At 48.2% G+C, this 143,500-nt stretch overlaps 2 protein-coding genes across 2 annotated transcripts in view; one reads left to right on the forward strand and one right to left on the reverse strand.

Annotated features, from left to right (window-relative positions):
* Nucleotides 1-39,151: 39,151 nt before the first annotated feature.
* On the forward strand, nucleotides 39,152-92,948 carry PRDM11 (PR/SET domain 11). Its single transcript, XM_004387649.3, has 7 exons — nucleotides 39,152-39,271; nucleotides 39,623-39,726; nucleotides 40,248-40,510; nucleotides 68,589-68,656; nucleotides 84,295-84,482; nucleotides 88,991-89,617; nucleotides 90,784-92,948. The coding sequence occupies exons 1-7, from the start codon at nucleotides 39,153-39,155 to the stop codon at nucleotides 92,946-92,948; spliced, it is 3,534 nt and encodes a 1,177-aa protein (XP_004387706.2). The 5' UTR covers nucleotide 39,152.
* A 15,965-nt stretch (nucleotides 92,949-108,913) lies between these two features.
* Nucleotides 108,914-143,500, reverse strand: part of SYT13 (synaptotagmin 13) — a 52,258-nt gene continuing 17,671 nt past the window's right edge. The window contains exons 2-6 of the mRNA XM_004387650.3: nucleotides 126,667-126,892; nucleotides 123,573-123,707; nucleotides 120,644-120,945; nucleotides 112,354-112,483; nucleotides 108,914-109,383 (exon numbers count right to left, since the gene is read on the reverse strand). Of these exons, the coding sequence (XP_004387707.1) occupies nucleotides 109,079-109,383; nucleotides 112,354-112,483; nucleotides 120,644-120,945; nucleotides 123,573-123,707; nucleotides 126,667-126,892 (1,098 nt within the window). The 3' untranslated portion in view covers nucleotides 108,914-109,078. The remainder of the gene's footprint in view (nucleotides 109,384-112,353; nucleotides 112,484-120,643; nucleotides 120,946-123,572; nucleotides 123,708-126,666; nucleotides 126,893-143,500) is intronic.

Below are 143,500 nucleotides of genomic sequence, written 5' to 3' on the forward strand. Positions count from 1 at the left end.
AGCTCCGTTGCTTTAGATTAGGGGAAAGGGCTTCTGCATTGGGATCTTTCCTTCTTCTCATAATACCTCTTTGACTTTGGACTTTTGCACACTTGCCTTTGACTTCTCTGAACCTGGTTTCTCCATCCCTAAAATGGAGCTAACAAAAGCCTGTCTAGCAAGGCAGTTGTGAGATTAAATGAGATTGCAAGATAAAACTCCTAGCCCAGGGCTTGGCACAAGGTTTAAGAAGTGTTAGTTCTCTCTCCCTGGAATCATTCCCACAAGTACTGCCCTGGGAATATCAAAATTGCCCAGCAGGCCCTACCCAGGTCCATCCAGCCCGTACTGACAGGGCCTCCAAGGAACAGCTCGTGCCAGGGCCTGATTCTCTTCCTTGGTAACATTCTCAAAGATGAAGGCCTCCCCCTGTAAGTCCCAGGATCCCTTCCTTGATCAGCCATCACAACCATCACCTCCACTTATGAACTGTTTGTGACCTGTCCTTGATCTGTCGTTACAATTCTGTCCTCTAGTTCCCTTGGAGCAATGTATTTCCTAAGTTTGCTCTCCTTGGTTCAAGGAAGACTTCTATCATCTCTTCTATCATCTTAATTTTTCCTCTCTTGGATTTACATGGGGTTTCCCTGATTCTAGGTTTTTGGCAGGTATGAAGGGAGCAAACAGCGCTGGACTAGGACTTAGGAGTCAGACCTGTTTATCCAGCTACCTCCTTGGCCTGCCTTCTTGGCTACCCTTAGTCATGACAAATGTGTGGGATCCAAATCTGTCATCATCTCTAAACCTTGTCCTTCTCTAGCACTCTGATCTTGGCTGAGGGCACCACTGTCCCACCCGTCCTTGGTGTCTCTGTTTCCTTCCCCCCAATCCACTCCATCCTCAGGACCAGAGAACTTCATCTTCTAAGTTGAATCTGTCCACTTCTGTCCATCTCTTCCTCCAGAACATCTTAGTCAAGCCACCGCCGTCTCTCCCCAGGACAATAACAAGAGCCTCCTAACGGGCCACCTGCTACCTCCTTTCCACTCCAGTCTCAGCATTGCAGTCAGAGTGATGGCTTCTAAATGTGACCACATGAGGCCCCCCAGTTCCTGCTTAAGACACCTAAAAGGCCTCTCAGTGCTTTGGGGATAAAGAACCAAGTTGTTACCTTGACCTAAATGCCCCTGTGAGATCTGACCCCCCACCTGTCCTTCACCTCATCTCCTACCATTTTCTAGGTCTCTCTACTGTTCTCTCAGCGCAGGCATGAGTCAAGGTTAGCCAAGGGCATGATGGGAGATGGAGAGTGTGTGGTGGTCCTTAGTGCTGTCCCCTAAATATTTCCAATTCTTCCCCCTTCCAGGCACAATGTAGGATTGAATCTTGGCCCCCTGGTTAGTTGGGGCTGTGTGACTGGCCGGTGAATTGTGAACTACAGTGATGTGTTTCACTTCTGGGTCTCGGCATTTCATTGCTGGTGTGAGACTCTCCAGACTGCTCTTTTCCTGTGGCATAGCAACTAGCAGTGGGTGAGGTGGTAGCTCCTTCTGCTAGCCTGGGTCCCTGAGTCACTACATGTGTGGAGCCCCCTTGTCACCCTCAATGGAAAAGCAGCATGAATAATAACTAAATCTCTGTTGTTTAAAATTGGGGGTTATTTATTACTGCAGCATAACCTCCCCTGTCCTGACTGATGCAGGGGCGAGAGGAGTGTTCCAGGCAGAAAGACAGGTAGTGCACACAGAGTTCATGCACAGACGGTAGGACATGACTTGGAAAGGCTCATCTCACACAGCAGCAGAGTGACTTCTTTGACATGCATGTCAACTCCTGCCTGAAAAAACTTCAGGGACTCTCACTGCTGTTAGGAAACCACTTACCATCAAATGGACTCTGACTTACGGCTACCCCATGTCTGTCAGAGTAGAACTGTGCTCCGTAGGGTTTTTAATGGCTTTGGTCTTTTCGAAATAGATTGCCAGGCGTTTCTTCCAAGGCACCTCTGGGTGGACTCGAACTTCCAACCTTTTGGTTAGCAGCTGAGCATGTTAACCATTTGTACCATCCAGGGAGAAGGAAATCCTTAAGCTGCCCTCCAGACCCCTTGGGGACACCATCTTTCATCCCTCGTTTGCCACGTTTCACTTAACATGGTGCTTTCTTCATGCTGTTCCCTCGGCCCTGACCATGTGTTCTGCACCCTCTCCTAATTGTTGTTGTGAGGTGTTACCGCGTCAGCTCTGACTCATAGCGACCCTATGTACAACAAAATGAAACATTGCCCAGTCCTGTGCCATCCTCAAAATCGTTGCTATGCATGAGCCCGTTTTTGCAGCCACTGTGTCAATCCACCTCATTGAGGGTCTCCCTCTTTTTTGCTGACCCTCTGCTTTACCAAGCATGATGTCCTTCTCCAGGGACTGGTCCCTCCGATGATATATCCATATTTGTGAGGAGGTGAATCAGGAGAGTACAGCCAGAATCCTCCTTAGAAGAGAGGGTGGTAAGACATTGTCTCACTTGCTTTGAGATGAAGTCTCGCCATCCTCTCTTCTAAGGAGCGTTCTGGCTGTACTCTCCTGATTCACCTCCTCAGCCTTCGTCTTTCAACAGCAGCTTCAGCTCCTCAGGAAAGCCTTTCCTGCCCTCTCTGAATAGGTCAAACCCTCCATTACAGCCTTTCATAGCCCCACATACCTCTGCTTTGTAGCACTCATTTCAGTAGCAGTTTTACATTTACTGGTGTAGTTACTTGATAGCTGCATTGCTCTTCTATTAGACCATAAGCTCTGTGAGGGCAGGGGCTGGGTTGAGTTGGGCATGTGGTCGATTCCCAGTGCCCAGCACATGAGAGCTGCTCCTGAGTCCCAGAACATTCTCTGAGGGCTCACTACATGCTAGGGACTTCCCTGAGCAGTGGGCACTTTGGGCAGGTGGGTCCAGCTGGAAGGAGGTAATGGGCATGGCAGGCAAAATGACTGACCTATAGAGTTCAGATAATAAACCCCCTGTCATTACAGGTGTCCATGCAGAGACAGGAAGACCATGTTTCAGAGATGTTTGAGAGGAAACTCTAGGATGGGGAAGAAAGTGAGATTTAACAGACCCTTAAGGTCTCTTTTGATCTACAAAGTATATGATCTAGGAAGTGAGAGGGATGCAGAGTAGGAGATCCCAGGATGAAGAGGAGGATAATGATGGGGGGCTTAATGTGTGCCAACACCACCTCTCTATCAGTTTATCATGATATGGTGGCTTATATGTTGTTGTGTTGCTAGAAGCTGCACCACCAGTATTTCATATACCAATGGGGTCACCCATGGTGGACAGGTTTTAGCAGAGCTTCCAGACTAAGATAGACTAGGAAGAAAGATCTGGTGATCTACTTTAAAATTAGCCAATGCAAACCCTATGGATCACAACAGAACATGGCCCAATGTAGTGCTGGAAGATGAGCCCCCCCAGGTTGGAAGGCACACAAAATAGGACACAATAACCACAATGACGGACTCAAACATACCAATGATCACGAAGGTGGCGCAGGACTGGGCAACATTTCATTCTGTTATACATAAGGTCACCAGGAGTCAGAGCCGACTTGATGACAACTAACACTAATGTGTGCCAGGTATGGTACTAAGCATGCTGAAAACATCTTCACAAGGTAGGCATCCTTATCTCCATTTCACAGATGGGGAAACTGAGGCTCCAAGAGGTGAGGCAAAGGGGTTCAGGGTTACACAATGATGCAGCCAGGATTGGAACCCTGGCAGTCTGATGCCATCTCCTTAGGGATGCCCTCTTGCAGTGAGGGCAGAGAACCCCAGGCCAATGGGAGAAGCCCTTTTTGAAACATCACATTGGGTTTACCAAGCCTTTACTGGAGAAGATGCTTCCAGAGGGGTAACACCTAACATGGCATTTGAGCTCAGAGGTGCCTGGTGGGCTTGGCACCAGGGCTGGTCTAAAATTGTCTGGTGCTTCTCCACCCACTGCTGGAGGAGCGTGGGAGTCCTTCGAGGCTGCAGCGCCCTGCGGTTTTCAGAGCAGGGCCTGGGAGGGGCTTCCCTGCAGCTGGCCCTGGGGCTGCTCCGGAAAGACAAGCCATGCAGAAAGAAAAAAAAAAACAATAAAGAAAGAAGAAAAATGTGCTGTTATTTTTAAAAAGCCTGTTTCCTATTGCAGATTGGTATCTGCGTTGAAAGGCCAGTGTTCGTACAGTGTAGCCGCAGTTGTGCTGGTGACCCCGGGCTAAGGCCCTGTAAGGGGAGAGGCCTGGGGTATGGTGTCATTCAGGCCTGCCTTCATTCACCAGGCAGTGCACGCATCCTATCGCTGTGAGAGGCACAGTGCTGGACTTAGGGGGTGTACTGTGGAACCCAGTCCTTAGTGCCTGCAGACCCTACAGAACTCGCAGACTAGCATGGGAGGTGGGCAATGAATCAGACAGTTACAGGTAATAGCAGAGGGATGCAGGGGAGACAGCTATTGACTCTAAGTCAGGGAGAGCTGCCCTAAGGAGGAGCGTTGTAAGCTGGATTTTGAAAGATGAGTAAGATTTCACTAGCAAAAGCAGGAGAGAGGCATTCCTGGCATGGGGTATGGCTTGTCAAAGGCATGCATGTACAGAAGGGCTTGGAGAGATTTGAGAATGTGTGCAAGAGAGGAGAAGGAAGGAGATGAGGCTGGAAAGAGACTAATAGCAATAGCAATAATAATAATAAAGACTTAACACACCAACCCTGACCTGGCCTCAGGGTCTTTGCACTGGTTGTTCCTTCTCCCTAGAACACTCTTCCCTCAGTTATCTGCAGGGAGGGTTCTCTCACCTCCATCAGGACATTGCTCAATTTCACCTTCCTAAGGGCATTTTCTTCTTTAAAATTGCAACCCCTTCCCTACCCCCACTTCCTCTCTCTGCTTCCCTGCTTTATATTTTTCTTTAGCATGTAGCATATATGCCTTATATTTTATTTGTTTATTAATTTTTTGTCCATCTCCCTTCATTAGAATATAAGTTCCTAGAGAGCTGGGATTTTTGTTATTTTTGTTCACTTCTACATGAACACATAGTAGGACCTCAAAATTTGTGGCATGAGTGAATGAAATGAGCACTTACTATGTGCAAAGTGTTTTATGTGCATCTCATTTAATCTTCATTGCAGCCACCTGGTATTGGCTATTATTTCCTCATTACACAGTTTATAAAACCGAGGTTCAGAGAATGGAGTAACTTGCCCAAGGTTTCACAGATGATAAGTGGTACTGCTGGGATTCAAACCCAGGGCTGCCTGGCTCCTGACCCTCTCTGCCTAACCTTAATGCTTTACCCCAGCCAGGTTGTAAAAAGTCTTGAGTGCTGAGGAGGTTACACTTTGTCCATTAGGTAGCAGGGAGCCTTGGAGGACTTTATGAGGAGGAGGCCGACATGGTGATCAAATCTCTATCCTGGAGGTCATCTCCAGCAGCTCGGGTGTGAGGCTGGAAGCAGACAGGCTGATTAGGAGGCTGCTGCAGTAATCCAAGTGGGAGAGGACGAGGGTCTGATACTTCCACACGGAGAGGTAGGGTGGGTAGTGGAGGAGGGTGACTTGGTCCTCCACACTAAGGCTCAGAGCCTAGGGATCAGGGAAGTTCTGGGGGGCAGAGGTTTCGTAGTGTGGGCCTGGCTTTGGTTTCTGACTAGCCAGGGAACCCTCAGATAAGATCTGCCAAAGTGACTTTGAAGCTGGCCCCTTGGCAGGGAAAGAAAGGGGAACTGAGAAAGGGCCAGGGGAGCAGGTTGGTGGGTCAGGGCTGTGCTTCAGAGAGGGTGCAGGCCTCAGGTACAGTCCTGCTCCTGCCACTCGGGTGCTGGGAGACCTGCGCCAGAGGCTGCCTCTCGGAGTTGCCTCTTTCTTTATCTGCAAAGTGAGGGTGATAGCAATGCCAGCCTCATGGGGAGCATGGGGGAGCTCCAGGGAGAGAAGCATGGAGTACTGGTGAGTATCACAGGGCTGGCTCTGGGGCCCGCCTCCTCAGGTGGGAGGGTAGCGCGCACTGGGGAGGCATGTTTAGGACGCAGAAATAATCTTGTGCCCCTCACTGGGACATCAGTGTTTGGGTATGAGAGTGAGTCCTTAAAAGTGATCTGATCACAACCTTGGACACTCGTACTCCTCACAGGCTGAGGTTCAAGGCCAAACATTTAACCTGTCTGGGCCTCAGTTTCCCTTTCTATAAATGAGGACTCTTCATCCATGTACTCAGGACCCACATTTAAGATAATGCTGTCTATGGAGTTGTAAGCTGCTGGAAGGAATGCTTATTGAACACCAGGGCACTTGACAACAGCCCCGTGAGGTCGCTTCCACATCCATTTACAGGTGAGGAAACTCAGGCTCAGAGACGTTAAGTGACCAGCTCAACATCACACAGCCCTAATCTAATCTTTCCAGTCACCTCAAGAAACCTGCATTTATAAAGGAAGTCTGAGAGGTCGCTTATTGCCTTACATAACAATCCCCAGGAGGTTCTCCGGGTGCTTTAATGGTAGGTTTTGATTTATAAACTCTTGATTTACACGACTAGTTTCAGGACCCTCTCCCCACCCTGGGAACGGTACAGGTCAGAACTTCGAGGCACAGGTGGACAGACCAAGAGCCTCCAGGGCCTGAAGTGACACTGGGTGAGGGGGAGCAGGTGAGGAGGGGAAAAAGCTGCTGGTTGTCCTGTACCCTAGCATCACCATCAGATCAGGGGTGGGTGCCCAGGGTGGGGGCCCTGCTTGCAGAGTGAGGCATACCTGGGCCTCTGGAGCATTTAGGGCCTTTTCTCAGCTTTCCCTTCCACTCTATCCCTCACCCTACCTGAACCACAAAGGTGACCCAGGACTCTGAACTTCACCTTCTCCTAAAGCCTTTCCTATAAGGCAGGTTGGCCCTTATGACCTCCCATTTTACAGCTGAGAAAACTGAGGCTCAGAGAGGGGAAGTGACCTGATGGAGGTCATACAACTTAGGGAGTGACCAAGCTAAACTTCTAATCCCAAAACCTGGGTTCCTCAGGACCCCACCCCTTCTCCTGGAATCAGGGCAGAGTGGGGTCCTCTGAGAGAGTTTGGCATAGTCTCTGTGCCCTGCCCTCCAAAAGGAGAGGCTGTCCAGTCTCTCCTTGAATATCTGTAGAGGCAGGGAGCTGACGCCTCCTGAGGGGACAGAGGCAGCCGACCTCAGGTAATGAGGATGGGAGGAATTTGGGGTGGGGAGGGGGATATTGACCAGTAGGCTCCTTCTCCAGGCTTGTGGCAGGTTTGGGGAGGAGGGTGGGACCAGTAGGCTGTAGGATCAACTCTTGACTCGGGCACTGAGCTGGGCTGGTGTGGACGTCACTGAGCAAGTAAATATGGAACCGCCCCCACAATGTCAGCTTTCCCAGAGTGGCTTCTCCTGCTATCTCGCACTTTCCCCAAGGGAAAGGACTGAGGGCCAGGAAGGGATCCAGCTGCCCGATTCCCAGAGGATGGAGCTGGCAGACTTGGAAACCTCTGGGACAGCTGAGGGGCATGGGGCGCAGCCCACCACCGGATCCTTGGCCGGAGCAGGGAGTGAGTCTCTCATGAGGGAAGCCGACTGGGACGCAGCCAGGCAGACTCAGTGGACTCAGCCATTGTCTTGGCCCAAGGTACCAAGAGGGCGGGCCCTGGAGGGGGAGGGGCTGCAGGCTGGGGCAGCCCAGGCTTTCACTGCCCAAGGGGGGTGGCATTTTCTCAAGGGGGATCAAGGCCCCTCCTCAGACCAGCTGTGTTCCAGAAGGAAAGCTACACCAGGCAGAGGAGACTGGCATTTGGAGAAGGGGTGAAGACGGAGAGAGGCTGAGGTGTCCCGGTGAGGCTAGCAGGGTGAGAAGGGAGGAAGCCCCTCAGCCTGGAGGTAGGGGAGCATGGATGGGGAGGGTGGTCTCCAAAGGAACTCAGCAAACTTAGCAGCCAGGGTAGAATTTATCCTGAAGAGAAGATGTTGGCACTTGGCAGTATTATTAGCAAGAGGGTAGTATCCAGGACAGAGCTTTGGGCCAGGAGCCCCCAGGCCTTTTATAAACATCAATTTCAGCCAAACCTGAATGCGGCTTATAGGTGTGTGGGCCCTGCCTGAAACAGCATTCTCTATTTAACCTTCTCAGCACTTCCGTGAAGCTGGTGTTATTAGCCTCAGTTTACAGAGAAGTTAAAGCTCAGAGAAGTGAAATGACACACTGAAAGTCACCCGCTGCCATCGAGCTGACTCTGGATCGTGGCGACCCCATGTGTGTCAGAGTAAAACTGTGCTCCATAGCGTTTTCAATGGCTGACATTTAGGAAGTAGCTTGCCAGGCCTTTCTTCCGAGGCGCCTTTGGGTGGACTCCAAGTGCCAGCCTTTCGGCTAGCAGCTAAGTGTGTTGGCCATCTGCAGTACCCAGGAACTTCTACCAAAGGTCACACAGCTAGTGAAATGCTGAGCCAGGATTTGAATCCACGGGTGTCTGATTCTGGAGTCTGAGCTCTTCTCCGCTGCATGGGACTGCCTCAGGGTTACTGCAGTGGTTTGCTTTGGGAAATGCTGTCAGCAGGCTGTGCTGGGATAGGGGTTGGACTAGACGATTTGCAGGGTCCAAGTTTCTGTCTCTGTGATGTAAGTTGGTACAGAGAAAGTAGAGGATGTAGGCCAGCTGTGGCATCAGGTGGGCCACCCTCTCTGTGCCTCTATGTGCCCACTTGAGAAATGGGGATGCCTAACACAGGTACCTGCCCATGTTACATGGTGTTATGGATTGAATTGTGTCCCCCAAAAATGTGTGTCAACTAGGCTAGGCCATGATTCCCAGTATTGTGTGGTTGTCCTCCATTTTGTGATCTGATGTGATTATCCTGTGTGTTGTAAATCCTAATCTCTATGATGTTAATGAGGCAGGATTGGAGGCAGTTATGTTAATGAGGCAGGACTCAATCTATAGGATTAGGTTGTATATTGAGTCAATCTCTTTTGAGATATAAAAGAGAGAATTGAGCAGAGAGGAGAGGGACCTCATTGCCACCAAGAAAGAAGAGCTGGGAGTGGAGTGCATCCTTTGGACCTAGGGTCCCTCTGCTGAGAAACTCCTAGACCAGGGGAAGATAGATGACAAGGACCTTCCCCCAGAGCCGACAGAGAGAGAAAGCCTTCCTTTGGAGCTGGTGCCCTGGATTTGGACTTCTAGCCTCCTAGACTGTGAGAAAATAAATTTCTGTTTGTTAAAGTCATCCACTTGTGGTGTTTCTGTTATAGCAGCTCTAGATAACTAAGACACATGGCATCCAATATTTGGGTCTGTAGATGTTTGTGGAGTGCCCCCATGAGCTCTAGAGGTCCAGACATAAACAAGTGACTTGATGTGTTGCTCTCCGAACACCAGGAGCACAGTGACCTTGCCCGTGCTACAGAGAGCATGGTCGGGGGACCCCTGCCCATCTGTGAGCTGTGTCTTACTGCTCCGCGGCAAGATAAACACAGAAAGGGAAAGTAAACCTTGAGAAATTTGTATTGCAATTTGATATTGCTGTGCCATTTTTAATTGTATTTTACAAAAGCATCAGTCAGCAACAGATTGGAAAATTAAAAATAAAAATAAGGCTCTTCACCACAAATAGTTTGAGTAACTCTGGCCCAGATCCTAACTGTGATTGAAAGTAGGAAGTGCCCTACTTCCTTATGGATAAACCACACAGGGCAGATGGGGAGCAAGTCATTCTGCCTTGGGTGGGTGGGGAGGGAGAGTGTGGTGAGGCTTCCCAGAAGAAGTGACATCTCAGCTGGACCTGGAAGAAGGAGGAGAAGTTTGCCAGGTAGAGGAGGAGGGAAGGACATTTTAGGTACAGGGAATAGTATATGCGAGGCTGGACTGTGTGAGGATCTGGCGGGTCAGGGAAAGGCTAGTGGTCTTGGGTGGTTGGAGAAGAGGTGGCACAGAGGCACTAGAGAGGCGTGACTCCATGGTTAGGAGTTGAGACTTTGTCCTGTAGGCACTGGAGAGCCATTGATAGTTTTTCAGCAGGGGAGAGATATGGCTAGATTTATGTTTTAGAAAGATGTCCCTGGCAGTGGGTGCGAGATGGGAGATGAGATCACAGCTGAGTAGGTGCTTTGAAGGGCTGAAGTTGCCACTGAAGTCTTCAGTCTTCAGGAAGTGTCTTTCATGGTGCCCAATGAGTAAGCTGTGTTGAGCAGGCCTCCTCTCGCCCCCTTTTGAGACAGCTAGTCCCACACTTCTGCTGATGCCTAGCTACCCTGTGAGTCCCTCCTGGCTGGACAGGCAGGCAGAGCTCTGGGTGTGAGTGGTGTGGCCTTCCCAGGGTGTCCTGGTCAGTGGGTTGGCATTGATGAGGTTGGCTGGCCACGGTGGCCCCACCATCTTGTCTCCACCGTCCGATGCTACTGGTGTCACTGGGGCATTGGAGCTGTCAAAGGGATTGTGCGGGTCGTCCCCTAGGAGTTGAGAGCCTTGTTCGGGAAGTATGGCGGGAAGAAGGAGGATTGAGGTTTAAGGCTGAGGTGAGGTGATAGGCCAGGCCCTGGGCTAGTGATGGCATGGGGTGCTTTTAGGAAATGAACAGCGGACGGCGGTCTGAAGTTGGTTCCTCTATGAGCCCTCTGATGCGCCGGGGCTGAGCCCTACATTTGAGGTCTGAACAGTGAGCACCTGATTGAGGTGGCAAGGGATGGTTAATGGCCCCACCTGTGCCCTGTCCCCACAAATGAACAGACAGGGCATTGTCAGGGAGCTGCTGCCTGGCCCTCAGCTCTGTTGCAGTCCTGTCCTGAGAGGTGCTGACCTGTCCTTCCCTGGGGCTGCTGGGAGCAGACCATGATGCGCCTGGGCCTGCGTGTAGCCACAGGTCCACAGAGAATCTGGGCCTGCCTGTGAGGAAGCTGTGGGAAGCCTCTCTCCCCACCAGCCCCACCTACTTTCTCCTCCTCTGGGGCCCCTGTTTAGGGTGGCCCAGCCTGCTGCTGCTCCTGGATGGGTTGGGCCCCACACAGCTGGCTGGGGCTGCCTGGCTGCTGTTTAACTGGGAGTCCAGCTGCCTGGGAGCCTGCAAATGGGGCCGGGCAGGCACTCCCAGGTTTGGTGTCAAGGCCAGGAAGGCTGGAGGCATTGAGATGCCTTGGTATTAACAGTGGCCTTGGAGACTTGTGGTTCAAGTCCTCAGACTTCTCTAGCCGTCTCTGCCCTGGGACTGGAGCTAAGCTGGACTCAGTACTTGCCATAGACCAAGGTGGGGTAGAGCAAGCCCTGGGGCAGCTGAGCCTGCCTCAGGCTTTGTCCTGCTGCCCCACCCTCTCCTAACTGGCCCCCTTCAATGTGAGCACCAAGGGGACCTCCTTGCTTCTCAGTGGGCCTGCTCCCCAGAGGACCACCGGCAGGCAGCCTGTTCTGCACGGCCTGTGCTTGAATCCTCCAAGGCTGGGCCTAGGGCCCAGGGCCCAGTCCAGCCCTTTTGCTCATCATGGCCTATCTTGGCTTCTCTCAGCACTTGAGTTTTGCTCTTCCTCCTTATGGCTCCCCTTCCTAGTCTGTTGCCTGCCCCTGCCCCAGTTCCCTGGGCCACTGATGAGGCAAGGACTTGCTAGCCAGGCTCCCAGGGGCCCCTTCCCCAATTTCAGGTAGAAACCAGACTCCTTCCTGACACCTACCAGTGGCTCCCTTGCCCTCCCTAATGCCCTGGCCTGCGGCCCAGGACAGTGACCAAGAAAGGCTCCGCTGCCTTTCGAACTCGCTCCTATCTCTTCCTGGGCCCTTCTCTCTGCCTGGAGAACTCTCACCTGCTGCTTCCTTGTCCCTGCCTCGGGCCAGCAACGGGCTCCTTTCTGGCTGTCCCCAGGCTCCTAGACTTACAGGTCCAGCTGCTTTGGGAGCTCAGCTGTTGACACTCCTTTTCTCAGTGCCCAGTGCCCATGCCATGGACGGGGCCTCACATTTTATAGGAGTCAATATGTAGGGTTCACAAAGAGACTGCTCGGATGTTGCTGCAAGCTTGAGGGCAGATTCTATTGGCCCATTTTGCAGATGAGGGACTTGAGACTCCAAGGGGTGCAGTGACTTTGTCAAGGTCTTATAAAAAGTCAGTGGCAGACCTGGGACTCTTGGCTCTTCTGTCTACACTGTAGCTGCTTTGAAGGTAATGGCTTCACTGACCTTTGCTTGTTCCATTGTCGGGACCCAGTTCCTAACGAGGGCCAGTTTGAGGTCAAGGCTGGGGTGCAGCCTGTGTTTGGGATTAGGGCTCACTATGGGGCTGGGCTGGAGTCACAGGGTAATCAGCCCCAGGGGCTGTCTCCATCTACTTGCTCTCCCCTCCTTCTTCTAGCTCTGCGGGAGAAAACACCTGGGGATCTGCTCCCCTAAAGATTATACCCCACTGCTGTTGAGTCGATTCTGACTCATAGCGACCCTACGGGACAGAGTAGAACTGCCCCATAGGGTTTCCAAGGCTGTAAATCTTTACGGAAGTAGACTGCCACATCTTTCTCCTGAGAAGCAACTGGTGGGTTCGAACTGCTGACCTTTCTCAGTTAACAGCTGAGCACTTTAACCACTGTGCCACCAGGGCTTCCTGTAAAGATTACAGCCTAGGAAACCCTCTAGGTCAGTTCTACCCTGTCCTACAGGGTCATTGTGAGTCGGAATCAACTTGGTGGCACTCTTGTTCCAGATGTGAGATCCTCCAGAGACACTGCCCTTACCTGGCAGGCCGAGGCTGAGGCTGGTCATGCTGGCCAGGGGCGGAGTGTGCTGGGACAGAAGGCTGGGAGTCACTGGGGGAAGGGAAGAGGAAGCGGTTGTTCAGGTGAGGCGGAAACACGGTCGCCTGCCTATGTGCCTCTGCTGAGCCATTTCTTTTTGAGTAACGTTGAGGATACACAACTTTTGGCTTCTCCCTTCTGCAGGTTCTGATGTTATGGGCTCCCACCTCCTGATGTGGGCATAGTAGGGCTTTTGCTCCTACTTCCCTAATGAGACTCCTGAGGTTCAGAAGGACCATCTAGCCCACCTCTCTTTGTGGTACTCAAATTCTCTCTGTTCCTCCTGCCCCAGAGTGGATACTTACATACCTCCAGGGAGCAGGAGTTTGCTGGATCCCAAGGTAGCTCCTTGTATCTTTTTTATATTGTGTTCCTAAGTTTTAATCATGCAAGGAATATATGAATACATTTCTGCTGTAAAAAATCAAATATTACCAGGAAAGCTAAAATATTCCTTAACAACCACCCTATCCCAGACTCCTCTGCAGGGCTAACCACTGTTATTATTTTGATATATATCTTTCTAGACCTTTTTCTGTACATTTACATATACCTATGTAATATATAGGAGCTACATATTACATAGGTGTATGAGCAAAAAGGTCGGCAGTTCAAATCCACCAGCCACTCCTTGGAAACACTATGGGGCAGTTCTGCTGTGGCCTATAGGGTTGCTATGTGTTGGAATTGACTCGACTGCAACGGGTTTTATTTACTATATAAGGAGCCCTGGTGGTGCACTGGTTAAGCGCTCAGCTGCTGACCAAAATCTTGGCGGTTGGAACCCACCAGTGGCTCTGCAGCAGAAAAGACAAAGGGATCTGCTCCTATAAATATTATAGCCTAGGAAACCCTATGGGGCAGTTCTACTCTATCATACAGGGTTGCTATGAGTTGGAATCGACTTGGTGGCACTCAACAACAAATGTACTATGTGGGTATATAGTATATATATTGTTGGGTGCCGTCAGTTTTTGACTCATAGTGACTCCATGTGACAGAGTAGAACTGCCCCATAGGGTTTTCTTGGGTGGTGTAATGGTTACAGTGCTTGGTGTTTCAAACCCACCCAGCGGCTTCAGGGGAGAAAGACCTGGCAGTCTGCTCCGATAAAGACTACAGCCTAGAAAACCCTATCGGTAAGTTCTACTCATGTCACATGGGGTCGCTATGAGTCCAAATCGACTTAGTGACACCCAATGACAATAATAATCTTTACGGAAGCAGATTGCCAGGTCTTTCTCCTACAGAGCTGCTAGGTGGGTTTGAACTGCCAACCTTTCTGTTACAGCTAGGTGCTTAACCCTTGCACCACCACGGCTCCTTACAGTATATGTAAACCCATTGCCATCTAGTCGATTCTGACTCATAGCAACCCTATATGATAGAGTAGAAATGCCCCATAGGGTTTCCAAGGCTGTAAGTCTTTACAAGAGCAGACTACCACATCCTTCTCCCACAGAGCAGCTGGTAGATTCAAACCACTGACCTTTCGGTTAGCGGCCAGATGCTTAACCACTGCGCCACCAGGGCTCTGTATAGTATATATGTTGTTGTTATTAGGTGCCATCGAGTCGGTTCCGACTCATAGCAACCCTATAGGACAGAGTAGAACTGCCCGACAGGATTTCCAAGGAGTGGCTGGTGGATTTGAACTGCCGACCTTTCGGTTAGCAGCTGAGCTCTTAACCACTACGCCACCAGGGATCCATAGTGTATATAGGTATATATAATATATAGGTATTGTCTTAGTTATCTAGTGCTGCTATAACAGAAATACCACAAGTGGATGACTTTAACAAAGAGAATTTTATTCTCTCACAGTCTAGTAGGCTACAAGTCCAAATTCAGGGCATCAGCTCCAGGGGAAGGCTTTCTCCGTCAGCTCTGGAGGAAGGTCCTTGTGATCCTTGTGATCCTTGTGATCCATATCTTCCGTTGGTCTGGGAGCTTCTCTGTGAGGAACCTCAGGTCTAAAGGACTCGATCTGCTCCTGGCATTGCTTTCTTGGTGGTATGAGGTCCCCATGTCTCTCTGCTTGGTTCTCTCTTTTATATTTCAAAAGAGATTGGCTTAAGACACTGTCTAATCTTGTAGATTTCATCAATATAACTGCTGCTAATCCATCTTATTACATCATAGTGACAGGATTTACAACACATAGGGAAATCACCTCAGATTACAGAATGGTGGACTATTATACAATACTGGGAATCATGACCTAGCCAAGTTGACAGATATTTTGGGGGGACAGAATTCAATCCATGACAGGTATTAAGTGTATATAGGTACACTTACCTATAGAAAAATAAACCATGATAGTACATTGTTTGGTTTTAATTCTAATGGTTTCATGTAGTACAGATCACCCTACAAATTGCTTTTCTTTCTTAACATTGTATCTAGGAAGTACAGGCATGGTTTAACACAGAGATCTACCAGATAAAGAATTATTTTTTATACTGATACACGGTAGGTTTGGGAGAAGATCATCATTTATTTAGCCATTTCTCAACTGACAGGCATTTAGGTTAATTCTGACTTTATTCTTGTGCCTCCTTGGGCATATCTAGAGTAGCTACTGCTGGGTTGGGTGGTGCGAATGGTTACGCACTTGGCTGCTAACTGAAAGGCTAGAGGTTCCAGTCCACTCAGAGGTGCCTTGGAAGAAAGGCCTGGCAATCTGCCTCTGGAAAAAAATCAACCATTGAAAATCCTATAGAGCGCAGTTCTACTCTGACATTCATGGGGTCACCATAAGTTAGAATCAACTTGATGATAACTGGTTTGGTTGCATTTTTAAAAATTATTATGCAATATTTAAAATCTGTCCACTGAGACTTTGCATAGGACCAAATGTCTCCCTGTGGTTCCCCCATAATTCCCGATTCTCCTTTTTAGAGCTGGAGAGAAAGTCTGCTTCCCTGCCTCATGGCTGCCCTTCAGGGAATTGGAAACGGTGGCCACGGCCCCTGGAGCCTTCTCTTCTTTATTTTCAGATTCCTCTGCCCTTGCTCAAAAGGCACAATTCTGAGTGCCTGCTTTCCTGGGTGGCTCTTATGGTAAGTGGCCAGAAGTGTGGACTTGAGTCAAAGTGCTTTGGTTCAGATCCTGGCTTGGCCCCTTACCTACTGGTATTTCTGGGAATGCTACATAACCTCTCTGTGCCTCAGTTTCATGCTTTGTAAAATAGAGATAACAGCACCGACTTCATGGAGCTGCTGTGAGGTTCAAGTGAACTAACACATGTCAAGTACAAAATGCCTATAATGTTACTGTCCTGGGGTCTCTTCTCTGACTTAGCGCCAGAGCCCCACCCCCCAGGCAGAGGGCCCGGGCTCCTGGTGGCAGCCTGGGATGGCTGCAGCCTTTTGGACGGCCTCATCCCACTGCCCACTGACGTCCCAGAGGAGGCTGCTGCCTGGGAATGCGGCTTGAGATCAGATTTCTGCCCGGCTTGGCACTGCGGAGTCTGGACCAGGGCCTACGGGGAGGGAAGGAGGTCAGCTTGACCCCTCGCTCCCGGAGGTGGCCGGGAGCCTGGTAACGTAACCCCACACCTCTGGCAGATTTACCAGCTCTCAGTGGAGCTCCTTGTGGCTGCCGATTTGATCTCTCCTGACCTGCAGGATGGGCAGGAGAAGAAAGCAGCTTGGGGCCAGCCTCTCCCCCTGAGAGCCCCGTGGCGTCTCCGGGCCACACCGGCTGGTCCAGGCCTGGGTTTGCATCTCTGCCCATGGGGCAAATCGTTGAAGCTGATTTTATTTTTCGTTTGGAAATGATGGCTGTTGTTCTTTTCTTGCCTCATACTTCCTTTCAGGTTCCAAACCACTTTTATGCCATCATCTAACCAGCTCCTGACAGCCTCCCTGTGAAACAGGCAGCCTGGCCACGGCCATTTCACAGATGTGGAAACTGAGGCTCAAAGAGGTTGAAAGGTTTTCCCAAAGCCACACAATGAGCCACTGGCAAGTTTAGGAGAGTACCCAGGCCATCTGGCCCCTTGTCCAGTTCTTTTTCATGAGGCCACCCAATGTGATAGTCTTGGCAGAAGGTGACCAGCTGGGCAGCGCCACTTGGCTTCTCACTCTCTGGGCAGTGGCATGTGTGGGTGGTGAGTACAGAGGGTTGGGATTAGTTTCTGAGAGGCGAGAAGTGCCGTGGCTGGCCCTGGGCCCGACCCTTTCTCAGCACCAGCCACAGACCCTCCCGGTAGCCAGAGGTGGCGGGGGTACGGGAAGGCAGAGAGAGGCTGTTCAGCTGGGCCCATCTACCCTGCTGGGGAGAGGACTCACTCTCCAAGCCTGTCCCGGGGTGCAGGAGCGGGGGTGCTTTTCCTAGGGAGGCAGGGAGCAGCCGTCATTGGGCCCAGTTTAAGGCCAGAGAAAGTGAGGCTCAGGAAGGCTAACGGGCTTGTCTGAGCAGACAGTGGCAGAGGGGAAACTAGAACCCACCTCCTGATTCTAGGTGTAGGTCCTCACCTGAGCTCCACTAAAGGAACTGACCAGGCCTCGCTTTGAGTTAAGAGCATGGTCGTTGGTGCAGACAAATGGGGGCTCGGCTTCTGACTCAGTAATAACCACCCATATTTACTGAGCACTTAATATGTGCCAGAGCCCTGGTGGCACCAGTAGTTAAGTGTTGGGCTGCTATCCAAAAGGTTGGCAGTTCGAATCTGCCAGCTGCTCCTTGGAAACCCTGTGGGGCAGTTCTACTCTGTCCTATGGCGTCACTATGAGTCGGAATCGACTCGATGGCAACAGGTTTGTTTTTTTCTTTTTTGTTTACTATGTGCCAGACACGATTCCAAGTCTTTACCTGTAATATTTCACGTAAGCCTCAAAATAACCTCGTGAGGTTAATTCCATTATTATTCTCCATTTTCAGTTGAGGAAACAGGCACAGAGAAGTTAAGTGACTTCCAAGGTCATACAGGGATGAAGCAGGGATTTGAATCCCAGCAGCGTGGCTCCTAGAGCCCCTGAGTGGGGCAAATGGTTAACGTGCTCAGCTGCTAACCAAAAGGTTTAAGGTTCAAGTCCACCCAGAGGCATCTTGGAAGAAAGGCCTGGTGATCTACTTCCAAAAAATCAGCCATTGAAAACCCTATGGAGCACAGTTCTACTTCGGCACACATGGGGTCGCCATTAGCTGGGGTTGACTCGATGGCAACTGCGTTTGTTTTTAAGTGTGGCTTCCGGGACTGTGTGTGAACCACTACATAGTAACACCTCTTAGGACCGGGAGGGCCACCGGAGCAGCAACACAAGGCAGGTGCTGCATATAAATCTGTCGAATGAATAGTTGCATGAATGAATGTGAGGCTTTGGAGAAGCGAGTTAGCCTCTCGGAACGTCAGTTTTCTCGCCATAAAGTGAGTGTCAACACGCCCTTCCCCCCGGCATCAATGGGAAAGGTCTGGTGAGGTGATGGCGGTGCCTGGTTCATGCTGGTTGTGATCACAATGCCACCAAGCTGCCCTGACCCGTGTCCTGGGAGGTGGGAGGTAATGCTCCGGGCTATCTGCACTGGTGCCCAGCTGGCCGTCCCCGGGGACAGAGACACATTTGCTCTGCATGGCTGGCCTTGCGGTGGCGCCTGCAGCTAGAGACAGGGCTTCCTCTGGGCAAAGCCAGGGGCCAGCAGGGCTGAGAGCGGGCACTGTGATCGCATTTGTGCCGGACGCTTACATGTCTACTGAGCACTCACAGCCTGCTGGGTGATTCACACACACCTTTTTTTGTCAATTTCAGAGGCGAGGTGACTTGCCCAAGGTCCCCCAGCTGTGGAACGGGATCCCAGTGTGGCTCACCTCCTGCCCTCTGAGAAACCTCTCCAGTTGTGTCCCCTGTGGGTTCCAAATGTGGGGGCAGATGCCTGGGGTAGAACCAGATCGAGGGGCATTTGGTGGTCTCAGGGTGGGGCTGCTGCCTGGGGGGTGGCTCCTACCTCAGCTGCCCCTGACTATAGGAAACCCCCTCCCTCCCCAACACACATCGCACATATTCTCTTTGTAAATAGCTCTGGCAGTAGGCTCTCTGCAGTGGGACTCAGAGTTCTAGCCTAGGCTTGGGCACAGTTATGCTGTGTGGCCTTGAATAAGTCCCTTCCCTCTCTGGGCCTTGGTGTACCACCCTGTGAAGTGAGACTACGGGGCTCGCTGATATCCACTATTCTGCACTCCCCCTTTCCCCCGACCCCCGCTTTGAGGAGTGTGATTTATGCCTCAGGGCCCAGATTGACACTTTCTCCGCCCCTTTTTAAGAAATCTGGATATTGAGGACCCTCCATCCTGCAAGCTGGGACGACTGGGCTTGGAGTTGACGGTCAGGTTCTGGTATTCAGTAGTCCCCAGACTGTGAAAACACCTGACAGGGCATGGTGGCACTTACCAGGAGTCCCCACTGGGTCCACTCCCCTCGCCCAACCCTGAGAACTGGAGGCCTAGCAAGCAGCACCCAGCGTGGTGGGAAAAGCACAGCTTTTGGAGTTCATGAGATCTGGGTTTGAATCCTGGCTTTGTCACTTACCTTCGGCTACCCAGTTTAACTTTCTGAGCCTCAGTTTCCTCATCTGTAAAATAGGGGAGGTGAAACTTCCCTCCCTAAGATGAGGATGAAATGAGTTGACATGTGTGACTTCCAAGCAACCTGTTGACCCTTAGCAATCTCCAGTGTCTGTTGGTGGGGCAGGGAGAAGGTCATGGAAAGCTCCGGAAGCCTTGTCAACAGCCCTGGAGGCTGAGTCCAGAAATAGAAGACCCCAGAGACAGAGGCTGCTGATGGCCAGGCCGCCCTCTGCCAGCCCCCGGGAGGCCACTGAGCTGGCAGCGTGGGCCTTCCCGCCCTCCCAGAGTTGTTGGCTGCATAAATTACTCGGCAGCCTTTGGGCTAATTTTACCTTCTTGGTTTTCATGAATCATTTCCCATCCGGGGGCGTGTGAGAGAAATGGAAATGGCTCTGCCAGCTGGATGCCCGTGTGCCAGCCGCAGTGGTACGCCCGCGGTGAGCCCTGCTTGCGTGCTCTCAGGAGGGCCCCTCCCCAGGACCACGGAGAGGGCCCAGGGGACCCGCTCCTGCCAGCAGGGTCCCTGTGCCTTTGGGTCATCATGATTTGTGGTAAATGAGCCCACAGCAGATCCTGGGGCTGGAACTTGGGTTAAATATAAGGGGACTGGAATCAAATGGTTTCATCACAATGGTCATTCGGATATGATTTGGCCTTAATGGCAAAATGGTTTGGCAAAGACACCCCTGTGACCTTCTGGGTGCTTCTTTGTGGCCTGGCTCCAGGAGTTTGTTTGAAAACTGATTTTTCATAGTCCCAGGATGCCAGAGCAGATGTGTCCCAACATAGAATCCAGCCCAAGCTCATTGTACAACTGAGGCTCAGGTTAGTGAATCAGTGGAAGAAGGAGGACTAATAGCTAACGTGTGTTCACTGCTGCCCACTTTACTCACAACAACCCTATTTGACTCTTATCATACTTGTTTTATGGAGGGGAAGCCGGAAGCCCAGAAAAACCAGTTGCTGTCCAGTCGACCCCAACTCACGGCTACCCCATGCATGTCAGTAGAACCGTGCTCCAGAGGATTTTTAATGGCTGATTTTTCAGAAGTAGATTACCAGGCCTATCTTCTAAGGTGCCTTTGGGTGGACTTGAACCTCCAACCTTTCAGTTAGCAGCCGAAACCATTTGTACCATGCAGGGACTCCGGAAGCATAGAAGGTGAAATGATTTCCCTGGTTCACACAGTTAGTCAATGGTGGAGCCAGGATTCACATCCCAGCAGTTTTGTTCAGAGCCCATGCCCTCAACTTCTATACCAAGCTGCCTCTGCCAGTGGACCACAGGGCTGCCTTTGTTCCTGTCCTCTTTACCTCTCCCATGTCCCCTGGGGATGAGTTTACAGGGTCGCTGACAAGGTAGTCCCGGAAGCCTCCAGCTCCACCATCTTCTTTGGTTCATCCATTCACCAAGCATCTGTTGAGACGCTGCTGGGTGCCAGGAACTGTTCTGAGTACTTAGGGTTTGGGAACAGCCAGGTGGAGAGAGCGGGAGGGTGGCAGACTCATAATCCAGCACCCCTGGTTTACCTGAGCTTCTCCAGGAGGCACAGACTGGGTCCTCAGAGGACCGTGTCAACACAGGACTTTGGTCTCTGCCATGCAGGCGGCAAACTCAGATGCCCCAGGCCAGGCAGGGACGTACATGAATGACCCAGGCCCGATGGAGAGCTGCGGAGCGAGTGCCTTGCCCTGTTTGAGTAGGTCTACCACCCAGCTCCAGCACATTGTTGCCCTGTGGGACCACCCACCTGGTGTTGCCAGCACTTCCCGTTTTCCAGAAAAGCTGAATATTCACATTTTGACATGAGATCTGTTTCTGCAAAGTTGGCAACTAAAGCAAAAATAAAAAATTGAAAAAAGAACAGCCACCAAGACCCGTGTTTCTTTTCTTCTGTCACTTCTCTCTAGACCTGTCTCTGATTGGAGCAGCTTCTCATCCTAATTGGCCCTCAGGGGCTACCTCTCCCAGGAAGCCCCCTCATTCCCTGCCAGGGAAGACTCCTACCCCCCAGATTGCAGTTATCTGTGAACTTGTCACCTACCAATCTAGATTACCACCTTGGAGCAGCGGAGAGCGTGGGCTGTGAGTTGGGCAGACTCCAGACAGCTGCTGTGCAGTCTCGTGCTAGTCACTTAACCTCTCTGAGCCTCCATGTCCTATCTGAAAAAACAAGTAAAACAAAGCTCTACTCACTGGGTTGTTGAAAGGACAAACTTGACCTCCCATCCTCTTTCCACTCTGGCTACCCTCAAATCCCCAGAAACTCAAGCAGGATTAAGCAAAAATGGAATTTATGGGCTGAGCAAAGTAAGAAGTCCAGGAAGGTCATGAGAGCTTCAGGCACAGTTGGATCAAGGCGCTCACACAGTGTTTCAGGACTTGGTCTGTTCATCTTACTGTGCTTTCTTCTGTGCTGTCACCATTCATAGGCAGACTCTCATTCATGGTGGCACAGTGGCTGACTGCCAGCAGATCCATACTTAAACATCCTATTCTTTCAGCAACTCCTGCAGAGAAAGGGTCTCTCTGTTCCCAGCAGATTTCTCCAAAGCCCCCAAATTGCAGCTCATTGATTGGCTGGGCCCTTCTCTGCACCAATCAGTATAGCTGGCAGATGGAAGTTCTGATTGGTTGGTTCTTGGCCACACTCCTACCCATGGGGTGGAGCATCTGGGGAAAGGGGCTCTCAAGGACACTACAGAGCTCCCAAGAGGGAATGGATACCGGCAGGCAAACCCAAGACATCTACCTGGCTACAAACTCCATGAGGGCGGAGACCTTGTTTACTACGGGAGCCCAGCACCTAGGACAGTGCCTGGAACTTGGTAGCATGTGTACACATGTCAAAAGTGAATGAATGAAGGTCTTCCACAGTGTGTGTAAAACACCCAGCACAGCCTGGTGCCAGCCACATCTGTGCCCTGCTTCCTCCATCCCAGATGACTGGGATGGAGGTCTTCCGCCTTCCAAGGTTCACCCTCCTAGTACAGTGTCACCTGCCCACAGGTGCCTTCTCAGTGTGGAGAATGTCGGCTTGGCCAAAGAACCCCAGAATGCCTGTTCATTTCTGCAAATTTGCAAAGCAGTAATTATAAGAATTCGTGATCATACCACCTTGCATTTGCAAGTATCATTTTTTTCAAATTATTTCCTTCTTTGTTTACTTCAGAAATGATCTTGTTCTTTCTTGACTTCTTTATCGCCTGTGTCCGGACAATTGTATTGTTTCTTACTCTTTTGAGATTGAGCTTCAGTTTCATCTAATGTGAAAAGGGGGATATAATCCGCCCTGCAGGGTCGTAGAGAGGATTAAGTAGCTAACACAAAAATGAAGTTCACCTGGCAGAAAGCCTGGCAGAAAGTAGGTATTCAAGAAAAGTCTTAACGCCCTGACAGTGAACACAGCAGAGAGTCCTTGATGGAGCAGGACAAAAGTGGGGTGCAGAAATCAAATTCTAGTAGAAAGACAAGACTTAATGGTCTGACGGAGACTGAAGGGACCCTAGAAAGCATGGCCCCTGGACTCTGTTAACCCAGCACTAAAACCATTCCTGAGGGCAACTCTTCAGACAAAGATTGGACTGGACTCTGGGACATAAAATGATACTCGTGAAGAGAGTGCTTCTTAGCTCAAGTAGATACATGAGACTGAATGGGCAGCTCCTGTCTGGAGGTGAGATGAGAAGGCAGAGAGGGTCAGGAGCTGGTTGAATGGACACAGGAAATCCAGGGTGGAAAGGAGGAGTGTGCTGTCACAGTACAGGGAAAACAATTAGGATCACATAGCAGTGTATGTATAAAGTTTTGTATGAGAAACTAACTTGAATTGTAAACTTTCACTTAAATGCAACAATAAAATAAAATAAAGATTTTAGAGCTCATCGAACAGTGGAATGAGAGGAGAAGGGAGTAAGGGGAGTCAAAAATAAACAAGGTTTCTTACTTGCAAGAAAAAGAAAAGAAAGGTCTTAATATGAGCCTACCTGTATGAGCCTTTCTATGAATACATGAAAAGGTAATTAATAAATTCTTAATAAGTGACCAGTAGTGACTGTATAGAAGGAGCCCTGGTGGCGCTGCTAACTGAAAGGTCTGCGGTTAGAACCCATCAGCTGTTCCATGGGAGGAAGACCTGGTGATCTGCTCCCATAAAGATTAAAGCCTAGGAAACCCTATGGGGCAGTTCTGCTCTGTCATACAGGGTTGCTATGAGTCGGAATTGACTCGATGGCACCGAACAATGACAACAGTGACTATATGGAGGCATTGCGAGTTCAGTGGTAGAATTCTCCCCTTCCATGCAGGAGACCTAGGTTTGATTTCGGTCAATGCACCCCATGCGCAGCCACCACCCGTCTGTCAGTGGAGGCTTGTGTGTTGCTATAATGCTGAACAAGTTTCAGCAGAGCTTCCAGACTGAGACATACTAGGAAGAAAGTCCTGGCAATCTACTTCAGAAAATCAGCCAATGAAAACCCTATGGATCACAACATTCTGATCCACAACCCATCATGGGTATGATACAAGACTGGGCAGCATTTCATTCCATCGTGCATGGGGTCACCATGAGTTGGGGGCCGCCCCCATGATGGCTGCTAACAACAAGAATGACAGCATCAGTGACTATATATATCTCTGTCTCTATATTTACATCCTATATCTATATCTAGGAGCCCTGGTAGTACAGTGGTTAAGAACTTAGCTGCTAGCCAAAAGATTGGCAGTTGGAATCCACCAGTGGCTCCTTGGAAACCTTACTCCATCCTACAAGGTCACTCTGAGTTGGAATCGACTCAGTGGCAACGGGTTTGGTTTTGGGTTTGGGTTTATGTAAATTTTTGGTTTGGATTTATATCAATAGTCAAGGAAGAACTGGTCTCATAGCATAGGTGCGGAAAGTGACCAAAGCTCAATGGATCAACAAGATAGTTTATTACTCACAGCAAACTGAAGGATCATCAGCGTGGTAGCACTGGTCACCCCACCCCTAAGCCCCACGGGGTGATGCGATGGGCTCAGACGGTGACTCTGCACTTAGTGGGTCGTGCTGCTCAGCTTCCTGAGGCTTCAGGGCTAAGGGCTTGGCACCTTCTGTAGCTAGCAGTAAACAAGCCTTCTCCAGGAGCCAACAGTTACACAGTAGTCACACTGTGGTCGCCTTGACCTCCTTAATTACCTGTGTGACTAGGTTCAGAAATGGCTCAGGGCGAGACGATGGTTAACCAAAACCAAACCCATTGCTGTTGAGTACAACTGCCCCATAGGGTTTCCAAGGCTGTAATCTTTACGGGAGCAGACTGCCACATCTTTCTGCTGTGGAGCAGCTGGTGGGTTCAAACTGCCAATCTTACGGTTGGTGGCTGAGCACTCAGCCACTGCGCCACCAGGGCTCCTTTGAGAGGATGGTTAGACCTTACAGTTTGGCTTACTCAGCAAGGATGTGTAGGGACACCAGGGCCCATGGCGGACTGCCTCTCTCATCATATGTGCGTGAGTGCTAGCGAGAGTGTGAGCACAGGTGCACACGCGTGTGCACGCACACCTTACTCGTCCAAAGGTGGAATGATGGGCTGGCTGGCTGACAGTGACTTCCCCGTCACTGGAGGTATTCATGTATGCTTGGTGAGGATACATACAAGCATCTAGTGCTTCTCAAACTTTAACGTGCGTACAAATCACTTGGGGATTTCCTTAAAAGGCAGACTCTGACTCAGGAGGCTTGAGGTGGGGCCCAGGAGTCTGCATTTCTGACAACTCCTGTGATGCCTGTGCTGCTGATCCATGGACGACACCTTAAGGAACAAGGGTTTGGATGACTTTTGAGATTCCTTTTAATTCTGAGATTCCGGGAAAGACTGGGCGAGCTATTAAGGAGCGAGTGACAATGGCAGGGGTGGGGCTGGAATAGCGGGGGAAGGGGGTCCTGGGGAAGGAGGGAAAGGAGGAGACTGCAGGAGGACAGGCTGGTGCTGGGGGCTACAGGGCAGGTGCCAGGCCCACTGGGCCTCTTATGCCCCAGCAGCCCCTCCCCCAGGCCTTCCACTCTGGTCTCCGGGTCCAGAGAGTGGGACTCCTTTCCCTGTGGTCAAAATGCTGAAAAAGGACCATGTGGTGTTTGTTACACTGGGGTCCTACCTCCCTAAACAGAGACACTGCAGCGGGGAGGAGTAGGCGGGAGAACCAGGCGGCCATCCTGGAGAGAAGCAGGGAGACTAGAGGGCTGAATGAGGGGGCTGTCGAGCACAGAGTGGGCGGCAGTGGGGTCTATCCCCCGCTGTCTTCCTGTGTGGTCTTGAGCCAGTCACTTCCTCTCTGAGTCTCAGTTTCCTCCTCTAGAAAGGAAGGGCTTGGACCAGGTGGTCTGGCGCGTTCTTAGCTCAGCTCCTGTAGGAGGTTGTAAGATGTAAGGCACACTTAGAGCCTCTGGAGTCTGAAAGACCCAGGTTCACATCCTGGCCCTACCACTTAAGAGCTCCAGGAAAGATTCTGGGCAGTTTGCTTTAAATGTTCAGCCTCCCTCATTAGCATCATGGAGGTAAAAGGGAAACAAAAACCCAGGCTGGCAAGTCGATTCTGACTCATGGTGACCCCATGTGCTTCAGAGTAGAACTGCGCTCCATAGGGTTTTCTTGTGGTTAAGCACTCGACTGCTAACAGGAAGGTCAGCAGTTCAAACCCGCCAGTTGCTCCGCAGGAGAAAGACCTAATCTGCTCCTGTAAAGATTACAGCATACGAAACCCGGCGGGCACTTCTGCTTTGTCCTATAGGGTCGCTATCAGTCAGAATCGAATTGACAGCATGCAACAACAATTTTACAGAAGCAGATTGCCAGCCTCTCTTTTACGGTGATGCTGGGTTGATTCAAACCATCAATCTTTCAGTTAATAGCCAGGAGCGAACAGTTTGCACCACCCAGGGACCCTTCATGGGGCTAAAGAGCCGACTAAATCAGAGGATATGCTGGGTTTCCAGCCCCGGCCTAGGATTCAATGCAGGATAGCTCTGATTGTCCTTAAATGAGCCCATATCCAGGCCTCTTTCCATAATGACTTCCCCACCTTCTCAGTTTGTTACCTGAAAGTGGCTTTAGCCCAAAGACCTTACACACCTGCGGCCTGATCCCGACCCGCTATGGATACCCATCCTCTTCCCCCCAAGCCTGATTTGACTGTGGCCAACAGGGTGATTGGCATCCTGGAGCCAGGGCAGCCTCGGGGACTTTGTTTGGACTTCAGGGTCCCCTTCCACAGGAACAGCAGGTGGCTAGGAGGCGTCCTGTCTGCCTACCCTCCCACCCTCAGCAGATGCCTTCTCCTCCCTCCCTGCTCCATTTCCTGGCACACTCAGACTAGAGGGCAGGGGCAGCTTGGGACTTGTTTTTCAAACTATTAATACTAATATGTATTTTTATTACACAAAAAAGTAGATAGAAGAGTATAATAAGTCTCCATGTACTTATCACCAGCCTCAACAATTAATAACTCCTAGGAGCCCTGGTGGCACAGTGGTTAAGAGCTCGGCTGCTAACCAAAAAAAGGTTGGCAGTTTGAATCCACGAGCCACTCCTTGGAAACCCTATGGGACAGTTCTACTCTGTCCTATAGGGTCGTTATGAGTAGGAATTGAGTCGACGGCAACAGGTTTGGGTTTTGTTGGTTTAGGAGCCCTGGTGGCACAATGATTGAGTGCTTAGTTGCTAACCGAAAGATCAGCAGTTCGAACCCACCAGACGTTTCCAGGGAGAAAAGACCTGGCGATCTGCTCCCGTAAAGATTACAGCCTAGGAAACCCTATGGGACAGTTCTGTTCTGCCACATGGGATCGCTATGAGTCAGAATCGACTTCATGGCTAAAACAACAACAACAAGGCATTGCTATGAGTAACGGCACAACAGTTAAGCATTCGATTGCTAACTGAAAGGTTGGCAATTCAAACCCACCCAGCATCATGGGAGAAAGGCCTAGCAATCTGCCACCGTAAAGAGTATAGACAAGAAAACCCTATGGGACAGTTCTGCTCTGTCACGTGAGGCTGTTACGAGTTGAAATCAACTCGATGCACCTCACAACAACAACCAGGCATTACTAATGTATTTTTTAAATAGGAACTGCGTGTATGCACCTGGTGTAAATTCAGTGAGAAGTAAGTTCCCCCCTCCCCTAGTCCTCAATCCCAGAAGCAGCAGCTGTTACAGCCTAGAGCTATTCTGTGCAAATATGAGCATATATAATTGTGTGTGTCCTTTTTATTTTATACAAATAGGGCATATTTATTTTATATAACACACATTTACGTAGCTTACTTGCTTTGTGCCAGACACCATTCTAAATGTATCACAAATATTAACTCATTTAGTCCTCATAACAACCCTACCAGGTAGGTGCTATTAATATCCCCAGAAATTAGGAAACTGAGGCACAGAGAGGTTAAGGAATTCACCCAGGGCTATACAGATAGTAAGTGATGCTGCAGGAAGTTAAATCCGGGCAGCCCAGCACCAGAATCCCTGCTCTTAATCACCATTTCTTGCCTCTTAAATTTTACGTGTTGTTCCATACCTTAGAGCCCTGGTGGCGAATGGTTAAGAGCCTAGCTGCTAACCAAAAGGTCGGCAGTTCGAATCCACCAGCCACTTCTTGGAAACTCTATGGGGCAGTTCTACTCTGTCCTTCCTATAGGGTGGCTGTGAGTCGGAATCGACTCAACAGCAATGGTTTTGGTTTGGTTTCATACCTTGCTTTTGCTTTCTCCAACAATTAAGTAATCCATCCAACAGATAGGTATTGCATACCTGCCTCACAACAGGCACTGTTCTAGTTGCAGGAGATACAGCAGTGAGCAAAACAAATAAACATCACTGACTTCGAGGAATTTACATTCTAGTTGGGGAGACAGACAGCAAATAATAGAAATAAGTACTACATAAGTTTGATGGTCTTAAGAGCTCTGGAGAAAAAGAAAGTAAGGAAAACCGAAACCAAAGCAGTTGCTGCCCAGCTGATTCCAGCTCATGGCAACCCCACGTGTGTCAGAGTAACAGTGTACTCCATAGGGGTTTCATGGCTGGCTTTTCAGAAGGAGATCGTCAGGTCTTTCTTCCGAGGCTCCTCGGTGGACTCGAGCCTCCAACCTTTTGGGTAGCAGCTGAGCACATTAACTGTTTGTACCACCCAGGGACTCCTAAAGCAAAGATGGAGGGTAGAAAGTGTTGGGGGGGTGTTGCAATTTTATATAGGGTGGGCAGAGAATGTGACATTGAGGAAAGGCCCAAAGGAGCTGTATGGTATCTGAGGGAAGAGCATTCCAGGCAGAGGGAACAGCCAGTGCAAAGGCTCAAGATGGAACATGCCATGTTCAAGGCAGAGCAAGGCAGCCCTGTGGCTATGGTGGGCATGACCAGGAGAGTGGGAGGAGATGAGGTCCCCAAGGCAGTGACGACTGATTGTGTCCAGCTTGCATGCCACTGAAGAGTTCTGGCGCTTGTTATGTGGGAGATGGGTTGCCCTGGAGGGCTTCGAGCAGGGGCGCTGCTTGATCAGCCTGACTTCTAACAGGCTCACCCTGTGGGTGGGGAATGGACTGTAGGGACAGAGTGGAAGCAGGGAGATGATATGTGTCAGGCACCCACTGCAGCCATGCTGCAAGAGGGGTGGTGGCTCAGACCAGGTGACGGCCGTGGAGAAGAGGGTTGAGTTTGTTTCATGGCTTCCTTCTTTGAAAAAGCTGCCTGTTGTGTGGATGTGCTGTAATTTATTCCGCCAACCCCCAGATGGATATGTTGGTTGTTTCCAGTCTTTTGCCATCCAGACAGCGCTGCAATGAATCCTGCACATATGTCTCAGAGAAATTCCTAGAAGTGAAATTAAAGGATTGAAGATTATGTGCATTTTTTAAATGATCTCTCTTCCAAATTGCTCTCCATAGAGGTGCCAGTTTACACTCCCACCAACAACGCATAAGAGAGAATGACCAGGGTTACAGCGTTAGTTCAGCTCTGGGGCTTGGAGGAAGGGGGTGACTGGTAGCGAAATGCTGCGGCCCCAGTGGTTTTCTCTTGAACACCAAGGCACCATGGAGGGGGATGCTTTACAGAAGCATAGCCAGGGTTCTGGTGGGGCAGGGTACCACTGAGGATGGCTTATGGCTGCATGTGACAGTCATCCTTTTCTTAAGAGGGCTTGAACAATAAAGTCACAGGAAGTACAGAGGTAGGGCTAACTTCTGAACCAGCTGATTCAGCAGCCTATCCATGTCAGAGTCCCAGTCCTTCTGCTCTGATGTACTGGCTTCATCCTAAGGCTGCTTCCTGCTGACATCTGAACGTGGCTGCCATTTGCAACAATGGCTGCATGCTTTCTCTTTCAAAAGTCCTCCCCTTCCCTTTGATTGGGCCAAAGTAGGTCAAGTGTCTGACCTTGGACCAATAATTATCAGGAGGGGAATGCCATGTGTTGATTGGTTAAAGGCCAGGTTTCTGATCTAGTCATTGGGGAAAACCAAACCAAACCAAACCCATTGCCATCAAGTCAATTCCAACTCATAGCAACCCTATGGGACAGAGTAGAACTGCCTCATAGGGTTTCCAAGGCTGTAATCTTTATGGAAGCAGATTGCCACATCTTACTCCCTGGTGGATTCGAACCAACCTTTAGGTTAGCAGCCCAGCGCTTAAGCACTGCGTCACCAGGGCTCCAGTCATTGGGGAGGGAGATGGTATTGCCATAATTATTTAAGAAAGAAACAAACCCATTGCCGTTGAGTCGATTCCAACTCAGCAACCCTACAGGACAGAGTAGAACTGCCTGATACGGTTTCCAAGAGCACCTGGTGGATTCAAACTGGTGACCTTTTGGTTAGCAGCTATAGCTCTTAACCACTACGCCACCAGGGTTCCATAATTGGCTTAGTTTAATCTGAGCCACAGACACGATAGTCACCACAGTGAACTCAAACATACCAACGAACACGAAGATGGCGCAGGACCAGTGACTTTTCATTCTGTTATACATAGATAATGTGCCACGAGTTGGAGCCGACTCACGGGCAACTAACAAACAATAGCAACTATCTGAGCCCATCACTGCAGCTGGGGAGTTGGCTCAGCTTTTCCTGAGTTGCAGTGGGTGATGGGAGGAAAGTGTGGCATCTGAACAAAGTCTAGTTCTGCTGGGAGGGAGGAAAGCGGGCATGGAAGCTGGGGATGCACCAGCAAGGTCCACTATGGAAACAAACACATAAAAATGGCACTGCTCTTTTACCACCTTCTGCCATGACTTAGGAGACTTGACACTGTTTCTTCCAACTTCTTCTTATCAAAGCCTTACCAACGAAGGAGTCAAGACGTTACTTTTAAAAAGTTCTGCAGGAGGGACCACCTTGGGAGAATGTGTTCCCTGGCCCTGCCGGCTGCACAGCTGGTGCCTTAGTGAAAACAGCTCTGCAGATGAAGGTGTGAAACCTGATCTGCTATGACCGGGGCAGGAACCTTAGCTGGCTGGACCCCAGTCCCCTCAGCTGTAAAGTCAGGGGCTGAGCAAGGTTGGAGGTCTCTACATGGGAGTTCCTTGCTCGCTCTAGTGGGCACTGGTTAATCACTCGGCTGCTAACTGTAAGGTCAGCGGTTCAAACCCACTAGCCGCTCTGCGGGAGAAAGATGTGGCAGTCTGCTTCCTCAAAGATTACTGCCATGGGGCAGTTCTAGCTGTCCTATCGGGTTGCTGTGAGTCGAAATCGACTCGGCGGCAATGGGTTTGGTTTTGGTTCTGGGGCCCTGGAGATACTTTTCTGTTTTTATTACCATATAAATGAATATAGAAAAATGCACATACTGTAAAAGTGTGGCTCAACGTGTTTTCAAAAACTTAACACACCCATGAGACCAGCACCCAGATCAAGAAATAGAATCGGACCAGTACCCTAGGAGCCCCTTTCATGCCTCTTGCCAGTCATTCTCAAGGATAACCACTATCTTGACCTCTAGCACCCCAGTTTTGCCTATTTATTTTTCCAAACTTTATATAAATTGAATCATACAGTATGTCCTCCTAGGGGTCTGCTTTCTTTTGCTGGGTATCATGACTCATCGATACTGTTTACCATGTAGTTGTAATTTGTTCATTCTCATTTCTGTATAGTATTCTATTCACTGAGCTATCAAATATTTTAATTTGCGTTTGAGTGTTAATAAGGTTGCGAGTTTTTCACAAAGCATATTGGCCATTTGTCTCTCTTCTCTTGCAAATTGCTTGGTTTTGTATTTTTCTTTTAATTAAAAAAAAGCTTAATGAAGATTGTGCATTTCCCTGATCAGGCAGGACAAGTGAATGGAAATGCCAAATTTCTTTGCTTTTGCTTAGACTAATAGCGACTAATCAGTATGTTCACCTAGGTTATCACATAACCTGTGTGTCTGGAAAAACTAGGAAAATGAATTATTACATAATGGATGCCATCTGTTTAGTAGACAAAATCTCTCAAAACAGAGGAATCAAGGAGAAAAAGAAAAGCGGGTGCTTTGTGGTAGAAATATTGGGATGCTTACTAATCAATTGATTCATTCGTTTGTTAAATATGTATTAAGTACCACCTATGTAAAGTGTCCCTGAGGGGTGCAAATGGTTAACATGCTCAGCTGCTAATTGAAAGGTTGGTGGTTCGAGTCCACCCAGAGGCACCTCAGAAGAAAGGCCTGGCGATCTACCTATGAAAAATCAACCATTGAAAACCCTTTAGAGCACATTTCTACTCTGACACACGTGTGTCATCATGAGTTGGAATTGACTTGACGGCAACTGGTTTTTACCAGTTATATGCTTGGTACTCAGTCTATATTTTGAATTCTTCCTTCCTGTCAACCAATTAGTTGGATCTTAATATCTACTGACAAGAGTGTAAAGATGGAAGGACCTTATAAATTATCTTCTCTAGCAATTTCTACACTAAATTAATAGGAAGAGTTCCTTTAAAGAATATTTAAGTAACTTTTTTTTTCCCTCATAAGCAAAAAGAAAACAAACTGTATAAAACACTCTCTGGAATAAACCACTAGTGATACCTCAAAATGCAAATCCATGTATTTATACACATTGTATGGAGCCCTGGTGGCGCAGTGGTTAACAGCTCAGCTGCTCGCCAAAATGTCGGCAGTTCGAATCCACCAGCTGCTCCTTGGAAACCCTATGGGGCAGTTCTTCTCTGTCCTGTAGGGTCGCTATATGTCGGAACTGACTTGATGGCAATGGGTTTTTTTTTGGGGGGGTGGTATATACATGTATATGATTTTTTTAAGTGCAATTATTTCGTATCTAATTCTTTATACTTTTCATTTTTATTTAACAATATGTTGAGAATAGATTTCCATGTCAATTAATATTCTTCTACAGCATTATTAATTGCTGTCTAATATTTCACTGTATGGTTATATATTAACTTATCTCCTGTTTTGGAGGTTTAATTTTTTCTCTGTTTTTTTGCTACTAAAAATAATGTAGAAGACAATTCTTGTAGGTAAATCTTTGCACACAACTTATGTCCTTAGGCTAAATTCCCGAATGCGGGATTGCTTCTTCGAAGGGCGTGCTCATTTCAAGGCTTTTGATGTGTGTTGCCAAATTGGCCTCCAGAAGGGTTACACCAGTTTACATTCTGACCAGTAGGTATGGGGTACCCATTTCCCCACACTCTTAGCAATGTAGAATATTATTGAGATCTTTACTCTTCGCCAATTTAATAGAGGGGAAATGGTATTTATTTGCTTCAGTTTACGTTTATCTGAGTATTAATAAGTTTACATGTTTTCCATTACGCATACTGGCCTTTTGTCTTTCTTTTTCAAATTATTTGTTCGCGTTCTTTTCTGTTTTTTTCCATTGTGGTGATTATCTTTATAGTACAGGTTTATAAGAAGCATGTACCTACTTTGGACACATCAGGAAAGACCAATTGCTAGAAAAGGACATCATAATTGGTAAATTAGAGGGTCAGTGAAAACGAGGGAAACCCTCAAGGAGATGGATTGACACAGTAGCCAAGCAATGGGCCCAGACATATCAAAGATCATGGAGATGCAGGACCAGGCAAAGTTTCGTTCTGTTGCACATGAGGTTGCCATGAATCAGAGCCTACTGGACGGCAGCTAACAGCGTTAAGCGTATTTACTGCTTGTGAAGGGCCTCTTTTAATGTTTAAAATAATTTCAACAACCTGCCCACCTGAGGTCTGTTGTATTTTTTTAAAATAATAATCAAATTAATGATTTTAAGAACCAATATTTATAGAGTGCTTGTTATATGCCAGACATTATGCTGGCTAAAACAGCCCTGTGATGTAGATTCAGATACCAGTCCCACTCGATAGATGGGGAAACTGAGGCAGGAATGGTTAATTAATTTTTTCAAGGTTACACAGCTTGTGAGTAGTCATGTGGCACTCAGTTGATTAAATCCACAGTGTCAAAGGGCTTTCATGAATTCAGTAACACTTTTCAGTACATTTCTATTTTGCTTATCACGAAAGTCCGTACGTTTGCAAATCTGTCTCATGTATAAATTCAAGGCATATAATTTATTCTCTCTATAGGCAGTGCTTCCTGGGCATGTTAATTCATCAACGCCCTACCCCAACGCGACCCCAATGGGTTTCTGGTTAGAAGCATTTGTTGGACCTTTTATTTTTCAGGAAGGGGAAACTGAGGTTCAGGGCAAGGCAGGAACTTGCTCAGGGTCACATAAGTTAATGGCACTAGGACTAGGACGGAGACTCGGGATACCCAGCCTAGGATAGTGTGTGACCTTGGGTCAGCCCTCTAACCTCACATCCCTTTGTTATAAGAAGGGACAGCAGAGGATGCTGTGGTGGCCACCAGAGCTGCTAGATTCTCATGGTGCCAGCCTCCAGGGAAACCAAGTGGGCACAGACTCCCAGTCCCCTGGCCATACTGACTGCCGGGCATTCCAGGACCCTGGCACCTTGCCAGGGGTGAAAACAGAGCTGCAGGCTTCTGGGCTACAGTCTGCCCCCTCCTTCTGGGTTTGCATCTCATTGCTGGGTTTGCAACACGCCTAATCTCTGCGTGTGCAGACTCAGAGGAGCCAGCTGAGAGGGAGCATTGCCAGCAGCTAGGAGTTCTTCATGAGGCTGCTGACCACCCCTTTTCCCCAAGCTTTGATGGGCAAGCAGAGTCAGAGAAGCCTGCAGAAGAAGCTGCCAGGGCTTCACCTGAGATGGACTCAATGGCGGACACCAGCCTATGTTCTCTCTCTCCCTCGAAATGGAAGTTCATTTGATTTTACCACATCCCATCTTCTCCCTCCCTGTCCCCAAAGCCTTCCTTACACAGAGAAGAATTGTACTGCATGTCAGTCATGCAAGTGAGGCTTGATCTTGGTTTTCCAGGCAGCTGGCCTCCTCCAAGAATAGAGAAAACATAATTGTGCATACAGTCAATAACCCTGTGACCTATCATGTTTCCCTTTTGCTTTGGCTGCCCGGAGGCTCAGAACTGAATGGAAAGCTCAGCCACTTACCATATTATAAGAAATTCTTGGTATAGTTGGCAACACTCTTTCTTCCTGAGGCCTCTGATGCTCTAGTTGTTTCTTAACTCTCCTGTTGGGTATGTGTTTGTGTTATAAACCTTCGCAAATCCTTTATGTGACGAAGGCGGGATATTAAGGAAAAATAAGACATGAAAGCAAGTGGCCCATAATACCTTTACTTTGAGATGCTAATGAATGCTTTTCTGACAAGAAGATGGTTTGCCAGGGACCATTCCAAAAACCAAACCCGTTGCCATGGAGTCGATTCTGACTCATAGTGACCCTATAGGACAGAGTAGAACTGCCCCATAGGGTTTCCAAGCAGCGCCTGGTGGATTTGAACTGCCAACCTTTTGGTTAGCAGCCAAACGCTTTACCACCAGGGCACCAGTAAGCCTTAACAAACTTTTGTATGCCTCTTTTCCTCTGCCCCTCTCGAAGTTTCTTTCCCTCCTCAACTTTTTTCTCCCCCTTCTCCTCTCGTCTTCCCTTCCATTCTTTATTCTCTTACTATTGCCTACTTTTTCTCTCTTTCCCTTTCTCTCGGTTTTTGTCTCTCGTCCCTTCATTCTCTTCTTTCTCGTCTCTTCCTGCCCACCCCTTTTCCTCTGGGCAGCCAGTTTAACCCAGTATTAATAATCCCTTACAAACCAGGAGCACTTGGTTCTTTCAAAGGCCTTGTCCCAGCCCTTATCTAATTTGTTCCTATGGGGATAACCTAAGGAGCCCTGGGGGCACAGTAGTTAAGTGTTCAGCTGCTAACTGAATGGTCAGGGGGTTTGAACCCACCAGCCGCTCCACGGGAGAAAGATGTGGCAGTCTGCTTTTATAAAGATTACAGCCTAGGGAACCATATGGGGGCAGTTCTACCCTGTCCTGGGGTGGCTGTGAGTTGGAATCGACTTGATGGCAATGCGTTTGGTTTGGTGTTACGGGATAACCTGGCAGGTATGATTATTTCCACTTTACTGAAGAAGACACTAAAGCCTGGAGAGTTTAAGTACTTGCCCAGGGTCACACCACTTTTACTGTACAATGTATTATCAGGATCAGACTTTATGAGTCTAATCCCATCACAGCCTCTGATGCACCTCGCCACCTCAGTGCCTGCCTCGCTCCCTTTCCTGCCACTCACCTTGCTTTGCAGAGTCTCACTGGGATAGAACCTCATGGGGAAGAGTGTTCAGAACAATAAACCACCCTGTCTCCTCTTCAGAAGTCTCTTCTAGGGCTGAGGTCCTCAATGTGGACAGCTGGACATGTTAGAAGGGGGCAGTGAATTGTGACATGGCTCATTTGGTCATTAATTCATTTGCCAAATATTTATTAAGAATCTCCTGTGTTCCAGGCAGGGCTGAGACTAGGGTGAGGCAAGCAAGGTGCCTAGGGCACAAAATTTAGGGACGCCGTTACTCTCTGGTGCCAGTATTGCCAGTGCATGACCCTGAGAATGAGTGCCTCCTTAAAATTTATGCCCTAGCATCGGTGCTGGTGCCAGGCATTATTACAAATGCTAGAAATTCAATGGTGAGCAAAAGAGCCTGCACTCTGCCTTTGAGGAGCTTACAGTCTATTATGGGAAACAGATGATAATCAAATAGTCATGCTAATAAAAGCAAGTTATAAATGTACAAGTCCCATGAAGGACAGGGAGCTGGGACTAGGAGAGGGTATTATTGAGAAGGGCAGTGAGGGCTCAGGGATAGGTAGGCATTTCCCAGGTGTGCTGCAGGTAGGGGACAGAGCAGGTTCAAAGGCCCTGTGGCAGGATGGAGCATGGCATACAGGTGGGACTGGTGGAGGGGCAGAGGGGCCAGAGCAGGGAAGCCCAGTGCAAGTAGTTCTAGGCAGCCTGTTTCTAATAAAGTGGCAGAGTTTGCAAATGGTTGACTTAAATCCATCCCTGAATGGCATCAGTCACACCCACAGGTGGAGACTGTGCCCAGTCACCTTCAAATCCATTGCTGTCCACTTAATACAACGTCTAGGGTAGAATCTACAGTTAGCCACATTTCCAGATGAAGAAGTGGGTGCACAGAGAAGTTAGGTGACCTGCCCAGGGTCACACAGCCAATCAGAGCGATCTAAACTGAGGCAGTGCTGCTTTCAGAGCTCAGGCTCCTAACCACTTGACTTTACTGCCAGTAGTTGTGTTGTGTGTGAATACTGCCCATCCAAGTGAGAACTGCTCTTTAGGGCAAGAGGTGTTCAGTGATCCTTCACAAACCCATGAGCCTTGTCCCCATGTGGCACCTGGACTTGTGGGCTGAAGCTTTAACCCACCACAGGGTGACTGGGTGATCATTCTGGAAGAGAACTGGGCAGAAGGTGTGGCACGGAGGTGAACCAGACCTGAAGCATAAGGCTTGAATTTTGGGGTTCTGTGTCTCGAAATTACTCGGAGGGTCACCCTAGGCGTCAGTTCACACTCTGTCAGGAACGGGCTGCGTGACCTTCGACAAGTCACTTGACATCTCCTAGCCCTAGTTTCTGCCTCGGTGATCCCCAACCTCTGCCTCCTCACTGGTGGTTGGGGACCATCCATCCCATGGGCTGTGAGGTCGGCCAAGCGCCAAACTTTAGCTCCCTGCATAATGCTGCCCAGAGGCTGGGCAGGGGCAGACCCCCACTCCGCACCCTTGGCCATGCAGGTGGAGAAGGGCGCGGGGGTGCAGTCGGCGCGGCCCGGCGAGTTGGATGTCTTTCCTGGTAGTGCCGCAGGCCGCGCGGCTCAGCTCTGGAGGCGGGAGGGTGCGCAGTGGGGCAGCTCGTGCGTTCCCAGACCTGCTCCCCACGCCCGCCGGCCCTTCCTGCTCGGACGCTCGCTGGGCCGCTGGGCCCGGCCCTCCCGGGCGCTATCGCCCACACCAGACGCCCGCCTGCCGCCCCCGCCCCGCGTGGGCCCGAGCCCGCAGGAGGGTCTGGAATTTCTCCGCAGCCTGGGCCGGGAGGGGCCTCCCGCCGCGGGCCCCCGCCTGCGCGCCCCTCCTGGGCGCCCGCCCTCTCTTTCGCTCCCTGCGAGCCCCCCTCCCGGCCGCCAGCCAACTGCGTGCCCCCGGGGCCGGCAAGAAGCCACATGCCCCCGCAAGGAATGCCGGGCCTGGCGGGCGGGGGGCGGGCGCTGGGCAGGGCCGGGCAGGGCAGGGAGCTCCCCGCCGGGAAGGTTGGTGAGCGCAAAGAGCGAGCCCGCGCCCGGGCCCCCGCGCCGCCCTTGTGCCCGGCCCGCGCGCCGCCCTGGCCTGATCTCGGGATCTCACACTTCCCCCGCCGGATACCCGGACGGGACGACCCGCGGGCTCCGGGGCTGGGGGCGGGGCGGTCTGGGTCCCCCCCCCCCAGCCCCGGCGCCCCCTGTCCCCGCCGGCTCGGAGGAGGGGGCAGGCCGTCCTGTTTCCCCACACCCCTCCCAGCCGCAGCCGCCGGCCTTGGGGCCCCGGTGGGGAGCTGGGGGCTGATTAGCCGAGGAGCAGGGGTGTGGCCAGCGGGGCCCCGGGTAGTGACTCACAAACGCTGCTCGCCCAGTCCCGGGGCCGAGCGCGCTCCCAGCCCGAGCTGCGCGCTGGCCAGGCCCCACGAGTGTCCCTGGGCTTGGCATGAGGACTCTTGGGGCGCCGAGGGAGGGGCTGAAGCCCAGTGCAGTGGTGGAGGGCGGTAAGCGGAGGGCTGGGGAGACTCCTCTAGAGAGAGTGAGGTGGGGCTGGGAGTCAGGGCTCCAGCCCCCAGCCGGCCACACTAACACCCCCAGGCCCCGCCTGTACCTGCTCTGAGCAGGCGAATGGGGCCTGGCTGCACGCGCTGGCGACCTCAGGGTGAGGGGCGGCGCTGCCACGCACTGAGGGCCAATTCCGGCTGCCCAGACCCCTTGGCCCCAGCTGGGCTGGAGTTGCTGCCTTGCCTGCTGCTCTGTGCAGTTTTGTTCGGAGGCTTATGTGGGTTCTTCATGCCCTTTGCCCCCTGGTCTTGGGGTCCAGGCTGTGCTTCCCAGCCCTGCCTCCTGGCCTGAGCTGCCCCAGCCCCTGACCCCATAGGGCTGGTGGCTCCAGTCGTCCCTAGGACCAGCCCGGGATAGAAATGGCATTTCCTCTTGGCCGGGCTACAGCTGTTTTTGTTGTCTGTGTTCTCAGCGCTTCCTCTGAGTATGGCAGGGAGGGTAACCAGACTCCGCAGGACCCCTGCTTGCCCTCTCCGCCACTCACCCTTCTTCCCCTGTCTCTTTGATCCTTTTCCTGTGCTGGTCCCGCCTCCCGCATCCCCAGGACAGAATGACTGAAAACATGAAGGAGTGCTTGGCGCAAACCAAGGCTGCTGTGGGGGACATGGTGACGGTGGTGAAGACAGAGGTCTGCTCGCCACTCCATGACCAGGAGTATGGCCAGCCCTGGTGAGGCCGCTACGTGGGGACAGGGGAGGGATAAGGGGCACCACTGGGCTAGGTTGGTTGGGGAACCTGGGGAGAGCTCCCACTTCTAGCCTACTTTCCTTAACCCAGCTCCAGGCCAGAGGTGAGGACAGGCTCTAGAAAAACCCAAGCAGTGGCCCAAGTTGGCCTGGGCCCAGGTCTCAGGGCTCCTACCTTTCCACCACCTCTTGAAGAGAGCAAGTGGCCTGGCCGGGGCCCCTCCACCCACCCCATGTCCCTGTGGCCTCCTGGCCACGCCCCAGCTACTCCCCCACTGGCCTTTCCCTCTCTGATGGCTTCTTTGCTGTCTTTACTGGCCCCTGTCCTGGCCAGCTCTAGGAGACCAGACCCATCAGCCATGGACGTTGAGCCCAAGAAACTGAAGGGGAAGCACGACCTCATCATGCCCAAAAGTTTCCAGCAAGTGGACTTCTGGTGTAAGTGGAGCTTGGGGCTCTGGACTGCTCCTCACTCCCCCTACCCCATCCCATTAGTGAATTTGCAGCAATAATACTAATGATAGGCACTCACCTATTATGTGTCAAGCACAGGTCCAGGCCCAGTTAATCCTCATCATCAGCCATTCATGTGGCCAGTATTGGCCCCATTTTACAGGTGAGGAGACTGAGACTGGTCAGGGTTAGGTACCCTGCGTCATGTCCTACAGCCCATAGACACACAGTTACAGTTGAAACCCAGACCCATGTGACTCCAAAGCCACACTCGCTCTTCTGCTTTTTCAAATTTGGCATTGGCAGCTGTGCCTTTTGAGCCTCTAGGGAGGGTAATGGGTTATTGGTACTGACAATCCAGGGGCCTGCAGCTGGCTGGGGTGGGGCCAGAGCTAGGACCCTCACGTCGCATGCAGTGGGCTTCCCATCCGCCCCTCAGCCCCCTCCGTGGGTGTCCCACCTCCCTACAACAACTGAGGCCCTCCCTCCTCTTTCCATCCCTCCAGTCTGTGAGTCCTGCCAGGAGTACTTTGTGGACGAGTGCCCAAACCACGGCCCCCCGGTGTTTGTGTCCGACACGCCAGTGCCCGTGGGCATTCCAGACCGAGCGGCCCTCACTATCCCACAGGGCATGGAGGTGGTCAAGGAAGCCAGTGGCGAGAACGACGTGCGGTGCATCAATGAGGTCATCCCTAAGGGCCACATCTTTGGCCCATACGAGGGGCAGATCTCCACCCAGGACAAGTCAGCTGGCTTCTTCTCGTGGCTGGTGAGCATCCCTCCCTGGATGTCAGGGAACCCTGAAGGGAACCAGCAGGGGGAGCCATACCCTCTCCCAGCCTGTCCGAAGTGCTTTTCTCCCATCTCTCCCAGACATGTGGATGGTGGCTCTTGCTGTCCCTTTGTCCAGGCTGAGTGGCTGTGACTCTTGGTGGCCGAGGGCCATGCTAAGGAGCCTACCTGGCAGTAGTCAGTTGAATCAGTAGTGGGGCTTCAAGGAGGGCGCAGCCAGCCAGACAGGCAGAACTCGGGGCGATTTCCCGCGATTTCTCATGTGTGTGTCTGGTGGGCCGTTCAGTGGCATTCACAAAGGGTTTAGTCAACCCTTGCTCCAGAATGGGCAACTTGGAGCTGGGAGCTATGGAGGATGCAGAGCATGACATTCCATTTAAAAAGTGGCATTGCCAGGTACTGGGTCAGATGCTGGAGGGAAAGCCTTAACAAGACAGACGTAGTCCCTGCCCTTAAGGAGCACTTTGTCTGGTGGGGAAGACAGGCATTGGATGAGTACATACACATGTGAAAATTGCCATGAAAGGGGGATGCTACAGGACGCTCTGGGAACATACTACACAGGGAAACGACAGTGTCCGTAGGACCTGGGAATTTGGGTCCTGGAGCCTACATCCATAATCTCATCCAGCTTTGCTATTTACTATCTAATGTGACCTTGGACAAGTCATTTAACCTCTCTGTGCTTGTGTTGTAAAATGAGGATTGTAGCTGTCTGTGAAGATTAAATGAGTTGATCATTTAACGCTCTTGGAATCATGCTTGTATGTAGTAAGTACACAGTGAATATCAGCTGTTGTTGTTATTATTATCATGATTGTTATTATCAGCCTAGTTGAGGGATTCGAGGAAGGTTTGCTTTAGCCTAAGATGCAACGAATGAGTAGCAGTTAACTTTGCAAACCAAAACCAAACCAGTTGCCATCGAGTCGATTCCTACTCGTGGCCAGCCCAGGTGTGTCAGAGTAGCACTGTGCTCTGTAGGGTTTTCAAAGACTGTGATCTTTTGGAAGTAGATTTCCAGGCCTTTCTTCCGAGGCACCTCTGGGTGGATTCAAACCATCAGTGTTTCAGTTAGTAGCCAAGAACTTAACTATTTGCGCCACCCAGGAACTTCCGTATAGTCTTGGAAGGGGCGTGGAAAAATGCTCCATGCACACAGAACAGTGGGCAGTTCAGAGGAACTCGGAGAAGTCTGGTGTGGCGGCAGCAGTGAGTGTAAGAGGCGAGTGGCAAGGGGTCAGCTGGAGAGGGAGGGAGGGGTAAATCAGGTAGGTGACCCGATCACATTTATGTTTCAAAAGGGTCACTTTGGCTGCAGCCTGGAGAACTGATGGTGGGTATTGATCAAAAATGGATGCCCACACCACACAGCCCAGTTAGAGGGCTGTGGTAAGTTTTCTAGGGGCCCTGGTGGTGCAGTGGTTAAAGTGCTTGACTGCTAACTGAAAGGTTGTTGGTTTGAACCCACTAGCTGCCCTGCTGGAGACAGATGTGACAGTCTGCTTCCGTAAAGGTTACAACCTTGGAAACCCTATGAAGCAGTTCTACTCTATCCTATAGGGTTGCTATGAGTTGGAATCAACTCAATGGCAACAAGTTTTTTTTTGTAGTTCTCTAATCGGCAATGGTGAAGGTTTGGGCTGGGGTGGGGCCAAGGAGATGGAGACAAGTGAATTGGTTTGTGAACTGTTTCAGAAATGAAAGAGGTCTGGCTTGGAAATAGACTAAGTAAGGGAGTGGGAAGTGTCCAAGACAACTCCTGCAGTTTCTGTCACCCAACAGGTCAGTAATGGTGCCTTTCTCTAATTGGGATGTTGGAAGGGGACCGGCTTGAGGGAAAGATTGTGATTTTTGTTTTGGACTTGTTGAGTTTGGAGTGATGTCAAGATATCCAACTGGTGAAGTCAGGTGGGCAGTTGAACATGTGCGTTTGGAGCTTGGAGAGGAGGCTTAGAGATGTCACTTTGTGGGTCACCTGTGCATAGGATGTAAGTGGAGCACCTAGGGAGAATGGGTCTAGGCCTGAGCTTTTAGGAACTTCAGCAGTTAGTGGTCCAGAATGGAGGGGTAATCCAGCAAAAGAGACGGAGAAAGAGAGGCCAGAGAGGTAGGAGGAAAGCCAGGAGGGTGTGATGTTGTGGAAGCAAAGGGAGAAGAGAGGTTCAGGAGGGCTAACAGTGTCAGATTTTGCTATGAAGCCAGGCAAGAGACGTTCTAAAAAATGTCCATTGGATTTAGGGCCAGGGACATCACTGGTGATTTTAGGAAGAGCTGTTACTGTAAAGCAGTGGTTGATTCTCAACTAGGGGTGAGCTTGCTCCCCAGGGGACATTTGGCAATGTCTGGAGACATTCTGGTTGTCACAGCCTGAAGGTGGGATGCTAATGGCATCTAGAGGGTAGAGACCAGGGATGCTGCTAAACATCCTGTAATACTCAGAACAGTCCCCCTCCCCAAAGAATTATCTGGCTCCAAATGTCAACAGTTCTGAGGTTGAGAAGCCCTGTAGAAGAGTGATGGGGTGGAAACCTTATTAGAAGGAAGGGAATGAATATAGTCACTTCTCCGAAGTTTGGCTGGAGGAAGATGTGGGGTTAAGAGAGTTTGTTAATCCTTAAAGTGAGATTTGATAATCCTTAAAAAGTCATTGGCACTGAGTTAATGGTGATGGAATAATTTGGAAAAGGATAATGGTAATAGTGGCATAATATGAGAATATAATCAATGTCACTGAATTGTACATGTAAAAATTGTTGGATCGGTAAATGTTTTGTTATATACATTTTTTACCACAATCCAAAAAATAAAAACACTGAGAAGCATTCCACTGAAGAAATGGTTGGATATAGAGTAGAGATAGGTATGATCAGTCAGTTTCTGCGTTTCCTGAGAACGTTCACATGGAGATATTGGACATGGAAAGGAAGTGGGTTAACATCTCTTCTGTCACTGGATCAGTGGTCCAGAGGACAGGAAAGGATGAAGGTAGGTAGCTGCACATCTGATGATTGTGCTAGGCTGAATCATGGCCCCCAAAGATGTCCATATCCTAATCCCTGGAAATTGTGAATATGTTACCTTATATGGCAGATGTGATTAAGTTAAGGATCTTGTGATAGGGAGGATATCCTAGATTATCTGAGTGGGCCCAAGGTTATCACCAGGGTCCTTATAATAGGGAGGCAGGAGGGTCAGAGTCAGGGAGAGAGATTGGAGGATGCTACCCTGCTGGCCTGAAGATGGGGGATGGGGCCACAAGCCTAGGAATGCAGACAGCCTCTAAAACCAAAAACCAAATCCGTTGCCGTCAAGTTGATTCCAGCTCATAGCGACCCTACAGAAACTAGAAAAGTCAGGGAAACGAATTCTCCCCCACAGCCTCCAGAAGGAATGCAACCTCGCCAACCCCTTGATTTTAGGACTTCTGATTTCCAGAGCTATAAGATAATACATTTATGTTGTTTTAAGCACTAAGTCTGTGGTAATTTGTTACAGCAGCAATAGGAAACAATAGGAAATAGGCTAATGAGTCTGGGGGGACATCTGCTAAAATGTGCAGAGAGGTGGAGGTAGGTGACCTGAGATTGAGGAGAGCAAAGAAGGTAAGTTCAGGTGGGGTGAGTGAAGTTTGAGGTGCCTATGAGATGTCCAAGGCAAAAAAAAACCAAACCCATTGCCATTGAGTTGATTCTGACTCATGATAACCCCACGTGTTACAGAGTAGAACTTCTCCGTTCCATAGGGTTTTCTTGGCTGTAATCTTTGTGGAAGGAGATCGTCAAGCCTTTCTTCTGTGGTGCCACTCGGTGGGTTTGAACTGCCAACCTTTAGGTTAGTAGTTGAGTACCACCGAGGGACTGTGCAGCCCAAAGCAAATCCTTTGAAAACTTGTTGTTAGGTGCCATTGAGTTGGTTCTGACTCATAGCAACCCCATATACAACAGAATGAAACACTTCCCTGTCCTGCACTGTCCTCACAGTCATTGCTATGTTTGAGCCTGTTGTTGCAGCCACTGTGCCAGTCCATCTCGTTGAGTGTCTTCGTCTTTTTCATTGACCCTCTGCTTTACACCAACCATGATGTCCTTCTCCAGGGACTGGTCCCTCCTGATAACATGTCCAAAGTACATAAGATGAAGTCTCACCATCCTTGCTTCTAAGGAGCGTTCTGGTTGCACTTCTTCCAAGACAGACTTGTTCATTCTTCTGACAGTCCATGGTACATATTATTCAGTATTCTTTGCCCACACCATCAATCAAAGGCATCAATTCGTTGTCGGTCTTCCTTATGCATTGTCCAGCTTTCGCATGCATATGAGGTGATTGAAAATACCATGGCTTGGGTCAGGCGTACCTTAGTCCTCAAGGTGAAATATATATATATGCAATTGTAGCTCTAGGAGGAGATGAGATAGTCTATAGAAAATATGTTTGAGGAGGAGAGAAGAGGCCTTTCCCTGAGGAATGAGAATTTAAGGAATCATCAGAGGGGGTGAGTCCATTCAAGGAGCCTGTGAAAGAGTAGAGAAGTAGGAAAAGCAGGAGGGTTGTGTCTTGAGGAGGAGGAGGGATGGTCATGGGGTCAGTGCTGCAGCAGGATGAGAAGCTTGAGGACTGAAAACCCCCATTGGCTTGGGCAATGTGGAGGTCTTGGGCCCTTGGCTAGGGCAGTTTCACTGGCAGAAGCCAGATTGCTGTGAGTTGAGATGTGAGTAGGGGGTAAGGAAGAGAGCCAGCAAGTGTGGATGGCTTGTTGAAAACATCTAGGTGCTTTGGAGCAATTATTATATGCCAGCTGAATACTAGGCACCTTCCATACACCATCTCATTCCTCCTTACAACAGTCCCATAGGTGGGCATTGCTGCCCCCCAGTTCAAATAAGAAAGCACAGGGCCAAAGAGATGAAGTAATGGTTCCAACCTCATAGGTGGTACATGGTAGAGCTTGTTTTCCTTCAAAGACAAGGCTTCTGCACGATGCCAAGGAGCTTGAAAGAGTTCCTTGATGGGAACTCCTTCAAGTTGACTGAGAGGGTGGAAAAGTTACTAGCCAGCCTGGGTCAGATGTGGTTATATGTTCAAATTTAATCCAAACACACAGACATAGAGCAACTCTCAAGTACTAGGCCCTGATCAGGGAGGTGTGGGGGTCACAGAAACACAGGGGGCTTGCTCCCTGTTCTCGTGGAGTCCAGCTGCAGGGAGCAGGGGCCGCGGTGAATAGGAGGGAACAAAGTCATACAGAGTCATACAAAGCAGGTGTTGCTGGTGACTGCAGTGCTGCAGGGGGCTGTGGGGGCTGCAGAGGGGGTTGATTTTGACTGGGCAAAGTAGAAATGGGTCTTTTTTATTTTTTATTGTGCTTTAGATGAAGGTTTACAGAGCGTATTAGTTTCCCATTCAGTAACTTGTACACAAATTCTTCCATGTCATTGGTCGCAATCCCTGCAGTGTGCCAGCGTTCTCCCCATTACCACCCTGAGTTCCCCATTTCCATTAGTCTGGTTTTCCTGCTCCTTCCTGCTTTCTCATCTTTGCTTTTGGGCATATGTTGTCCTTTTGGTCTCAGGTAGATGATTGTTCTAAGGAGCACTTCCCTCACCTGTGTTAGTGTTTATTTATAGACTTGTCTGTTAGTTGGTTAAATGAAAGGTGATCTCAGAGAATGGCTTCAGTTCCAACTTAGAAGGGTGTCTTAGGGCTATAGTCTCGGGGATTCCTCCATTCTCTCTCAGACCAGTAAATCTGATCTTTTTTATGAATTTGGATTTTGTTCTACATTTTTTTTTTTTTCCCACTCTGACTGGAACTTTCTGTTGTGATCCTGGTCAGAGCAGTCGGTAGTGGTAGCCGGGCACCATGCAGTTATTCTGGTCTCAGGCTGGTGGAGGCTGTGGTTCCTGTGGTCTATTAGTCCTTTGGACTAATTGTTTCCTTGAGGCTTTGGTGTGGAGATGGGTCTTGAAGGATGGGTAGAAGTTTGACAGAAGAGAGGCTATTGATAGCATCTCAGTCTACATGAAAATCACAGGGAGCAAATCTTGTGCCATGCCCAGGAGAGGGCTGTTAGGATTCCCCCCGGTGGGACAGACCAGCGAGGAAGATTGGCGTCTTTAAAGCAGATGGACTCCCCAGGTTTGCTGCCTGATCTGCATCTGTGGTTGGGAGGAAAGGAAGCATTTAAAGTGTATGAGTTTGTAGCTTGGCACCTCGTACTCAAGAGTGGGTGTGGCGCACAGTTCCGGGGGTGGGGCTGGAGACCAGGGGTGTTACTCCCTCAGAGGTTCCTTCCCAGGGCATCCAGAGCCTGGAAGAAGGTGCTCCCCAGCAGCGGTGCTGGAGCATAGGGCTGTGGAGCTGCGGCAAGTGGATGGGTGCAGGGAGGGAGTGATTGGAGGTCAGAGGACCACGAGGAGGCTTTGACCTTCATAATCCTGAGATGAGAGAGGCGTTAAAGGGCTGGAGAAGAGAACATGCTCGAGATGGCTCAAAAAAGCAGGGGCTCTGTGTGTGTGTGTGTGTGTGTGCCCACGCGTGCACGTGTGTATGTGTATGTGTATGTGTGTTGGGGCTCAGTTGGGGTAAAACTCCTGCCTGCTCAGATGACGGGTTAGCCGAAACGTGGGAAAGGAGAGGAAAGCTGGGCTAGGCCACAACACTGATTTTGGACCAGGATCAGAAGCTCCATGTCCTAAACAAACTGCATTCATTTGTCAAATCCTGTCCCCAAGCCGTGCTTAGTATTGTCTTTTCTTGACCCTCTCTCTGCCTGCCTTCAAAAGCTCTGACCCTCCTCCAGCAAAACATATTATGTTCTACAACTCCTAAATATGTATGCTCTACTCCCGTAGAAATGAAGATGGTGGTGATAATAAACATTAAAAAAAAAAAAAGTTGCCCCGAATAGACTTCAACTCTTGGCGACCCCATGTGTATCTGAGTAGAACTGTGGTCCATATGGTTTTCAATGGCTGATTTTTTTGCAAATAGATTGCCAGGCGTTTCTTTTGAGGTACCTCTGGGTGAACTCGAACCTGCAACCTTTCAGTTAGCAGCTGAGCTCTTAACCATTTGTACCACCCAGGTACTCCAGTGATAAGCATAAACCCAAACCCATTGTCATGGAGTCGATTCTGACTTATAGCAATACTATAGGACAGAGTCGAACTGCCCCTGCAGGGTTTCCAAGGCTGTAAATCTTTACGGAAGCAGACTGCCACATCTTTCTCCTGTGGAGCAGCTGGTGGGTTCAAATGGCCAGCTTTTTGGTTAGCAGCCAAGCTCTTAACCACTGTGCCACCAGGGCTCCATGATAAGCATACCAAAAAAAACCCCTTTGCTATTGAGTTGATTTTGATTCATAATAACCCTATAGACAGAGTAGAACTGCCCCATAGAGTTTCCAAGGAGCACCTGCTGGATTCAAACTGCTGACCTTTTGGTTAGCAGACATAGCTCTTAACCACTATGCCACCAGGGTTTCCATAATAATCATAGCTGTTAGTATTTATTCGGTACCTACTACATAACTGGGGCTGTGCTCAGTGCTTTACAGCATAATCTCATTTAATCCTAACAATACCCCTGTGAAGCAGGTATTATTCTATCCATAGCACAGCTGGGAAGACTGAGGCCTGGAGAGGTTGAATCATTCTGCACAAAGCTAAACAGCTAGAGAATAGCTGAGCTGGGGTTCAAACCTGCACTGTCTGATTCCAGAAACCACCCTCTTTGCGTCTGCCTCTTGGTCCTTGGTCTCCCTCCTTCTACCTATCATGCCTGTTCCCACCTTCTTGTCTTGATTGACTCTCTTCTTTGCAACCTCCCAGCCCAGCATAAGTTCCCTCTCTGCCTCCCCTTATCCCTGCCCCCTGTGCCTGGAGAGCTGATCCTTCTGTGTGCTGTGTGGTGCAGGGACAGGGCCTGGTTTCCATGAATCAAACAGCCATTTCCATTTTGTGTCCCTGCTTCATGGCCTGGCTTCTTTGGCAGGAGTTTTACAGTCACTGCTGGCTGTTTAGAAAAGCAATGCTCCTTCCTGTTTTCTCATCTCATTGGAAATTATAAACTCCATCAATCATGGCCAGGGTTGCCTGGGCTGCCCTCAGGCACTGCTGGCCAGGGACAGTGCTGTGGGCATGATGGTATTGAGGGTGCTATGCAGCTGCCTGGTTTGGTAAAGAGGTAGAAGAAGGAGGAGCCCAGCACAGTTTCTATTTCAGGTTTTCACATACACCCAGTCTTGTTCCAGAAAGGATTTAGGGCAGTCTAGCAGGATACATAAAATACAACACGATAGCCTATTAAAACTCAGAGAGAGGGAAGAAAGAAAAACAAGGGTGGAGACCTTAATTGGAGCCAGGAATGAGGCTAAAAATGCATACCATAATGGCGTATATATGCACTGTATGTATGCTGTATAGGGTCCAAATCTGGGGAGAGGAGAGCCAGACCAGCTGCTAAGGTCCTTGAGCGGCACATACAGTTTGTACTTGACTCCTAACCGAGAGGTTGGCAGTTCAGACTCAACCAGCAGCACCACAGAAGGAAGGCCTGGCGATCTGTTTCTATAAAGATTACAGCCAAGAAAATTCTATGGGGCAGTTCTACTCTGTAACACATGGGATTGCCATGAATCAAAATAGACTTGACAGCAGCAGGGGCCAGCTGCTAGTGCAGTCTGTCCATAACATGAAAAGTATAGGTAGTATAGGAGAATCCTGATCAAAAGGGGGAAAATGTAGAACAGAATTTCACATTCTCATGGAATCCAGACTTTCTGGAGCTGTGGAGGCTGGATGAACTCCTAAAACTTCTGCCCTGAGATAATGTTTAAACCTTAAACCAAAATATCCCCTGAATTCTTCTTAACAATAGTTAAGTTTAACTAGTAAGAACGTCTGCCTTGAGCACTGTGCTCTTTTAAGATCTGTCTATATGGGATCAAATTGATAACAGCAACTCGAAAGATTAGACAGGAAATTAGGGGACAGTGAGTTTATGTTAATGGAGGAGGAACAGCTCAGAAAAGGAGGGTGAGGATGGTTGCACAACTTAAAGAATGTAATCAATGTCACTGAATTGCACGTGGAGAAATTGTTGAATTGGTGTATGTTCTGTTGTGTATATTCTTTTTTTTGGGCGGGGGGTTGTGCTTTAAATGAAAGTTTACAGTTCAAGTTAGTTTCTCATACAAAACTTTATACACACACTGCTATGTGACCCTAGTTGCACTCCCCATATTGTGACAGCACACTCCTCTTTTCCACCCTGGATTTCCCTTGTCCATTCAACCAGCTCTTGTCCCTTTCTGCCTTCTCATCTCGCCTCTGGACAGGAGCTGCCCATTTAGACTCATGTATCTACTTGAGCTAAGAAGCACACTCTTCACAAGTATCATTTTATGTCTTATAGCCCAGTCTAATCTTTGTCTGAAGAGTTGGCTTTGGGAATGGTTTTAGTTTTGGGCTAACAGAGAGTCTGGTGGCCACATCTTCCGGGATCCCTCCAGTCTCAGTCAGACCATTAAGTCTGGTCTTTTTACTAGAATTTGACTTCTGCACCCTACTTTTCTCCTGCTCCATCAGGGTCTCTCTGTTGTGTTCCCTGTCAGGGCAGTCATTGGTGGTAGCCGGGCACCATCTAGTTCTTCTGGTCTCAGGCTGATGGAGTCTCTGGTTTATGTGGCCCTTTTATCTCTTGAGCTAATATTTTCCTGTGTCTTTGGTGTTCTTCATTCTCCTTTACTTCAGGTGGGCTGGAACCAATTGATGCGTCTTAGATGGCCACTTGCTAGCTTTTCAGACACCAGATGCCACTCACCAAAGTAGGATGCAGAACATTTCCTTAATAAACTTTGTTATGCCAATTGACCTAGATGTCCCCTGCAGCCATGATCCTCAGACCTCCGCCCCTGCCACTCTGTCCCTCAAAGTGTTTGGATGTATTCAGGAAACTTCTTAGCTTTTGATTTAGTCCAGTTGCACTGACTTCCCTGTAGTCTGTGTTGTCCTTGTTGTGTATATTCTTAACAACAACAAAAATAAATTATATGAAAAAAAAGGTACCGGGTAGCTCTGGAGAAGGTCAGCCCTCTGGGCCTGAGACTAGATGGAAGATTTCTTGGGGATCCTTACAAACAGGGCACTATGTGATAGAAGCACCCTGGTGGCACAGGACTTAAGAGCTCGGCTGCTAACCAAAAGGTTGACAGTTTGAAACCACCAGCCGCTCCTCAGAAACTCTATGGGGCAGTTCTGCTCTGTCCTGTAGGGTTGCTCTGAGTTGGAATCGACTCAATGGCAACAGGTTTGTGTGATGGAAGCGTTTGCCCCTGTCAGTCAGCCTCTCTGCCTGCCAGGCCAGACTCCTACTTTTCTGGGGAGAAGTAGACAGGAAATGGTGCTTCAGTGTTTTCCAGTTCAGCTCACATTGTAAAATGGGGAGTTATTTTAAAATCTGAAATTGGATATGAAAAACCTTGTGCACACCCTCCAGAATAGAATCTGAGAAATCCCGAGTATCTGGGATAGATGAAAGTGCAAGCAGACAGTTACAGTGTCGTGAGAAGTGGGCGAGGGTAGATAAGTCTTACTAAGTCTCGGGGGAGCACAGAGAAGGGAGGAATACCAACTGGTCCAGGAAGGGTTCAGCTGCTAACAGAAAGGTTGTTGGTTTGAGTCCACCGGAGGCGTCTCTGAAGAAAGGGGCATTTGAGACAGGTTGTGTGTGTGTGTGTGTGTGTGTGTGTGTGTGTGTGTATGCATAAGTGTGTGCCTTTCGTGATTATTTGTTTGTTAATTTCTATTAACTCTCTATTTTGAAAATTCCAAAATCTGTAGCAAAGTTGTAAGAATACTACAATGAACGTCCACACACCCTGCATCTAGATTCACCTTATAACATTTGCTTTATCTCTTTATACATACCAACGTACATGCATACCCACATCCTTTTTTGTATTTTTGCAGACCTCATGACACCTTACCAGGATCGGCACACTTTTTCTTAAAGGGCCATGTGATCGTTAAGGTTGTGTGTCAGCTTGGCTGGGCCATGATTCTCAGTGGTTTGGCAGTTATGATGTAGTTTGGCCGTCATGTAATGATGTAATCACTTTCGTAATGAGATCTGATATAATGTGACCACCTCCATGATGGAATCTGTTGTGGGTAGCCAATCATTTGAAAGGGAGTTTCCTTGGGGGTGTGGCCAGCATCCAATATAGGTGGACTTTTTGGCAAGGTTGGAGCGCTTTTGCTCACTCTGGATCCTGCGCTGGCTCCTGTTTATCTGACCTCTGGTTCTTGGGACTTGAGCTAGCTGCTTACCTGCCGATCTTGAGTTTGCCAGCCCTTGTAGCTACACGAGTCAGTAGAAGCCTCCAGCCAGACCCATGGACTTGGGACTTTCAAGCCTCTCCATCCTCATGAGCGGTTTCCTTAATATAAATCTCTCTCTCTGCCTCTCTCACTATATATATACATACATATAGATGCTTCACTGGTTTTGCTTATCTAGAGAGCCCAGCCTAAAACAGGCCACCTGGTAAATATTTTGGACTTTGTGAGCCATACAGTCTCTTGCAACTACTCAACTCTTCCAATTTTATCATAAGAACAGCCATAGACAATGCATAGATGAATGAGCATGCTGTGTTCCAACAAAACTTTATTTATGAACACTGAAATTTGAATTTCATATGATTGTCAAGTGTCGCAATCTATTCTTTTTTTTCAATCATTGAAAGCTGCCAAAACCTTTCTTAACTCATGGTCTGTATAAAACCAGATTTTTTTTGGGGTGGGGGGAGCAGTGCAGGGCAGGGGCGTGGTGCTGGATTTGACTTGCATGCTGTAGTTTTCTGACTTCTGTCTTCTATAACCACAGTAAATTATTCTAGTCAGGAAATTCAGCATGGACACAATATTATCTAATCTGTAGGCCATATTCAGATTCCCCAGTTGCCCCGAATAATGTCATTTATAGTTTTTTTTCCCTCCAGGCCCCACACATGCATCACACAGTGCATTTAATTATCATTACCTCTTTAGTCTCCTTTATTCTAGAACAGTCTGCCACTTGGTGTTTCTCTTTCATGCTATTGATACTTTTGAAGACTCCAGACCCATTTGTTTGCAGAATGTTATACAGTTTAGATTTGTCTGATTGTTTCCTCATGATAGATTCAGATTATGCAGTTTTGGCAAAATGCTGTGTCTTTTTTCTTGTATGGTATCAGGAGGCACAGGATATCAGTTTGTCTTTGTTATTGGTAATTTTAGGTTGATTAAGGTAGTGTCCAAGAAATTTTTCCACATCTTATAATTCAGTAATTTTAGCAATTATTAATAATTCTTGCATGCTTCAGTTCAATTATTATTTGTGGTTTCAAATGACTTTTCTGTTTCTTCCATTCCTTCTAATTTATTGCTTGGCATTCTTTCTTAAAAAAAAAAAAAAAAAATGCTCAGCCTCCTTCCTCATCCGATCCCCCATTTTCAAATTATTTTATTATCAGTATGAACTCATGACTTTTTTTAGTCTGTTTCTGTCATTATTCATTTTGATATTAAATTGCCCTAGATTTGCCAGTGGGAGCCCCTTCAGACTGGCTGCTTGTTCTGTTGCCATATAGCCATCATTATTATTTGAGCACTTCCTTACTTTCTGGTACAAAGATGTTCTAGGCTCATCTTGTACTTTTCATGCCCTAGCTCTGAACCAGCCATCTCTCCTGGGAGCTCTGATTCTTTTTATTAGAAATGGTATTTAGAAACCAAGATCTCTGGCACTGGGTGTGTGCATTACTACTGGGGCATCATTGCTTCCAGGCCTGAACTTGGTTTTGGTTTTGAGGGATGAGTTGAAGTGAATGGCCTACAGAGTCAGGAACTGAGAGAACACAGCATCACAGGCACAGCTCTGGCACAGCATGTGCAAAGGCCCAGGGGCACACATGTAATGTTGAGGTAGGTGGTAATAGAGTATAGTAGGAGTGCAGAGGAGTGTGCTTAGAGGGAAAAGAAGAAGATGATGCTAGAAAAGCAGACACTTTTTTCAAATTCTGAGATGCTACATGCCCTAAAAACTATTGATTCACTATCTCCTTTTTTTGGAGTAAAAGTGTGCACCTCAATTATAAGATTCCTCTTACTATCAGAAGCATTCACTGGACTCAGCTTGTATAGATGTTTAATAAATGCTGATGGTTTGGTTATTGAATCATGAACTAAATCAAAGATTTACCCTAGAAATATATGCTAGCAAGCCAATTCTGGCTGAACATGATACTATAATTCTCAAAATCTATTAATACAGGAAAAAAAGTGGAGCATTAAAAACTGTTCTGCTTGTACACCAGTGTTCATTGAAGCACTATTCACAGTGAACAAGTGTCAACAACCAAAATGTCCATCAGCAGATGAATGGATAAACAAAATGTGGTACATATACACACTGGAGTATTACTCAGCCATGAAGAGAAATGAAGTCTTGATACATGCTATGACATGCATGAGCTTTAAAAAACATTATGCTGAGTGAAATAAGTCAGTCATAAAAGGACAAATGTTGTATGATCCCACTGCTGTGAACTATCTAGAATAGGCAGATGTACAGAGATGAAAGTTCATTAGTGGTCACCAGGGACAGATGGGAAGAGGGGAGGGTGAGGAATTTCTTAGAGGGCACTGTTTGTGTTAGAGTGGTGGAAAAATTTGGAAATGGGTAGTGGTGATGGTTACACAAGATAATGAACATAATGTCACTGAATTGTGTATGTAAAAAATGTTGAAATGGCATATGTTGTGTTATGTATGTTTTGACCACAGTTTTAAAAAAAACTATTCTGAACTGATCCAATATTTCATCAATTTTTAGTTCTTATTTGAGTCCAGTTCTATCTCTGTGCACTTGGGTCCAAGGATCCCTGGTGGCACTGTGGTTAAGCACTCAGCTGCTAACCAAAAGGTCACAGTTCAAACCTACCAGCCGCACGATGTGAGAAAGATACGGCAATCTGCTTCCGTAAAGATTACAGCCTTGGAAATCCTATGGGGCAGTTACACCCTGTCCTGTAGGGTCGCTATGAGTCCGAATCAGCTTGACAGCAAGGGGTTTGATTTTTTGTTTTGTTTTGTTTTTTGCACTTGCACCCAAAGATGAGCGTTCTCTGGGAGTTTTGTGCTTACCATAAACCAGCTCCTAACCTGACCTCCTCAGTGTATCCTGCTGATGTTGTATACGCATGTCATGTTCAGGCGATTTTTAATGTTTGTGGAGTCCCAGTATTTCATGTTAATGTTACTTAAAAAGGTAGAAACATAAAGCTAGATAAACACAAATTTCTTAATACTTACAGCTTTTAAACAAGTATAAAATCAAAAGAAATTTACAAATAAAAAATGAACAGAACTACAAAAAATAGCATAATTCAAATTAATCAAATCAATTTAATGTGATGGATGATGTTGTTTTACGGAAGCTAAACTGCTGTTTGCGGGCATTGGTGGTTCAGTGGTAGGATTCTCGACTTCTGTGTTGGAGACCTGGGTTCAGCTTCTGCCAATACACTTTAAGCACAGCCACCACCCGTCTGTCGGTGGAGGCTTGCACGTTGCTATGATGCCGAACAGGTTTCAGTGGTGCTACCAGACTAAGACAGAGTAGGAATAAAGGCCTGGTGATCTACTTCCAAATATCAGCCAATGAAAAGCCTATGGATCACTACAGTTTGATCCGCAACGGATCACGGGGATGGTGCAGGACTGGGCAGTGTTTCATTTCATTATGCGTGGCGGCTTCATGATTTGGGTTGACTAGATGACAGCTAACAGCAACAAATTGCTGGTTATAAGACAAATGTGGCAGATTCTTTGGCCTTTATCTACAGTGGCTTATCTTTGTTTTCCTACTGTTTGTCTTTGAAACACTGACAAATCTCGTTAGTACAACTGCTGTGATAGCCCTTGGCCTTTTCTTTGCCAGAATGTATCATTTACATATAAGTGTGTCTCTGTTGTTTTTTCATTAGCTCATGGCAAGCAGCAATAACTGGTGTTGTATCAATCAACAATTACTGTGCAACAAGCAACCTCAAAATTCAGTGGCATAGAACGGAGGTCGGCAGACTTTTTCTGTAAAGGGCCAGGTAGTAAATCTTTTATGCTTTGTTGCAACTACTCCGTTTAACTACTGTGAAAAAGCAGCCCTAGGTGTGGCATGTTCCAATGAGCTTTATTTATGGAGACTGAAATTTAAATTTCACATACCTTTCACTTCATAAAATATTCTTCTTCTTTTGATTTATTTTCAACCATTTACAAATGTTAAAAACCCATTTTTAGCTGATGGCCTTATAAAAACAGGTGGTGGGCTCCATTTAGCTTGCAGGCCACAGTCTGCTGAACTCTGGCTGAGAGAAACAATCATCTATTCCCATTCATAGGAGCCCTGGGTGTACAACGGTTAAGTTCTCCACTGCTAACCAAAAGGTTGGCTGTTTGAACCCACCCAGCCACTCCATGGGAGAAAGACCTGGTGATCTGTTTCAGTAAAGACTGCAGCCTAGAAAACCCTATGGGGCAGCCCTGCTCTGTCATATGGGGAGTCAGAATTGACTTAACGGCCCACAGCAACAACAACATTCTTGTTCTTGTATCTGCTGGTTGACTGCAGTTCATCTTTATTTAATTTTTTTTTTTTTTTGTAGTTTACATGGTTTACAGAGGAAACTAGTTTCTCATTAAACAATTAATACACATATAGTTTTGTGACATTGGTTGTCAACCCTATGACATACAAACACTCTCCCCTTCTCGACCTTAGGTTCCCTGGTACCAGCTTTCCTGTCCCCTCCTGCCTTCTGGTCCTTGCCTCTAGGCTGGTGTGCTCATTTGGTCTCATTTTGTTTTATGGGCCTGTCTAACTTTGGCTGAAGGGTGAACCTCAGGAGTGACTTCATTACTGAGCTATAAGGGTGCCTGAGGGCCATACTCTAGGGGTTTCTCCAGTCTCTGTCAGACCAGTAAGTCTGGTCTTTTTTTTTTTCTTTTTTTTTTGTGAGTTAGAATTTTGTTCTACGTTTTTCTCCAGCTCTGGGCGGTACCCTCTATTGTGATCCCTGTCAGAGCAGTTGGTGGTGGTAGCCAGGTACCATCTTAAGTTGTGCTGGACTCAGTCTGGTGGAGGCTGCAGTAGTTATGGTCTGTTAGTCCTTTAGACTAATCTTTCCATTGTGTCTTTGGTTTTCTTCGTTCTCCCTTGCTCCAGGTGGGGTGAGACCAGTGGAGTATCTTAGATGGCTGCTCACAAGCTTTTGAAACCCTAGATGCTACTCACCAAAGTAGAATGTAGAACATTTTCTATATAAACTATCTTATGTCAGTTGAGCTAGGTATTCCCTGAGACCATGGTCCCCATAGCTCTCAGCCCAGTAATTTGGTCCCTCAGGGAGTTTGGATGTGTCTATGGAGCTTCCATGACCTTGCCTTGGACAAATTGTGCTGGCTTCCTCAGTACTGTGTACTGTCTTACCCTTCACCAAATATTTATTTTTTAATTGTGGTAATATATGTGTTCTACTCTGTCCTGTAGGGTTGCTGTGAGTCAGAATCAACTCAACGCTGTACAACAGCAACGACAAATATATATGTAACACAGCATTTACCATTTCAACATTTTTCACATGTACAATTCAGTAACAATGATCATGTACATCTTATTCAACCATCACTGCTGTCCACTTCCAATTTTTTCATCACCCTTAGCAGAAGTTCAGTGCTCCCTAAGCAATGACTCTCTTCCCCCTCCCACCCCCCGCCCACCCCTGATAACCCCTAAGGAACTTGGTTCTCTGTACACTTGCCTATTCTAGATATTTCATATCAGTGGGATCATACAGTCATTTATTCTGTGTATCTGCTGGTTGACTGTCGCTTGGCTGACTTAGGCCGGGCTGGGCTTGGCTCGGCAGCTCTGCTCAGGCTGGCTGTGCCCAGGTTTGCTCCATACCTGTCTGTTCTGGGTCCCAGGCTGAAGGAGCAGCAGTTTCCTGGTAAAGCTCTTCTTATGGAGATGGCAGAGGCCCCAGAGGGCAAGCCCATCACCCTAACGCGTTTCAAGCCTCTGCTTATGTCATGTTTGTAAACATCCCATTGACCAAACAAGCCAGAAGGCTCTGCCCAAAGTCAAGGAGCGAGGACGTACAAAACCAAAACCAGACTCACTGCGTCGAGTCGATTCCGACTCATAGCGATCCTATAAGACAGAGAAGAGTGGCCCTATAGGGTTTCCAAGGCTGTAATCTTTATAGAAGCACATTGCCACATCTTCTTCCCACAGAGCGGCTGGTGGGTTCAAACTGCTGATCTTCCGGTTAGCAGCTGAGCACTTTAACCACTGTGCCACCAGGGCTCCTTGAGGAAGTACAGCCCACATCTAAAGGAAGAGTCCAGTGCAGAGACACTTGGCAAAGGATGATAGGGAAGAACTGGGCCGAGAATCCAAATCTACCACAGGTACCAACTAACTCAGTCAATCTCACAGTACTCTTGTGGGTGTGGAAATCTTATGGTGATCCCCTCCCACTGATTTTTTTTAAATGAAAACACTGACGTAAAAATTCTTAAGAGTTTTCACGTCTTGAGAATATGTCTGAAGACCCTAATTTGAGAAACACTAATTTCTTGTAAACTTCCCAGCTTTGACAATAGGGGACTTCGGACTTCCTAGTGTTTGCAGATTCCCTGAGGAAGGAAGTCTTGTCTGATCTGTACCCCGTGAGCCTGGCGAGTCCCTGAGGAAAGAAGTCTTGTCTGATCTGTACCCCCTAATCGTGGCGAGTCCTCGGCAAGTGCTAGTTAGGGTTACTGTGAAGTTGTTTCTGACTCAGAAATCTCACGTGTGTCAGAGTAGAACTGTCTCCACAGAGTTTTCAGTGGCTGTTTTTTTCAAAAGTAGATTGCCAGGCCTTTTTTCTGAGGTGCCTCTGGGTGGACTCAAATATGTTAACTATTTGCACCGCCTAGGGACTCCCCTGGTTAGGGCTGGTAGGCAATAATGATAATAATAGTAATTGCCATGTATTGGGTACTAAATGATTTATATATGTTAATTTTTCATATACTCAGAATAACTGGGTAGTCATTATTATCCCATTTTTACACATTGGGAAACTGGAACTTAAAAGGCCAAGTTACTTGTCCAAAGCTACACAGCTAATTGTGGGCCAGGATTTCAAACCAGAGCTCAAGCTGGTAATCACCAAGCCCCAGATGTGAATATCTGAATGGCCACATGACATCCTTTGGTCTTCTTCCTACTCATGCTTAAACCTCCTGTTTCTTTAGGGACTACTTTTTAAGCATATGGTATAAGGTTGTTTCCTCTTTCATGTTTGGTTGCGACTGATGAATATTTGGCAGCTTTTGTTTTTTTCTCTCCGTTTTTTTTTTTCTGATTTTCTCTTGTTGGTTTTGCTTGTTACTGGGGAAGGGCCGCCCAGGTTGGATGTGCAGGTCGTGTACTGAACAGCTCCACGGGGTGGTTTTCGCATCAGCCCTGTTAACTGCTGCCCTCTGCCATGTGAACCTGGAAGACCCTTCCAAACTGTAGCATGATCTTTGAACTTTGTTTCTATCTCATTTCTCTCCAGCCACAGGCCCATTCCAGTTTGCATTTCACTGCCCTCACTGCTGGGCAGAAGCTCCCTGGATTCCCCTCCCATTCCTGCCCCAATACCTTTATGTAAGGGAAACTAAGAGACAGAATTCAGGCCACTCTCTCTGACTGCTGCTCTTCAAGTTCTGTCCATGGGTCCATTCCATGGACTTCAAAATGTTCTTTGCATCACCTGTAGCCAGCTTCATTACTAAGATGAGGAAGGCCGTGTGGTTGGGGAAGCAGATGGTTGGTCCTGATCCTGGTTCAAAAGGCTGGGTGCCCTTCACAGACAGAGCAGAGGGACTTGTGATGGAAAGAGGTGTCCTGGTTGATTACAGCCCGGCTCTGGACTCAACATTCCTGGGTTCCAATCCTGGCTCTACCACTTGCTGGAAGTGTATCCTTGGGCAAGTCAGTTGTTCTCTGAGCTCCAGTTATCTTATCCCGTAAAACAGGGATGCATAATAATGAGATGTACCACTGCGAGTTGCTGTGAATATGAATGGTTGGTGTATGTGTGGTGCGTAGAAGGTGATGAACAGATCACAGCTGGCTTTATTATCTCCATTTACCTTCATGTAGGTTTCAGGAAAGGGTGGGGGGAGGGGGTAAAATCAAAGTATGTAAAACCAGATGTGAAATTTGGAAACGCCTCATTTACCAGGTCTCCAGGGCCTTTTTGAAATTGGATAAAAGGTAATTTTAGAACAATAAAAGGAAGTAAATTAATACCCTTATCAGTTAAATTAAGGAGGATGGATTAGATCAGTAGTTCTGAGCTTTTCTGAGTCACCTAGGAAGTTATACAAGGAGCCCTGGTGACGCAGTGATTAAAGTACTCGTCTGCCAACCGAAAGGTCAGAAGTTTGAACCCACTGGCTGCTCTGTGAGAGAAAGATGTGGCGGTCTGCTTCCGTAAAGATTACAGCCTTAGCAACCCTATAGGGTAGTTCTTCTCTGTCCTGTGAGTCGGGTCGCTGTGCGTCAGAATCAACTCATCAGCAACAGGTTAGGTTTTTTCGGTTTTGGAAGTTATACTAATGCACCAGTATTCACAAAATGGTGTGCACATTTTTTGGTTGTTTTTTATTGTTGTAGTTTAAGTGAAAGTTTACATTTCAAGTTAGTTTCTCATACAAAAATTTATACATACATTGTTATGTGACTCAGATTGCTCTCCCTGTACTGTGACAGCACACTCCTCCTATGCACCTGATTTCCCGTGTCCATTCAGCCAGCTCCTAACCGTCTCTGCCCTCTCATCTCACCTCCAGACAGAAGCTGCCCGTTTAGTCTCACGTATCTACTTAAGCTAAGAAGCACACTCTTCACGAGTATCATTTTATGTCCCACAGTCCAGTCCAATCTTTGTCTGAAGAGTTGGCCTCGGGAATTGTTTTCGTTCTGAGTTGACAGAGAGTCTGGGGGCCGTGCTTTCCAGGGTTCTTCCAGTCTCAGTCAGACCATTAAGTCTGGTCTTCTTACTAGAATTTGAGCTCTGCACCCCACCTTTCTGCTGGTGCGCACATTTTAAGGGACCTCTTGAAGCCCACCCATGGACACCAGCTCAGGAACCCAGGACCTAGATAATCTCAGAAGCCCCTTTCCAGTTTAAGTGTTTTTAATCTGCTTCTGGGGACAGTAGAGGCCAGAGTTCAAGCTCAAGTTTAGTCCCACTTCTTTACTTCTCGAGGTTTCTGTTCGTTCCCCTGGAAGTGACTGGAGAACGAAGGTGATGCAGCCTCCTCCTGGGGTTCTTGAGAAGAGCGCCTGAAGTGTAGGAAAGGGCGTTGTCACCTGGGAATGGCTTCACAAATCGTTCTTACCCCATTGCTCCAAGAGGAGGCACAGGGCTGAAAATCAGAATGCTGTATAGATTTGATGGGTTCATGGAAAGTTGCAAGCAAATCAGATTTCTGAAAATCCAATCTCTGCAGCATCCGGTTATGGCCCTATTTAGAGGAGCCCAACAGTGAATCCTCGATTGCAGCAGACTTTCAGTTGCAAAGCAAAGTATTCCTTCCTACGAATATGCCAATTTCCACATAGCAAACGTGCTGAAACCAGAGGCAAAGCTGGGAGTTCAGAGAGGGCTCCAGGACATTCTTGGGTGGTTGATTCTGATGGAATCGTTGGCAGGGGTGGGGTTGTGGGCAGCATCCATCACTTGCAGAATGGTTAAGAGCATGGGCTGTGCCAACAAAGAGACTCCTCCAGCTTCCCCCACTGATTTCCTTTGTGGCCTCAGGTGAGTTACCGAGCAACTCTGAACCTCAGTTTTCTCGTCTGTAAAATGGGCATGTTAATAGTAGCTACTTCATAGAATTGTTGTGAGAATTAATAAGATAGTATGTTAGAGTCCTTGGCATAGTGACTGGCACAGCCAAATTGCTCTATGAATGGCAGCTGTTGATGATGTTTTATTATTGTCTTTATTATTTATTACCTTGGTCAGAAATAGCATTCTGGTTCACATGAATCATGCTTGATCCAAGGGACCATACATAACTCATGCTTTTAGATTACTGTCTGAGGATCTTCCCACATCTAATCATACAGTCTTAGTTTTAGGCAGAATTTTAGAGGTCATTTAGGACAGATTTTCACTAAGTGAGAAATCCTTTCTTCAGCCTTGCTGAGAGTAGATCATCCAGCTACTGCTTCAATGCTCCCAGTGACAAGAATCTCATCACCTTACAAGGCTCACCCTATTGTGGACTGTTCTGCCTGTTAGACAGTTATTCATTAAGCTGAGTTCAGGTCTGTGTCCCTCTAAGTGTGTGCCAGTCCTGGTCCTGTCTCCCCCACGTGGCAGTTATTCCCATACTTGATGATAGCTCTCCTTTCTCTGACCTCTTCTCCTCCAGACAAAGGAAGCCCCACCCAGACTCTTGAGTGTTCCTCAGATGGCATGGTGACCCCCTCACCATGCTGGCTGCCCTTCTCTGTTCAGATCCAGGTTATCAAAGTCCTTGCATCACAATACTCAGTCCTGGGCTGGTCCAAGAAGCCCCAAGTATATAACAGGACCATAGAGGCAATCTTGAGGGATAAGGCAGGGGTTCAGGAGAGGACAGATGCTGGGAGACCAGCCTTCTGTGGCTTAGTCCAAAGTATCTGGCCCTGACTGGCCATTCCTGGACCTGTTTCAGTCCTGGGACTGGAGGCCCACAGCTTGCTCTCCATTCAGGGTGGCCTGGGCCCATCAGTGACGTGTAGGGTGGCCTGCAGGGCTGTGTAGTTCTGCCTTCCCCTGCTCCCTCTGCCTAGAACACCATTGCCCTCTCTTCTCCGGGACCTTAGCCTGGATTTTCCATTCCCCAAGAAGGCCCCGACTGACTCCCAGGTACAGGGCTCCAGCTCAGAGCTCCTATAATCTGTGTAATTGTCCATCACAGTACTGACCACACAATGTCACAGTGGTTTCTCTTCCATGTCCCCTTGTACTGAGAGCTTTGTGGGAGCAAGGACATTGTCTACCTGGATCACCATTTTACCCCCAGACCTATCACAGTAGCTGCTTCCTTGATGGTATTTGTTGAATGAACACTTGATTTGAGGAACTCCTGATTGGTGGGAAAGATAAGCCAAGAAACATGCTTAGGAAACCTTTAGATCTAAATCCAGCAGCAGAAGTCTTGGGCAGCTCCTGTATCCCTCACAGCTCCCACCCCGGCCTCTCTGCCCAGTTGAAGCTGCAGAAAGGCTGATTACAACAACCCAGTGTTGACCCATAGACCTCCACCACCCAGAAGTAATAATAACTAACATTCAATCCCATCATTACTAGTTACAACAATGACCATGATGCTAATAGCAACCATTTATTGACTATCATCCATATCAGTCTTTACAACAGTGCTGCAAGGTTAGTTCTTACTCCATTTCACAGATGAGGAAACTGAGACATGGGCAGGTGAAAGCACGTGCCCAAAGCCACTCAGCTTGTAAAGGACGAAGCTGAGATTCTACCTGATTCCTCTGATTTTGTGGCTGTTACCACCCACTAGGTGCTCCCTCTGCTGGGTGCATGGCCTAGAGATGCTTCTCCTCTCCTCTACCCCATACCCCTGGGACCTCCCTGGCTAATAGGACAGAGAGGAGCAATCAGAAAATGATAATGTAAGGTGATTAGTATTATGATAAAGCACAGGGTGTGTTGTCTCTTTTTGTCTTTCTAACATCTGTAAAATGGAGTAAGAACTAACCTTGCAGCACTATTGTAATAACTGATGTGGACGATAGTGAATAAATATCTGCATTATGAGATTTGTAAAACAAAAGCAAGATATTCTCATAAATGGAAACACAAAGCAAAAATGTCATCTCCCCTGCCCCCTTACCTCCCCTCTGGAAGTAACCAGGTTGAGAGATATGTATTCCCAGACTCCCTATGCTCACGTAAACATATTCATGGTGGTATGCTGATAAATGTTTAACACCCTGCTGGGGCTGGTAGAGTAGGGGGTAGATATGTGCCAATTTCCGTGGTGTAAATACTCCCACTAGGGCTGATTTCAGGCTGCCAGTGTGAAGTCACTGAATGTGAAGGTGGGAAGAGATATGCGGTAGTCACCAATAAATAGTATGTCCACCATATTCATAAAGTTGTTGCTGTTATTGTTGTTAGGTGCCATTGATTCAGTTCTGACTCATAGCGACCCTGTGTACAACAGAAGGAAACACTGCCTGGTCCTGCACCATTCTCACTGTTGTTGCTGTGCTTGAGCCCATTGTTGCAACCACTGTGTCAGTCCATCTCGTTGAGGGTCTTTCTCTTTTTTGCTGACTCTCTACTTCACCAAGTATGATGTCCTTCTCCAGGGACTGATCCCTCCTGATAACATGGCCAAAGTACGTGAGACGAAGTCTCACCATCCTCTGTCTAGGGAGCACTGTGGCTGTACTTTTTCCAAGACAGATTTGTTTGTTTTTCTGGCAATCCGTGGTATATTCAATATTCTTCTCCAACACCATAATTGAAAGGCATCAGTTCTTCTGTCTTCCTTATTCATTGTCCAGCTTTCACATGCATGTGAGGTGACTGAAAATGCCATGGCTTGGTCAGGTGCACTTTAGTCCTCAAAGTGACATCTTTGCTTTTTAACGCTTGAAAGAGGTCTTTTGCAGCAGATTTTCCCAAAGCAATATGTCGTTTTATTTCTTGACTGCTGCTTCCATGGGCATTGATTGTGGATCCAGTTGATCACAGTAGATGTAAATGAGCATAGATGATAGTAAAAGGTAGTAAAATAATTAGGAAAAAGTCATGTGTTTTGAGTCAGTATTAGCTTTGTTTTTTAACATAATTTAATTGTAAGTTTATAATGGCTGCGCTTAACAACTAGTTCTCTAAATTTCCTGAAAATTCAACAGTCAGCTGTCATGAGCTAGTACAAGTTGGCCCCAACACACCACCCGTTTTATTTTTACTAAAATATTGACACCATAAGACCTAAATATAAAATCTAAAATGATAAAGATCATGGAAGAAAAAATAGGGATGATGCTAGGAGCCCTAATGCCTGGCATAAATAGTATACAAACCATAACTGACAATACACTAACACCAGAAGAGAAACTAGATAACTGGGAGCTCCTAAAAATCAAACACTTATGCTCATCAAAAGACTTCACCAAAAGAGTAAAAAGAGAACCTACAGACTGGGGAAAAAAATTTGGCTATAACACATCCAATAAGGGTCTAATCTCTAAAAGCTACAAGATACCGCAACACCTCAACTACAAAAAGACAAATAACAGAATTAAAAAATGGGCAAAGGATATGAACAGACACTTCACCAAAGAAGACATTCAGGCAGCTAACAGATTCATGCTAAAATCCTCACCATCATTAGCCATTAGAGAAATGCAAATGAAAACTACAATGAGATACCATTTCACCCCAACAAGGCTGGCACTAATCCAAAACACGCAAAATAATAAATGTCGGAGAGGTTATAGAGAGACTGGAACACTTATGCACTGCTGGTGGGAATGTAAAATGGTACAGTCACTTTGGAAAACAGTTCGGCGTTTCCTTAAAAAGCTAGAAATAGAAGTACCATATGATCCAGCAATCTCACTCCTTGGAATATATCCCAGAGAAACAAGAGCCATCACACAAATAGATATATGCACATCCATGTTCATTGCAGCATTGTTCGCAATAGCAAAAAGATGGAAACAACCTAGGTGGCCATCAGCAGACAAATGGATAAACAAATTATGACATACACGCAGTGGAATACTATGCAATGATAAAGAACAACAATGAATCCTCGAAACATCTCACAACATGGATGAATCTGGAGAGAATTAAGCTGAGTGAAATTAGTTGCGAAAGGACAAGTATTGTATAAGACCACTATAAGAACTCAAGAAAATGTTAAATACAGAAGAAAGCATTCTTTGATGGTTATGAGGGTGGGGAGGGAGAGGGAAGAGAATTCACTAACTAGATAGTAGACAAGGATCATCTTCGGTGAAGGGAAGGACAACACACAATACAGGGGAAGTCAGCACAGCTGGACCAAAGCAAAAGCTAAGAAGTTTCCTGAACACATGCAAACACTTTGAAGGACAGAATAGCTGAGGCTGGGGCTCAGGGACCATAGTTTCGGGGGACATCTAAGTCAAGGTCAACTGGCATAACAAAATTTATTAAGAAAATGTTTTGCATCCCACTTTGATGAGTGGCGTCTGGAGTCTTAAAAGCTTGTGAGTGGCCATCTAAGATGCATCAATTGGTCCCAACCCACTTGGAACAAAGGAGAATGAAGAACGCCAAAGACAAGGAAAATATTAACCCAAGAAACAAAAGGTCCACATAAACCAAAGACTCCGCCAGCCTGAGACCAGAAGAACTAGATGGTGCCCAGCTACCACCAGTGACCACCTTGACAGGGAGCACAACAAAGAGTCCTGGATGGAGTGAGAGAAAAGTGCAGAGCAGAACTCAAATTCACATAAAAAGACCAGACTTAATTGACTGGCAGAGACTGTAGGAACCCCCAAAACTGTGGCCCCTGGACACTGTTAACCCAGAACTAAAACCATTCCTGAAGCCCACTATTCAGACAAAGATTAGACAGGACTATAAAACAAAAAATAATACTCGTGAGGAGTGTGCTTCTTAGTTCAATCAGATACATAAGACCAACTGGGCAGCTCCTGCCAAAGGCAGGATGAGAAGGCAGGAAGGGACAGGAACTGGTTGAATGGACACAGGGAACCCAGGGTGGAAAGGGGGAGTGAGTGTGCTGTCACATTGTGGGGATTGCAACTAATGTCACAAAACAATATGTGGATAAATTTTTGTATGAGAAATTAACTTGAGCTGTAAACTATCATCTAGAGCACAAAGAAAAATAAAATATTGACACTATATAAATTCTTTAACTTGCTTATTACTTAAAAATATATTTATTCATTCTTTCAGTCAGCCATTATTCTATCATGTGCCATGCACTGTATTAGAAACAGCGACACCATCATGAACAGGATGGCCGTGTGCTTTCCCTTCATTAGCTTACAGTCTAGTGAGGGAGATTTTCAGTTACCAAATCGACAAATAGATCACCAACACCAAAAACACACCCTGTGAGTAGATCTCTGAATGGAAGTAACAGGATGATGTAATAGGGAATAATGTTCTAATGGAAGGGGTGGTGGTGGTCTGGGTATAGCAGGGGAGAACCTAGTTTAAGTTCATGTCAGGTCGGGGAAGGCTTTTTGAGGGGATGACATAAGGTCCTGAAAGATGAGACGGGACCAGCCATGAAAATTCAGTGGAAGAAAATTGCAGAAGGATGTGTTCATTTGGGTATCATTTCTGTAAACTTTACAAACATGTAGTGCAGCCCTGTACATTGTTTTAAGAAAAATCCTTGAGTGGTAAAAATAGAGACGCTCCCTACCAGCTTCAAGATGGTGACTTCTCTTGGAGAGGGAGGAGAATGAGGTGGAGGTAGAAAGGGTCTTCAGCTGCATTTGTGTATTTTCTTGAAGCAAGAGGAGAGAGAGATCTGGGACAAATACAACTGGGTATTAACATTTGTTCTGGAGTCCCTGGGTGGTGCAGATGATTAAGCACTTGACTACTAGCCAAAAGGCTGATGGTTCTAACCCACCCAGAGGTACCTTAGATGTCAGTTACACCTCAAAAAAGCTGTGAGAAAGAGAAAAAGAACAAACGCAACATTATGAAACAAAAAGAAGCAGAAGGGGGGGAAAAATGGATCTGAAAAAAGAACCAGTTAAAATTCCGGGAATGAAAAATATTCATTGAATTAAAGATATTCATTTAATTAAAAAAAAAAAAGGAAAGAAAGGGAAAACCTCAAAGGATGGGATAACTCTAGACTGGACACAGTCAAAGAGTAAATTATTCAGTTGGAAGAGTTGTGAGAAATTTTCCCAGAGCATTGCTCAGAAGGATAAAGAGGGAAAAACGTGAAAGGAGAATAGATTGAGCTGCTTCCACATATGTTTAGTAGAAATTCTACAAGGATAGACTGGAGCAAATGACTGAGAAACAGCATTCAAAAGTATAACAGCTGAGAATTTTCTAGAATTGGAAAAGAGACATAAGTCCTCAGTTTGAAAGTGCTCATCAAATAATGAGGAAGATTAAAAAAAGTCAATTCCTACCTCGAAACAACATAGTAAAACTGCAGAAAATCAAGAATAAAGGGAAAGTCTTAAAATTTACTGTAGACAGATTATCCACTAAAGAATGACATTAGATTAACAGGAGATTTCTTACGAGTTCATGATAGCCTTTTTGGCCATCCTCGAAGCACTGATGGAAAACAATCAGCCTAGACTCCCATACTGAGCTGAACTCTGATTCAAGCGTGAGAGTAAAATAAAGACATTTTCACAGAAGAGAAAGGAACCCATCCCCAAACCCTTAGACTCTCAGACGTTTAAGTTGTATGCCCTTATATGCCTGCCATCCTGTGCTGGCCTCTGTCTCCCACAGAAACTATAGAGGGAGGAAGGACTGGATACAGCTCTTGTTGTTGCAATGTGAAGTTGTTGGAAATGCTGTGTGTTGCCCATGGTGCTGGGTGTTCCATCAAGACAGAGGAGGGAGATAGTTCCATCCATCTGCCTCCCATCTCCAGGAATTCAAAACACACGCAAAGGGTTCTCATCACCCCCCAATATCTCTGGGAGAACAGGAATGGATGGAGAGGAGGTGGCAGGGGTTCCTGGCCCCAGGGTTTTGGTCCTGCAGCAGTGGGGGCCTTGTGGGGTGATGGCAGAGGGAAGGGATGTGGCAATGGAGGGGCCAGGATCTGGGCTCTCGTTTGGGCAGAAACCCATGGGCATGAGAGCCCCCTCTAGGATGGCCCATTCTAGAGTCTCTCTCTGTCTTCCAGATTGTGGACAAGAACAACCGCTACAAGTCTATAGACGGTTCAGACGAGACCAAAGCCAACTGGATGAGGTGAGTGCTGCTCACTATGGATGCCCTGGGAGCCTTGTCCGGCCTCTGGAAAAGGGGCCAAGGGAGCATGTTGGGCTGCAGGTCTCCAGTGGAAGAGCCCCTCAAGGCTCCAGGACTGCTGTTTGCAGAGTTTGGGCCATGTCCAGTTCTGGGGGCCCTCCTACTCCCCCAGGCTTCCATCGGGGGCTCTGGAGGAGGGCCTGTGTCCAGGCTAGAGGTTTAGGGAGACCCTTGGAGGCTGCACCCTTGTCAATGTGTCTGAAGTACCCAGGCCCCAGGCTCCTGCAGCATTCCTGGGGGTGGGGATGAGTGGATGTCCCTCCACCTAGGACTTCGACACTTTATCACAGGTTAGGACTCTGGCTGGAGTTGTGGAGGGATCATCCCAGTACAGAAGTTACTTAAATGGCCCCTGTGGAAGAGGAGGCTTCCCGCAAAGTCTCCAGTTTAGTCAGTTTTGGACAGTGCTGGCTGCCCAGGCCTGAGTACTTCCAAGAGTGGTTTTATCCTGGTCCAGTGGTTGGGACAGACGTTTGTGCCAGAAAGATCCTTAAGGGCTGTCCAGAGAGAGCAGGGGACTAGCCCAGGACCCGCAGGGGTAGCTGAGTTGAGCCCGGAACCAGGGGCAGAGCGTGGTGCTCTTCCTATGGTGCTGTGCTGCCAACAGGCATAGTGTGCTGGCACTTTGCCGTTGAGGTCTGTGGGCAGGTGGGTGGACACACTTGCCTCCTTGGTGGCATGTCTCTGGGACCCAGGAGCGGTGGCTGGGGCTGTGGGTCTGGGTCGGGAGGGAAGAAGAGGCCTAGGATGGTTGAGTTCAGGTACACAACTGCACCTTGGATTGGGCCCTTTATCAGCATCTGCAGTTCCATGACCCGTGGATGCTGGGACCTGCTGGGCAGAGCACTGATTGTGCATGTGGGGCAATTAGGGATTGGCAAGAGGGTGCTTGCTGTATTTAAACTCTGAGACTTTCCAAGCAAATGAAGAGACATTTTGAGGTGGGGACATGACAGGTCTCCTGTCCCCTTCCCCGGTGGCCTCACCGTGGCCCCTGTGTGCCCCCATCTGAAAGCCATCCATGGGGCTGAGCAGCAGTTTACGCTTTGCAGCGCATTTTTGGATTTGGCCTCTTGTTTGCTGGGGCAGCTGTTCTCAGTGCCATTTAACAGGTGCAGAAGCGGAGGTACAGAGAGATAAGGGGCCCCTACCTTGTGATGTGGCTGGTCCCAGGATCCAGGACAAGCACACGTTCCCCCAGGCCCCACTCCAATTTCACCCAGTCTGGGCAGACAGTGCTCTGAATGTGGTCCAGGAAGGTGGGTCATCACTCTCAACTGCCTTCCTCCTCTCCTGGCCCCTGGGTCCAGGCCAGCTCAGGAAATGCAGTCGTCACCCATTTACCGAGCACCTGCATCGAATCAGTCTGTGCTGGGTGCCCAGGATGGGTTGCCCAGCCCTGCCCATCCGGCCCTCCCAGGACTCACACCTACCACCAAGGAAACACTCTAATACGGTTGTTGACTCAGGGTACAGACCATGTGCTCCGAGGGCCCAGATGGAGGACAGGCAGGAGGGAGCCTTTGAACGGGGCCTTCAATGGGCCAGGATTTTGTTGGGGGCTCTGTGAACCAAGATGCAGAAGTGGGGATGAGGTGTCATTCAGTCAGGCCGTTGGGTGGGCAGCACAGAGCAGACGCCTGGCCTGGGCTCCTATTGCTCCCCTGTTTGGCTCTAGGCAAGAAAAGGAGCGTGTGCTTCAGCTGAGTAGACATGTCCAATCTCGGGTCAGGCCTTCCTACACTGTCGCATTCAAGGCTTCAGAATCTCTGATGCTGATTCTGTTCCACTTTCCACCCAGTCTCTGACCTTTCTACCTTGGAGTCAAGGCTTTGCCATACCCCAAAGAAGGAAGTTCATTATCTGAACTAATTTAGTGATCATCTGACACCCCAGAGAATCTGACTTAATTGAGTTGGGGCTGGACCCCAGGTATTGGTATTTTTTAAAGCTCTCCATAGTGATTCTGACGTGCTGCCAGTGTTGAGAAGCACTGCTCTAGACTAGACTACAGTGGTAAAACTGAGGCCAGAGCAGGGCAAGGTCTTTTTCAAGATCGTGTGGTCAGTGGCAGAACAAGGACTGGAACCTGCAGCTCTGGACTTCTAGGCCGGTGTTCTTTTTGTTTGTGCACAAGGGAGTAGGTGCAGTGTGGCTTTCCTGGGCTGTGTTTGTGGGGACCAGTGGGGTGGGGTCTGCTGCCACCACCTTGCTAGCATGGAATCTGTCCTGTTCCTGCTCCCAGCCCAGTCCTGGTCCAAGATGGCGCCTGGGTAGTCACAGCTGGGGCCCACATCTCATTGAAGACTCAAGGAGTAGATTGTGTGGTTTATTGCCATGGAGATACCTGCCAGGTGAGCCATTTTACCTGGACATGCCCCTCTGGTGTGGCTGGAGTGAAGGGAAAGCCAGTTTATCTTGGGAATCCTCTTCCCCCCTTAATGACAGTCATCACTTCCATTCATGCAGCTCTTTACAGTTTGTGGTCACCTTCACTCACACTGTCACAGCCTGGGGTTTTGGGGTTGATTGAATGGAGTCAGTCAGTTTCTTTAAAAAATAGGAAAATGACTCTTTGGTGGGCTGGGAAGGGAATGGGCATCACATTTTGAGCATCAACTTGATGGCGGCCCTCTGCTAGGTGCTCTTAGTTCCTTAAATCACTGGTTTTCATCAGGGGGCTTTTGGAAATGTCTGGAGATAGTTTTGGTTGTCACAACTTGGGGATGGAGGGTGGACGCTGATGGCTTCTAGCAGGTAGAAGTCAGGAATGCTGATAAACGAAACGTCCTACATTGCACAGAACAACCACACCTCCAAACCAAAAGTTATCAGCCCCATAAGCCAGTACTGCTGAGATTGAGAAACCCTGCCTTAAATCCTCCTGACAGCCCTGGGAGGTGGCACTAGAATCATCGTCCTTACTTTACAGAGGAGGAAACAGGGCTTGCAGAGTTGTGTGGGTTGACTAAGACAGCTCCGCCTCTAGTCCCAGGTCTGTTTGAGTCCAGGGCCCGCCCCTGCCACTGTCTCAGGCTGGGTAACAGAGCCCTGGCCTTCTCTCCTATCTTCTGGGCCTGAGAGCCAAGGTGTTGGGGTGGGTGGGGTGAGGGTGAAGGCTGAAGGGTCTTTGTGCCCCGGTGTCTCGCCGAGGTTTTGGAAGCAGTCAGGATGGACCAGCCTCCAGGTTTCCCTCCATACCCTGCGCACCTCTCTTGGGTGGATCTTTTGGACCTTCTGGCTACAGGGTCGCTATGAGTCAGAATCGACTCACCGGCAACGGGTTTAGGTTGGTTTTTTTTTTTTTTTTTTTTTTTTTTTGTTGAGGGGCACCAGTTAAAGGGTAGACAGAACCACACTGTGGAGGAATTGAGTTCCAAAGCCAGAGAGGTGCCAGGCCAGACAGGTAGAGGGCTGTGCTGTGGTGGGAATGGAAGCCAAGGTCATTTCTGGTCTCCATCAGGTGGACCTTGTCTCCCCATGGGTCCTCTTGGGCTCCTCACATTTTACCCGTGAACTGCCCAAAAGCCACAGCAGCCCACCCCAAAAGGAGTTGCTACTAGGGCTCCCATTGGAGGGGCTTGCTTGGTTTTCCTGCACAATCAGGGCATATCCAAACAAACAAAACCCATTGCCGTCAAGTTGATTCCAACTCATAGCAACCCAATAGAATAGAGTAGAACTGCCCCATAGGGTTTCCAAGGCTGTAATCTTTACGGAAGCCGACTGCCAGGTCTTTTCTCGCTGGTGGGTTTGAACTGCTGACCTTTCAGTTAGCAGGTTAGCAGCCCGGCGTTTAGCCACTGTGCCACCAGGGCTCCTGAACCGCTCTTAAAGAGGTAGAACCGGGTTGGGGAGGGGCAGAAAGGGGTGGGGAGATAAGACAAAAAGCTTTCTGTGACCACACCTTAGTTATGACTGACACCAGCCAGTCCTACACATCACAGCCCGTGGAAATAGTCAGTAGTGTCCCTGTTCAAGTATTCTTCCTCTCAGCCATTCTGCTATATGTAAGTAAACGCTCTATAGAAGCAGTGGCCTAATCGTAACCCCAATAAGAATCCCTTATTCCTTTTAAAAACCAGTTGCCTTTGAGTCGATTACGACTCGTGGCAACCCCATGTGTGTCAGAGTACAACTTTGCTCCATAGGATTTTCAATGGATGATTTTTCAGAAGTAGATTGCCCGGCCTTTCTTCTGAGGCACCTCTGGGGTGGACTCGAACCTTCAACCTTTTGATTAGCAGCGGAGCTCGTTAACTGTTTGCACCACTCAGGGACTCCCTGTTCCTGTTTAAACCAAAAAAACCCAAACCCATTGCCGTCGAGTCGATTCTGACTTATAGTGACCCCATAGGACAGAGTAGAACTGCCCCATGGAGCTTCCGCAGAGCAGCTGGTGGATTCGAACAACTGACCTTTTGATTAGCAGCTGTAGCTCTTAACCACTGAATGACCAGGGCTCCAGTGTTCTTGTTTGAGGCTCTTTTATATCACTTTGCCTTTGCATCCTTAGCAGAAACCCCGAGGTTGCTGTGGTTGTTATTCCCGATACAGGTGGAGAGAATGAGGCTGGGAAGGTTAAATGGGAAAAGTTCAATGAGCTGCCCTAGCTCTCTTAGCTAGTCTGAGGTAAAGTAGGGCCTGAGACCACAGGCATTCAATCACCCTGAGTCCCGTGCTCCTACCTGTGTAACCCACGTATCTCCTCCCATCCTCTGAGGAGTAGGCGGAAGGGAGCTGTCATAGGAGGAGGGTGTGGTGGTGGTGAGCAGGCCAAGGGCAAGGACACCCAAGGTGCCTCCTGGCTCCCCCGCTGGGGGCCGCCAATTAGGAAGGAGGAGGACCACCCACGTTGATGGTCATTTACCCAATTGTGCTTTGTGGGATATTCAACCCAAGGAACGTGGCACCCCTGACCGAGCGTAAGAGGAAGCCCAAGTTCTCCAAGGAGGAGCTGGACATTCTGGTCACGGAGGTGACCCACCACGAAGCAGTTCTCTTTGGGAGGGAGACCATGCGGCTGTCCCATGCCGACAGGGACAAGATTTGGGAAGGCATAGCTCAGAAAATCACCTCCGTCAGCCAGGTCCCCCGCTCCATCAAGGACATTAAGCACAGATGGGATGACATGAAACGGAGGACCAAGGACAAGCTGGCCTTCATGCAGCAGTCCCTGTCGGGCCCTGGGGCTGGGGGCCGGGCCCCCACCATCATGCTCACCACCCACGAGAGAGCCATCAAGTCTGCGCTGCTCACTGCCCATTCCGGGCACAGCTTTCCGAGGGCAGAACTGGACGGCACCGACAGCCCTTCAACCAGCTGTGAGTATTGCCTGACCCCATGCGCACGCCCACCCCGCGCTCCCCAGGCTACTCAGTCAGGGGTCTCTCATTTAGTTTCCTTCTCTTGTGTCCCACTCTTTCCATTCTCTCCGCCTTCTCCCACTTCTGTCTTTTCTCCACCCTTTGTGTCCGTTCATCCTAGAATATTCACTCAGCATCTCTGTGCCAGGAGCTGGGAGGACAGAGTTGTGTGCCCTGCTCTGGGGGAGTCCGTAGACGCCTGGGAATAGACAGGCTTTCATTAAATCATTGCACAAGTACATTTGTCTTGAAGGAAGGGCACAGGCTAGCCTCAGAGGGTTCACACTGTGCTGTCGATGGCTTGAAATTCCTAGTAATTTTGAACATGGGGCCCTGCCTGTTCATTCTGCATTTGGCCCTGCAAATCATGTCCTGCCTGAGAGTAAGGCACGGTGAGAGCGGGCTGTCCTCTGGGGCTGGGGAGGGCTCCCTGAGGAAATGACAGTTGAGCTGAGCTGTGGAGGCTGAGTAAGAGTTAAGCAGGCCCAGGGCAGCGTGGGGCGCAGGGGCGGGGAGGGGAGAGCTGTGCAGGCAGAGAACAGCATGTACGAAGGCCCCTCGTCTGGAAGGCGCTTGGCACGTTCCAGGAACAGCTAGAAGCCAGGCAGGGAAGCCGAAGTGCAGCCGGTGAGGGGGAGGGGGCAAGAGACCAGCCAAGCCATCAGGACCCAGGCCACAAAAGAGCAGCTCCCCTCTCTCTGTGTCTATTCCTAGTTTCTTTATTTCCATATTGTTTTTTTTTGCTCTCCCCTCTCCTGTGCCATGCTGCCTTCCCCCACTTCTCTCTGCCTTCTTCCCCTTTCTGCTCACCCTGTCCTTCTCTAAGCTCCCCCTCCCTGTGCACTCACTCCCCACCCCTCTTCTCCCTCTCTTCACTTCCTGTGTCTTACAGATGGGCTTTCAGGGAGTGGGTGCCAAATTCCTGGCCTAGCCCTGAGATGGGCTCCCTTAGGGCTGTAGTTCTAGTTGGGGCTCACCAGAAGGGGGCAGTCGAGTCCCTTCTATGCCAGGGCTGCCCCCCTTCAGTTCTGCTCTGCACACACCCATGCCACCCTCAGCACGCTGTCTGCAGGGATGTGGACTGCCAGCCGGCCCGTGTGAGACGGGATGGGCAGGAGGACCCCGGGAAGCGCCCGAGAAGGTGGTTCAAAGACTCTGTCTTTTCCCTCCCAGGGCCCCTGGCTATTGGGATCAAGTCCATTTCCTGTTTGCCTGGGGCTCCTGACAGGTGGTGAATCATAGTCAGGTTTTCAGGACTGGAAGGGGACGTGGAGCCACTTCCTCATTACCCAGACGAGGAAACTGAGGTCCAGATGTGGGGTTGAGTCGAGAGGTGGCTCCAGAACTGGATTCAGAACCAGGACTCAAGCCTGGGTCTGCCTGCCAGCTCCCTGTCCATCAGTGTTGTCCTGAGTCTCTGGATGAATCCACCTAATTATGAGAAAAAGGAGGGGACCCAGCACCTGGTGAAACTCATTCCCTAAACCCTGCCCTGCCCACCCCTCGGGCTTCCGGAGACCGTGGGTACGTGGGTAACGAGGTTACCAGGTTACCGAGGTTACCGAATGTCACCTGGGCTGGGCAGGGAGTCTGATGTTGGTCAGGGTGCCCCCCCTCCACCCACAGGCCCGGGCAACCCCCCTTTCCCGGCCAGTAGGCCCAGCTGTTGCAAACCAGCCAGGGCCTTTGGTGGAATGAGGCCCTGGAAGGGAGGGAGCGGCAGTCACCTTGCCCAGCTTGCTCCTTCCCGAGGTTCTCCAGAATGGCTTTTCCAGATCCCAGGGTAGCCACTGCCTCACCCCGCAGGCCCACCAAGGCACTAGGCCCCGATGGAACCTGGGGAGACATGCAGCAGCCAACAAAATGACCAGCCCTTACTTTCCATCCCTCCCCAGGGGGCTGGCTCTGAATGTAGCCCCACAGGTCCAGGCAGGGAGGGGGTACCTGGCAGTAGGGTCAGCCTGTAGGATCTTTTGTTCCTGCCGTGGGAATCAGCCCATAATCTTGGTCATAAGAGAGCCCAGACCAATGAGTGCAAGGGCTGGGGCCCCTCCCTGGGTCCAGCTGCAAGTAGCATCTTCCTTGCAAGTGTCCGGCCACTCATGCGTGGGAGTGTGATGTGCCTGCCTAGGCAGCCACCTTGGGGGGACACATGACGGAGCACCAGGGCTGGTTGCAGAGGTGGCGCTCCTGGCTCTGCACTGTCCTGTCCTGTCAGTCCTGGTGCTCTCCCCTGCCTCCCTTCTCCAGCTCCTGCAGATCTCCCTGCGGTAGGCACCAGGGAGTTAAAGCTGCAGGTTCCAGCACGGCCACAAGGTGGCCCCAAGCAACTCGGAAACTGCCTGGTGGAGGCTGGAACTCAGCAGCCAAGAGCATCCTAGTGCCTTTTGGCAGCTTTGCAACTGCCTTCCTGTCTGCTGTCTTGTTTAGTCTCCTTAACAATCTTGGTAGGTGGGCAGGTGGTTAGGTAGGTAGATAGAGCAGTTGTTATCTTTACTTTGCAGAAAGTGAATTGCAAATAAATGAAGTGATGTGGCCCAGGCCATGGGCCACTGGGTTGACATGTCAGGGTCTCCAAGTCCTCTGGCTCAGGCTCTTACCCATGAGAATGTAGGTGTCCTGTGAAAGGAGGGGGGCTGGGCACTGCTCACGCTCACCTTTCTCTCCAGGGGTGCCTGGCCCATGCCCCTCAGGGATTTGGGGAACCGTATGGGCTGCGGAGAAGACGTGTGCTGAACCAGGCTGAGGGATGGCAGGGTAGGGGGATGTTAGGGTGTTTTTCAGGGGTGGGTCCAAGCCCAGGGCTGCCCCTTCCTCCCTGTTGTAATCGTTTGTCCTTCTTTGTTTCTATCTTCCAAGATGACGAAGATGAGGAGGCACCTGGACCCTCGCGGCAGCCTCTGCGGGTGCCCCTGCAGCGGTCTCCGGAGGAAGAGGCCCGCCTGGCTGGGCCTGCCCTGCTCTGCTTGTCCTCCTCCTCAGACCAGTCAGAGACAGTGGGTCCCAAGCCAGAGGCTCTGCCCCAGTCCTTGCCTCAGGCCCAGGCTGCCTACAGGACCCCTCAACCCCACATCAGCCCACCCACCGCAGGCCTCGACTGGCAGCTCCTCCATGCCCACGCTCAGCAGACCGAGGTGTTCCAGCAGTTCTGCCAGGAGCTGGTGGCGTTGCACCGGGACATGGCAAGCAGCATGCACGTCATCAGCCAGACAATGGCTGAGCTGTCCGGCCGCATTGGTCAGATGTGCCAGACGCTGACAGAGATCCGGGATGGGGTTCAGGCATCGCAGCAGGGGCCAGACAGGGCAGCCCCCATGGGCTCTGCCCCTCAAACCAAGGCCTCCCCAGTGGAGCCTCCCCAGGCTCCCCCAGAACCAGCCCCGACAAGGACTACCAGGTCCCGGAAGAGGAAGCCCAATTTCTAACCAGGCCAGTCTGCGCTGGGAGGAAGAGGATGGAGGCCAGACGTCCGGCCTTGAGACGGGCCAGTCTCTTGTGTCCGGAGCAGGACCGATGACCCTTGTAGGATATTTGGGGGACTGTCACCTGCCCTCGCCTTGCTGGCCGGCAGCCCCGTGCTGTAACAGAGCACCCATTCAGCCCCACTCCCTTATTTTTGATGGATGCTCAGGATGCAGGGAAAGTGCCCTGCTTGATGCTTGCTTGGCCCTGAGGATCCTGCTCCTCCTGGTGTTTCTCCAGGGAGAGGGGGAGGAGCACTCATGGGGAGCATTCTGAGTGGAATCTTGCATTCCAGCCTCAGCGCTGCTGCATCAGCCTCCCCAACTTGCCCTGCCAGCCCTGGTCCTGCTGCTTTCAAAGGGGGAGGCCTGAGGATGGGCAGGCCACGCTCAGCCCCCAAGGAGGGGCCTGTCCTCCCTGGCGCCCCTACCTTGGCCTTCTGCTTGCCCTCGTGTGTGTGCTCAGCCGCTGTGCTTGCCTGTTGTGGAGAGGGGAAAAGGAAGGGCTGCGGCTGAAGGAAGGAGAAGACGGCCTTGCGTTCTTAGAGATAGCACTTTATGCTTGTCCCTGCACTTGCAGATGTGAAATCACAGTGGGTGCTCAGGACAGCTGGAGAGGCAGCCAAGTCAGGTACTATTATTGTTGTTGTTGTTAATTATCATCTGCATTTATAGATGACAAATTACAAGGCCAGTTAGGGGTGGGCCAGGCCTGGAAGCCAGGACTGTGGATTCTTCCAGCTCCCCTGCTAGAGGCCAGATCTGTAGTGGTGGGAACAGGGCAGGGAGGGGGGAGTGGGGCTGCTCCTTACCTGGTCATTGCCCCTCTGCCCTCTGCATCTCTGCTTCAGCTCTCGAGGTGGGGGTAGGAGACAACGGTAGCACTTAGGAGATGAGTCTACTCCCCGACCTGGGCCCTGAGGCTCACCTCTAGTGGCTGGGGATAGGCAGGACCTAAGTCCCATGAGCCAGAGGCAACCCCTCCATTGGCTTCTAAAGAACCCCGAGCCCAGCAGGGCTCCTGTCCCATTGCAGCATGCCTCGCCTCTGCTTGCTTGGGCTGCTCATGCATAAGCTACACACATCTCTAGCTTCAGACTTCATTATGGAGTGTCGGGTGAGAGCTGGGCTCTTAGTTAGGGAGGGCGGTGGGAGGGGCAGATGCAAGCTTAGCTCTGACCTGGGTGCAGCTCAGCTGTGTCCTCTTTGCTCCCTGGCCTGAGGCTGACCCTGGCAGGGCTCTCCCATCCCACTCCTTGGCCTCCAGAGACAGGGCGTGGGCTGCCATGGCCTTTCCTGGAGTGTCCTGGCCTTTCCAGACCAAACTCTGTCCCACGTGGGGAGAAGAGAGGGCAAACTGTGATGTCCCCTGTGCCCTTGGCTCCATCTCCCCATTCTGTGGTTCTTTGGGGGTTCCTGCTCCCCAAAACTGAACACCCCCCTACCCACCAGCCCGACGGTTTGGTTCTTGCCTGGTCTTGCCCTGCCTTCCTATGCTGGAATCAAAGATTGCCTTCTGGAGTATTTTTGTTAAGACGGCAATAAAAAGAAACCGATCTCACACTTGGAACACCCCCAGTCTCCAGGATCTTTCTTTGGTGTGTACGCTCCTTCTTCACTTCCTACGAGAGCCTCAGGACCCCCAAGCAGAGGTTAGATGAGTGAGGAGAATCACGTTGGCATACCCCTGATTCCATCCGCCTACAGATGCCCAGGCAGCCCTGGCCCTGTGTGCGGCGCCAGGCCGGGCCTTTGGAGGGAGGGAAAGGAGCTGACAGGGTCAGGGAGGCATAGCATCCACATGTGAAATCGTTCCAGTATGTTTTATTTCTCCCACATCAAAAATGAGATGTTGCTAAATGAACTTTACTTTCCGTTCCCTAAAGGTAAGTTAGGGGTCCTGGGAAATAAGTTTCTGGTGGGAGACCCAGAAGGGTCAGGAGCTATCTGTTTGCCAGTGTATCTTAGAGACCACCCTGAACCTTTCTGGGGATACCTCCCACACCCAGGTGTCTATTATAGGCAAGGCCCTCCCCACCTAGATCTGAGGCCCCTCAAAGTAACTGGAGCTGCTGCTTCTGGCTCCTGTTGGGGATCCTCTCAGCAGACAGGGGACTTCTAACTTGTGCATAATCCTGGCTGACTGCCTGTCACAGAGAGGCATTCTGCCAGGCAGGAATCCCCAGGTCCTGACCCGGGATCCCCTTTCTGGAAGGCTCCAACCTGCCTTTGGCCTCCTGGAATCCAGGCCATCCTCTGCAGTTCTGGGCAGGGCCAGGTGTGCTGCCAAAAAACATGGCCATGGAAATCAAGATTGTCCAATTTCCAGGAGATGCAAAGACACCATGAAGTCGGGCCTAGGGTCTTCTCCACCAAGGCCAATATACCAAGCAGTGATTGGCTGGCCTCTCCCTTTGGTCCTGGGTAGGGAAGGGGCCAAGTTGGAAGCAGAAAGTGGAGGTCAGAACAAAGAGGACAGTAGGGTGAAGAGACTTGTCAACTTTAGATGGAAAAGATTTGAGTTTCTTTTTCTTGGCTTCAGTGGGGATTATAGGGCTAGCATGTCAGAATGGAAGGCAAAACTCAGGCCAGTGGATGGGAGTTAATGGGAAGCCAGTTCCATTTTCGGAGTGTCAGAGCCCGCAGCCATGGCGAGGGCTGCCTGGCTGGTGGTGGGTTCCTCATCACCGTGCTGTTCCATGAGAGGTTGAGTGACCCCCTCATGGGTGGATGCCATGACCCAAAGTTCCTCCCAGCCCAGAAACCTAAATGCATGTGAGAACCCAGAGCCCGAGTCTCTTCTTAGTCCATCTGTCCCCATTTCTGCATTCCTGACTGCGGCGGCTTCCTTTCCATCAGAGACATTCCTATGGAGCAAGAGTAGTTGAGCCTGGCCTTCTGTCCCCTCCAACAAAATGGGTGCCCCGTGTGTTAGAGTTGAAACTGACTGTCATACCCGGATCAAGGGCTAGATAATATGGTACACTTGATAAGACACAGTGGGTGAGATTTGAGAAATGTTGTCTTGGTACTTACCTGTTTGGTACCCAAAGTCAGCAAGGAGGTTAGAATAGAAACATTTCATTAACATCATGAAAGGGTGAGCCTAGAATCCCACCACCACCACCACCCACCCGCTCGATGGCATGAAAGGTCCCCAACTCTGGGGCTCTGTTTTGAAATGCTATCAGATAAGCACTAACGTTTGCAGAACAGCCTATGCCAGGCACCCTACCCCCGCCTCTCTGATGCACGCTGTGCATTCTCCCCAGTGAGTTATGTGACCTCAAGCCTCCTTGCAAAGAGTTGTTCAGCCACAACCAATCGATTTTCATTCCCAGGAACCCTTTCACTCCTCAGGGAAGGCTCTTGCTTACCTGCAACCAGGTAATGGGTCAGGCATGGCTCTTCATAAAGGTGTTGTCGTCTATGGAGACAGGAGGATTCTGGGAGTGGATCAAGTCATCATTGTTACTGCAAAATACTTAAAAGAGGGGGACCTAATTAGATGTAATTGCTAACTGAAAGGTTGGCGGTTCAAACCCACCCTGGCAATCAGCTTCCATAAAGATTATAGCCAAGAAAACCCTATGGAGCTCGGTTCTGCTCTGTAACACATGGGGTCATCATGAGTTGGAGTAGACTCCGCAACAGCGGGTTTTTCAGGGGTTGAGATTTAGCTGGCTCCATATAGCTTTACCTCAAAAATTATATAATGTAAACATCAGGGGAATGAATTACTAAGATTCACCGAGAGTTGCCACATATGTATATCATATTTCAATTGCTTTGGTTTCAATTGCCATGTTTCCAAATAATCAAATACAACCAGATAGTGATGAAACTTTGGTCTGCCATTGAGGATACTCAGTGATTAATGCAGGACTTAGAGTTCTCATCCTAAATATTGATTCTTGTGTAGGAAAGCACAAGGAGATGGGAAGGGAAATTGACTTGAATCTTTCTGAGCCTTTTGACATACTCTAGAAGTTGCTTTTTTGAATAAATCCCTGATAGTAACTTGTTCCTCATCTATCGTTGTCGCTTAAAGTTGTGTGCCAGGGAAATAATTCTAGCTTTTAGAGCTTGAAGGCTGTTTAGAATTTAAAAGAGGGGGAGAAGACTATTCTTTTATTGTACTCTGTGACTCAAGTGATTCTTGTGAGAAAAAAGATGAATGAATGAATTGCTTTCTATACCTGGGAGTAGGAAAGTTTGCCCTACCTCAGTTCTGTTCTGTGCTAACCACAAGGTTGATTATTTCGGGGAGTTAGAGCCCAGGCTCTTGTTAAATCAGGGACTGGAAAATATTTGGCACATCTGGAAGAAACCTCAGATACAGAGGAAGGGCAGACTCCTGCAATTGTAGAGCTGAGATTGGGAGGACTTGTTTGGAAGGACTTCTCTCGCTAGGAGTCCTCTATTCCTTTCCCCTCACTTCTTTGGTAATAACACCGTGGAATCACCTTCACAGCTCAGGGAGGCCGACGACTATATGCTGATGAGGACATGGATGTGCCTAGGCTAAGATCCTGGACAGGATCTAAGCACCATAAATCTCCCAAGGTCCACTCACCCGCTGTGGAACTTGTAACTCATTTCTCTCAAAGGGGCGGAGCAGCCAAAGCAAGCATTTGCTCTCCATCGCTCCTTATCCTCACTCCCCATGCCAGAATGGATTGATCCCTGGACCCAAGCGGTCCCCTTTGTAAGGCAGTGGCCTCCAAAGCCGAGGAGAGCAGACTCCACAAGGGAATCTCCATAAGGGTGGCTAGAGCTATCCCTTGTGTGCCTTGGATGCAGCTTCTAGATGCTGCTGGCCACTATTGCCACCGCTGCCACCTTGCACTGGAGTTGGTGTTTGTGTATTTCTCTCTGTTCTTCTACTTTTATTGATGGATTGATTAACAATACGAATTGCTCATTGAGGAAAACTTGGCAAGTACAGAAAATTACAAAGAAAAAGATCCACTTATAATGGATAACCACTGTTAAAACATTGGTATATTTCCTTTAAGTAGTTTATCTAGGCTTGTTTCTAAAGCATTGTCGGAACCATAGTATAAATAGCTCTCAGTCCTTTTGTTCTCACTGGTCCTTGTGTCAGCACCATTTTTCCACGTCACCAAAGACTCTCTGAAAACATTTTTTCTGTGGGTGTGTAGCATTCCATCCTGCGGACGTACTATTGTTCATTTAATCATTTCTCTGGTATTAGACATTTAGATGTCTTTGCTTCTGCACTGTTATAAATAATGATAGTCAGGTATGGAAGATTTGCATACTGGGTGCACAATTTGCTGTTCTCGATCCATATCATTAATTTGTTTCCTAAAAGCTTTGTGCCCGTTTATTCTGCCCCGTCAGTACAGGAGACGCCTTTCTCACCGCTTGTACCAAATTGAAGTATTCTCATTTTTTAAACAATCTCCCAACGAGACAACATGCTACTTGACATTTCTTATTAGTGACGCTGAATACTTTTCATGTGTTCATTATCCATTGGAATTTTTTCTTTGAATTATTGTCTCCCCTGGACTGTTCCAAATACAGTTCTTTGGGCTACACCAGACAGACAGACTTAAATTTCTTCCCTGGCTTTTGAGACAAAGCATAAGGAAAAGAAGTTTATTTTGACTACAAATATTTTAGATGCTATATAGCACAGAACCCTAAAACCCCAAATCATTTCTCCTCCCCCTCTTGATCTGTTCACCTCCACTTCTTGGCAAATGTTGCATCATCTCACCTTTGGGTGAATGTTGGAAATGTTGTTTCAGGGAGAACAGGTGAGGGTCGTACTGAGGGTTGTGAGAACTTATATAGGTTGTCTGGGCATTGCTGATTGGTGCTTTACATGCCCATGTAGTAGGAAAAGCATAGGCCTCATAGTGCCATCTCCCATTTATTAGCTGTGTGACCTTGGGCAAGTCACTTAACCTCTCTGAGCTCAATTTCCTTATCATAACATGGCTTAGTTAGATTAACCAGTGGTCACCTCTTAGTTACTTTCCTCCCTGTTCCCACTGGATCCCTTATTTTGAAAGATTTTCATCTTTAGCATTTTTAATTGATCTCTTGGACAGCCTTGTCACATGCGTGTTTTCTGCTAGTCTTTGTGGTATACTGAAAGCAGTTCAAGGACCACACCATTACCACTATCAGAGGCCTATGGTGTCTGGAGACCCCTGCAGTTAAAAGTTACTGAAGACTGGATGAGATGATCTTTACCTCTTCCAGTCACCTTTCTATCTGTTATTGAATTATATATTTGCCATAACCGAGGAGTTCCTGGGTAGTGCAGTCAGCTAACACACTCAGCTGCTAACTGAAAGATTTGATTCTATTCAGAGGTGCCTTGGAAGAAAGGTCTGGCAATCTACTTTCGAAAAATTAGCCATTGAAAACCCTGTGGAGCACAGTTCTACTCTGACACGCATGCAGTCGCCATGAGTCGGCATCGACTGCACGACAGCTGGTTTTGGTATGAAGTCGACAGTGCAGGTGTCATTTCCATTCTCAGAAAACTGAGAGTCTGAGAGGTTCAGAGATGTGCTTGAGGTCACACGAAATGATGACGTTGGGACAGTGACTGGCCCTAGCTGGTGCTCCTTCCCTCGACAGGGCGGCTGCTTTGTCAACTTTCACAGCTGCCCCCGTGCTTGTGGACTGCCTAGCACAGTGCCTGGCACCTGGCAGGCACTCAACAAGGGGTGGCCCATGGGTTCTCACCTGTCCCCCTCGCCCCCAGGTACGTGGTCATCTCCCGGGAGGAGAGGGAGCAGAACCTGCTGGCGTTCCAGCACAGCGAGCGCGTCTACTTCCGGGCGTGCCGGGACATCCGGCCGGGGGAGCGGCTGCGGGTCTGGTACAGCCAAGACTACATGAAGCGCCTGCACAGCATGTCCCAGGAGACCATCCACCGCAATCTGGCCAGAGGTGAGTGCCCAGCTGGAGGTGAGGCCAGCCTGCCGCCAAGCCCTGGGGGAAGCCAGGGAAGCTTTCTTAGGAGCTTCCTAAGGAAAACCAATGAGAACTGCAGCGCACCAACAATGGGACAGCCCAGAGGGATTCGGGAAACAGCAGCTCTGGTCCAGGCAGCAGCCTCCCCAGTGTGTTCTCTTCCCTCAGAATGGGTCTCAGAAACCTTTATCATGGACATATCAGTGTGAGAGACACATCCCCGAAGCCAAGCAAAGGAGTTAAACAGAAATTGATTCTGTTTCCCCAACTCAGGTTGATGGAAAGATGTTATAAACTGCTGCTGCTTCAATAATAATAGCACTCATAGGTAGCATTCACACCGTACTTAATATGTGCTAAGCAAGTTTTCTACATTTTCCTATGTGATCATCACAACAGTAGCTCATACACCATAAGTGTGCTGTGAGGATTAGGTGGGGTAATGTACATCATACATTTAAAGCAATGACTACCTTGACTGTTGTAAATGCTCAGTTGTAAACTCTTCATACTGATGATCCCATGTGGATTATTACCCCTATATTATTGTTGTTTTTGTTGTTGTTAGGTGCCATCAAGTCGGTTCCAACTCATACTGACCCTATGTACAACAGAATGAAACACTGCCCGGTCCTGCGTCATCCTCACAATCTTTGCTATGTTTGAGCCCATTGTTGCAGCCACTGTGTCAGTTCATCTCATCAAGGGTCTTCCTCTTTTTTGCTGACCCTCTACTTTACCAAGCATGATGTCCTTCTCCAGGGACTGGTCCCTCCTAATAACATGTCCAAAGTACGTGAGAAAAAGTTTCGCCATCCTCGCTTCCAAGGAGCATTCTGGCTGTACTTCTTCCAAGACAGATTTGTTCGTTCTTCTTGCAGTCCATGGTATATTCAATATTCTTTGCCAGCACCATAAGTCAAAGGCATCAATTCTTCTTTGGTATTCCGTATTCATTGTCCAGCTTTCCCATGCATATGAGGCGATTGAAAATACCATGGCTTGAGTCAGGTGCACCTGAGTTCTCAAGGTGACATCTTTCCTTTTTAAAGAGGTCTTTTGCAGCAGATTTACCTGTGGCAGTATGTCAAGCTGAAAGAACTTAAGAAAACCAAAAGGGAAGATCCCCCTATTACAAATGTAGAAATCGAGAATCAGACAAATACAGTGCCTCACCCATGGTTATACGGCTAGGAAGGGCAGAACTAGGTCTCTAACCCACATTTGTTTGACTTCAGGGACTAAGCACTAACCTATGTTATATGGCCTTCCAGACAAAGCCCTAAACCAGTCTCTTCCCTGCTTCCTCCTGGTCTCATTACTAGCAGTCCTAATGATATGATGCAAAAGAACACTTTCTATTAGAAGAAGGTGGAGGGAGACGGGAAGGTTACCCAAGGCATGGGGAGCCTGGTGGGTGAGTGTCCATTCAGGCTTCATGTAAATGAGTCATGGATTTAAAATACTCCCCAGCACCTAGCCCTTTGCCTCTTTACTCCATCCTCCACCTGGCCAGGGCAAACTGGTGAGCCTAGGTCCTTCTTTCATTGAGTTTTTGCTTGCACCAAAACCACACATCCAAATACTCAGAAACCATCTGGTCCAGGAACTAAGACTATGCCCAAGCCCCACCATATCATGTACCGGATCATCCTACACACTGGAAATAAATCTTCATTTGGAATGAGTGGAGAAGATGAAAAGGGGGTGGGAGTGACCCATTGAAATTAAACTATCTTTAAAAACAAAAGAGAACAAAGCAAATTGTGGACATTGAGTGCAGAGCTGCTGCCTGACTTGGTAAAAGGTATCTTGTGATTGGATGGACAGTGAAGGGAGACCTAGTAGACACACTCATCTCTTGTCCTCTTTGGGTCTGAGGGTGGGCTCATGCTGATTTCATTTGGGAAGGCTTGTTTCCATGATGAGATTGCAGTGGTTTCCATTTGACCTCTGGAGGTGCCTCATAAAAAGTATGCGATACATAGCGGCTGCGCAGTACATCTTTGTGGAATGAATAAAAGAAGGAATGAATGAAGACAGCCAAGAAGTCTCCAAAACAGTCATACCACCAGAAGAAAAGAAAACCAAAGAGAAGTCACGTCTGAGGCCAAGGTTTCATCCCTTGGCCATAATCATCTTGAATTTTTCTGGATTTGTAATTTCCTTTTTACTCCCAGTGTCTTCTCCAAAGTGCTTCGGGCTGCATCATCCTCAGAGAGCCGTGAACTCAAGGGGAGTGCTCAGAGAAGGGGAGGAGATTTCAGGAGTGGTTCAAAGGAGGCGTAGCAGACAGACTCAAAAGGAGATACACCAAGTCATGTGAAGATCCAGGAGGAAGGAGTGTCTATTCCTGGCCAGACCGAGCGGTAGGGAACCAGGAAGGAAACTGAAAGCCACGGCTGGTGGGGCAGGGCCAGAGCCGTGGGTGGGCTTGGCCCGAGCCCTTGGGCGTGGTCATGGAGCTCAAGGGTCTTTAGACGCATATCTCTGTAGCCTGTAGCTTTGGCAGGTTCTGTATATTTTTGTGGTGCCTTAGCTTGGTGTACCAGTCATGCTCTGGAAGGAGGATCCCCTAAGCCCCATCACTCAGAGTTTTACGTGGAAGAAGGTTTCTTTGTAATGGTAGGCTGGAGCCCTGATAAAGTCCTGAGCATGAATTATTAGTCTTTATTAAGTAGGGGCATCGGTTGGAGCCCAGAACTGTTTCCTGAGAAGAACGTAAATTATTCTTTTGTGGCTATCTTTTAAGAATAGGATGCATCCAATCCAAGCAGCCAATGCTTGTGTTCAGAAAATTTGTTATTTGATATATTTTGAGTCATTTATCTGTTCTGAGTTTTTTTTCCCTCCATATTTCCTGGAGGCTTTGGGATCTATTTTATAATGCTCAAAGGTCTCCTTTGGCCCATAGATTTTTCCGGAGGCCTTAAATCAAAAGAGGCCCCCTACTGCTGCTAGGAAATTTGAAAGACCCTGTCTTTGAACAGAGAGGCATGAGGAATCCCTGGTGGTTTGTAGCTGTGACCTTTCAGCATCCTCAGCTGTTGGCTGCCTGATGGGCCAGAGAGAAAGCGAAAGCATGGCCCTTGATTTTTAGAGATTCTGAATGGACAAGTGTCATACCTGATCTGTAAGACAGACAAGTTGCTTTTTTTTTTTTTTAAAGTTCTCTTCATCTTTCTCCTTTCTGCCCCTCAGCTGATGTACAGTTGCAGCCTACGGGGATCCCCTGAATTTTAGGCGCCTTGGAGATGAGGTTGTTCCCTAAGCATTTATGTGCTGTCACATATTGGAAACCTGGTGTCAAACGGGGCAGGGCACAGCACCCCATGCCAGCTGTGGGAAGCTGCCGAGGCTCGTCACAGCATGGACCAAATATCTGGATTGCTCAGGGAGACTGGCCTCCACTCGGGCCTTTTAGCAAATGTGGCTATCAGACGCCTGATAGGTCAAGTCACTGCCCAGAGTCACGTCACCCAGCGCCTCTGGCCTTGATCTGGGAAGGCTTTGAGTTTTCTGAGCTCCATGGGCTGCCATCAGGACCTTCTGAGGGTGAAGAGATAGACCTCTAACTCCTTAGGGAGTGTCAGCACTTCTGTAGCAGTTTATAAAGGTATGTTGGCCATTTTTAAAAATTAGGCTAAAATAATTTCTGTCAGGGATCTCACCAAAGTCTAGAGGTTTGAGGTAGAAAATGAAACACCTATTGTCAGGTAAGGAAACCCAACTATATTTTAGGAATGCTTTGGGTCAGTGTGGCTACTTGGTCTTTTGTCTTGTCAGAGGCTGCCATCTTGAAGCCCGAGGCAGGTGTAGGTATTCCTGTTTTCCCTTTTCTTCCCACCTCAGTTGTCAGTGAGAACCACAGAGGTTCAGATCGTACTTTTTCCTAATTTCTGGGAGAATTAGAAAGGAGAGTTGCTACAGGGTGGACTTTGCCCTAAGTGGGCTGTCTCTGGGGCAGTCAAGGAGGGAAAAGGAGTGGGACTCATGGTGTTTCATGTGTACCTTTTACCAAGTCAAAGCAGCCATCTTCTAATTGCTAGAACTGGAGGGGATGCCTTGATGGTTGACTGAATCAATACTTATTGGCTCTGAGGTATGTTACCAGCCACCCAGTTTGATTGGATTGGACGTCATCTTCTAGGGTCATAGGATGGCAAGCACCTTTGAAAGGACTTTCAATTACCATCCCCATTAGAATTCTCTCAACTTACGAGAGTAGAGCTTATATACTTAAGGCTCCATCAAAACTGTCTCCTTAAAAATAGTTCTTTCCACTTTTTCGGGTCCTATGACTCTAGCTCCCATGGTCCTCTGGGTGATCTACCTCTCTCCCTTTTTGTAACACATGACCCACAAGGCCAGACCCAAAGAGATGTGTCCAGTGACTTCCTAACAAGAGGCCTGCTTTGTTTTCTGTTGGTTTTTCCACTTTGGGGGTTTTCCCCACTTCCTCACACCCTGGTTTTCCTTCCTAGGAGAGAAGAGGTTGCAGAGGGAGAAGTCTGAGCAGGCTCTGGATAACCCAGAAGACCTGAGGGGTTCCATACAACTCCCTGTGTTGAGACAGGGCAAAAGTCCCTACAAGCGTGGCTTTGATGAAGGGGACGTGCACCCCCAGGCCAAGAAGAAGAAAATTGACCTCATTTTCAAGGATGTGCTGGAGGCCTCATTGGAATCTGCAAAGGTGGAAGCCCACCAGCTGGCACTGAGCACCTCGCTGGTCATCCGGAAAGTTCCCAAGTACCAGGATGACACTTATAGTCGGTGTGCAACGACCATGTCCCATGGTGTGCAGACCGTCAGCCGGACCCAGGGGGAGGGAGACTGGAAGATCCCCCAAGGAGCTTCCAAGGAACCAGGCCCACTTGAGGATGAAGAAGAGGAGCCTTCATCATTCAAGGCCGACAGTCCTGCTGAGGCCTCCCTCGCATCTGACCCTCATGAGCTTCCCACCACCTCCTTCTGCCCTAACTGTATTCGCCTAAAGAAGAAGGTCCGGGAACTCCAGGCAGAACTAGACATGCTTAAGTCTGGGAAGCTTCCTGAGCCCCCCGTATTGCCACCACAGGTACTGGAGCTCCCAGAGTTCTCAGACCCAGCAGGTAAGTTGGTCTGGATGAGATTTTCAGAGGGAAGAGCTCACAGAGGGCAGTATGGAAGGTGGCCTAAAACTGTCTGTTAGAGCCACCTCAGGGGAGACCTGAGTTGTATAACGTGGAGGTGGGCGCCGGTCACAGCCCACAGCCCCCAGGTGCCTCTGGCAGGCCCATTGCGCTGCGGTGGGATGCTTCATGGGTTGCCAATGTACCCTCCTCGTCAATAAAGGAAGTTGTGCTGCAGGAAGGGTGTGTGCTGTGTTCTTGACCCGCTGCCTTTGTTGGTGGTCCTACTGGTGGTTTACACCAAAGCCCAATTTCTAAACCCAATCTTTCTCTCTCCCCAGACCCAGGCAGTGTGCAGGCAGGGTGTCCTGTTGAGGAAATCTTGTAGCCTTCCCAAACTCAGTCCAGGAACACAGCCTAGCTCTCCTGTTCTTGAATCGCTGCTCTGTCTCACATGGTCCTATTTCCCCTGGAGTTCTAGAAGGATGGGGGGGATACAGAACCTTTAGCTGCATGCATTTGCCCCTTTCTGTTGGCGGCCTGGATCTTTTAGAGTTGGTCAACAGCTAGGGAGGTTTTGCAGGAGACATCTGCAGCTAAGTTTGAGATTTACATAGCACTTCCTCTAATAACCACATCCCAAAGCTCAGAATGGTGTGTTTCCAGAGATTCAAAGCGCTCATCTTAACTAAACTGCATTTTGATCCTGAAATCGCATGTCAAAGCTGCCTTCATTCAAGGGAAGCCCACCTCCCCCGACCACATGAATGGTGAGACAGACCAGTCTCAGGTCATTGATGTATGACGTTTGAATGTTTGATGTGCTTTTCTCTCTCTATCAGATCTGCTCTCCTCATTTGTGCTGTCCGGTTGAATGGAAAGTTTAAATTCCTTGAGCACCCACTAGTGGAGGGTGAGGGCTGGCAGCCTGCAGCATGGTGGGTGGCGACAAAGGCCACCATGGATAATCCACAAAGAAGAAGAGTCCTATGTGGATAGCAAGAGTGCTTATAAATAAATTCTAGGTTGGGATTCAGTTTGCCGTAGAAATTAACTTCTGTTTCATACAGTGTGTCACCTACTGTTTGGACAGTGTTTCCTGGTCATTTTGGAAAAGTCTGTTTTTTCCACCAGGTATAAATATTCCTTCCCCATTTGTTTTCCAGCCTCGGAGAGCATGGTCTCTGGCCCTGCCATCATGGAGGATGATGACCAGGAGGTCGATTCGGCCGATGAATCCGTCTCCAATGATATGATGACTGCAACTGATGAGCCCTCCAAGATGTCATCTGCCACAGGACGCAGGATCCGGCGCTTTAAGCAGGAGTGGCTGAAGAAGTTCTGGTTCCTGCGGTACTCCCCGACCCTCAATGAGATGTGGTGCCACGTCTGCCGCCAGTACACAGTGCAGTCTTCACGAACCTCAGCCTTCATCATCGGCTCCAAGCAGTTTAAGATCCACACCATCAAGCTGCACAGCCAGAGCAACCTGCACAAGAAGTGCCTACAGCTGTACAAGCTCCGCATGCACCCCGAGAAGACAGAGGAGATGTGTCGCAACATGACCCTGCTTTTCAACACTGCCTACCACCTGGCCCTTGAGGGCAGGCCCTACCTGGACTTCCGGCCCCTGGCTGAGCTGCTGAGAAAGTGCGAGCTCAAAGTGGTGGACCAGTACATGAACGAGGGAGACTGCCAGATCCTCATTCATCACATCGCTCGGGCTCTGCGGGAAGACCTGGTGGAGCGCATCCGCCAGTCCCCTTGCCTCAGCATCATTTTGGATGGGCAGAGCGACGACGTCCTGGCCGATACTGTGGCTGTCTATGTCCAGTACACTAGCAGTGACGGGCCCCCAGCCACGGAGTTCCTGTCCCTGCAGGAACTGGGATTCTCCAGCACAGAAAGCTATCTTCAGGCACTCGATCGAGCCTTCTCTACGTTGGGCATCCGGTTACAGGATGAGAAGCCAACTGTTGGCTTGGGTGTGGATGGAGCCAACATCACAGCCAGCCTGCGTGCCAGCATGTTCATGACGATCCGCAAGACGCTGCCCTGGCTGCTGTGCCTGCCCTTCATGGTACACCGGCCCCACCTGGAGATACTGGATGCCATCAGTGGGAAGGAGCTACCCTGCTTGGAGGAGCTGGAGAACAACCTGAAGCAGCTGCTGAGCTTCTACCGCTACTCACCACGCCTCATGTGTGAGTTGCGCTCCACAGCCTCGACCCTTTGCGAGGAGACGGAGTTCCTGGGGGATATCCGGGCTGTGAAGTGGATCATTGGCGAGCAGAATGTCCTCAATGCCCTCATCAAGGACTACCTGGAGGTAGTGGCGCACCTCAAGGACATCAGCAGCCAGACCCAGCGGGCAGACGCCTCAGCCATTGCCCTGGCCCTGCTACAGTTCCTCATGGACTACCAGTCCATCAAGCTCATCTACTTCCTGCTGGACGTGATCGCTGTGCTCTCACGCCTTGCCTACGTCTTCCAGGGCGAGTACCTCCTGGTGTCCCAGGTGGATGACAAGATCGAGGAGGCCATCCAGGAGATCAGTCGGCTGGCCGACTCCCCGGGAGAATACCTGCAGGAGTTTGAGGAGAACTTCCGTGAGAGCTTCAATGGGATTGCGATGAAGAACCTCAGGGTGGCCGAAGCCAAGTTCCAGTCCATCAGGGAGAAGATCTGCCAGAAGACCCAAGTGATTCTGGCTCAGAGGTTCGATTCCCGCAGCCGGATCTTTGTGAAGGCCTGCCAGGTGTTTGACCTGGCTGCCTGGCCCAGGAGCAGCGAGGAGCTCATGAGCTATGGCAAGGAGGATATGGTCCAGATATTTGACCATCTGGAGGCCATCCCGACCTTTTCCCGGGATGTCTGTAGGGAAGGGCTAGACCCCCGGGGGAGTCTGTTGATGGAGTGGCGAGAACTCAAGGCAGATTACTATACCAAAAATGGCTTCAAAGACCTGATCAGCCACATCTGCAAGTACAAGCAGAGGTTTCCATTCTTGAACAAGATCATCCAGATCCTTAAAGTCCTCCCCACCTCCACCGTTTGCTGCGAGAAAGGCCGCAATGCCCTCCAGCGGGTACGCAAAAACCATCGTTCCCGACTGACCCTGGAGCAGCTCAGCGACCTGTTGACAATTGCTGTAAATGGGCCACCGATTGCCAACTTCGATGCCAAGCGAGCCCTGGACAGCTGGTTTGAGGAGAAGTCTGGCAACAGTTACACACTGTCTGCTGAGGTCCTCAGCAGAATGTCTGCCCTGGAGCAGAAGCCAGTGCTCCAGGCCATAGACCACGGGACAGAGTTTTACCCAGACATTTAGGGAGCCCACGCTGCAGAGTTCACTAAGCTGTTGAATATTTTTTTAATCTATACTCATAAGCTTTGATATAGTATATAAATATATATTATATATATATACATATATATATATATATGTATATACCCACACTGAAAATTTTTAAAAACCAAGCTGAAGCATCCACCGGAAGCTACTGGGAGCTTTCAGAAAGGAATAATGTTGGAAACGGACTCTTGTCTACAAAATTTGGCAGCTGCAACATAAGTGGCAACTCATTTTCACTCACAAAAGCATGTGTTGGGGCCACACGTGTTCGCACCCGACAGTCACCCAACCGCATAAGCTAAAATGACGGGTCTCTGTCATCACCTTTAGGTAGCTCGCTCTGTTTATGTTGACGTCTGGGGGTGAGGGGCTTTGGGTTCGGGCTGGGGTTTAGGTTCTTGCCTTTTCTTTTGTCGTTTGGTTTCATGAAGGGGGTTTCTTGGCGTCTTCATTGACATTCTGGTCAAGCCTAATCAGATCTCTGATTTCCGATGGGATGGGTGGCTTGTCTGGGTTGGGGTGTTTGATCTTTCTGCCTCCCCCACTGAAGACTTCAGCTTGAGAAAGTTTTATTCATTTCCTAGTGAGGGCTCCTTCTCTGTCTTAGCAACAAAAGTCTTGGTCAAACTGTGAAACCCACCACTCCCCACAGCCGTCTCTCTCCTCACTAGGTTGTCGATTCCCTCCTTCCAGCTCCCTGAATAGTAAAGATATTACCTGTTATACTGATGGCAAAATTGCCATACAACCAAGCTTGAAATCTTGGAGAAGGGAAAAAGGAGTGACCTTTTTACATTCCCATTTTTACGTGGGGAGGATAAAACAATATAATGCCATTCAGATCCGGGCCTGTTGGGGGAGATAAAGAGCCAAGAAATCCAGACCCCAGGAGGGCAGTGATTTTTGGCTAAAAAAAAAAAAAAAAGTAAGATGAAAAGTATATATTCAATTTACATGAATTATTTATGCTCTGTCTTTATAATCATATAATGTGTTGGGGGTAATTTTTCCCTTAATAGTCAAGAAATACCTGCTATAGCTCTGTGGCAGGAGGTGTCAATGCAAGATGTGCCATGGGTTATTTGTAGCTCAAATGAGAGTCTCTAGAATTTAGTCGTTCTTTTGCAGCAAGGCTGATAACATGGTCTGCAGCCTGGCAGGAAGGTTGTAGGAAACTGCGTGATGTATCTATGCCTGCGAACTCTTTGTTGAACAGGGTAGAAATGTGCTAAACGAAAGGAAAAAACGAGAAGTCAAACAGGACTCTCAAGGCATGAGCCTTCACACACCCACACACACACACACACACACACACACAACTGCGATATAAGCTTTAGAAGTAGCTGCTTGCCTACTCCCTGGGGCAAGCAGTGGTGTAAGCTAGAGGAGTCTGATCAGTGCTCTTTGGTTCATTTACCTACCAGTATACCTCGCAAGGGAGTTTTTTAAAAAAAATGTGCGTGAGCTGTTAAAAAACTTCTGTTCATGTTTCTGCATCTGGTCTGTGCATATTTTATGTGCAGACATCCTAGAACATGGATACAGGTCATGTTTGGGGGAGGGAGGAAGATCTGAATTCTAGGTGGTCAGTTCTGCTGGGAGCCACCCCTTTCCATTGGCAGAGGATGGTGTCACATGGCCACAGGCGAGACCCCAATGTCTTCAACCTGCTTGGCTCAGACATAAAACTGTGGTGGCTTCCTTCCTTCTTGGTTTATCTTGTCTCAGAGACCCCATGCCGCCGTTGAGAACCATAGTGGAAATGTCATCAACACTGAACATGTCACTCTTCCTTCCTCGTCCTGCCACTACCTTCATCCCCCACGAATCCCTCCTTTCTACCCCCATGGTCTTGGTGCTAAGATAACTTTAGAATCATTGCTGCTAGTCAATAGCTTTTCATTATATAAATATATATATATTATATATTATTTTTGAAACTTTGTTTGTTTTCAACAGTGATGTAGCATGTTAAAAAAACAAAAACAAAAAACTGGTTTCCTCCGATTGTCCCACTGCCAGGCATCAGATGCTGCCTTCTTCAACAAATCAATGCACCCCTGCCTGGCGACATCCCCCCACCCCACCTCAGTCGCACACATACTTCCCCAAGGTCCTCTGAACAAGGAGAGAGTCAGCAGGAGCTAGCAAGGAAAGACTCAAAGCTCCTCTTTGATGCTTTGAAATCCCCAGCCTAGTTCTCCTTTCCCACTTGAAAGTGATGTCTCCTGTCCACCCATTCCTCCCACCCAGGTTAACCCATAACTGTGGTCAAGTGGGATTCCATTGCAAAGCACAAGTTCCCACGTTTCCCTCCTGGACTTCCTCACCACTCACCTGCCCAGACTACCGAGTCCGTGGGAGCTTTCACTGAGCATCGCAGAGACTAAGATGGGTGGAGGGCAGAGATGGCCGGCAAGGTGGGCCTCAGGGGGCAGAAGCAATAGGTTGGAATCCTTTCTTCTAGCCAGCAGTTGCCTTACACCTTCTTCCTCCCGCTGCTCCTCCCCACTTATTGCATTGGGATCCTCAACTAACTGAGGCTCATTTCCTAGACCACTCATTTGAAAACCAGGAAGAGAGGATCATTAGTGTCTGCCTGTTCATTAGGACCATGACTGTTTACTCTCAAAAGACTATCGCTGGACTAAGCTCAAATCTTCATCCAGAGGGAAAAAATCCTTTGGGCCAATGCCATTGTCTATTCCAGAACTCTTGGGAAGGCTAGGAGAAAGTGACCTGCCTCTGGGCCTGGAAAAATGAGCTGCCACTAGCAGCTTGTGGCTACAGACCAGACACCTCCCAAGCCAGCCTCCAGACTTTGGAAAAGCTGAGCTCTCGAGGGCGGGCTTGAAGCTTGGCAGGGATGCCTTTAAAACTGTGAGTGCCCTTGGCTTCTGCTGAATTCAGCCTGGAGGCCTGGGGTATAGCATACTGTGTAGGCCACTTTGCCTTGGGACAGGGAGTAACCAGGGAACAGTTTGGGTGACATGCCACTGCAATTTCCACAGCGTCCTTCCTCACCGTGGATGCCGCTCCAGTGGCTTGGTGCTTCTGTTCTGTGAATTCTGCGTGTGATTCCCTGTAGTTTCTGTCACAGGCCTTTCTACTCCTCTGCCTCCTTGAGAAGGACTCTTGGTTGATGTGACCCTCAGGGTCTAGCCCTGGGAACCACATGCTTGGCTAGCCTCATCTTCCTTATGGGTATACAGAACTATGTGCAGGCAGTTTTTGCTTCTCGATTGTGGTCGGTTCAGATGAAACAGAGCCCTTGAACTCAGCCACTGGCTTAGAAGTGACAACCATAGGCTTGGAATCAAGTATGTATGTCTCTGGGGTTGAGACCTGTTGTAGTTGGGCTAACCAATGCGTGACTTTCTTTGGCTCATGGAAGAGGTAGGAAGTGAGATCAACTTTGAGGCCCAGGTTTCTGGCCAAACATGCCAAAGCAATCCATTGCAGAACCAGGAGCCTCTATGATTGAAATGATCTGCTCTTCCTTGACGGGGGGGAGAAGACCCATTGCCATCTGTGAAACGTGAGGACAGCTCAGCCCCGTCTGCAGTCTTGCCATTCCAGAATCCCAGCGTTTGCCAGCGTGACATACGGTGCTCCTGAGCAGATCCTCATTACCCATCCTCACTTGGGAATGAGAGCAGGACCCCTGGATGGCTGGATGCAGCACTGGGCTCTGAATCGGTGGCACTTGGCGATCTCTGATCCCAGCCCCTGCTCCGTGTTTCCATGTTGAGTTGTTTTGCTGAGCCCCCTCCCCTTGACTTGTTTATGTCAACCCTTTAATTTGGAGGAAGGGTCTTGTAATTATTTAAGGTAATGTTGAAATATTTTCCGTTTGTTTGGAGGTGATGCCAAGAAGACAATAGGGAAAAGCACGTAGAAGACAGAAAATGATAGTGGAGAGACCGCAGTGGACTACGAATTGGGCCCAGCCTGGGATCTGGGGTTGGCATCATCTTTACTGCTCACCTGGAGCCTAATGAGGTCTGGTAGGTAGCCTGAGGGGTTGAAGTATCACATCTCTCTTCTAGATTCTTTTCCCTCTGTTTTTCTCCCACGTCCTCTGGAAACAGGAATTCTGTATCTAGATCTGGTTTTGGCTACAGTCTGGGTTAGTTTCCCAATAGAATGCTTCATTCATGTTTTCTCTCGGTGCATACATCGGTTTTGGCAGAAGACGTCAGTTTGCACCTTGCCCCTTCAAGAGGCCAGCCCAACCAGGCCAGGCTGTGGCAGCTGGAGTAGGGAGGCCAGACCTCCTTAGCAAGAAAGGAGTATTTGAGGGACATGTGAGCTTGGAACAATCCTGTTCCAGACACCAACCTCCTGGGGAGGTGGTGGTGTATCCTAGTCTGGTGTCAAATCCTCAGGAGGGAAGGTTTTGGCAAGAGACGTGCTTGGAGGGAGGCCTTCGCTTGTCTCTGTTGGTCAGGGTGCTTTGGCTGAATGGATGGAGCTGTGATGTTTTAAGGAGCCTTTGAGGTGACCTTTGCGTGTTAGCCAGAGGGAAAAAAAAAAGTGCCCTTTGGGGAGTAAAATGGTACGGCCCTCCCCTTCCATCTGGCACTCCCCCCCGCCCCGCAAGTGGTATGGCCCTGGAAATACCTATGCAATCCAGTCTCCTTAGGAGCGAGTGCTTGGAAGCAGGGGTGTGTGCATTGTAGAATACAGATGCTATAGCCTATATATTGTATATATGGACATATACAGTATGTATACACACAGAGTAAGAGATGAAATCACGTCTATATATCTATAAATAATATCCTATATATTTATACATTTCTATGTTTTAAATAGATATAAAAATAGAGTCTATAGAAAGCTGGGAGCGCAAGAGGGAAAGCCTGGCGCTGTGTGTGCGAAGGGGCACGAGCAGAGCCTTCTCTGGGGAGCCGGGAAGCTCAGCAGGCAGGGCGTGCTGGGAACGGGCCTCCTATGGAGTGTTGGAGAGGACACCCCGCCGCCTCGCCTCATGCCTCCAGGAGGCCTGGGTCCCGGCCCTCTCCATGCACTTTCTCTCCTTTCTCCAGGCATGGTCTGATGTTGGAAGGAGCTACCCCTGAGCCTCAGCTTACGTGCCCCCCTACATCCTCTCACAAACCTACTCCTTGGCAGTAGGGTGTGGTCTCTGTCATTTGGGGGCAGGACCGCTGCACAACAGTCCCCAAAGTCCCCCTAGGAATGAGCAGAGTCAGTGGCATGAAATGGACCCCGGGAGGTCCTCGAAGATGCCGCCCCTCCCCTCCTTGGCTGCGTCCGCTGACCCCTAGAGGCCACACCTCTGAAGTAAACAGCATCCTAGCCTCCCTCGCCCACTCACTCAACCACTCACTGTCTTCCTGGCAGGGGTTGGGGTAGGGGAAGTGAAGTGGGCAGCAAGAGCGATGCCCAGGCAGCCTGCCCACCACCCAGAGGCTTGTTGGCCAGAGCAGGGGGCACCAGCTTACGAGGGAAGGGTGGGAGAGACATATCCGCACACTCATAAGTTCAGTGGCAACTCAAGGTCAGAAGCAGAGCTCTGGCCTTGCCAACTTCGCACAGCCACTGCTGCCGGCCGTACTCAGGACACCGCGTTTCCCTGTCCTCCTGCAAAGAGGCCCAGGGACCCCACCCAGCCCCACGTACCAGGCAGGTTTAGTTCATGTACACTGTTCTGATTCTGTGACTCGAGGCAGAGGCTGAGCTGCGAGGCCCTGCGCTCACCCACCTCTACTGAGGAGGACGTGTCCCTGCGCCCATCTCAAGCCACGTGAGCCGGGCAGGGTGTCTGGGGACAGGAGGTGGGCAGCCGGGCACAGTAGCAGCTGGCAGCATGACGGAGGGCTTGCGCCGCCCTGACGGGAATCAGAAGCCCAATTCACTTGCAATTTTCTCTCTGTCGTTTCTTTCCCTGGAGGTGGGGTGGAGGGTCTGATGGGGTCTTAGATGATGAGAGACAGAGGGTGCCTACAATCCTGCTCTCCAGACCAGCCTTCGCCTTACGGTTCTACAAGGCACCCATTTCCCATCCCTGAGGCCTCCTCCGACCCCGTCCCACCCTTCCCCAACATCTACCAACGTACCTCAGTCTCCAGCAGACCCGCCCCTACTACCTGGAGTTCGGGGCTGGGGTCTGTTCTGCCAATGCCCACCTCCCTGCCCCTCCACGTCCACCCTGGTCTCCTTGAGCCACAGCTAGATGACAGCTGGGTCTCGGAACGCCCTCTAGTGCCTGGCTCGAGAGGGACCAGGCCCAGCCGAGCCTTCCTCCCATGGCGATGGGTCAGACCATCGGGCAGGGGATGGGCATCCCCGGGTAGCAATCCCACAATGCACTGTACCTCAGAGAGAGATGACGCCATGGGGCCTAAGGGGCCGGCCCTCCGTCCAGAGGAGGACTGCCGTTACAATACTGCTCACAAAAGGTGAAGGCCACGCTGCCTTCGGGCACCCCGCAGCCTTCACTTTTGTCTCTAGAGAACCAGCAGTTTGATTTGGTCTCTCCCAGCCCCTTTCTCTCTCCTCTCCATCCCCACGCTGCTGTACCGTTTCATTTCAATCACAAAGGAAATATAAAGTGGGGGTGGGGGAAATACCTAGGAGTCTATTATCACGTACATATTAATATGTTAATACTTTCTTTCTTAAAAAAAAAAGAATCTTGATATTATTTTGCAGACTATGCTTTATAGTACCTGTGTGAGGGGGCCTAGAACACTGGATACAAATAGAGCTATGTTGGTTTATCATAAAATGTACGCAGAAACTTTCCTTTTGTCATATTATCCTTGTAATGTAAGAAGATTGTTAATAAAAGCATTTAAATTTACTCACCAAGGTCAAATCTCTTCCTCCTTGCCTCTCTCCCAGTCCTGTGCTCAGGGGTGATTCAGAATGGGCACCACAGCAAGGGCTGGGGTATCCAATTAGGAGCCTGCCTGCTGCCATCTTGGAAGGAACCAGAAGCTGCCACTTTAGCTCCTTCCTGTTGCTCTCACGTCTCCCCTGTTAACGTTTACTCCCAGCAGGTAACCAGCATGCCTCGCCCACCAGTTAGGCCAAACCGTTTAAAATCAATGTATCTGCCCCCACATGCATTTATTCCAGAAGAATCCCTCTGAGGAAACCCACAGAGCTGTTGGAAATAAACTGTTATTCTAATTCTCCCTCAACTGCCTTGCCTGTCCACTGGGAAAGGGTATTTTCCCAATAGTTACCCTGGTATGGGGGTGAGGATGAGTGATGTTTTGACCAAATTGTTTTAGAAAGAAGCTGGGCATACATTCAGTAAAGACAGTTAATGTGATGTTTTTCCTTTATGAAATGCTAAGTTCTCCTACTCTCAGCTTCTGCTCCTCACCGTCCAGTTCCCTGTCAGCAGCCATCTCTCCCCCTTTCTCTTACCGTTTGCCTTCTTGGTATCTGCCATTTTCCTCTCAGCCCCTGAGGCCCTCCTCCTTTGGTCACTCAGGGGCTTCCTGTTGTGAAAATTATATTTGTATCTGGTTATTAATGGTTTCATCACTAGGAAGCAAGGGCAAGAAAGATTCCCCATCTGCACTTGGCCATGAAGCCAGTCTTCTCACAGTAAGGCTTGGGCGGTGTTTTAAGAGGGGTGAGGTCTGTTCCACTCCCATCTCCAAAGTACAGAGGACAAGTTGAGGGAACTGGTGATGTTCACCTCAGAGAGACTCAGGGGTCTAGATAGCTGCCTGAAGACCTCCAGGGCTTTCATGTGACAATTTCCACAGAGGTCTTTTTAAAAACACAAATCTAGTCATGGCATCCTCTCTGCTTAGAACCATCCACTGGCTTCCCGTTTCCCTCAGAATTCAATCTCAATCATGGCACATCAGCCCTGCATGACCCAGTCCCTGCCTTGTCTGTGTCCTCCCTCCCTATTGTGCTCCAGCCATGCTGGTCTCCTCCCGTTCCTCTCACTCACCAAGCTCTTTTCTGACTCCGGACCTTCCAGTACCCTGTGCCCTTTGCCTGGAGTCATTTCCCCCCCGGGATGGTTGCATGACTGAGCTCCTCTCCTCAGTTAGGTCTCAGAATCACCACCTTCTCAAAGAGATCTCTCCTGACCACGCTCAAGCCACTGTACTTTATTCCTCCTGATATATTTTCTTCATAACACTTATTCCAGTTTGCAACTGTATAATTATTGTGTATGTCTGTCATTGTTTGTTGTCTCTTTTCCCTTCTGGGTTGTAATACCCACAAGGCGAGAGTGGAGACTTTTTAATAACACTGTGTGCAGTACCTATCACATCCAAAAAAAAACAAAAAACAAACCTGTTGTCTTCAAGTCGATTCCAATTCATAACGACTCTATAGGACAGAGTAGAACTGCCCCACAGGGTTTCCAAGGAGTAGCTGGTGGATTCGAACTGCTGACCTTTTGGTTAGCAGCCTGAGCTCTTAACCAGTGTGCCACCAGGACTCCACCTATCATGTTAAAAAAAACAAACAAAAACCACTGCTGTGGAGTCAATTCCAATTCCAAGTCATAGCAACCCTATAGGACAAAGTAGAACTGCCCCATAAGGTTTCCAAGGGGTGGCTAGTGGATTTGAACTGCCGACCTTTTGGTTAGTAGTGGAAGTTCTTAACCACTGCACCACCAGGGCTCCTATCACATAGTAGGCAATTAATATTTATGGAAGGAAGAAAAGAAGGGAGGAAGGAGGGAAGGAAGGAAGGAAAAATTTAAGCGGTACCTGATAAAAGTGCAGTCTCAGCAATGCTGCACTGGTAACAGCTGAAGTCTTGAGTTCTCCCACTTTACTTGTCTCTGTCTGTTTCCCCACTTGATCAGAATGACCCTGCACTTGACCTCTGGCTACATCTGGCCTTAACCGAGCCCATCTTATACAAAGCTGGAGGTTGCCCCTGTGGTGCTTGCTTAAGATCCTTTGCACTCCAAATTGCTCTTGCCCTTGGAGAGCGTCCCACCCAATCCAGCCAGGTATCACCTGATTCACCTTGGAAGGGAACTTTTCTAGTCCCTTCCAGCTTAGGGATTCTCAGTTCAGGTAGCATTTTGAAGCTACTGCTTATACATACAAGTTGCCTTTCCAATAAAGGCCCTTGGGGGTAGGAAGTGTTGGGATTCCATGATGCCATCCTCTTTCACCTAGAATTCCTTGGACTATCCTGGGTGAAAAGGATCCCTGGTGGTGCAGTGGTTAAGCACTTGGCTGCTAATGGAAAGGTTGTGGTTCGAGCCTACCCAGAGGCTGCATGGGAGAAAGACCTGGCAATCTCCTCCCATAAAGATTACAGCCAAGAAAACCCTATGGGGCAGTTCTACTCTGTTACATGGGGTCACTATGAGTAAAAATCAACTTGATGGCACAACAGCCCTGGGTGAGGGGTTGCCTGTGACTTTTAACGCAGAGCCACCACTGCCTACTGCTAGCATTGACATCCCTGTGTAATCCGGGGCCACTTTTCCCTTCCCATCACAGAGAGATCCTCAGGGCAGCTTCTCCTGCTTCCAAGAGCTCATCTCACCTGGTCCTCAAGGGGAGAGAGACTGCAGAGGTTTCACTTGCTTTATTTGTCTTGCATTGGAAAAATAAGCTTCTCCTTGCTTGTCCTTGGTATGAACCCTTGGGTTTCTGGGATAGGATTTCTGTCATCACCACTCGCCAACAGTCTGCCCTGGGAAATGGGATGGGAACCAAGCCCCAGCAGGGCTGTGTGGAGAGACCACATCAGGTAAGGATGCGCCACCACACAGCTCTGATCACACAGTGGCCACCTTTAGACTGGTTTCCATGGCAACGTCTGGCTTCCAGTGCCAAGACCAACTTTCTCCCATCCCCTGCCCTGGTAGGCACCTCTGTCTCTGGCTTGGGGAAGCACTTGGGGTCCTGGCCAGGGACCATCTGTGCTAGCTCACCTGCAGGAGACAAGGGAGGGGAGCTTGGGAGGAGTTCTCCAACTCCTACACCAAGAACATGCCCAGCCCCCTAAATCCATCTACGGCCACATCCTGGGGTGCTCTCCTTGCCAGGTGTCTGCCCCGGGAGGGAGACGGAACAGATGCTAGGGTTCAGAGCTTCTGAAATGGTGGTGCTTCCAATTGGCTCTAAAAAGATAGAAACTCTGGTGGAAAATTACCACCAGCCTCATCAGCAATTAAGTAAATGAAGAGTCTGACTCAAAGCCTTAGCTGACATTGCATGTTGTCCAGGAAAAGAGGTGGCCGGGGGACTGACAGGAGATGCCAGGGGGCATTACCAGCGTGGGGCAGGAATGCAGGTACACATGTACATGGGTTTAGTTTGCTTTACACACAAGAGAGGATGCCAAAAATGGGTGTGAACAGTCCAGTGTTGTCAGCTGAGACCAGAGCTTCACAACATGTGAAAGCTGGAAGGGGCCTTGGGAAACATTTGGTACAAATTTCATATTACAGATGTGGAAACTGAGGCCAAATTCATTTTACACATGTGGAAACAAAGGACTTGCCCAGGGCCATGAAGGTGGGCAGTGACAAAACCAAGCTGGGTGGCAGGTTCCAAGCTCCTAATACAGCTCTAGACCCGATTCGATTTTATATGCAGGAGCAGAATTTGTTATTTAAGGCACATCCATGGAAAGCCCTATATCAGTGATTAATGAGTTCCTCTTCCCATTTATCTTTTATATAAATCCAGACTCTTAAATATTAGTTTGGGGCTCAGGTGGGCTGTATTCAGAGTTATCTGTGAAACATAGTCTATGTAATTTTCTGCTATTTGGGTAAGACCCACTTATCCTATTTTATCATGAAAACTAAAAATAGTAAAACATATATGTATATAATATAAAATAAGATACGCACAGACTTGGAAACAGTGACATCTAATGGCTTTCTTTATGGATCATTTATCCTTTTATAAGAGCCTTTGATTTTAGTTTCTTGTGACCTGGTTGATTTCCTGCTGACTTCAAAATTCAGGCCCTGCCCCTTGCTTAATGCCAAAGCCTCTTCCTCCAGAGGCCAGGGCTGCAGCGGCCACCAGGAGGGCCTAGGGTGACAGGACTCCAGGAGTCACCATGTCCCTGACTGCCATCTGGAGCACAGAGGTCCCACTGCCCGCTGCACTGACTCTGCCACTCATGAGAGAGTTTCTTTGGGGATGTTAGAAAAAGAAGTCTCTGGTTTCCATCCGATTTTTCTCCTCCGGAATGAAGTCAGAGTCCCAAGAGGCCTTGCCTAATCCTTGCATCCCTACATATAGGTAGTTCTTTTGATTCAGTGCTCAGGCAAGGCCATCAAGGCACACACACACACACACACACACACACACACACACACACACACACTCTCTATTGTTAATTTCCCTCGAGTCGATTGTGTTTCATGGCAATCCCATGTGTGCAGAGTAAAACTGCTCCATAGGATTTTTAAGGCCGTGGTCTTTCAGAAACAGATTGCCAGGTCTGTCTTCGGAGGCACCTCTGGGTGGGTTTGAACCACCAATCTTTTGGCTAGTGCTCGAGCGCTTAACCGTTTATGCCACCCAGGGACTCCACCTGCATTCTAAACCAAAAACCAAAGCCGTTGCCACTGAGGCAATTCCGACTCATAGTGACCCCATAGGACAGAGTAGAACTGCCCCATCGGATTTCCAAGTAGTGGCTGGTGGATTCGAACTGCTGACATTTTGGTTAACAGCTGAGCTCTTAACCACTGCGCCACCACTCACATTCTAGGACCTATCCACTCCACTCACTCCTAGGTATATATCCTTGAGAAACTTGCACATGTGCCCAAGGAGACATATTCATAAGAGCATTTCTTGTAGCAGAAAAAAAAAAAATATGGAAACATCTACATATACGTCAGCAGGAGTATGGGATTGTGATCTGTCCATACAATGGAATATTATGCAGCAGTGGAAAATGAATGAACTAGGCCTACCTATATCTGTATGGATGAAGCTCAAAATTTTAATGTTGAGCAGAAACAGCATGATACAATTTAAATAAGTTTTAAAAACACAATACCTGCAGTAAAAGTATAAAGTATATGTGGAGGAGAAACCCCGAATACAAGATGGTGCTTTCCTGAGTCAAGGGCACGGAGGGGACTTCAACTGTATATGTCAAGTTTCATGACTGGTTGGTTTTCATGGTGGTACATGAGTATCAGATTATATTTCCCTGCATGTTTGCATGTCTAAAATATTAAGTAAAAGGAAAAAAGAAAGAGAAAACACCAGCCAGCTGACCCCGTTGGAAATTATTTATTTACTACTGCAAGGTTTTTGCTCTAGAATGTGACACCAGACATATGACTACGATGTTCCATGCATCTTTTTGTGCTTCGGTTTATGACTGCAAAACAAACACACACTGAGCATTTGACAACAGGAAACACAGGAGGCAGAAACAAATCACAGGGACTATGTCTCTCTTTCGGTGGTCCTCACCCCAGTTTGGTTTAGGCAACAGCCACCTTCCACCTAGGACTCCTTTACATTCCAAAGGAGTTGCCCCTGAAGAACTGTTTCTCTCTCTCTCCATGGTGTCGTTTAGAGTGATTTGATTTGTCATTTAACCCACACCAAGAGTCATATCTCAAGTTGGAATGGACAAATGTGTGCAAGGTCTTGATCAATAGGCATTCAACAAATATATATTGATATGATGCAAGAAGTGGAGTCCCAAATTAATAAGGATGGGCTCCTAATTCTCTATTCCCATAGTTGTTTGTATGAAAAAACCATGTCACTTTCTGTGCAAAGTCTGAGGTGGTCTCTCACTTAATTTTCATCTCTGCTTCATGCACACCCTGTTTAGAAAATGCTCCTTGACAGAGTACAAGGTGTTCCTTTCAGAAATGACCAGACACGTTCACACAGACTCAATTACTCTAATTTGGTAGTAATTGCAATTGTGTCTGGTAGAAGGTAAGCTGATTCGACGATTACTGGAGTTTTTTGATTGGGCATTCTGACATCTCTGGGTAATTTAAAATTCACCAAGATGGATTTTTGGCAGAAAAGCACAGCGATTATATTCTCTTCTTTTAATTACATTTACACAGAGAGCTATCAATTGTTATTAGGAAGACAGTAATACTCAATGGCATGAATTTCTAGGCCAACTGCTGAGAAGCCTGAGGTCTTTACCACTGAGAACTCAGATAGGACTCTGATTTTTTGCCATTTGCATTGTCTTTTTCTGCCTACTTCCTCACTCATCCTTCATTCATTAATTCATTATTGAGTACCCATGAGCCAGCTCAATTCTAAAGTGCCTGTAATACACCAGCAAACACAACAGAAATCCCTGTGAAACCTACTTGATTTCTGTACCTCCCCGCCAAGTGAGGTGACAGCTGACACCTAAGATGTTCTGTGGTGGAGCTGGACTCCTATCAGGGGCAACTTTTACTTTAGATTCTCAGAAGACAAAATTTTTGAGATTCAAAGAAATGAATACTTGATGATGGCCTCACCATGGGTGGAGTTGATATTCTCAGATCAGGAGCTCTGCCCAGCCCACCTCAAATGTCCTTTGCTGACTGTAAGGTACAGAGGTGGATTACCCAATAAGCAAGGTATGCATGGGCTTAATTGTGCTTATTTACTAAACTGTAGTGAACAGTTTCACCTGGGTTTCTTCACAGTGTGAAACCCAGGTGAAATTGTTCACTACAGATTCTAAGTAAGCACAATTAAGCCGTGCATACCTTGCTTACTGTAAACCAGTGCATACCATGCTTACTGGTTAATCCACTCCTGGTAAGGTGGGTGCATAGATTTATAAGGATGTAGAATGTATTTTCTGATTTTAAGTCTAGAATCCAGACTTTGCTGGATTGGGTAGCAGATGGTTACCAAGAAGACGGTGCTGGTGAGCTTATGTAGGGAATATTTTGTTCTGTTTTAGCCATGCCAACTAGAAAGCAGAGACCAGCATGGTGAGGAGGGTCTCAAAAACATGTTAGAGGAAACCACTAACAAATGCTTCACCTAAAAAAAGACTTGGAGGGGGCGTTCAACACTAACAATCAAGGTTTTCAGTTATCTAAAGGACTTTCCCATGGCAGAGGGATTAGATATTTTTTCTATCTCTTCAGATGATGGATAGAAGTTATTTGTAATGCTTTTCTCTTTCTGTGTAGAAAGGGAAAATAGTGACTAAAGTTATAAGCTACTTGCTCAGATTCTCAGGGAGAAGGCAAGAATTACTTATTGAAGGAATAAGTATAATCCTTACCCATCTTGTCTAGGAATTCTGTCTTAGATCAGAGGACTGGGGTGATATCTAAAGGCCCAGAGTTTGGATGTCAGTATTAAGGAATCCAAATATGAAATTTCCTGGTTCTGGAAATGCTTGGGATGGTTCCAGAACTTTCCAGACAGTCTCAGCTGCCAACTTGAAGTGAAAGAGAGTAACATAGCTTAAAAATGATCCTCCGGATGCCTCAAAGGCTGTGTTTGCTTGTTTGTTTTCAGCCAGCGAGCACCTGTAGTTTTTGAGCTCTATTTCACTTATCATATTATCCACAGAGACAGAGCTCCTGTGTCATTAGGACTATTTTACAGATGGACAAACTGAGGTTCTGAAAGGACAGTGACAACAACAGAACCCAGGAATCCTGGTTCATGGGCGAGTATTATATCCACTCAGCAAAAGCTCATAATTTAGGTATAATTAACTATGTGAACATCTACTTAGAATAACAAGGTAGGAATTCGATATATAGCTGCTGGTTATTTACCAATTAGAATGACAAGTCCTGAAAATTAGAGAGGGAGGCTCATTTGCAAAAGACCTCCTTTCCTTTTTAAAGTGGTCATTGTTCACGTAGCCAGATGTAATAGACTAATATGTGCCTCAAACTAAATTCCTCCTGAAGCGGCTGGAATGCAGAAAAGGAAAGGGACTATTTCAGGGGGTCACGTGGGTGATGCTGGTAGCCATGAGAACTGGTGTTCAGAATTCAGCCCAACTTCTAACACGCGATCCCACCTATATTTGTCAGGGAAGATGTTCTCCCCAAATATAATATAGACTGATTTTGAAATAAAACAATAAATTAAAAAAACAAACAAACAAACAAACAAAAGCACAAAATTCAGTCCAAGAACAGAATCTGGAAAGCACAAATTAAAAAGTTAAGAATGAACATAACTAAGAAAGAGAGGTGCCCCAGTTTCCCGCTGATAAGAGGAGGTATCCAACAATGGAATAGGCTACCTCATGGTGTAGGCGCCCCATGGAGGACTGTTTGGAAAGTTGTAGAAGGGATTTCTCCAAGTGTAGTGCCCCAACCTCTGTATCAGAACCAGTCAGTGCTTGTTAAAAAACGTAGATTCCTGGGCTTCGGCCAGAAATACTGATTTGGAATGTCCCTGGGGGCCTGGGAATCTGTAGGTGACTCTTCACACACTAAGATTTGAGAAAAGTCCCTGGGTGGTGAAAATGGTTAATGCACTCAGCTGACAACTGAAAGGCTGGAAGTTGGAGTCCACCTAGAGATGCCTTGGAAGAAAGGCCTGGTGATCTACTTCCCAAAAACCAGCCATTGAAAACCCTATGGAGCGCAGTTCTACTCTGACACACACAGGTCGCCATGAGTCAAAGTGGACCTGACAGCAACTGATTAAGCTCTGAGAACTGCTGGGTTACTGTTTTGAGTGGGGAGCTTGATTTAACACTGGCTAAGATTTCATCCCATCCTGACAATCTCTAATTCTATTAGTTGATTCAGGATAGTTTTATTTACTTCATCATTTTTTTTGGAAATGCGTATTTTCAAAAAGCCAAATTCTCCTTTGCATCCATGATTCCCCAAGTTAAGCAGCCTCTGCATCAAGCCTGACCCCACCTGCAAAATCTGCACACAGGTTGCATTTGGTAAGTGTCTTTTTCAATAACCCAGAAGTGAGCAAAATGCACTGTCTTGCTCGTGGTGGGTGCCCGAATCCATTTTTTAAAAATGAGGGTGTGATGAGAGAGGACTAGGGTCCTGGCCTTTGCGGTCTTCTGGGCGTCAGAATGAGGAGGGGGCACAAGGAGGAGGTTGCAGAAGACAGCTGGGGCTGGAGGGACTGGCTGGGGTGGAGACGGGAGGCACCTGGGCGGGCAGCCGTCTACAGGTGCAGCTGGTGCCACATGGCGATCTGCCGGCGAGGGTTCTTGAGCATCTCCTCCCAGTGGCTGCGCTCGGCGCCCGAGGCGTGCAGGCCCAGGCTGCAGTGGCCAAGTGCGCAGCTCTGGCCCTCCGCGTCCTGGCCCAGCACCTCCAGCTCCACGCTGGAAGCCTGCAGCAGGTCGTCGGGCAGCTCAAACATGATCATCTCGTTCCACACCGGGTTAATCTTGTGCTTGGCCCGTTTTGTCTGCTTCTTCTTCAGCTTCTGAGCCTGGTGCTTCAAGGTCACCTTGACAGAGACATCTGAGGAGGGACAGGGGAAAGAAGACAGATAAAAGGGCCAAGAGTGAGCTTCGGGTGTCTGGTGGGGCTCACAATGCTGCTTCCTCCTGTGGCTGGAGAGAAAGTCTCTGGCTGAAGATCTGCACTGAGGCTCCCTCTCCACCCCCCACCCCATGGGTCATGCATTCAGTCAGCAATTATTAAGTGTTTACCATGTGCCAAAGGAGCCCTGGTGGTGCAATATTTATACACTCGGCTGCTAACTGAAAGGTCAGTGGTTCAAATCCACCAGCTGGTCCCACGAGAGAAAAAACCTAGCGGTATGCTCCCGTAAATATTATAGCCTAGGAAACCCTTTGGGACAGTTCTGCTCTGTCACGTGGGGTTGCAATGAGTCAGAATCAACTTGACAGCTCCTGACAACAACATATACCAGGCACTGGTCTCAACATGGGGATATAGCGAAAATTTCTGCCTCCATGGACCTTACACTCAAGTGTGGAAAACAGACAGTAAACAGAATACATAAGGCTGGCCATAGGGTGGCCTACGATTAAGGCCATTGAGAGGGCCACCACCTTTCTGTTTGTTGTTTTGTGGTAGCTTGAATGTTGCTATGATGCTGGAAGCTATGCCATCAGTATTTCAAATATCAGCAGGGTCACCCATGGTGGACAGGTTTCAGCAGAGCTTCCAGACTAAGACAGACTAGGAAGAAAGGCCTGGTGATCTACTTCTGAAAACTAGCCAGTGAAAAGCCAGTGGATCACCATAGAACATTGTCCGATACAGTGCTGGAAGTGAGCCCCCTACGTTGGAAGACACTCAATGAACTTAAGCATACCAACAATTGTGAAGATGGCACAGGACCGGGCAATGTTTTGTTCTATTGTGCATGGGGGGTGCCATGAGTCAGAGCTGACAGGACAGCAACTAACAATAACTGTGTGCCACCAGGAAACCAAGCTTTGCCAGGAGCCCTTCCACATGACTTCACATTCCCCACATCAAACCAGTCCCAGGGCAATGGCACAAGTGCCCTGCAATTGATTTTAAATTCAGACCGGAAAACTAAGTCACTCCCATGTCTTCGTCCTCTATTCCTACATGTGAGCTTTTTTTTTTTCTATTATTAAGACAGTAGGTCTCCTGCTGGTTAGTTGAGTTCTTCTCATCTGTTCTTTTGTAAGTTTTCCTTGAGAACCCCAACTTCATGTGGAGGATGAAAGCAAACTGCTTTGACCCCCACAGTCATTACACCCACAGAACAGTCCCTCAGAAAATCCATAAACAGGTCACCAGAAGAGCTTCCATGTAACATTAAACCAAACCAAACCTCTTGCCGTCGAGTCGATTCCAACTCATAGCGACCCTATTGGACAGAGTAGAACTGCCCCATAGGGTTTCCAAGAAGTGGCTGGTGGATTCGAATTGCCCACCTTTTGGTTAGCAGCCATAGTTCTTAACCACTGCGCCACCAGGGCTCCTCGTGTAACATTACAAGCCTCAGAATCAGGACTGCAAATATTCATTAGTCATGGTTCCTGAAGCTAATGTGAGAATAATTGCTAGTCTGTATTTATTGCTATAATTATCACCCCTGGGTGGTTAGTTTGTTATTTCAGCAGAGATATTTTAGAGACAAAGTGGTGTGCAGTAATGGTCCTGGCAGGAGCTATTAAAAAAAGAAAAAAAAGGAGAAAAGGATGCTCTGAGGGGAGAAGGAAGAAGCACTGAACTCTGAGCTTTGGCTCAGGAATCCATCAGCAAGAATTACTCTTCTGATTTCATTCGCCCAGAATCTTTTGCTCAAAGATTCTGAACATAGTGGCAATTATTTATTTGTACTTTCCTGATGTAAGCATGTCATTCCTGGTCCGGGTACTGAACGGGTAACTGCTGCTGCTTACCTGCTTTGACAGGACTTGGAATGTGAGCTGGGGTAGCCAGAAGGAAAAACTGAGCCTTCCAGAATGTTGAAGAGACGCTTATTTGGGTATATACTGGGCAGACGCTGTGAGTCTCAAGCCTCAGCCCGCATGCCCACACACCTTCTGCCGTCACCCACACTCAGCTGGCATGGGAGTGGCAGATTGGCAAAGGCTGAGAAGAGTCTGGGGTGGGTGTGTGGAGTGGAGTGGTGGCTAGCTGAGACAGGAGAAGAAGAACCTGGGCTTCCTGACATCTGCTTGTGAGGTGGGTCCAGTCAGGTCTGGGGGACAAGGGCGGGTCAAATTTCCCCAACAGCCCAGGCATTCCACGCCATGGCTATAGTCTGATCCTTGGTTTCCTGTGACACATGGTTAAGGCTGATTCTAGTCCTGGTGGCCCTCTAAGGGAGAGCGCCCCAGGTAGCTCATACTTGGTTACTGGTGGATGGAATTGGCCCAGAAGTGAATGGATGTAAACTTGAGAAGTGAGTGTGCCTTCAGCTTGGTTTATGAGTGTTATGGATTGAATTATGTTCCCCCAAAATATGTGTTGGAATCCTAATCCTTATACATGTAGATGTAATCCCGTTTGGGAATAGGGTTTTCTTTGTTATGTTGATGAGGCATATCAGTGTGTTTTAAGCTAATCACTTCTGAGATATAAAAGGTGCAGACTAGGCACAGAAGCAAGCAAGCACACATAGGGGAAGACAGATGCCATGCCATGTGAAGATTGCCAAGGAAGTGAGGAACAGAAGCTGAAAAGAGACAAGGACCAACAGAGAAAGCCTTCCCCTGGAGCTGGTACCCTGAATTTGGACTTCTAACCTCCTAAACTGTGAGAAAATAAACTTCAGTTCATTAAAGCCACCCACTTGTGGTCTTTCTGTTATAGCAACTCTAAGAAACTAAGACAGTGAGCATAGGCTGGAGGACAGAGCTGAGACCCACACTTCCACAAATATGCTCTTGGTCTACCTCCCTGTCTCCACTGCCGCCTCCCTCTGCCTCATCCCAGTGGCCGGAGGGCCCTGGCTCTCTCCTCTCACACCTCACTCACCCTTCCCCAGGAGCTCCTTAGACTGGTTCGAGTGGAGGTTCTTGGCCTTGATCAGCACCACCAGGAGGCGGTTGGCAGCCGGGAGGTAGCTGATGGATAGGAGGACCTCTCCAGTTCCTGCAGACGGCTCCTGAAACAGAAGAGGAGAAAGGGAAGGGACGGAGTCTCACGGGGAAGTGGCTTCCGACCCAGTCAACTAATGCTAAGGCTGGGGGGTGCACTGGACTCATATCAAACGGGCACCCTTGAAACAATTTGAGGAGCTCTGGTGGCACAGTGGTTAAAAGCTCAGCTGCTAACCGAAAGTTTGGCGGTTTGAACCCACCCAGCAGCTCTGCAGGCGAAAGACCTGGCGATCTGCTTCCATAAAGACTGTTGTTGTCAGGAGCCATTGAGTTGATTCTGACTCATAGCAACCCCAGGTGACAGAGTAGAACTGCCCTATAGGGTTTCCTACGCTGCAATCTTTACGGAAGCAGAATGCCAGGTCTTTCTCCTGTGGAGCTACAGGGTGGGTTCCAACTGCCAACCTTTAGGTTAGCAGCCGAGCTCTTAAACACTGTGCCACCAGAGCTCCTTCCATAAAGATTACAGCCTAGGAAATCCTATGGGGCAGTTTTACTCTGTCACATCAGTCAGTATGAGTGGAAAATTGACTCAATAGCACCCAACAACAGAAACAATTTACCCATCGAGGCTGGTTTCTCTGCCCTTGGAGAAGAGCATAGGAAGTGGTTCACCCACCAATGCTTGTTTCTTTGCCCTTGCAGAAGGGAGTAGGGCAGGTTAACCACAGAGGAATTATCTTTGGGATATGCTTCAATAAGGGTTTGCCATAAATGTGACCTTTTTCAAATATCTTATATTGAAGCCCAACATATAAAATAGATGAAAGAGATGCCACGCAGGATGTGGCAAGGGTGGAAGACCAAGAGCCCTGGCTGTTCAGATACCCTGTCACCCCTCACCACCACCTCAAGGTCCTGGGGCACATCTGTAGAACTCTAGGGTTCTAGGGAACCCAGTTTGAGAACCACTGCATTACCAACCAGGTTCCTGGGGCAGTGGGGAGTTGTAATTCATTATTTTGTTTGAAAAGATCATTCCTTCCAGCGCCTGCAGGGATGACCGAGTCAATAACGTGACATAATGATGCCGAGCAGGGGCTTGATTGGTCAACAGCGTGGCCAACAATGTGAACAACACGGTGGTCCTGTGAGGCACCATATAGGCAGATAATGCACCAAGGACAACTGAAGGTGACTGTGCTTCGCGGGAGGTGGTGATGCCCATGTGAAGCACCAAAACACATCTATCCCCCATCTGCAGCTTTACAGAATGTCCCCACTTAAATCCCTACAAGAGTTTGTTTGGAATGGCAACCAATCCTTCAAGGGGCAAAAAAAGGAAACCCAAAAGACTCATCTTGGGAGGTGAATGTATCACAGCCCAAAGCTCTGGGGGGACCTGGTGGGGAAGAGAAGGGGCTCGTGGGTGGGCGTCAGCTGGAGGCAATAAGTCACTTCTCTTGAGCAGAAGGAATCCCTGGGTGGTTAAGACATTCTGCTGCTAACTGCAAGACTAGAGGCTCGAGTCCACCCAGAGGTGCCTTGGAAGAAAGATCCAATGATCTACTTCTGAAAAATCAGTCACTGAAAACCCTATGAGGCACAGTTTTACGGCTGCCATGAGACAGAACAGTTGACGGCAAGTGTTGTTTAGTTTTTCTGGTTTGAGCAGAAAGCAGATGCCCTGCACGTGAAACGCCCAAGGAAGAGGTCAGGCTGTGGCCTGTAGCAGAGATGGAGAGCGTGGGGTGGGAACGGGGAGAAAGGGGCACAGAAGCTTGTTCCACCAGATGTCACAACTTTCGGTCCCATCCGCCTCCTCCTCCAGCTTTGTCCTTCTTTCCCGACTGTGCGATGAGGGTAATTCAGGGCTACCTCCCCTGCCGCTGTCACGTGGACCCCCGGCTAATGGCCACCATAATGTCCTCTGCTTCCACTCCTCTGTAAGACTCAGAACACATGTCATGATTTGTCTGTTTGCGTTCATCCTGGACTGTGAGCTCAGAAGGGCAAGGATCATTTTTCCTATGCTCACTGTGGCGTCCCCAGCACTGGACCTGGCGGATAGTGGGTGGTCAGTACATAGGTGCTAAGTGAATAAGTGCACAGTGGGGGCTGTGCTCCATCACTCTCTAACTGTGTCATGTTGAGCAGCTATTTAACTTCTATAAGTGTTAGCTCCCTTATCCAAAAAGCGTGGATAAGTTCATTCAGCAGACACACATCAAGCACCTACTCTGCTCCAGGCTCTGTGCTAAGTGCTGCCATTACTGCAGTGAAGAAAACACAGTGAAGCTGGGTTCTGTGGAGCTGACAGGATGGGGAGATAGGTAGGAAGTGATTAAGTATATTACATAATATCAAAAATCAAACTCATTGCAGTCAAGTTGATTCCAACTCATAGCGAGCCTATAGGACAGAGTAGTATTGTCCCATAGGTTTTCCAAGGAGCACTTCGTGGATTCTTTTGGTTAAGCAGCCAAACTCTTAACCACTACTCCAGCAGGGTTTCCGACATAATATCAGGCAGTGTTAAATGCTATGAAGAAGTACAGATAACAGGGGATTAAGTGAGGAAATGCACACAGTAAGTCCTCAATGAAGGTCAGAAACTATGATTTCAATAATGACAACTGTATTATTGGTAATAAGGTTTTCATTAGCTACTTTTCAGAAGTAGATCACCAGACCTTTCTACCTAGTCTGTCTTAGTCTGGAAGCTGTGCTGAAACCTGTCCACCTTGGGTGACCCTGCTGGTATTTTGTTGCTAACCAAAAGGTCAGCAGTTCGAATCCACCAGCTGCTTCGTGGAAGAAAGATGTGACAGTCTGCTTCTGTAAAGATTTGTAGCCTTGGAGATCCTATGGGGCAGTTCTAGTCTGTCCTATAGGGTCACTATGAGTCGGGATCAACTCGACGGCAATGCGTTTTGTTTTGGGTTTTATGCACCCCTGGCCCCTAGCACACAGTTGGCATACAAAAAATCATTATGGAAAAGAAGACTGAGCCATCCCATTTAATCTTGACTAGAAGCCTAAGAGGGATACTTGTCTTACTCCCATCTGAGGGACAAGAGCCTGATGCTCAGAAAGGGCGCATCCCTGAGGTCACATAGCCAGGAAGTTGCTAGACTGAGGTTTGAACAGAGATTTGGTCTGATAATAAAGCCTAGGCCCTGAGCATGTTGCTCTCTGGCTTCCTGGGTAGACAGTTTGTTCAGGCCCTCTTCTTCCACAATGAAGAAACTGAGGCCCTCACTTATCAGAGGTCTTCGGCTGACCTGGGCTACAGCCACAGGGGAGTCCCTGGGTGGTGTAAATGGTAAACACACTTGGCTGCTAACAGAAAGATTAGAGGTTCAAGATTACCCAGAAGTGCCTTGATAGAAAGTCCTGGTGATCTACTTCTGAAAAATCAGCCACTGAAAATCCTATGGAGCACAGTTCTACTCTTGACACACATGGGTTGCCATGAGATGGAGTCAACAGCAACTGGTTTAGAGCCCCTGGGTGGTACAAACAGTTAATGTATTCAGCTACTAACTGAAAGGTTGGAGGTTCGAGTCCACCCAGAGGTGTCTCGGAAGAAAGGGCTGGTGATCTCCTTCTAAAAAAATCAGCCATTGTAAACCCTATGGAGCACAGCTCTACTCTGACACACACAAGGTCGCCATGAGTTGAAATCGACTGGACAGCCGCTAGTCTACCAGTAGGCACAGGGTGATCAGGCTTGAGCCCTCACTCCGCCCAGACCAGGTGAAGGAGCCTGTACCTGTAAGGGGCTCTTCACCTTTGTGTAGGGTGCCAAGAGGCCCTTGGACCAGCCCAGTCAGCTGCCGGAGCCTGAGAATTTTAACAGCTCTGCTGCTTAAATTACCTGTGGACAGAAGTAACCCTCTTTCTGTTTTCATTCTTTCTCATCCTCTCCCTTGTTTTTCCTCCCTCCCTCTCTCTTCGGCTCTCAATGAATCATTCAAGCACCCGCAGAGTGGGTCGCTCTGTGGGTCCCTGGTGACGCACACACTACTTTCGGCTGAGTGTCTTCCAGCTAGAACTGGGGCACTTCTGCCGCTTCCATCAACCCAGTCTAGCCTAGGGAAGAAAACCTTCTGGGCTGCAGCTACTTATGGCTCCCCGACTTGTTCAAATCACCCTCTGGCTGGGGCAAGGGGCCCCCACCAGGAGGTAGGCAGCCTGGCCTCAGGGCTCTCTCTCCTGCAAAATGCTCCAAGAGCGCCACCTCCTACTTCTGACTCCATGCTGTCACCTGAGGCTGTTCATATTTGTGGTCCACAGGCCACTGTTCACAGTGGGTGTGAGGATATATTTGCAAACAGTTAACAGCTCCAAGGAGTCCTGGGGTGGTACAGACAGTTAAGTGCTTGGCTACTAACCAAAAAGCTGGCAGTTCAAATCCACCCAGAGGCACCTCAGAAGAAAGGCCTGGTGATCTACTTCTGAAAGATCACAGCCATTGAAAGCCCTATGGAGCAGCTCTACTCTGAAACACATGGGGTTGCCATGAGTCAGAATTAACTCAATGACAACCGGTTTGGTTGGGTTTTAACAGCTACAATGAGTGTGACGATTATTAGAATAGATGAGGTTTGAGGGCAGGACTTTGTCTTGCGTACTTCCGTGTCCCCAGCTCCCGGCACGGTGGTCAGCATATAGTAGAAACAGGGCAAGGCATTTGTGAAATGAATGAATGGTTGAATGATGGTGATGTCTGCTCTTCCAGGGGAGAAATAGAAGCAGGTGAGGCACCTGCGACTTCTGCTTACATTGGCTGGATTTCAGCCCTTTGGGGGCTATACCAAAGCTCCCAAAAGCCTAGCAGGGGAGCCTCTCCATCTCCAGAGAAGCTAGTTTATCAGCTTAATAAACCAAAGTGTTGATTCCTTCTCCCAAGGCCCCCATCAGTGATTACCCACAAGCCCCAAATCACACACTAATTAGCATGTGCTTTGGAATAGCTTAGTTCCTTCTGAGAGTGGCTTTGATTTTTGTATCCATTTTCCAAGCTTGGGAGAGAGCAGGTAATGGGGCAAGGAGGAAGTCATAGTGAAAGGAGGAGCAGACGAAGGGTGAAAATGTGCTCTCTCCTCCTGCAGTTGAGGTGTCTATCAGGAAAGGTACCTGCTGGTCATGCCTCAGATACTGGCTGGCGCTTCCGGGGCACAGTAAGAGGGAGCAGCACGGGACTGAGAGTTGGACCAGCCTGGGCTCAAGCACCAGCTTGGCAGTGAGTGAGCTGGGTGGCCCTGGCCCTACTCTAAGCTTCAGTTTCCTTCCCTGTAAATGGGAATAATTATGGTATTTCTCTCACTTGGCTGATTTGAGAAGTGAAAGAACTTAAGTAAAGTTCTAAGCATAGCGCCTGGTACCTAGTAAGTGCTCCAAACTAGTGCTCTTATTAGTATTTTTATTTCTCTAGTACAAAAGCCATCAAATCTTTTCTGTAAAGAACCAGATAGTAACAATTTAGGCTTTGTGGGCTATACGGTCTCTGTCACAACTACTCAACGCTGTAGTATGAAAGCAGCTGTAGATAAGAAGTAAATAAATGGGCATGGCTGTGTTCCAATAAAACTTTATTGATGGCCATTGAAATATGAATTTCATATAATTTTCAGTGTCACAAAATATTCTTTTTCTTTTAACCTTCTTCAGCTATCTAAAAATGTGGAGCCCTGGTGTTGCAGTGGTTAAAGCACTCGATTGCTAACTGAAAGTCCAGTGGTTCAAACAAGCCACTCCAAGGGAGAAAGATGTGGCATTCTGCTTCTGTAAAGATTTACAGCCTTGAAAACCCTGTGGGGGCAGTTCTACTCTGTCCTATCAGGTTGCTATGAGTTGGAATCGACTTGATGGCAATGGGTTTGTTTTTTTGGTATCTAAAAATATAAAGCTCATTCTTAGCCTCCAGGCTGTACAAAAAGAGGTGGCAGGCCAGATTTGGCCCACGGGCTATAGTTTGCTGACTCCTGCTCTAGTGTGATAGAATAAGGGGGTTACTACATGGAGCAGGCACTTTGGAGATGAAGAGACCTGGGTTTGAATCCCAGCTCTGCCACGTGCTAGCTACATGCCTTTGGGCAAGTTTCCTCCTCAGCAAAATAGGAAGATCTATGTAGACTTTTTAAAAGTTTAAACGAGGGGGGAAATGTTTAATATGCGCTTAGCCCAGTGCCTGGCACATAGTAAATATTCACTAGATAAATGGCAGCTGATTTGAGTGTTACTGTTATTATTTTTCAAGAAGAGTCCTATCCAGTAGGAACCAGAAGCCCCAGAAGAGAGGAACTACTATAGTTTGGTTCACTGCTGTGTACCTCATACCCAGAATGGCTTGGAATGTGCTGGAAGAATAAATGAGGCAGAGCAAACACAGGTCCATGACCATGACACCAGGGAAAAATGCAATAAAAAACATACATGTAAGACTGTGGGATACAGAGGAGAGGAAACAGCTTCCAACTAGAAAGCCTCATAGGGAAGGTTGCGCTGGAGAAATAGATTGGGTGCAGGCCTGTAGAGATGGGAGGGAGGGCATTCTGGATAAACAGTTAGCTTGGGCAAAGGCACGGTGGCTGGGAGGAGCAGGCCAGTGACTGGGACGTGCACGTTATTGATGATCTTCGTGCAGTCTTCATGAAGGGACTAGAGGGCAATGAGTTAGGATGGGTGGGTTGGGCCTAGAACACTAGCTAGCTTCCATCCCACTAGGTAAGGCATTACCAACTGGTTGAGAGACTGGTCAGCCAGAAGGCTCCCTCTGGACACCAAATGGCAGGCTGTTGGATGAGGTCTTGACCCAGGGGCCTAAGTAACCACACAGTGTCCTGCAGCCCTGACCTTCCCTGACCCCCTCACTGCCCTGGCCCCTCTAACCACACAGTGTCCTGCAGCCCTGACCTTCCCTGACCCCATCACTGCCCTGGCCCCTCTCTGAGGAGTGCAGTCTCTGAGCAGATATTCATGGCCTCCCTGCAGCGGAGGGGCGGGGAGCATCATCCCAGGGCTAGTGACTGTGTAGAACACTGGACTCTGGGTCTGCCCTAGCTCCGGCTGTACCTTCAAAGCTGAGCACAAACACCACTATACACCAGGCCTTCCAGGACTCTCGGTCAGAGCACTTTGCTGCAGCCCATCTTATATAAGTCTTGGCATTCAATGTATGTTAGATATCATCATCATCATCGTCCTTTGTCCATGCCAGTTTATCACTCTGGCATGTACGTTCTGAGTGCAGGGGCTCTGCCTTCCTACCTTCATGCTCATCTCCCCTGCAGTACCTGGCACACAGTAGGTGCACAAGGAGTATAGTCTGAATTGAAATGGGGATAATACTGTCATAGCATTGGAACCAATGCATGTGTAACCTGGCATGCTCCATGATGGCAGGGGTCAGTCTTTACATGACAAGCTAGAAGCAAAGCAATGAGCAGACACAGGAATCCCACAGACCTCAGCCCTACCACCTCCAGCTGGGAAGGTCTCAGAAACTTTGTTCCACAGCATTGGCGCAGAGTTGCTAGGAGGAAGCCCATTCCTGCCTGCCACACTCCACCAACAGACTTTCCCTTTCCTGGTGAGAGGCGACCCCTACTGTCTCAGTTTCTTACTGTTGCTATAACAGAAATCTCACAAGTGGGTGGCTTTAATGAACGACATTTATTTTCTCACAGTTTAACAGGCTAGAAGTCTGAATTCAGGGCATCAGCTCTACGGGGAGGCTCTCCCTGTCCACTCTGAGGGAAACTCCTTGTCTCAGCTTCTTCTCAGCGTCCCTTAGAGATCTCCACGTGGCATCTATCTTTCCCCATTGTGCTTGTTTTCTTCGGTCCTTAATCTGCTCTTTTATATCTCAAAAGTGATTGACTTAAGACACATCCTACACTGATATGCCCTCATTAACATAACAAAGAAAACCCTATTCCCAAATGGTATGTTTGGTTCAGTGGAGTCGATTTCCACTCATAGCGACCCCAATGTGACAGAGTACAACGGCTCCATAGGGTTTTCTAAGCTGTAATCTTTTTGGGAGCAGATCACCAAGTCTTTCTCTTGAGGAGTTGCTAGGTGGGTTCGAACCGCTGACCTTTCAGTTAGCAGCCCAGGGCTTAACCATTGTGCCACCAGGCTCCTTCCAAATGGTATAGGGGCTAGGATTTACAACGCGTATTTTTGGAGGCCACAATTCAATCCATAACACCTACCTTAGCTGAAGTCTTCAGCTCACCCCACTGGGCGGCCCCCAGAGGCACGGACGCCCCATCCAGGCCCAAGCGGAGCTCCCCGGCCACGCTGTGGCGGGAGAAGCGGTCACAAGTGCGCAGGGTGAGCGTCAGGGTTGCTGTGGGGAGCTCCTCTTCTGCCAGGGGGAGCACCAGGCCTTCCTCCCAGGTTGTGCGCAGTTGCCGCTTCTTCAGGGCCGTCTGAGCCTCCACAGAGCCCGTCCTGTTGGCCACGCTGCCTTGGACATAGCAGTCACAGCCTCCGTCGTGGTCACTGGTCACGGCTGCAGGCAAGGAGGAAGCAACACAGACATGGGACTTCGCAAGGATGAGAGGAAATGTAGGATTCCAGCTTAATAGTCATGACCTTGGGTGTCGGAAAGACCACAGGGCTGACCACCCAGTGCACTGTGGAATCTCCTTTCAGTAAGACATTGAGACATAGGCGCTCACCCATGGGGCCAATGTCAGCACACGCTGGCCTCCCTTGGAGAACAAGGACAACAAGGCTTGGTGCCTCTCGGAGACCCTTCGACCTCATGATTCTGAGATTGCCCCCAAACTGCTGATGACTTTTACTAGTGTTGTCACGGATACTGAAGTTTGTTTGTTCTACATAAGAGTCCCTGGGTGGTGCAAATGGTTAAGCGCTGAGCTACTAACCGAACGGTTGGCAGTTCAAACGCACTTAGAAGGACCTCAGAAAGAAGCCCTGCTCATCTGCTTCCGAAAGGTCACAGCCTTGAAAACCCTTTGATGCGCAGTTCTACTCTGCAACGTGTGGGATCGCCATGAGTCAGAAGTGACTCGTCACCTACTGGTACTTGAAATATTTACTACACAACCACTTGTGAGTGAACCACTTAGCTGCTGCCTCATGAATGTTTTGTATTCTGAACAGGGGCGGTTTATCCAATAGGTAAGGTAAGCACGGTGCTTACCTTGCTTACTAGATCATCTGGAGTAAACACTCCCATTTTTTCACAACATCAAAGATTCTGCTTCTAGGTATGTCTGGCATCTCTTCCCAACCCCACTGTACCTTCCTAAAAAATCAATGCCTCTTTGCAAATTTACAAACCCTGACAGGGGGCATATGACCCAGTAAGCAAGGTAAGCATGGGCTTACTTGTGCTTACTTACTAATCTGTAGTGAACAATTTCACATGGGTTTCAGCACATCTTTGATGCCTCTTGGAGCCCTTCTGACCTCAGGATTCTGAGATTGCCTCAGACTGCTGACAACTTTTATCGCAGATGTGTTGAAACCCATGTGATAATTGTTCACTACAGATGATTTTGAAAGCACGGTAAGCACGGTGCTTACCGTGCCTGTTGGATAATCTGTCCCTGATTTTGAACCTTGGCATTTTTAACCATTCGCAATGTGGATTTAGCCAGATGTTTGCCCCCGTGGTGCTTTTATGACCAGCTCCTCAATAATAACTTGGGAAGTGGCAACTGATGTTTCCCTGGAAGAGAAGATGAAGAACTGAGGCCATGTGTCCTAACAGAAAGAACTCCCTGCTGAGCTGCAAAGCAACTGACTTTAGTCCTGGCCCTGGCACCAACAAGTTGGAGCAGTCTTGGACAAATCACCTGATGTTGCTAGACCTCAGTTTCCTAATCTGTAAAATGAGGCCATTATAAAGACCAAATGTGATAAAGTATATGAAAGCACTTAATAATCTTAAGAGAAAATAAAATGGAAAATTAACCTCTCAAGAAAATCAAATTAAATGCAAGAGTCCAATTCATCCTGCCCCCAGCTTCTAGCTTCCAGGAGCCATAGAGTAGCCCATTGTTATTCCTGATTCCTTGTGAAGTCTTAGCTTCGTTGCTGACAGTAAAGAGACTTTTCAGGGCAGGGAGATTAGGGACAGCCTGACCCCCTCAGAGAGACCACCTGGTTCTTAAATCTAGAGAGACAAAAGGAGCAGAAACTTTCCTGACCACTCAGAACACCCTCCATGTCTAGCACAAAGCCCTATCCAGTGTTGAAAGTACCTGTGGCAGACACAGGTAGCTCTTCACCAAAAACCCATTTCCTCTGTTCCCTAGGCACACAGTTAGTCCACATTTCCCAGCCTCCTTTGCACGTAAGTGTGGCCATGGGACTGAGTCACAGCCAATGGAATGTGAGCAGAAATGATGTATTCTACTTCCATGTTAAGGTTAAGAAATGGTTATGCCCTCTCCTTGTTCTCTTTCCTCTTCCACCTTCTAGGAGAAGATGACAAGGAGACCTGAGGGGATGAAGCAGCCACAAAACTGAAGGAGTCCAGGCTTTGAATAACCATTTGGAGGAAAGATGGCCACCAAGCAGGAATACCCACTTTGAACTATTACATGAGAGAGAGAGAGAAAACAAATCTATGTGTCTGAACATCATATGTTTAGGGGTATGCTTGTTACAGGGGGCTAATATAGCATCCCGTGCTCTGTCCACTTGTCTGTCAGTTTGTCATACTGTGGTGGCTTGCATGTTGCTATGATACTGGAAGCTATGCCTTCAGTATTCTAAATACCAGCAGGGTCACCCATGGTAGATAGGTTTCAACAGAGCTTCTAGACTAAGACACACTAGGGAGAAAGGCCTGGTGATCTAAATCTGAAAATTAGCCATTGAAAACTGTACGGATTACAACAGAATATTGCCTAATATAGTGCTGGAAAATGAGCCCCATAGGTTGAAAGGCAACAACGGACTCAAGTATGGTGACGATCATGAGGATGACATGGGACCAGGCACGTTTTTTCTGTTGTACATGGAGTCATCATGAGTCAGAGCTGACTCAATAGCAACTAACAACAACAACAAGCTCCAGCTAGCTGCAGGTGCTTCCATCCCCCATGTTCCTCCAGGGAGATGGACACACAGAAGCCCATGAAAGTCAAGTAAGAGCAATACCTTCCAGGCGAGTCACAAATAATTCAGCCTTCTGCTGGTCGTAGTCGAGGCGGTAGTGGAGTTTGGGGGCCTGGTTCCAACTGGCAGCCTTCTCTGGGTTCCAGGTCTCCATGACGCAGACATCCTCCACCACACCTGTTGAGAGGCAAAGTGGTCACTACCACCTATGCTGGGGTCCTATTTTCCCCGATTCTACCTTTCCCATCTCTGCCACCTATGCCATGAATCCAAACTCAGAGCTTCCTATCTGGGTGCAAAGCCATGGTGGACACACCAGGGCCACCCCTCTGGTCCTGATCATTACATTCCATGGAATCGTCATAGCCCAGTGGTCAAGACATGGTCTTTGGTGTCAGACATGAGCTGCTACAGAATAGCTATGTGAACTTGGACAAGTTACTTGACTTCTTGGAACCTCGTCTATACAGTGGGAATAATAACGATCCCTCCTTCCGAGAGCCACTGTGAGAATTGAATGAAATAAAGTAGGGAAAATACTTAACCGAGGGCCTGGACCACGGTCAGCTTTCAATAATGGAAACTGTGATGGTTAACTGTATGTGTCAACTTGGCTAGACTATGGTTCCTAGTGGCTTGAACAAACACGAGTCTAGTTGCTACCATGGGGTAGTTGCATGTGATTAAATCAGTTGGTTTTGAGTAGAGCAGATTGTTGTTGTTGTTAAGTGCTGTCGAGTGAGTTCCGACTCATAGCAACCCTACGTACAACAAAACGAAACACTGCCCAGTCCTGCACCATCCTCACAGTCGGTGCTATGTTTGAGCCCACTGTTGCAGCCACTGTGTCAATCCATCTTGTTGAGGGTCTTCCTCTTTTTCACTGACCCTCTGCTTTACCAAGCATGATATCCTTCTTCAGGGACTGATCCCTCCTGATAACATGTCCAAAGTACGTGAGACAAAGTCTCGCCATCCTCACTTCTAAGGAGCATTCTGGCTGTACTTCTTCCAAGACAGATTTGTTCACTCTTCTGGCAGTCCATGGTATATTCAATATTCTTCGCCAACACCATAATTCAAAGGCATTCAATCCTTCTTTACTCTTCCTTATTCACTATTCAGCTCTCACATGTGTATGAGGCAATTGAAAATACCATGGCTTGGGTCGGGTGCACATTAGTCCTCAAAGTGACATCTTCACTTTTAACACTTTAAAGAGATCTTTTGCAGCAGATTTGCCCAGTGCAATCCGTCCTTTGATTTCTCAACTGCTGCTTCCATGGGCATTGACTGTGGGTGCAAGTAAAACGAAATCCTTGACAAATTCAATATTTTCTCCGTTTATCATGATGTTGCTTACTGGTCCAGTTGTGAGAATTTTTGTTTTCTTTATGTTGAGGTGTAATCCATACTGAAGGCCATAGTCTTTGACATTCATCAGTATTTGAAGTCCTCTTCACTTTCAACAAGCAAGGTTGTGTCATCTGCATATCACAGGTTGTTAATAAGTCTTCCTCCAATCCTGACACTGCATTCTTCATATAGAGCAGATTACCTTCCATAATATAATGTAATGCAATTACCTCACATCTAATGTAATGTAATGCAGTCATCTTTCATAATACAATGTAATGTAATTAATCACCTTTCATAATGTAATGTAATGTAATAGAACCCATCGATCCATTAAGGTCATACCAGCATAGGGTGGATCCTAAACCTAATAGCTTCTGAGTTATAAAAAAATACAGAATAGACACAGAGACACAAACACATGAGGAAGACAGACACCGTGTGAGGATCGTCTACAAGTCAAGGAACGCCAAGGAATCAAGGAATGCCCGGAGCTACTGACAAGGAAGGAGATGACATGGCTGAGACCCTGATTTGGACTTCTGGTCTCCGGAACTGTGAGAAAATAAATTTCTGCTCTTTAAAGCCACCCACTCATGATATTTCTATTACAGCGGCACTAGGACACTGAGACAGAAACCATCATGGCCTGTGGTGGTTCTGGTCACTCCGCTGCAAGCAAACTCTGTCCCTATCTCTCCTACAGAGCACAGCCCCTGCTTCCCAGGAGTCAGTGGTTGAAGGTGAATGTTGCAGAATGAGTCAGAAGTAGATGCTGGGGGCAAGGTCATGGGTAGTGGAATTGACTTTAGTGCTTGTTAAACAAATATTTGCTGAATGAATGAATGACCTTGTCTTTAACTCAGAAGTTCCATATTGCTCACTCTACCCCTCACTTGGAGCCCTGGTGGCAAAGTGGTTAAGAGCTCGGCTGCTAACCAAAAGGTCGGCAGTTCGAATCCACCAACTGCTCCTTGGAAACCCTATGCGGCAGTTCTACCCTGTCCTATAGGGTCGCTATGAGTCGACTCAATGGCAATGGGATTTACCCTTCACTTGAACAGGAACCTAACATCTGGAAGGTTCTCATCAGGCAAACATAATACCAGAATTAAAGGTCCAGAAGCTGTAGCAGACTACCCTTTAAGTAAACTGTAATTTAAAAAATTCTGATTTTCAGAACTAATTTAGAGGGTAGAAATATAAAGAAGGACTATTTAGTCCAAAAGGGCCCTGGGTGGCACAAACAGTTAAGCACTCAAATAGTAGCTGAAAGTCTGGTGGTTGAAACCCACCCAGAAGTGCCTCAGAAGACAGGCTGGTGATCTACTTCCTAAAGGTCACAGTCTTGAAAACCCTATGGAGCACAGTTCTACTCGGCACACATGGGGCGGCCACGAGTCAGAATTGACTTGACAGCAACTAACAACAACAACAATTAGTGAAAATTTTCCCTGTGCAACTAAGAAGCAGATTGACTTGACACGACCAATGTGAAAAGTGAGACACGTGTATACAGCACCCCTGTGGTTTCCAAAGGCATCACATGGACAACCACAGCAGTGTCAGCATTAGAAGGTGCTTACTGGCACCCAGAGCCCTCAGTTCTCAGATGGCTTCAGCCTTCAAAATCAAAACCAACCCCTGCCTACCTATGATCTGGTGTCATGGAGGGGGTGGTCAGTTCAGGTCAGCATCAGCAGGTCGGCTCTGCTACTATCCACCCCTGGAAGAGACCAAGGAACCTGCACGGACGAACAAGGTTGCGGGAGACCCCTACCGTTCTGAGGGAGGATGAACAGCTCCTCTGTGACCTGCCTCTTGAGGCGACTGTCATTCGGGGCCTGGGCGGGGGCCAGTGCAGGAGGCTCCTCTGTGGCCCTCAGTGTGTAGTCTGCATAGTTGATGACCTCCGGGGCCGTCACAGCCGGCTTGGGTCCATAGATATCTGGGAACTTGAGGAGGGCTCGAGGCTGGATGGGTTCTGTGGATTTTTTAATGTTGAACTGCAAACACAAATCATTCTAATTAGTCCACAAGAGGACCTCCTGCCGGCGTTCCACCCACAGAAGGGAGAAGCACAACCTGGGAAGGTAAAATGTTATCTCCAAACCCACCAGCATCTGTAACATCAGACTTATGCCAGGGCCCCCCAAGGTGTAGGCTCCATTCATCCATCCCTTCCTTTGTCCATACTTTCCTCCATCCATTCCTTCATCCTTCCATCCTTTCTTCTGTCCACCCCTTCCTCCAACTATCCCTTCCTCCACCCATCCGTCCTCCATCCATCCCTTCCTCCACCCAACCTTTTCTCCATCCATCCCTTCCTCCACCCCTCCGTCCTCCACCCATCCCTTCCTCCACCCATCCTTTCCTCCACCCATCCCTCCTCCACCCATCCCTTGCTCCACCCATCCCTTTGTCTCCCCATCCCTTCCTCCACAGGGCTTAGTCCCTGTCCTGGAGAAGCCAACTTAGACATAATGGAAGGCTTATATTCCATAGCAGGAAAAGAGGTTTTCTCTCCTCCCAGACAGGAAGCATGTGGCCCTGTCTTGTGACTGAAAGATGAACCAGTCTTAGGACAAAGCCAAAGTAGTGGACAGCAGCGTAGAGAGACAGGACTCTGTGTCCCTAGTGATAATGATGTTAAGTCACTGAATCAAACAGCCTTGAATCTGTCCTACCCCTGCACTTCAAATTACATGAGCAATATTGTTCTTATTGTTTAAGCCAGTTTGAATTGGGGTTTTTGTTACTTGTAGTCAAGAGCATCTCAAACTGATGCACTGCATTCTTAGCAAGCATCATAGGAGATCATGACCTTCATGTAGAGAAACTCTGCCTAGGGTAGGGCACCATCCCCTCCTGGACCTCTCTGCATCCAGCCAAAGGCATCCACATTTATTTGTTGTTTATTCTTACTCTGCCTCACTAAGATCCTGTGTGGCAAACGGCTGCCTATAGTAGAGAATGATTTATAGTCCTTGACCAGGCAGAGTGGAGTCTGATAACTGTGACATGAGCCTCTTCAGGTAGAAAAAGCAGCAGCTGATTACCTGTCTCGTTCTCTTGGACAACTTTATTTATTGCATATCAAAACCCTGGTTCCACCACATCTTTCAAATGCATCTATGCTTGCATTTAAGTTGCTTAAACTTCAGTGCCCAAGAAGCAGAAAAGAGGTCTGGGAGCTGAGGGAGGGAGTCGGGAGAGGATTATAGGTGAAGGGCAAGAATGCCGTGGAGGAATGGGGCAGCCAGGGGAACAGACCCTACAGGAAGACCTGTGCTCAAGTCTCGTGCCATGCACATGGGAGGGGGATGTAGAATCAGGGATTCTCTGACTAAATGGCCCTTGAACCCAGGGAAGAGGACATGGGGAACAAGGATGCAGGATGAGTAATGGAAAATTTCCACTGGGGGCAGGTTATTAACAATTAGGGAATGCCCACCTGTGCTCCCATTACCTGTCTGTTAGTTTGTAGTACTGTGGTGGCTTGCATGCTGCTATGTTGCTGGAAGCTCTTCCACCAGTATTTCAAATACCAGCAGGGTCACCCATAGTGGGGTGGAGCTTCCAGACTAAGACAGACTAGGAAGAAAGGCCTGATGATTTACTTCTGAAAATTAGCCAGTGAAAATTTTATGGATCGTAACAGAATATTGTCTGACTTATTTGCTTTGGACATGTCATCAGGAAGGATCAATCGCTGGAGGAGGACACCATGTTTGGTAAAAGTAGAGGCCAATGAGAGTGAGGGAGACCCTTGATGAAATGAACGCACAATGGCTGCCATGATGGATTCGAACATGCCAGTGATTTTGAGGATAACTGGACAGGACCAGGCAAAGTTTTGTTCTATTGTACATAAGGCCGCCATGAGTTGAAGCCAATTCGACAGCAGCTAATGACTAACCTGTGCTCAGCATCACATGTCCAGATGGACGGGAGGAACACACCCTCAAGTGGCGCATCAGACCCCTCTTCTGTGCCTCCCTGGGGTCTCCCAGCCTCTCCTGTCTCCGGGTCTTTGGCCACTTGCTCCTCCCCACTGCAGTGACCACCTCTGCATGGACTCCAACCAGCTCACGTGGGCACAGCCAGCCAATACCCTGCCTCAAGCTGAGGTATGACACACCAGGGACACTCCCTGTACCCCCACAAGCAACCCAGATGCGCAAAGAAGTTAACACTCCACGGGACGAACTTGGCAGCCAGAGGATGAATTCTTCCCCCTTCCTCCTCACCATCCCTCTCAACAGTGTCTTTGGCCACTTTTTGGAAGATGATACTTCAAGATCCCACCATCAGTCACACTTGACACCAAGCAGTGGCCAGGTCAGTACCAGGCCCTGGGCTTGCTCTCCCTCCCTCCTCCCTGCCTCACCCCTACTCTCCTTCCTCCCTGCTTCCCTGGAATGGGCTTCCTGATAAAGAGCAGCACAGAAGCCTAAGGCTCTGCTTTCTGGTACCTCAGGCTAAGACAGATGGCACAGCGTGGGGTGGAGGGTGGAACTAGCCCTTCATTTAATGAACAAATATTTATCGAGTCCTGCTACAGGCCAGGTCCCATGCTAAGTGTTAGGAATACAGAAAGTGAGCAAGACAGATGCTGTCCTCCCCTTCCGGGGTTTGTGTTGGAAAAACAGAAATTAATTACGCAGTTAGTGATCTGTAAACAAACGCTTAACCTTACCAGAGATGCTAGGTGACCTCTTCTGTGACAGGATTAATTTTTCACCTAAAGGCGGTTTATTAATTTGAGTTGTCACACTGAGACATCCCTCCTGGAGCAACATCATAGCACCCAGGAAGTTGCGGGTGCAGGGAGCAAAGCCAGGTGGGAAAGGGAACAGATGGCTTTGCCCCATATGTTGTTGTTAGTTGCTGTCGAGTTGGCTCTGACTCATGGCGGCCTCACGTACAACAGGAAATGTTGCCTGGTTGTTTGAGTCCACTGCTGAGGGTATTGTGTAGTGCCTTCCAACCTAGGGTCTCATCTTCTAGCACGATATCAGACAATAGTCTAATGTAATCTGTATGGTTTTCATAGGCTAATTTTCAGAAGTAGCTCAACAATCTTTTCTTCCTAGTCTGTCTTAGTCTGGAAGCCTGTTGAAACCTGTCCACCATGAGTGACCCCGCTTGAATTTGAAATACTGGTGGCATAGCTTCCAGCATCATAGCAACACATAAGCTATCATAGCACAACAAACTGACAAATGAGTGGTGGTTGCCCCTTACATGAGAACTTAACAAGGAGAGCGCAGAGAGGAGAGAGTCAAAGATAAAGTATTTGGATGATGCCAAACATGGACCACCACTGCTGGGGTCTGCAGCGTAGCTAAGCCCCCCTCAGACGGGGAGCAGCCAGGGGAAAGGGGCCTTCAAGATTCTGACACTCTGCGCTATAGTGCTGGCAATTATGCACAGTAATATGTTCATGTTGCTATATGCAGTCAAGTTGATTTCAACTCATAGTGCCCACATGTGACAGAGTTGAGCTGCTCTATAGGGTTTTCTTGGCTGTAATCTTTACGGGAGCAGATCACCAGGTCTTTCTCCCATGGAGCCACTGGGTGGGTTCGAACCGTCAATCTTTTGGTTAGCAGCTGGACACCTAACTGTCTGCACCACCAGGGTTCCTTACATAAGAGTTTGAAATCTAGCCTGATGGACAGGTGATCAAGCGCTAAAAGCAGACAGCTCGGTCCAGGCTCTGCCAGTTACTTGCTGTGTGACTATGAGTCCGATTAATTAAACTCTCTGAAGTTCTAGGACAGGCAAAATGAATCAATGCTGATAGAAGCCAGAACAGTGGTTGCTTCCGGCAGACTGACGAGGAAGAGGCATGAGAGAGCTCTCTGCAGGTGATGAAAATGTTCATGATGGGGTGTGGGCTACAGCCTAGGGTATAATATTTGTCAAAACTGATTAAGCTGTAAATTTAGGAATATGCATGTCACTGTATGCAAACTATATCTCAATAAAAATTATAAAAATAGACATGCATATACATAAAGATGTCACTTTGAGGACTAAGGTGCACCTGACCCAAGCCATGGTATTTTCAGTTGCCTCATTTGCATCTGAAAGCTGGACAATGAATAAGGAAGACCGAAGAATTGATGCCTTTGAATTCTGTGTTGGTGAAGAATATTGAATACCCCACGGGCTGCCAGAAGAACAAACAAGTCTGTCTTGGAAGAAGTACAGCCAGAAAGCTCCTTAGAAGCAAGGATGGCGAGACTTCGGCTCCTGTACTTTGGACATGTTATCAGGAGGGATCAGTCCCTGGAGAAACACATCATGCTTGGTAAAGCAGAAGGTCAGCAAAAAAAAGGAAGACCCTCAACAAGATGGATTGACACAGTGGCTGCGACAATGGTCTCAAGCATAGCAACGATTCTGAGGATGGCACAGGACTGGGCAGTGTTTTGTTCTGCTGTACATAGGGTCGCTATGAGTTGGATTCTACTCAAGGACCCCTAACAACAGCAACACATATACATATGTATGCATACACACACACACACACACACACACACACACACCTCTATACAATCTGCTGAATCAGACTTCCTTGGGTGGGTGTAACAATCTGAAACTTGTCCAGCAAGTTTCTGCTCGATTCCTGTATACAGCTTGCCCAGAACCTATCTATGGACCTATATTTAGGATCCACTGGTCTCTGGGCCAATGTTTCTCAAGGTTTCCTTCCAGATAGTAGCTCCAGAAGCAGAGGAACATAATATGTACCCCAGAGAACTGGAAGTAGTCTGGAATCATCGGCAATCTTTCTTGAAATCTCCAGTTCTATCTTAAAAATTCATGTAAATTTTCGCATTTGACTCCATGTTAAAATATTTTAAATTGCTACCAAGAAAGAAAAGTTTCTCTTGTTTATTTTGTGGCTTAGGGTATTTCCCAGGACACTGGTTGTTGGTACCACGCCCTCCCACTCCTCAAACACACACACTCACATACACACACTCACACATGCACTCACACACACACTCCTTCACACACACACTCACACGGACACACATACACACACCACACAACACTGACACTCTCCTCTAGTGGAGAAGCAGGACTTTCTCACTTTTTTGTCTAGACAACAAGCATTAAGTCCATTAGGTGAAGTCCATTAACCAAGAGAAACTCAATTTGCCTCCAGGGAAGGACCAGCTCAGAGAGGCTGAGGCTGAGAGTGGGAACAGCCCCATGGTTAACCAGGCCCACAGTTCTTGGACAACAGCTTAGAAACTTATCAAAGTTGTCCTTCTAACTGTACAGAGAACTCTTCTGGAGGGAATTTGGTGTACAGCAGTAGAAGTTCTTAACCAACCCAAAGGAATGATCGCTTCTGCCCATTCCCTCTGTAGATCATCCTCACAGACTCCCACAACTGGTTGAAACCTTATGGCCAGCAAGTCACTAGTAGTAGCCTTGTATTGGTCAAGGAAGGTCAACTGCTATGTAACAAACAACCCCAAACCTTAGCGGCTGAACACCTTAAGACTTGATTTCTCACAGGGTTGGCTGGCTTTTTTCCAAACTCAGGGTTCCAGACACTTACATCTTGTGGTTCCGCCTACTTGTGCCTTCAAGGTCGCCATGGCTTTATCAAGCCAACTGATAGAAAAGGAGAAGGTGACGTGGACCCACCAGACACCTAACCACTTTGACCCAGAAGCAACACAATGCTTTCTGTTCACATTCCTTTGGCAAAAGTGGTCACATGGTCCTGCCCAGCTGCCAGCTGGTCGGGGAATGGTAGGCCCTGGAAGGGCGCCACTTCTCAGCCACTTTCCACCATGGGAGGGGAGCAGGACCCTCTGGTGGATGGCCAGCCACTCAGCCACACCCCCACCCTTGGGCTCCCATCAGTTGAATTTATCATTTCAGAGTCATTTGCTTTGTTCCCCCAAAGTGTTTATGCCAGTTTGACTTACTGTTGTACTTCACTAAATATGTAAATCAATGAATTATGCATATGAAACTTTCATGCCAACTAAGACTTGATAAAGTAGGTTACTAAAACAATTATGTCAATTTACATGAGACTGGGAAAAGACTCTTAAATATCTAGGAGGATTCTGCATTAAGGTTGTTTCAGGGGTATTTAAGTTCTCTTTAAATGACTCAAAATGGGAAATCACCACACAATGCAGGGAAAGCTATATGGGCCCCAGTGATGGGACCCCAGTTCCACAGCTCAGCAGTACTGGTGGTCTTACAGTAAGCTCCAGGTGGAATCGAAATAAAACGTCCGTGGTATGTATTATTGTTTATGATTACCATCATTGTCAGGCTTTTTAATTAGCCTAATTGTCATTAAGTCCAGATAAGAGGCCTTCTCTACACTTATTTAATAAATATTGCCTGTAGCTGTGCTCTGTACTGTTCAAATATTAACTCATTTAATTCCTATAATAACCCTGTCGTTGTTGTGTGCCATCGAGTCAATTCCAACTCATAGCGATCCTGCAGGACAGAGTAAAACTGCCCCATAGGGTTTTCTAGGCTGTAATCTTTATGGGAGAAGATGGCCAGGTCTTTTCTCTGGGGGAGTGGCAGGTGGATTCGAACCGCTGACCTTTTGGTTAGCAGCCAAGTGGTTAACCATTGCATTACCAGGGCTCCTTATAATAACTCTACAAGTTTTAATAACCTTAGTAAGTACTATTATTATCAACCCCCTTTGACAGATGCAAGTGCTGAGGCCACAGAGAGGTTCGGTCCCTTGCCCAGAGTCATGGCTGGCTAGTGAGTGGTGGAGCCACAATTCAAATCCAGGCTAATTCACTCCAGAGTCCTACCTTGAACCACTCTGCCATGTGCTTTCCAGCCATTGTATCTGCCACTTCTAGTGATAAACTTTATTGCCTGCCTCACCAATGTTTTTGTGCCACTTATGGACAGTCATCCCAGGCTGCTGTTTGGCTCACTATCCCTTACTCTGGCCCTGCACACCCTTTAGACAGGGGACACAGGGTTGTAAGCACTGGTTCCCACACTTTGGTGTGTATGTTTCGCCCGGGGATGTGTAGAGTGCAGATTCCAAGGTCTACCTCAGAGGATTGACTCAGCTGGTCTGAGGTGGAGTCTGGGAAATCTGCACGTCTAAGGAGCTCCCCAGGTGGTTAAGCAATCTGCTGCTAACTCACAGGTTGGAGGTTCGAACCCACCCAGCAGCTCTGCAGGAGAAAGACCTGGTGATCTGCTCCCATAAAGATTACAGCCTAGAAAAGCCTATGGGCAGTTTTACTCTGTCACACAGGGTTGCTATGAGTTGGAATGGACTTGATGGCACCTAATAAAAACAAGGAGCTTCCCAAGTGACAGTGATGTGTGTGGTCCCTGTGCTTCACTTGGGGATGCCCTGGTTTGGGGGAGGCCCTAGACAGCCAGGTAGGGTTGATGTAGAAATGTCCTTTTGTGTGGTGAGCTGCTGACAGGCACAAAGTCTCCTTCTCTCAGCCAATTCCCCTCAGCTCCCCAGCACCCAACATTTATTTGTCTGGTAGAGCTCCAGCTTCTGGGTTGCTACCAGTACCAGGATCCTCAACTTCTTAGCTGCTTATGGGAGAATCCACAGGGTCAAGTTCTTGAGGACTGGTGTAAGTCAAGCTGCAAAGTTGAAATTCACTTTGAAGAAGCAGCTTGTCTTGTGGTCCAGGCGCCATACTGTGTTTCCATGGCGACTCTGCCACTGCATCATCCTTTGTTATCTCTTCTGACACTTCCTCTTCTATTGACTGCAAGTCTGTGCCCTAAATCCTTTCTCTAAGCCCCTTCCCTTGGAACTCAATTATTCTCAGTCTCTTTCCCCTCCATGTTGTTGCTGGGTGCCCATGAGTTGGTTCCAACTCATAGCAACCCCATGTGACAGAGTAGAACTGCTCCACAGGGTTTCCTCGGCTGTAATCTCTACCGGAGCAGATCACTAGGTCTTTCTCCCACAGAGTGCTGGTGGATTTGAACCTGGCCAACCTTTCAATTAGCAGCTGAGTGCTTAACCGTTGCACCACCAGGGCTCTTTTTCCCCCATGGTTATTTTAGAATCTACAAAGGCTAGTATGTGGTTAACCCAGCACACTTCCTGGCCCTTAGCTGGTTACCTAATGCAACAGACTAGGAGATTTGCTGGTGAGTTAACCTTGCTGTCAGCTGGGTAAACGCACCTATCCCAACCCAGCAAGAATGAGACAAAGCTGAGAACACCCAGCCCCAATGGAAACCTTCTTTTCCCTTGCTATTAGTCATCCATTCAATCATTCAGCATTTGTTAAATCTCTAGATACTGGTAACCGTTTCAGGACCCAATTATTTTCTCCTCTGAATTTTTTGCTGATACTATGTTTTGTAACTAATGAAGGCATGCTGATTAAAGGGCCAGTTCAGAATTTTTGTTATGAGTTATGGATTTTGATACCCATTATCTGGGATGACCTGTGCCAGTGGACCCTGTATGACGTAAATCCTGTTGATATGAGTCAATGATAAAATCTGTTTATTTATTTTTAAAATTTTATTTCTTGAAAATTTGCAAAACATGAAGGCACCTAGCAATGATGGCACATACATTTTATTATAGTCTCCTTTTTCTTATCCTTCTAATTTTTTTTCATGAAACTTTTTAAAACACAGTGCAATGCATTCTTCCTTACTGTAAAAGCGGTACTTACAGCAAAACAAATAAAGCCAACGGATTTTTTTATCTCAGGAAAATTACCACTACAATGCATTCTTCATTACTGCAAAAGTAGTATTGACAGGTCAAATAAATAAAACTAAAGGAATGTGAATCTCAGGAAAATTACCACTACTATGTATTCTTCATTATAACAAAAGCAGTACTAACAGCTAAAAAGCAGAAACAGCTACCCTGGAATAGTGCAGAACTACTCACAGTGGTGCATTCCACCTGCTACCTGTAGAAGCAATGACTGGGCCCTCAGATTTGAATGCAGGCTAAGAATAACTTATAGCGGTTCCAGTCTCTTGAAAGGTACCATTGCAATGCATTATTCCTTATTACAAAGGAATTATTTACTGTTCAGAAGCTAGAAAAGCAAGAAGCCAGTAACACCTGGAAACAATGAATCGCCGGCGTCAAGGAGAAAAATGCCACTATGACTGAATGAAGACCGGCAATAGCTTATTCCCATGTTAGTACAGTCTCGCGAGAACACAACTGGGAAACATAGTGAGGAGGCTTATCTCACAGAAATAAAGGCAAACCTGTCAAAAATTTAGAAGATTCACACATCCAGGAGGCATCACCTAAGATAATGCTCAATCCACACAAAAATGAAGCTCCAACTCAGGGTTCTTGAATTTCATGCACTTCAAAAAACTCCCACCTTGAGGCTAAACACATTAAAACCGGGTGACTTCCTCTCCAAAGAACTCCAGAGGCATAAAAAGTGGGTGGGATACAATATGTCCCACGGGTCTTGAAAGGGTGTAAGCAGCATGAACAAAACTCTCTTTTCCTCATGAAACAGATATTCTAGTGGGGTGGAAAGCAAGAAACCAGGAGACCCCAAAAAGGCAATTTCAGATAGGAATAAGTACTATCAAGGCAGGGACAGATGGTGACAGGGGGCAAGAGGTGGTATGTCCACTAAGGATTTGAGGGTCAGGAAAGGGTTCTTAAGCCAAAACTTGAAAAAAATTATATCTAGTATTAACCCTGTATCAGATGTACCATTCATGTGGTACTTTTATTACAACCATTTTAGCCTTCGTTGTTGTTGTTAGTTGCCATCAAGTCAGCTCAGACTCATGGCAACTTCACGTATGCCAGAACAAAATGCTGCCTGGTCCTGGGCCATCTTTATTATTACTGGTATGTTTGCTCATCTTCCAGCACTATATCAGACAATGGTCTATTGTGATCCATAGGTTTTCACTGGCTTATTTTTGGCAGTAGATTGCTTCCTAGTCTGTCTTAGTCTGGAAGCTCTGCTGAAACCTGTCCACTGTGGGTGACCCTGCTCATATTTCTAACTGGTGGCATAGCTTCCAGCATCATAGCAAGATGCAAGTCACTATAGTCCTCACAGCCTCGCGAGCAAGGCATTATCGTTACACCCACTTCACAGACAAGGAAACTGAGGCACAGAGAAGCTAAGTCTGAGGTCACACAGTTAATAAGAAGCAGAGCTGGGATTGACACCCAGACACCTGACTACAGAGCCTGCAAGCTTTATACTCGGCCATATGTTTCGGTGCCTGGGCGTGACCAAGGAACCAAAGACGCAATGGTTTGGGGGCCAAGTATTCTCTTTTTAAGGCCTTGGGCAGATACAAGGAAAAGCTTCATTTCCCACCTCTGCCCTCCTACCCTGCTGTTCATTCATTCATTCCGTCAGTCATCATCCAACATTGAGAATCTTTTACATGAAGGAAGTGATAGCAGACACTAGTGCCTACCCTCGCACACGGTCTGCATGTGTGTGCGTGTGAGGACCGTGGGGAAGGAGGGGAATTATTATAATAATAACTGCTAAGATGGGATTGGCATAATAGCTGCAACAACACCTAGCAATCATTGTGAGGATGGTACAGGACGAAGCAGTGTTTCATTCTGTTATCAGAAGGCTGCTATGAGTCAGAGCTAACTCAATGGCACCTAACTACAACGAGATAGAGTCCAGAGCCCCTGGATAGGGCAAATGGTTAATGTGCTCGGCTGCTAACCAAAAGGTTGGAGGTTCGAGTCCACCCAGAGGAACCTTGGAAGTAAGACCTGGTGATCTGCTTCTGCAAAATCAGCCACTGAAAAATCCTATGGTGCACGGTTCTACTCTGGCACCCAAGGAGTCCTTATGAGTTGGAATCAGTTCTACGGCAACTGGAATAAAAAGACGGAGACCACTAAAAAATGAGCAGGGCATGTAGGAGTAAACCAGACTTTGCCCAGGAATGGGGAAGGGCAGTGTAGGGCAGGGTGGGGAGAAGGGAGATGTGTGGGAAAATTCAGGGAAGCAGATTTTAGCTGCGCATCCGTGAAGGATGAGCAGCAGTTTGACAGGTGGAGAAGTGGAAGAAGGACATTCTGGGCCATGGGAACGGCATGAAAGTTTGTGACGTGCTTAGAGAGCAGAGTTTGCTGGTACAACTAAAGCTAAAGTGCAGGAAGGCGAGGTGGGATGGGGTGTGTTGCCATAATCCCAACATTTCCTCCATGGGCAGCTCTGGAAGAAACAGAATTAGAAAGCTCCATGGTTCTGGAAACCACAAAACGACAAGATCCCACCAAGACATTTACTTCTTGTAGGTGGTTCCTAAGGAGCCCTGATGGCACAACCATTAAGAGTTTGGCTGTTAACCGAAAGGTTGGCGATTCAAATTTACCAGTGGCTCCTCGGGAGAAAGACCTGGCAATCTGCTTCTGTGAAGATTAGTCAAGAAAACCCTCTGGGGCAGTTTTACTCTGTCACATGGGGTCGCTATGAGTCGGAAACGACTCGATGGCACCTAACAACAATAGAAGGTCCCTGCCCTGATTTCGTCAGTCCCATGATAATGCCCAATGGGCAATATGACTGCCATCTCTTTAGCACTCTCTGTGCCAGACATTCTGTTAAGTGCTGCACAGACTTTATCCTATGCAGTCCTCACACAACCCTATAGGTAAGTGCCTAATATAATATCGTCTCTATTCTATACACTAATATCAATAAATAAAAATAAGAATAACCTAATTACTTTCTCTGAAGGCATTGGTGGTTCAGTGGTAGAATTCTCACCTTCCATGCAGGAGACCTGGGTTCGATTCTCAGCCAATACACCTCATGCGCAGCCACCACCCATCCGTCAGTGGTGGTTTGCATGTTGCCGTGATGTTGAACAGATTTCAGTGAAGCTTCCAGACAAAGACTAACTAGGAAGAAAGGCCTGGTGATCTACTTTGAAAAATCAGCCAGTGCAAACCCTATGGATCACAACAGTCTGACCCGCAATCAGTTACGGGGATGGCACAGGACAGAGTAGCACTTCATTCCGTTGTGCGTGGGGTCATCATGACTCGGGGCCAACTCTGTGGGGCGGCAGCTAACAACAATAACTTCATTCTACAGAAGAGGGAATAGAGGCTCAGAAAGTATGAAACGTGTTCAAGGAGTCACATAGGTACTATGGGGCAGTGCTGGGCTTTGAACCCAAGTTCACGCCAAAGCCAGTGCTGCTAACCTCTACAGTACACTACATAGTGTCCTGGGGCTACATCTCTGGATACCAACCATGAACGGTTAGCCACTGTTCTTGATTTGCTGGCAGGTGCCACATGATTAGACTGACGACCCCTCCTCCCCCAGCACATCCCCAGGTGTCTGGTTGTTTTAATGAACCACCTTGATGTTTGAGCATCGGCTTTGTCACTGCTCTCGGTTCTGAATCTGGGCTGGACATGGCGCAGAAAATGTGTTTCAAGCATGACTTGAGCAAAGACAGTAACAAGACTATGTGGCAACCTCATCAGCACTCGTCATAAGCATTGTTTCAAAGCTGGCAGATTTTAAACGGTCACAGCAACCTCTCCTAACCTTTCAAGAGCAAGACTCGTCTGGGTGGTAATCTGGGGCTCGAATACAGCCTCCGCCCCATGCTTTTCATCCCATCTCCTGCTGCCATAGCAGGGCTGTTGGCAATGTGCACCATCTCAGAGGAAAGCTCTCAGCCAGCCTTCAATCAACAGTATTTGTTAGAGCCGTTTTAGGTTTACCAAAAAATTGTGCATGAAGTACACAGAGTTCCCATCAACTCACTCTCCCCCAGCCCACACTGTATCTCCTATTATTAACATCTTGCATTTGGGTGGTAAGGAACCTTGGTGGTGCAGCGGTTAAGGGCTTGGCTGCTAATCGAAAGGTTGGCAGTTTGAACCCATCAGCCGCCCTGCAGGAGAAAGATGTGGTAGTCTGCTTCCATAAAGATTTACAGCCTTGGAAACCCAATAGGGGCAGTCTACCCTGTCCTCCAGGGTCACTATGAGTTGTAATCCACTCGACGGCAGTGGGTTTGGTTTTGGTTTATTTGTGTGGTACATCTGTTACAACTGATGAAGCAATAGCGATACATTATTAACTAGAGCCCATAGTTTACTCTAGGGTTCGCTCTTTGTCCTGTACAGTGGTATGGTTTTGACAAATGCGTAATGTCACATGTCCACCATTTCCGTATCATACCGTATCATACAGAATAGTTTCACTGCCCCTAAAATGCCCTGTGCTCCACTTATCCATCCTGCCTCTCCTTACCCTGCAACCCTGGCAACTACTGCTCTTTTTACTGTCTCTATAGTTTTGCCTTTTCCAGAATGTCCCATAGTTGGAATCATGTAGTATGCAGCTTTTAGAGACTGGCTCCTTTCATTTAGCAACATTCAGCCAGCCTGTAACTTCCAGAATTTCCACATGGGTCCCCACACTGTACTGGTTGACTAGGGCTGGAACGTCTCTCTGCTAAACTTCGCCCATGTCTAGGAGCTCAGTAACTTCTGTGAGATAGGACCACACGTTTAATATTGGTCAAACGGGTTGCGCTTGCCTGCGTTCGCAGTTCAAACCCACCCAGCAGCTCTGCAGAAGAAACGCCTGGCAATCTGCTTCTGTAAAGATTACAGTCAAAAAAACCATATAGAGCACAGTTCTGCTTTGTAACACACAGGGTCGCCATTAGTCAGAATCAACTCCATGGCAACGGGTTTGAGTTTTTTGTTTTTTGTTTTTTTTTGTGGTCCTAGCCAGTTTCTCATTTGCAATGGTCATGTTTTTAATGTTTGTTTTCCTGAGAAAGTCATGTTGATATGAAAGCTTGGAAAATGTTTGATTCAACGTTAGTTTCCTTGACATTGAATTGAAGATCTTCTTCCAGAAAAGCCTATAGGATTTTTTGATTTTATGATGTTTGTATAATTGATGAAACCATTGACTAAGGCAGCAATTTTAAACTCTATTGTTATGCTAATATAATACAAATAGTAGTTTAAGCCCTGAAATTTGATACTTTTCTACCTATTTTAAAAATGGATTAGAGCTCAGTCAAAGTTATCTTTATAACAATACCTCTTTTGCACATTTGCATTCTAATAGGTTTTTTTTTTTTTAAGTGGGAGAGAGGTGCATTCCACAGACCCTTCGGACCTGTGCATACCATCCATTAAAGGTGACGCAGGGAAAAAAGTGCAGAGAACCGCTCATCTAAGACAGCCATCCTCTTATGTGCAGACCCTTGGACAGCATATCGATTTTTTTTTAAATTTGTATTGCACATTAGGTGAAAGTTTACAGAATAAATTAGTTTCCCATTCAATAGTTTGTACATAAGTGTTCCATGACATTGGTTTCATTCCTCACAATGTGCCAGCCCTCTCCCCATTTCCGCCCTAGCTTCCCCGTTTCCTTTTGTCCTGATTTTCTACCCCTTTCTGCCTTCTCCTCTTTGCTTTTGGGCAAATGTTACCCTTGTGATCTCATATACACATCAATTTCTAACCTGGAAGTTTAAAATAAACCAAGTTGTAAAGTACAGATTCAAACTAGGATAGTGACTATTTTACCAGCTTCTCCTTATATTTTGGGTTTAAGCCTAAAACCCTCCACATGGAATTCCTATCCAATCAAACAAAAATCAGCATACACCTGGTGCCCACTAATTATGTACTCAGCCACCCTATACACCATAGAAGATATGCAAAGAAGTCCACGCCTTCAGGAAGTTTACCATCCAATGGTAGAAACACGAGATATTCTACAAATGGGAAGTATGAAGTCCTTATGCTACAACTCTTCTACCCTATGACCAAGGCAAAACCAAAAAAACAACAACAAAAGCACAGTTGCCGTAGAGTTGATTCTGACTCATGGTAACTCCATGTGTGTCTGAGTAGAACTGTGCTCCACAGGGTTTTCAGTAGCTGATTTTTCATTAGGTGACTCAACCCTCCAACTTAACAGCCTAGTGCATAAACTGTTTGCACCATGCTCACGGCAGACATGGCTAATCGATCGAAGCATTCGTCCCTGCTGAGCTCAGACATAGCCTGTTGAGCCCAGAGCTCCAGGGAGCAACTACAAATTATAAGATCTTGATACACAAGATGAAACTGTTTGCTATTCCTGATGCATACTTATAAAAAGATAATTATAGAAGATAGTCTTAAAAAGCCAAGTGTTTAGACTGTGGGCTACTGGAGTCCTACAGAGGAGCTCCTCGTGGTCAGTGTGATCAGAGAAGGCTCCCTGGAGGAGGGGCTTCAGCCCAGCATTCAAGGAAGACTATGGATGGGGAAGGCAGAAGCATCTCAAATGGGGAGGACGGGAGCAGTGTGGATACAGAGGTGAGCATGCTCAGGACGTGTCAGTCTGGAAATCCAGCTGAAGAGGAAGGTGGAGGAAGAGGAACGTTGAGTTGGAAATGCATGGTGAGGCCAGGCCATAAAGGGCCTTGAATGCCAAGCAAAATGCTGTGAATTCTGTTTTATAAACAGTGGAGAGACTTTGACAGTTTGTGAGTAGGAGAATGACATGAACAAAGTGATGTTTCCAGTAAATCAAAGTAGCAGGTGCACGAAGGGACTGAAGGGGAGGAAAATGGAAAAGGTTGTGTCTGGATACAGTAATTCAGGTGGGAGGGAACGAGGGACCAAGCCAGGGAATAGCTGTCAAGATAAAAAGAAGGACTTCATAAAAATTAAAAACTTTTGCTCACCAAAAGACTTTACTCAAAGAAGTAAAAAGACAAGCTATGACTTAAATGTTGGTGTCCCCAGACTTTGCATTGGGCAAATCTGCTGCAAATGACCTCTTTAAAGTGTTGAAAAGCAAAGATGTCACCTTGAGGACTAAGGTGCGCCTGACCCAAGCCATGGTGTTTTCAATCGCCTCATATTCATGGGAAAGCTGGACAATGAATAAGGAAGACTGAAGAAGAATTGACGCCTTTGAGCTGTGGTGTTGGTGAAGAATATTGAATATACCACGGACTGTCAAAAGAATGAACAAGTCTGTCCTAGAAGAGGTACAGCCAGAATGCTCCTCAGAAGCGAGGATGACGAGACTTTGTCTCACATACTTTGGACATATTGTCAGGAGGGATCAGTTCCTGGAGAATGACATCGTGCTTGGTAAAGTGGAGGGTCAACAAAAAAGAGGAAGACCCTCAACGAGATGAACTGACACAGTGGCTGCAACAATGGGCTCGAGCATAGCAGTGATTGTGAGGATGGCACAGGACTGGGCAGTGTTTCGTTCCTTTGTACATAGCGTCGTTATCAGTCGGAACCAACTTGACGGCACCCAAAACAGTAACGGCTAACATTGATTGAGTACCCTATCAATAAGGGTTTTGGCAGGAACGGATGGCATGTTGAAACTGGGTAATTGAAGAAAGCTTCATAAAGAGTGTCTTAGTCATCTAGTGCTGCTGTAACAGAAATACCACAAGTGGATGGCTTTAACAAAGAGAAATTTATTTTCTCACAGTCTAGTAGGTTACAAGTTCAAATTCAGGGCATCAGTTCCAGGAGAAGGCTTTGTCTCTTTGTCGGAAGGAAGGTCCTTGTGATGCATCAGTCTTCCCTTGGTCTGGGAGCA

Source organism: Trichechus manatus, unplaced genomic scaffold (genome assembly GCF_000243295.1).
Source record: "Trichechus manatus latirostris isolate Lorelei unplaced genomic scaffold, TriManLat1.0 scaffold00191, whole genome shotgun sequence".
Lineage (NCBI taxonomy): Eukaryota > Metazoa > Chordata > Mammalia > Sirenia > Trichechidae > Trichechus > Trichechus manatus.

What these genes read in the sequence shown, in the direction of transcription:
- PRDM11 (XM_004387649.3), top strand. Translation starts at nt 39,153, where the DNA reads ATGACTGAAAACATGAAGGAGTGCTTGGCGCAAACCAAGGCTGCTGTG. An exon ending in CCACCGCAATCTGGCCAGAG is followed by an intron (nt 84,483 to 88,990) that starts GTGAGTGCCCAG and finishes TTTCCTTCCTAG; the next exon opens with GAGAGAAGAGGTTGCAGAGG. An exon ending in AGAGTTCTCAGACCCAGCAG is followed by an intron (nt 89,618 to 90,783) that starts GTAAGTTGGTCT and finishes TTTGTTTTCCAG; the next exon opens with CCTCGGAGAGCATGGTCTCT.